The sequence below is a fragment of a genome, unplaced genomic scaffold, assembly GCF_019419815.1.
Source record: "Pyrus x bretschneideri cultivar Hongxiangsu unplaced genomic scaffold, Pyrus_bretschneideri_v1 Contig29, whole genome shotgun sequence".
Lineage (NCBI taxonomy): Eukaryota > Viridiplantae > Streptophyta > Magnoliopsida > Rosales > Rosaceae > Pyrus > Pyrus x bretschneideri.
Window position 1 is genome coordinate 1,291,849 of NW_025999601.1, and position 143,692 is coordinate 1,435,540.

General features: G+C 36.6%; 12 protein-coding genes and 3 long non-coding RNA genes across 25 annotated transcripts; 10 read left to right on the top strand and 5 right to left on the bottom strand.

Moving 5' to 3' along the window:
• Positions 1–290: 290 nt before the first annotated feature.
• LOC103934315 (proteasome subunit beta type-4) lies at positions 291–4,216 on the bottom strand. Its single transcript, XM_009344071.3, has 7 exons — positions 4,081–4,216; positions 3,929–3,993; positions 3,629–3,705; positions 2,634–2,763; positions 2,311–2,470; positions 1,993–2,178; positions 291–688 (listed from the first exon to the last, which is right to left on the bottom strand). The coding sequence occupies exons 2-7, from the start codon at positions 3,988–3,990 to the stop codon at positions 575–577; spliced, it is 729 nt and encodes a 242-aa protein (XP_009342346.1). The 5' UTR covers positions 3,991–3,993; positions 4,081–4,216; the 3' UTR covers positions 291–574.
• A 3,244-nt stretch (positions 4,217–7,460) lies between these two features.
• Positions 7,461–18,920, top strand: LOC103934318 (E3 SUMO-protein ligase SIZ1). 6 transcript variants are annotated; one of them, XM_048588864.1, is made up of 19 exons: positions 7,461–7,623; positions 7,742–7,882; positions 8,659–8,739; positions 9,459–9,501; positions 10,616–10,688; positions 10,899–11,061; positions 11,271–11,401; positions 12,344–12,412; positions 12,860–12,947; positions 13,036–13,111; positions 13,273–13,346; positions 13,536–13,643; positions 14,081–14,242; positions 14,872–14,976; positions 15,065–15,145; positions 15,272–16,486; positions 17,884–17,947; positions 18,034–18,203; positions 18,287–18,920. In XM_048588864.1, the coding sequence occupies exons 2-18, from the start codon at positions 7,859–7,861 to the stop codon at positions 18,132–18,134; spliced, it is 2,658 nt and encodes an 885-aa protein (XP_048444821.1). In that variant the 5' UTR covers positions 7,461–7,623; positions 7,742–7,858; the 3' UTR covers positions 18,135–18,203; positions 18,287–18,920. The 6 variants fall into 6 exon arrangements, with proteins under 6 accessions (XP_048444821.1, XP_048444820.1, XP_048444822.1 ...); XM_048588863.1 differs by having other exon boundaries at positions 18,318–18,920; XM_048588865.1 differs by having other exon boundaries at positions 18,329–18,920.
• Positions 18,921–19,447: 527 nt separating this feature from the next.
• On the top strand, positions 19,448–21,973 carry LOC125479493 (putative pentatricopeptide repeat-containing protein At1g12700, mitochondrial). The gene has a single exon (XM_048588869.1). The coding sequence runs from the start codon at positions 19,886–19,888 to the stop codon at positions 21,698–21,700; it is 1,815 nt and encodes a 604-aa protein (XP_048444826.1). The 5' UTR covers positions 19,448–19,885; the 3' UTR covers positions 21,701–21,973.
• A 3,970-nt stretch (positions 21,974–25,943) lies between these two features.
• Positions 25,944–28,086, top strand: LOC125479506 (putative pentatricopeptide repeat-containing protein At1g12700, mitochondrial). The gene has a single exon (XM_048588918.1). The coding sequence runs from the start codon at positions 26,005–26,007 to the stop codon at positions 27,814–27,816; it is 1,812 nt and encodes a 603-aa protein (XP_048444875.1). The 5' UTR covers positions 25,944–26,004; the 3' UTR covers positions 27,817–28,086.
• Positions 28,003–30,489, bottom strand: LOC125479440 (U11/U12 small nuclear ribonucleoprotein 65 kDa protein-like). Its single transcript, XM_048588718.1, has 7 exons — positions 30,486–30,489; positions 30,265–30,434; positions 29,522–29,693; positions 29,233–29,402; positions 28,972–29,059; positions 28,128–28,193; positions 28,003–28,031 (listed from the first exon to the last, which is right to left on the bottom strand). Exons 1-7 carry the CDS (start codon positions 30,487–30,489, stop codon positions 28,003–28,005), a joined length of 699 nt encoding a protein of 232 aa, XP_048444675.1.
• Positions 30,490–30,501: 12 nt separating this feature from the next.
• Positions 30,502–35,685, top strand: LOC103927820. Its single transcript, XR_007260084.1, has 7 exons — positions 30,502–31,439; positions 31,882–31,968; positions 32,113–32,202; positions 32,633–32,761; positions 33,542–33,606; positions 34,589–34,653; positions 35,266–35,685. It is a non-coding gene; the product is annotated as an uncharacterized LOC103927820 (long non-coding RNA).
• Positions 35,686–38,262: 2,577 nt separating this feature from the next.
• LOC103927823 (putative pentatricopeptide repeat-containing protein At1g12700, mitochondrial) lies at positions 38,263–40,960 on the top strand. Its single transcript, XM_048588696.1, has one exon. The coding sequence runs from the start codon at positions 38,808–38,810 to the stop codon at positions 40,626–40,628; it is 1,821 nt and encodes a 606-aa protein (XP_048444653.1). The 5' UTR covers positions 38,263–38,807; the 3' UTR covers positions 40,629–40,960.
• A 7,280-nt stretch (positions 40,961–48,240) lies between these two features.
• Positions 48,241–50,603, top strand: LOC125479432 (putative pentatricopeptide repeat-containing protein At1g12700, mitochondrial). Its single transcript, XM_048588704.1, has one exon. It carries the CDS (start codon positions 48,451–48,453, stop codon positions 50,269–50,271), a length of 1,821 nt encoding a protein of 606 aa, XP_048444661.1. The 5' UTR covers positions 48,241–48,450; the 3' UTR covers positions 50,272–50,603.
• Positions 50,604–54,939: 4,336 nt separating this feature from the next.
• On the top strand, positions 54,940–57,302 carry LOC125479422 (putative pentatricopeptide repeat-containing protein At1g12700, mitochondrial). Its single transcript, XM_048588669.1, has one exon. The coding sequence runs from the start codon at positions 55,150–55,152 to the stop codon at positions 56,968–56,970; it is 1,821 nt and encodes a 606-aa protein (XP_048444626.1). The 5' UTR covers positions 54,940–55,149; the 3' UTR covers positions 56,971–57,302.
• A 9,685-nt stretch (positions 57,303–66,987) lies between these two features.
• Positions 66,988–71,336, top strand: LOC125467807 (putative pentatricopeptide repeat-containing protein At1g12700, mitochondrial). Its single transcript, XM_048588670.1, has one exon. It carries the CDS (start codon positions 69,074–69,076, stop codon positions 70,685–70,687), a length of 1,614 nt encoding a protein of 537 aa, XP_048444627.1. The 5' UTR covers positions 66,988–69,073; the 3' UTR covers positions 70,688–71,336.
• Positions 71,337–71,426: 90 nt separating this feature from the next.
• LOC103927855 lies at positions 71,427–72,486 on the top strand. Its single transcript, XR_007260041.1, has 3 exons — positions 71,427–71,502; positions 71,613–71,669; positions 71,958–72,486. It is a non-coding gene; the product is annotated as an uncharacterized LOC103927855 (long non-coding RNA).
• Positions 72,487–72,524: 38 nt separating this feature from the next.
• LOC103927821 (auxin response factor 4) lies at positions 72,525–78,001 on the bottom strand. The gene is given in 13 exon segments (XM_009336773.3): positions 72,525–72,953; positions 73,122–73,312; positions 73,399–74,144; positions 74,220–74,382; positions 74,589–74,664; positions 74,754–74,873; positions 75,521–75,685; positions 76,185–76,275; positions 76,350–76,434; positions 76,522–76,643; positions 76,646–76,703; positions 76,877–76,933; positions 77,050–78,001. Coding segments are annotated over 13 exon segments (2,397 nt in total). The 5' UTR covers positions 77,389–78,001; the 3' UTR covers positions 72,525–72,769.
• A 38,896-nt stretch (positions 78,002–116,897) lies between these two features.
• Positions 116,898–121,889, bottom strand: LOC103927824 (MLO-like protein 3). 2 transcript variants are annotated; one of them, XM_009336777.3, is made up of 16 exons: positions 121,783–121,889; positions 121,414–121,567; positions 121,233–121,290; positions 120,862–121,073; positions 120,631–120,747; positions 119,629–119,689; positions 119,389–119,483; positions 119,172–119,246; positions 118,948–119,039; positions 118,766–118,815; positions 118,624–118,664; positions 118,353–118,526; positions 118,212–118,247; positions 117,816–117,883; positions 117,604–117,664; positions 116,898–117,387 (listed from the first exon to the last, which is right to left on the bottom strand). In XM_009336777.3, the coding sequence occupies exons 2-16, from the start codon at positions 121,540–121,542 to the stop codon at positions 117,094–117,096; spliced, it is 1,563 nt and encodes a 520-aa protein (XP_009335052.2). In that variant the 5' UTR covers positions 121,543–121,567; positions 121,783–121,889; the 3' UTR covers positions 116,898–117,093. The 2 variants fall into 2 exon arrangements, with proteins under 2 accessions (XP_009335052.2, XP_009335051.2); XM_009336776.3 differs by lacking the exon at positions 121,783–121,889 and adding an exon at positions 121,640–121,776.
• A 2,823-nt stretch (positions 121,890–124,712) lies between these two features.
• Positions 124,713–126,084, top strand: LOC125479507. The gene is made up of 2 exons (XR_007260074.1): positions 124,713–125,610; positions 125,683–126,084. It is a non-coding gene; the product is annotated as an uncharacterized LOC125479507 (long non-coding RNA).
• Positions 126,085–132,910: 6,826 nt separating this feature from the next.
• On the bottom strand, positions 132,911–138,975 carry LOC108865593. Of its 5 annotated transcripts, none has more exons than XM_048588978.1 (3): positions 138,364–138,824; positions 137,397–137,955; positions 132,911–133,560 (listed from the first exon to the last, which is right to left on the bottom strand). In XM_048588978.1, the coding sequence occupies exons 2-3, from the start codon at positions 137,491–137,493 to the stop codon at positions 133,193–133,195; spliced, it is 465 nt and encodes a 154-aa protein (XP_048444935.1). In that variant the 5' UTR covers positions 137,494–137,955; positions 138,364–138,824; the 3' UTR covers positions 132,911–133,192. The 5 variants fall into 5 exon arrangements, 1 of the variants encoding a protein (XP_048444935.1); XR_001951376.2 differs by lacking the exon at positions 132,911–133,560 and adding an exon at positions 138,831–138,975 and having other exon boundaries at positions 137,240–137,955; positions 138,364–138,742; XR_007260085.1 differs by lacking the exon at positions 132,911–133,560 and adding an exon at positions 138,831–138,973 and having other exon boundaries at positions 137,240–137,955; positions 138,364–138,747.
• Between the last annotated feature and the right edge of the window lie 4,717 nt (positions 138,976–143,692).

The window sequence follows — 143,692 nt, forward strand, 5'->3', positions numbered from 1 at the left end:
GGTTGATTTGTACTCTGTTTTACCTTTATTATATTACCCGTGTTATCCACAAGATTTGGAAGCAAGCATCTATTTTACTGATCTGCTTTGTAAATCCATTGCAACGATAATCTGGAATGTGTGCGAAAATCACTTCTCTACACAATATCCAACTACGATCTGCAATCTCTCAATTATCACGGGTTTACGATAATCTCTACTTATTTACATGTATTGTCGGGGCTTTTGGACCATGCATTATTTACGAATAAACTTGATCAGCGCTTCAGATTCACAATTAACAAAATATATGAATTTCAAACCACATTTTTCCCAAATAATTCAAAATAAGCACACAATGCTTTAAATATCACTACAATACGTTCATGCTTGTTGGATGCTGCAACACCAACATAAAGAAAACCCAACGATGTATTATCGCTAACATGTTTCTCAACACCAACCAGCCACCAAGAAATACATTCCCGGGTGTCAACAATGTTACAAGTTCACAGTTCCAACCGTAGAAACACAACAAATTTCAACTTGGCTCCATGCTGGTTGTTTCAAGTTCCGAAGATATGTAGCTATCCAGCTACCATGATCCTTCAGCTCCCAGTGTTGGATTTTCGAAAGCGGAGAAACCCCAGAAAGTCTTCAAAGAGTAGGGCTGCGAGATAGTCACGCCTTCTTCAGTGATCTTAGATATCTGCAATTTCAAATTTTAAGAAGTGTCATCTTACAAGGAAGACAATAAACTCCACCCTTACAGCGGACAATATTTATCAAGAACCGTCCAGAGACAAATTGCTGCATTTCTTTTTTGGCTTTGCAACTACTGTGTTAATTTCAAACTATTAGTTCACACAGTTATCCAATGTGTGCAATCATCACTTTATTCACAGACCTATATAAAGATCAAAGTTTTCTGCGCTAACAACTTCCCCCACTCAGTAAGGAAGTCTTAAAAAGGTTGAACTGTTGCTTTCCAATGGTTCAGCTCATAAGAGTATGACTAATTTTAAAAACTGAATTCTTTACGCCAACTAATGTAAGAGAATATATGCAAACTCAACTAACATAAAAGTGAAATTTGGAGGAAATCTTTGATTTATTAATGACACCTGAGTTCCGAAGGCAAATAATTTTCCACTAGGCCTCTACAAATAAAATCAACTTGAAAGAGTAAGGAAACATAGACATGCAGAAATAAAGCTATTACATATTTTGTCAACCTTAAATAGAACACTTCCTACACTTGGTGAAGAGTTAGGACATACAAGGTAGCTAGCATCCAGGACTCAAAAATTGAAAAAGGAATCCATAGGAAGTTGGTAGTACTATTGTCTGGCATCTAACTAAATCCACAAACATATGCCACCAACCTTCAACGCCTCTTCGGAGATGAAGGTGACAATGAAAATAATGTGATGTTCATAAGCATATTGCACACATCTGACAAATGGGGTTTTCAAGAAGAATATTTTCCTCTAAAAAGGACCACCATCACCTAAATACTTTCTTCAATATGTATATAGTAACTATGATTAAATTTTACCAAGAACCTCATTCTACAATGTATTTTACAGAAAGTACATATATTAGAAAACTTGTTGGGTAGAAATAGGAAAACGAAATCAAACCAAAATTGAAATCAAAACCATGCAGTCCTGTTCATCAGAATAACAAGTAATAGTTCCCTCTTTGCCCACTTTAAACAATTTCCAGGGCTAAAGCCCAATCTATTATCAGTAAAATAACTAGTACTTACACGGATGACAATAGCAACAAAAAGAACAATCTATTGAAAATGGCTTATCAGGTTTCATAAGTGTTGAATATAAAAGATGACACACAGGCGGCTTATATGCCAGTTAAAGAAAATAAACAGATAGATGCATAAGAAAGCTCTCAGGAATCGTTAGCCAAAATTACGGAATATATAACTTTAAAATTGTTAGTATCAAAGGATACTAAATGATAAGAGCAAATAACAATAATTAATTACTCTACCTGAAGCTTGTTCACAGCAGACCGATCACGATAGAGAAGGACACGCATGCATTTCTCCAGCAGCTTTACACCTTCTTCGAAAGTCAAGTTCTCATGCCACTCATCACGAAGAATAGGCCGTGCAAGGTGATTTCCAAACCCAGTTGCTACATGATTGTCCTCGAAATTCACGCCTATCATGCTAACCTGGATAAGAATAAAAATATAACAAGTAACTAAGTCAACTCATTCAGTTAAAAAAAAAAAAAAAAAAAACATATGTTCTAAAACCATACAACATGCTACAGAGTGTTAAGGGAAGGAAACAAAGAGCCCTACCATGCCAAGATACTTCTGTCCCTTTTTTACTCCACCAAGGACAAGAGAGTTCCACAGTGGATTGAACTTGTTACGCCTATTGTACATCACACGAGTCAGATAGTTGTGTACCTCTTTCGGTCCCAAAGAGTTCCCATCATCCCACATGTTGTCGTATAGGCTACAACCAGAAAACTCAAAATGAATAATCCTTTAACCAACTGTTGCAAATGATACAAAGAAACAGCAAAAAAAAAAAAAAAAAAAAAAAAAACGCAATGAAAACATTAAGAAAGGTAGCTAAATGGTCATCTTCATAATTTTCCTTAATCAGGAATGCTTACATGAGTTCATCAAGATAACGTAATAGCTCCTGAAAGTCACTTATTTCTCCACTTGCACCAAGAAGAGAATGCTTTCCAACGGGCTTCATTCGCTCCACACTCTTATATCGCAGGGTAGACCCATAAGAACCTATCAACAAATCCATCATTTTGATACTGTTAAGAAAGATGAACAGACACAAAAGGAGCATGCATGGGTGTCTAAATTTTGCATCATGAAGTACTAGACCTCCAACCATAAAAAAGAAGAAGAAAGAGATGATGAATATTAATGATAAAAAGATGGGCCATAACATAAAAACAATGAGATAGAGAATACATGACATGGTACAAAGACTGTTAACAGTTACAATAAGTGCAAAAAACTGGCAGTCAGCAAGAAGAGAGGAAGAAGAAAACAAAAACAAAATAAAGAATACCCTTTTGTTTATGTACCCCCCAAAAAGGAATTTTACAGTCTGCAACATTCTTGATAACTTTAAACAGTATTGATGCAAACTACAAACAACCATTTATCCTTTGATTTAATAAATAAATAGCTTGTTAGGACCTAAGTTGCCTAACTTTGCTTCCTGAAACATGCGGAGGAAATTGAAGATATCCCATTGTCCTGCACATACTCTGTGCTTGTTTTAATTCTCCCCGATACTTGCAGCATTGTAGGGATCTAACTGCTAACAATGGGCATTATGTATAATAACACAGAAACTAATATACCGTACTTTGAAAAGACTCTAACTTGAACTATTTCTGCTCAAGATAAATTGGCACAAAGAGAATAAGCGTACAAGAACAACTACGAAAATTCCATAACAAACTTGATAAGAAGCTAAGAGAAAGGGGGAAAGAGTCCCGCCTTCCAACAAACACCAGAAAAAAGTTATACACAGCACTAACATCATCAATTTTCAATCTAGAAACTGACCAACAAGTTCAATCAAATAAAAAATTAAAGCTTTATTTTGTGATGCAATGTGAAGGAATTAGAAGCTAACCTCCCATATCAGCAGCCATCAAGATTCCATCTTTGTACTTCAGAGCCACAACAGATGTACCAGTCACATATGGGTACCTTCAAGAAGTTCAAAAATTAAAAAAAATTAAAAATTAAAAACACACAAAAATTAAAAGTAAATAATTGAAACAACATCATACAGAAAGCTAAATCCCCACCACCCAAAATACCCTAATCTCTGTTACATTAAAAAAAAAATACAGAGAATTTGTTGAAATTAAACATAGAGAAAACGAAGAGAGAGAGAGAGAGAGAGAGAGAGAGAGATTAGAACACATACAGGGTTCTCTGAGAGCCTTCAGGATTGCACAGCAGGCCGGGTTTGGATTGATTCGACTCCATTAACTGCTCGAAAAAAACCCTTCAAATGTTAAATCCAAGCAATTAAACGACAATCTGGGTGGTGAAATCAAATGGGCACTTGAAACTTACACTCGTTCTTTGCTTTCCGAAGCTTTTTTTGTGAGATCGCAGAGAGAAGAAAGCGTTAGACGTTCTGAAGCTCAGTGAGGTACATAAAGACTTTTTTTCCCTTTTCCTTCTGCTCAAGAAATCGCGACCCGAAACATTACTCGGATTGAATTAAGGAACAGTTGGTGGAATTGGACTACAATTCTAAGCCCAACTATAAGATATGGCCCGGCCCAATTCAAATAATTTGGGCGTTTTTGTTAAATTAACTTGTCTTCGACGTTAAAAGAAATTGTGAGTTTTAACGACAATGTTGGAAAATTTGAGTCGTTTGTAGTAGTTCCATCCTTCCATGAGCTGCTAGGTAACTGGTGGGTCAACTTCAGCTGGACTAACAGCCCATGTAGATATTGCCTAGGCCTTTACCTAGGGGAGGTGACGTCAAGCTGACGTTAGTCACGCAGTGAGAGGAGGTGAGACGCCAATTTTTGTTGTTGGGGGCTTACATCTGTTAAAAAATTAGAGAGCATGATTCTCTTCCTTCGAAATCTCGTCCCCTTTTGTTTCCTCCTCTTCTCTCACTTTCTTCTTTATCTTTCTCTCTATAAAAAAATGAACACAAAAAGTTGTACTGGCTCAATAGTAACCGTTCATTTGTAAGTAAAAGGTTTTACGCTCAATTCTCGTCAAAAGACGAATTTGAGCCACATTATTATGGCTAGCCAATTATGAGGCTTAGTCTACTCTCCTTTAGTAAGGATAATATCGTTTGTATATATATAAAAAAATAATAATAATAAAAAAAAAAAAAGGAAGATGAATTTATAAGGTAGAGAATCAATACTCTATAAAATAGGGCACCTCCAATGATTAGTACAAGTGGATCACTGAGTTGTGTTAATTTCCATTGATCATAGGATCCAACGAACAAGTCCAACGAACAAGTTTAACAAATTTAAAATAAAAAAAACTTGGAAAAAAAAGTTTTAAACATAGGAACATAAAATTAAAAATACAAAATGGAAAAAAAAATTTTGCCTATAAATTCTCAACCATCTTCTTCATTTCTTGCACCGAAACACAGTACAATCTTCTCACTTTCTCATATCTTTTTGAACCTTCGTAGTACTGCTTTTTATTTTACTTTCATGTGAATAGTGTTTACTAAGACTAAATATTGTTACTCAATTTAATCATTTTGAAAAAAAAAAAAAAAAAGCGATTAGTAATTGTCATGCAAATTGTAAATGGTGAAGTTGTACTGACAGCCCAGGGCTCCTCCACCCTCGCGTTGCTAACCTTCTCATCCTCTTCTTGGAATAATAAGATTTCTTCTTTATATTTCATCTTTCAACACCTTGAAAAGTAATGTTTTGTATTCCAACTAATCCTTTACATCAAATGAAACCTACATTAGCGATTTCGGTTTCATGTGGGCAAGATGCAACTTACAATTCAAACTGAGAACGAGTTTTTTGAGTTAGCTCACCCTCCTGGGATCGCGATCCTTTGTCCCGACCATTGTACTCTTCTTCTATAGTGGTGGCCACCACTATATATAAACAAGGGCTTCTAATTGCAAATTAGTTCTCTCTGGTACCTTGATGTGATAAATGTATACATAAGTGAGACATAAGCGTTTTGACTACGCTTGGTATGTGAGAAAGAGAGTTTTGGAATGGGAAAATGCTGTTTTTTTCATGGTTGGTAAGTTCATGTTTTTTATTTTTTTTAAAAAAGGGACAACTGGTGACAAGTCACGATTATTCATTATTTTCGAAGGTTGGGAAGATTCATAGAGACATTTTAGCCTTCTTTGACTATAAGTCTGGCTTTCACACCAAGTAAGTCCATACTTTGAGAAACGATTTACTAGGTCACGGGTACATAGCGGCAGGAAAGTGGATATCTTCACCAAACATGAAAAGCATTGATTGCTATATATTTTTATAATAAATTTGTCCTCATCAAGGACTAAATATGCCATTATATATATAAAAAATGATATTTCTTACCACCTTTTCCATTGTTGCCAAACATGAGAAACTTTTTATTTGTTGAATTCCTTTTTGCGTACCAAACATAGCGTTTTTGTAAACGTTTTCCTTCTTACTTTTCACTACACAGTAATCTCATCGAAAACAGTACAATCATATCGAAGTTATCTAGTCAAAAGTCAAAGAAGTTAGATATTTAACAAAACAATTTTGTACAGAATCTCAAATTCATTAGCCCTCCAAGTTGTTGCTTTACCAAAACAAATTGTGGGGCTGCTTTTACATTTTGGACGGATGTATTTTCTTTTTGATTTTGGAAACATTTTCTAAGTTCGTTGCTTTAGAAAAGGGAACTCACTCCTCAAATGATGAAGAGTACTTCATTATCAAAATACTTCGTGCTTGGTTATTGAAACGTCATACTTATGGTTCGAATTGTTAATATTACAACATATTTTTCTGAAAATTGTCCATACACGAAATAATAAATTACTCTGTAAAATTTGTTTCAAGCTTATCAAATTGTACAAAAGCAGATGAAGGAATTTGATAAAAGAATTTGACAAAACGACCTTAATTTTTTTGAAATGATATATGCAAAATAATTTATAATATTAATCAGTTGATCAACTCATTATTTTGCTCATGAACACAAAGTTATGTGAATGAAAAATTTTGCTTGTAAAATAGAAACTTCTTTGAATGAAGAAATTTTCATTGTGCTCTAACCACAAGGTGAAACACTATTTATCATCGTACAACAGAAAAAAATGATTTTTTGAAATATCATTCTAATTATATAATGATATATAATGTTACACATTAAGTCTGAAAACACGAAAATCTCACCTTTGATTGAGCCACGATAAAGTCGATCTCTTCCCCACACGACGGATTTTCCCATTCCATGGTGCGGGCCCCAGCTCGCCTCTCGGAGTTTCCCATCTGCCTTTCAAATTTTCAGTACTCTTTTTAACTCTTTGATTAAAATAAACAAAGTTATCCAAAAAAAAAAAATAAAAGAATTCATACATGTGCTTGCAGAAGAAAAATTGGTACTCTGCGGGACCCACAGGCGATGGTTTCGTGCTCCTTCCTCCTTCTTTCCTGATTCTCTCGTGCATGCTTTTTCCCGGTCCACTTTGATGGACACCTAATCGTACGGTTTACTAATTTTAAAATCAAATTACTTAAAAAACACAGGATTAATTATTTCAATTTTGAACGATGACGTGGCAAGATCAGAGCGGGCTGGGCCCCCCTTGGACCAGACCGATAAGTCCACACCGTACGAATTTGCCCGAGGCTAAAATGCGGGCGCGGTACACAACGTACACGTGAGCGCACCGGAACCGAACCCGGACGCGTCCCCGTAAAAAAACCGGATTGGATAATCGGCGATAGATCCGAACATTGTAATTGTGGGGATTGGTTCTGGTTGGGGGTCTTCGGTCAAAAAAGAAAAAAAAACGCAAAAACGATTACAGGGACGAAGAACAAGTAGCAGCATCGCAAAGTCGGCGTTTGGGAAAAACCCTAGACTCCCTCCCCCAATTCGATCAAGAAAGTAATATTTCAATTTTTAGGGTTTTTTTTTTTTGTTTTTTTCCTGCGATTGTTCAATTCAGGACTATCAGTTGAGAACTTGAGATGGTTTAATTTTTAATTATTTTGGGGTTTTTTAGGTGGTTAGATCGGTCCCTGTGGAGGCTATGTGCTCGTTTTTCTGGTTTGGTGGTTGATTAAATTATTGGTCCGGAGGTGATTCTGTACTTTCTGGGCCTTCATTTTTGGCGGAGAAAATGGATTTGGTAGCTAGTTGCAAGGTATTTTAGTTGTTTCTTTTCGATTTGATTACGTTTTTTTTTTATGCTTGGTGCATTAGTTGCTGAATTTGCTGGAAAAAGTCGAGTTTGCGGCGATTATTTATGTAATTTGATGGATGATGCAATTTTGTAATGGGTGGAGTTTTGGCATGTGGTAGAACATTAGCCTCAGAATGTTTGCTTTACCTGCGAATTTACCTTGGTGAATGCAGTCACTAGTACGCAAGCGGTGTTATTGAATGCATCAGTGGAAATAAGCTCATATAAGTAGCTTGAGGTGTTTGTCACTTAGATTTTCTGTCATTCAATTAGTAGATGATATAATGTAGTCGGGTATGTCTCAAATGACAACTTTTTTTTTTTTGGTTAATTTTATCGTTAGTGTTGTTCGTGTGACTTGCATAAGGTATTAATGGATGAGATAAGAAGAATGAGTTTGGGTAGTTTGAAGCAGAGAATGCGAAGAAGCAAAGACATTTGAATACAGTTGATCACGAAAAGTTAGCAAGTAATTGTTGGATGGTGGAGATTTACCTTCTAAGAAAGAGTAGCAAATCTAGTTACATATTCGGTTATAAGTTTTACTTTCTTTTTTCATGTCCCATTTCTTTCCTCTTGAGGTTAAAATATCCTTCACAGCTTTTAATTCATTGAGACTGTTTGAAATGCATGTTGCAGGCACAATTTTGCTTGTGCTGGATACATTGAGACTTTCATATATTCAACTTGTGAAATTCATATCATTTTCAACTTAGAATTTTTGTTTATCATTGCAGGAAAAATTGGCATATTTTCGAATAAAAGAGCTCAAAGATGTTCTCACTGAATTAGGTCTTTCAAAGCAGGGGAAGAAGCAGGTAAGATGCTAGAATTACCGCCCTGTGATGTGATGTCGGGTTCCTGTAAGTTGTGGATATCATCTACATGCTCACCTCTTCATTCCTTTATATAAGGGATATTACTTATGTACTCAACTTTGCACTGCATTTTGTGCTCTGTGGCATAATTTCTGAGTTCACAGGGGTTTATGTTGATGTAGGGTTCCATTGTTCTTGTCAATACTCCTATAAAGGAAAAGAGGTCCTGTTATATTCTACATACTAATTTAGGTGTATTTATCAAGGTTGGATTGAATCTTCCTTGGTATGTATTGTGCAGTATTGATATGTTATGGAGAGTTATCATTGTATACTGGGATGCATGATAGTCTCAATGACTACCAAAAGTTGCTTAGTTATTTTCCCCTCTCTTATTTTCCCCATTATTTGATCACTTAAGAGTGTAACTGTCAATTCTATAAAAATATTTGCAACTTTCAAGATGGATGGTTTCACCTACGAGTATTTTGTATGTACTTTTGTTATTCCTTTCTGTGCTGTCATTTGACTGCATGGATCTGTCAAATTATTTTGGATACCTTTTTGGCTGGAATTTTTGTGTAATAGGATCCTGTTCATTGCATAACAATTGGCTTAACTTCTACGATGGTATCTTGTAAAGCATTTTACAAGGATTTTGAGATGAATGGCATAAGAGAAAGCCGTCGTTGTCTGATTTACGAATATCTATTATGCAGGATCTTGTTGACCGGATATTGGCCATTCTTTCTGATGAACAAGGTAAATGGTTCTATAGCAATTGTTTTTTTTTTCCTGGTTCAGATGATTTAATGCTACAAGCCTACAGTAACAGTCCTGTATGCTATAAATGTAGCTTATATGTTGGGAACCTAGTGTACATATTGCATAGTTCCTTTTCTTTGTCCAGCCAGATAAGATATTAGAAGTATTTGTTTCTTAATTGGCTTCTATAATAAATGCATAGGAGATGAGAATTGATTGGGTCACAAGTTATTGATGTACTTCGTATGACATTTTATGTTAATGAGCATGCTACATCTTTTTAGCATTCATAATGCTATCTTTTTGCAGCATTAGAAGTGGCTTTCATCTGCAGTTTGTCTTCTATTTGGCTGACCTAGAAACGTTCGGGGATCATGTATCTTGTTTCTTAAGAGTCTTAGAGTTAGGACTGCAACTGCTTTTTTCCCTCAAAGCACATTTTCTGGTTCAAAAACCATTGAAGACATTTTATTTATAAATCTTGTAAAACTAATGATGTTATATGTTATCCACAGTTCTTTTTAACCATCAGCTTTCGGTTAAAGGTTGTCATCCAATAATTCAATTTTTGAGACGTATTCCTGATAGAGATTCAAGTCATTCTAAATCTGGATAGTTTTTTTGATATCCATATTTTTGAACCTAGGTATCATTTCCTTTTTCCTGTGCACTGAAATTTACTTCTCGACCTTTTTGGTTTTAGGCCTGTACGGGAATGCTTGTCGGAAGCTCTCTGCTCTTTAGCGCATATGTTAGAAACACCAATATTTACTAAAATGTCTAGTGCTTCTTGGAAATGCTTCCTCAAGAAGAAGCACAAAGGAAAAGCACTAAAAATGTTTTTATTGCACATAAGTACTTCTAGTTATTTCTGCCAAATTCTGCTAAAAGCGTTTTTAGCTATTCCAAAAGCAGTGCCAAACAGGCCTTTAGCTTCTATGCTCCAAACCATTTTCTAATGATGGTGTTTTCATTTAATCTTTCTCTGGTCTGGTTCTTTTGGGACTACTTTTAGTTTGTGACACCATGATATGTCTGCATTATTTTGATTCTTTGGTTATGTTTCCAATTCTTTGTTTTGATCATTAAAAACTTTCACTTTTATCTCCAGTCTCTAAAATGTGGGCAAAAAAGAATGCAGTTGGAAAGGAACAGGTGGCAGAACTTGTAGATCACACCTATAGGTTTGTCCTCATATGCCGTACATTTGTTGCATTTATTTTATTGAAGGGATGGACTTATCTTTGCCTTTTTTTTTCCTTTGTTGTCTAGTATATTGAATGTAGAGCTGAAGTCCTCAGATGTGCTTTATATATAGTTCTCTATTTATTCAGACTATGTATTTTACTTTGCTTTTGTCCCCTGACTAGTATTTTTTTTTCTGTTTTCTCCAGAAAAATGCAGATTTCTGGTGCCCCTGATTTAGCATCAAAGGGACAATGCATCTCTGATAGTAGTAATGTGAAAACAAGAGGCGAAATTGAGGATCCCTATCAGTCAGCTATCAAGGTTCGCTGTCTCTGTGGGAATTCATTAGAAACAGAGTCAATGATTAAGGTATCCTACAAATTTTCATATTCTCTTCCTAAGTCCCTTAGGTTCTAGCATGTTTGATTAATCACAAATCTTCTCCTTGTCCCATCCTTTTATCATTTGACTACAATTGTGTACATGAACCATTTTCTTATTTGAACACATTTACTGCACCCTTTTTATGGTTTTTGTTCTTTCTTATTTGAATGACTTTACTGCACCTTTAATGGCAGTGTGAAGATCCAAGATGCCAAGTATGGCAACACATGGGTTGTGTTATAGTTCCAGAGAAACCTATGGAAGGCAATCCACCAGTTCCTGAATTATTTTATTGTGAACTCTGTCGACTAAGTCGGGCTGATCCGTATGTAGCACCAGTATTTTCTTGTTATAAAAAAGTGATTATAGCTTGGTTATTTTTCGTATGTTTTATTTTTAATTATTCATGTAACCATTAGCCAAGCCATCTTCTTTTTCTTCGTCATTGTTTTGCTTTTTGGGGACCTTGGGGAATTTGTTTAATTTATACATGCAAATCCTTTTTGCTAACTTCTTTCCCATTTTAAATTGGGCTATATCCTTAATATGATGATGTTAACATAGTGAAAGTGATTTTTATTTTTTTGGGTTATGACCTTTATAACCTGCTCTACACAGTTTATGTACCATTTGAAAAATTCAATATTTATAAAAGGTTCTGAAGTTTTGCTCAAACAAAAAATTAGGTCTCACTTTGTGTCCATAACATATTTCTTTATGATTGTTTGCATAAAATTTTGAGTGTCACTTGAATAATAAACTAGTTACAATGATTAATTGGTGGTAAGGTGCCGTTTTGAAAGGCAAAGTGTACATTGAATTGAATTGAGGGGGTGTAAGATCATTATGTGGTAATGATTTAAAAGACGATATGACTTCAGTTCCAGATAAGTAGCCAAAGAGATTCATCTTGGTCCCAAGTCCCAACACAATGATTATGGTGATGGCATGGCTTTTGGCATGCTAATGTGTGTTTTATATTTGGTGTATCTTGACATTTTTGAAACTGGACCTATTTTAACTAGTAACTTCAGTATGGTGGGTCAAACTCAGTGACTAGGATTTAAGGCTATGTGATGATTTCTACTTATATCAGGTTGTGGTATTTTGGTTTGAATGAGTTCTTTCGCTTTATTTGTTTTATGTAATAACTATTGCCTCACTTAGCTTATGTTTTATTTCAACATTGCAAATACTTTGCCCCCTTTTATGTTATGACATTTGTTTCTTCTGTTTTTTGGCTTAATTGTTTTTTATTTTTATTCAGGTTTTGGGTAACAATTCAACATCCTTTACAGCCTGTTAAGTTGCATGTTACAAATAGTCCAGCTGATGGGTGAGTGGACCATGTTTAATTTTTTATAGTTATTTCTCATGAATGTACTATGCGCCCATGCTCTGAGCAATAACATTCTAATTCCAGCAACAATTAAGTTCGTTCTGAACATGACATTGCATTGTGTATGATACCTAGCCATCATAAATATGATCCATAACTGTGCGTGCACTGTTATTTCACTCGAATTTCGTAATACCATTATGAATCAGCATATTCAAAAGAGTAAACATCCTGTAACCTGAGAGTAGTTTTCTTTTGATTTAATATGAAGACTTCGAAGGTTTCTTTAACAGGTAGAATGAACCTTATGAGTGTCAAGTATCTATGTACACTCTCACATATAGACAAGCAAACCCCTTTTGATAATATTTGCACATTTATCCATGTTTTGATGCTTTACTTTGCATCTGATATTTATTCCCCATCCCCTTGCCAATTGTCCAGTTCGAATCCAGTGCAAAGTGTGGAGAAAACGTTTCAACTCACAAGAGTAGACAAGGACTTGCTGTCTAAACAAGAATATGATGTTCAGGTTGGTTAGTGTATTGTTTGAAGATTGGCGAATCATTGGCTTTATATAGTACTAAATCATTGATTGGTCATTTGACATCATAATGCAGGTTTGGTGTATGCTTTTAAATGACAAAGTAGCATTCAGAATGCAATGGCCGCAATATGCAGATCTGCAGGTCAATGGTATGGTTATTTTCAAATTTTGACATAGATTGATGAGTTTTATCTTAATTTAAAATCTTGACTCTCGTCTTTAAAGAAGCTGCTTTGGAATATGTTTTTTTCAGTGTATATCCACTTGAATGTGCTGTGTATTATTGGAGATTGTTCTGTATAATTTGCAGGTATGCCTGTTCGTGCAATCAATAGACCTGGCTCTCAACTTCTTGGAGCCAACGGTCGTGATGATGGTCCCATTGTGAGTTTTTTCCTAGGCAATTATTAGCTTTTAGTTGTCAGTTTTTGTTCTGTGTGCTGGACCCTCTCTATTTTAGATGAGATTACTTGCCTTCTGACTGCAGGGCCTTTTCTGATTGCTCTGTAATTCAAAACACTTAAATAAGTTGTTTGTGTTAGTATCTTAGTGTACTTCATGTTGTTTTGTCAGATCACACCATATACGAAAGACGGATTTAATAAGATTTCCTTAACAGGATGCGATGCCCGCATTTTCTGCTTAGGGGTTCGTATTGTGAAGAGACGCACAGTGCAACAGGTAGTACTGATGTCTTATCTATTGATTTTGTTTCTTTGGGTGGTTGAGCTTGCATTATGCTCTTGTAGTTTCCTTAGCATATGCTTGTAAAACTTGTAACCGGAAAAAGAAACTTCTGGAAGAAGATTGTTGGTGAGGGAGAAGTCAAATCCATAATGTCGAATTATGCTGTTGTCGAATTGCCAACAATCTTCTCAATATATAAAAACACAACAAATATCTTCTTAATTGAATGTCCTGAAACAGGAATTTGTACATGATTAACTTTTTGAGCTCAATCTCATAATTTACTGGACTATTATTGTTGTCGTAGAGTTGATCATTTATATTATTCCAGTACTTGTTGATATGTAAGTATAATTTTCGTATGCTTTCTGTTATTGGTTTTCCATGGCGTTTATTATATTAGTGGGTCTTTTAAATTTTACTTTTTCTAGATTCTCAACCTGATTCCCAAGGAGTCTGATGGTGAGGGTTTTGAAGATGCGCTTGCTCGTGTGTGTCGTTGTGTTGGTGGTGGGACTGCAATGGATAATGATGATAGTGACAGTGATTTGGAAGTTGTTGCAGATTCTTTTACTGTCAATCTACGTTGTCCGGTAAGTTGTCTTCCCAACTTACCTTTTGTGCGATGAAATGCTCACTTCTATATTAGGAGTTGAAGTACAGTTGGGAAATATGACTCACTTATCTGATGCATTATGGAATAATTCGATGAATTTTAATTTTTGTGTATGAGCTTAAGATGCTGTGTGCAATTAATATCTCATGGCTTCAAGAATGCTTAGTTTCCAAGCATATGAATAACCAAGGGACTGCTAACTTCTTCAGATTCTTGTAATTTCGATATCAGGAGTGCATCTTTATGTTGCATGTTAGGCTAATTGTTAGTGCTTTCCAAGTTCCCATGTGGTGCAACAGATAATAGCACCCCTACTAGTGACGGGACGATCTTTTATTTGTTGGAACGTGCTGACACTAATTGTTCTAACTCAAACACATATCTTCTATATGTTGCAATTTTATTTCTTTGATATTGTAGGAATTCATGTTGAATTATTTTTTTGTAGTACATGAAATGAATAGTCCGGAGATGAATTATTTTTGTACAGGAAATGAATAGTCCAGAGACAAGTTTTCTTATGTCAACTAACATATTTCATGCCTTGTTTTTAACGGCTAGTTGTTTCTGGAACTGAATTGGTATTTTTCTGCATGTATTTTATAGATGAGTGGTTCAAGAATGAAGGTTGCTGGGAGATTCAAGCCCTGCCCTCACATGGGCTGTTTTGATCTTGACGTTTTTGTGGAAATGAATCAACGTTCAAGGAAGGTAAGCCTCTATGCAAAATGAAAGACGTAGTTTGTTTGTCCTTGTTTTTAATTCTGTTTGTTTAGCAAGCTTTGGTTTGTGATTGCAGTGGCAATGCCCCATTTGTCTCAAGAACTATGCACTGGAGAATATCATTATTGACCCTTATTTCAACCGTATCACTTCAAAGGTAATGCCTTTTTATGCACTACATAATACTGTGGTTCTAAAGTATCACTTAACTGATTTATCCTTTTTTTCTTTTTATTTTTATTTTTTTTCTGTTTTCTCTTTTTGTTTCGTGGGGTTGTTACAGATGAGGTATTGTGGAGAGGATGTAGCAGAGATTGAGGTGAAGCCTGATGGGTCTTGGCGAGTTAAGACTAAAAGTGAAAGTGATCGCAGGGAGCTTGGGGAACTTGGGCAGTGGCACCTTCCTGATGGTACACTTAGTGTCCCGACAGAAGGAGAAAGTATCCCAAAAACGGAAGTGTTGAAGCAGGTCAAACAGGAAGGTGTTTCAGAAGCTCATCCTGGATTGAAACTTGGAATCAGGAAGAATCGCAATGGCTTTTGGGAAGTCAGCAAACCTGAAGATATGAACACTTCTTCTGGTAATAGATTACAAGAGCAGTTTGCAGACCATGAGCTAAAAGTTATCCCAATGAGTAGCAGTGCCACTGGAAGTGGTAGGGATGGCGAAGATGCCAGTGTAAATCAGGATGGTGGTGGAAACTTTGATTTCTCTACCAACAATGGAATTGAGATGGATTCTTTTTCTCTGAATGTTGATTCAGCATATGGATTTTCAGGACAAAATCCTTCTGCACCAGTAGGAGACGCAGAAGTTATTGTACTAAGTGATTCTGATGATGATATAATGCCCTCTGGAACCATCTATAGGAATGACAGAACTGATGCTGCTGGGCTTGGTTTTCCTGTGACGCCTTCTGGAATTGCTGATTCATATGGTGAAGATCACACACTTGGAACTGGTGGAAACTCATGCTTGGGTCTTTTTGGCAACGATGATGAATTTATTCCGCTCTGGCCACCATTAGCTCCTGGAACTCAATCTGGTGCCGGGTTCCAGTTATTTACTTCTGAGGCAGATGTACCAGATACCCTAGCTGGTCTGCAGCATAGTTCCATCAATTGTTCCACATCCATGAATGGATACACTTTGGCTCCAGAAACTACCATGGGATCTGCTACACTAGGACTTGATTCTTCTGTTGCACATTCAGATGCTGACATGAACGGTGGCTTAGTTGATAATCCAATGGCATTTCCTGGTGATGACCCTTCTCTTCAAATATTTCTTCCCACAAGACCATCGGATGCATCAGTTCATTCTGATTTGAGAGATCAAGCTGATATGTCAAATGGTGTCCACACTGATGATTGGATATCTCTTAGGCTTGGGGGTGACGCCAGTGGCATCAATGGGGCGCCTGCAACTCCAACCGGTTTGAATTCTAGAATGCAAATGCCATCCAGAGAAGGTGCCATGGATTCTTGGCTGACACAGGTTTGTTCTCTTTTGATAGATTTGTTGCAAATGACTTTTAGATTGTTCATGATTAGCATCAGAGTTGCAACACATTCACTATATATAGTTCAGGCAGGTGCTATTTCTGAATCCTTGTATTGCTTCTTGAATGAGGTTATTGACTTTTAACTATATCTCAAGTCTTGAAAGAAAAGCTAAAATATTTAGTCAGTATAATTCCACTCTTAGCAAAAGTTGAATGTAAACTTTTGACTCTGCATATGGAATTTGCTTCCACCCATTTCCTTACCTCAACGTGGCTAAGCTTTCAGGCTGTTTAATTAGTACCAATAATGCTCTTTTAGATATAGTTTTATTACGTAGCCTTGTATTGAACTTTCAAATACCTTTTTATCAGCAAAAGTTAGTTTCTTACTTTTTTATTCTTTTGCAACTATTGATGCTCAGAGTCTCTAAGAAGCAGAAAACTAGATTACAAAGAAAACTAATTTTTATTGTTAAACAAATGATATAGGATTACAAGTACCTGAAAATTTATCCAAGCCATTTGTTATATATATTTTGATTTGGGTGGCCTCGCTAAAATTGTTGCAAATAGTTGGAAGGTTTTAAGTCAATCCGAGTCTTAGAGGTCTCACCTTATTTTAGTGGTTGAAAGTTCGACTGACTTCTTCCTTTGTATAGTACATTCGTGTAATTTGATGTGAACCAGCTCATCTCAATCCAGTGAAACAGTATCAAACACCTTAGTCTTGTCGTTAAGCACGTGCAGAGTTCATTTTCTGTCTCTACTTAAGTCTTTAGATTTTGGTGGTTCTTTTAAATTGATCTTGGTTTTGCTTACGACCGTGTAAAAAACCAGAAAGAACTAAATATACATATTATAAACATGCTTAGTATGTGGGATACAGTAACATCTAGTTTCATTGAGCATTTGTGTGTTTTAAATAAATAACGTGCTATAACAGGTTCTAAGAATCTCCTTTTTTGTCTTTAAGTTTCACTGATATATGCTGAGTGCTATCTCAGAAGATATATGCACGAGTTTGAGTAATGAAATTGGTCTATTGAGCTTCTTCAAGCTAAACCATGTGTGGAATCACAAGTTCAAGTTCACGAACACCATGGAACTAAAATCTGCAATTCAGATAGGACCTAACTTTTCCAAGCTTGTTGCTTACTCTGTCTGCATCCTTCACTCTTAAGCTTTGAAAAGCGTGAAGTTCATAATGTTCACCAAGGCAAGTTGAATTGATAGAGACTCTGGGGATATAATCGCATCAGAGACTAATCACATTTAATTTTCTTTGCACATCTCTGTTTAACATTTTCAGAGTCCATAACTGGTGGTTATCAGAGATCATAGGGGTAACCTTATTTTGTCTTCATTTGTAATATTGCTATCTTTCTCTTAGGAAACCCGCAGAGAGAGTTGTAAAGTCGATAACCTTATTAAAGAGACTGGGTATAGCAATATAGGTGTGTGGAAATTGTCCCGCCCTTATTTGGCATTCTTTGCAGTTCAATCAAAAAGATTAATAGGCTCACTGTTGTACCCTTTGCAGCTTCTTTGCTTCTCGGCATGAATGACGGTAGCAGATCTGACAGGACAAGTAGGCGAAGATCAAATAGTCCTTTCCAATTCCTCGCCAAAAACGTTCTGTGAGGCCGCGATTATATCTTTCTATTGACTCGGACTCTGAATAGAGGAACTGGAGCTTGTTTTGAGAACAAGGTTATTGGATTTTTTTTTATTTTTAGTTTTATCTCCCTGGGATTGAAAGCTGATCCTGGAGTAATCTCTTATGATTGAGCCAGAGAATAATCTAGTTTTGGGTTTAATTGGAAGAATGCTGACAGACATTTGGTTCCTGACGAGATGAAGCATTAGATGCTGCACTGGGCATCCGAGGTAGAAGAAAGCGATACAAATATACAAGGCATCCAAATCGACTGCATTGTTACAAAACTTGTGATGGCACCAGGATTCTTCGTGTTCCTCTCGTTAACAATCTGCAGGTCCGATGCTGCTATTGTACAGGAGATTGTGATTTGAATCCGAAAAATTGGGACGTGGCGGAGGAAACCCTGTCAAAGAAATAAAACGTAGCTGCCTCGGCTCGGTTTTATAGTGAGAAGCAATAGCCTGTAAATATTGACTCCAGTTTCAGATTTTTTATATAGATAGTCATTTTTTGAAAATTGATATTACTGACTTTTTATTGGTGTGTCCTTTACTGTCGGGGCATGATATTTGTATTAACTTATAGAGATCCATTTAAAGTACAGGGGATCGGCACTTGTGCGTCGCTCCGATGGCCGACGTTTTAAGTCATGGTTGCTGAGATCATAGTAGAACACTGACTTCTGGTGAGGCAACATAGAAATTATACCCAAAAGAACTTATATGTTTTATTGTATTTGGATTGCAATTGAGTTTCATGTTCGGTTATTCCAACTTTATGCAATATGTCATCGGATGTCATTTTGTTGTGTAAAAATCCGAAGGCTTTATGATATCCCCACAATTGGGTGGAAATTCAACGGTTTCAAGCTTGGGACGCAAGCGATTCGGTCTAGCAGTATTGTTCTGTAATAATTATAAGTTTGACGACTTGGACGGCTGGTTTGATGCCTAATTTATCTCCTTGGGATTATTTTTAGGCCCCCAAGGTCCAGCTAATTTGAACTCCGGTTTTGGACGCAAAGATATTTGCGGGATGGATGGGTCATCAGTAATTTGGTATCGAACTTGCCATTTATAAGAGTTAAACTTACGAGTGCATAATAATCTCTATTGTGCGAATTTGACAATTTGACTTGATGAGAAAAATTTTCTTCTAAATAAGTTTCTTGAAATTATATGTGAGTTTTGTCAAATATTATAAATAAAATTTTATTCTAAATGAACTCTAATATAGCAACCAACGAAGGGCTCAATCATATTTCCCTTCAATTTGTTGGATGGCTCTAAATTTGGCTTTCTCCTCTTAACTGTAATTGTTTTTAATTCATCGGCATTTTGAAGTGGGCCTCGTAATTAGAAATATTTTTACAATGTTTCATTTTACTGTATTGTTGTTATCGTGGAACTAAAAGGATGTCGACAAAACCAAATAATGGTCTAACGATATTTCTCTTCACTTGTTAGATTCAATTATCATAAAAAATAAATTTGAACTATATTATTGGTAGTTCATTTTGAAGTTTACCCCTCCTTAGAGTAGATAATAACGTTTGTTAAAAAAAATGACAAAAAATAGATGAAACTTATAACAGAAATAGTCGGAGTTTAAAGACCCAACACACAATTCTTTTGAAGGAAGCAAACTAAAAGGAAAAACAAAATCTTACTAACAGGTTGAAGCAAATTCATTCCTCCATAAATCATCCTCAGCACTCGCTACCTCACTGAAGATGATGCTGGCAACAACAGCTGCTTCTTCCTCTTCTTTGAAGGTTGGTTGTGGCAGCAGCAGCAGCAGACTCAGACTTAGAGGTATGCTGCCTTGTCTTGTTCAATCTTCTTCTTCGGTTGTTGTTTTCGTCAGTGATTACTTGGCTTTGTTTCACTCTCGAGCTTCTAAATCGACCGAATCTAGAAACACCCAACAACACCGGTTTGTTAAAATCACTAATCTCGAGGATGCTCTCAATGTGTTCGACAAAATGCTTCAAAGGCGTCCTCTGCCTGTCGTCGTCCATCTCAACCAAATCTTGACTCAAGTTGCCAAGTTGAAACAGTATTCGGCAGTCATCTCCTTGAATAACCAGATGGTTGTGTCCGGAATTCGTCCTAATGTTTATACTCTAAACATTCTCACGAATTGCTTCTGCCATTTACACCAAATCGGGTTCAGTTTATCTGTCTTGGGAAACTTCTTCAAATTGGGTTTTGCACCAGATGTCACTACCTACAGCACTCTAATCAACGGCTTTCTTCTTGAGGATAGAGAGGCTGAGGCAGCGGCACTTTTCAACAAAATGATGGATGGAGGTAATTGCAAGCCGAATGTGGTTACTTTCAACACACTACTAAAGGGCCATTGCTTGAAAGGTAACAACATTGCAGCTATCCAATTGCTTAAGAAGATGGAAGAAGGAGATTGCAAGCCTGACGTAGTTGCCTATAGCACAGTCATTGACAGTCTTTGCAAGGATGCTCTAGTTGTTGATGCACTGAACCTCTTCTCAGAAATGACAAGTAAGGGTATTACCCCAAATGTCATTACCTATACATCTTTGATTCACGGAGTCTGCAAATTAGGAAATTGGAAAGAAGCTACAAGATTGTTGAATGAAATGGTGGAGAAACATATCTTTCCAAATGTGCACACGTTCAGTGTCTTGGTTGATACATTCTGCAAAGAGGGGATGGTCCATGAAGCAAGGAATGTGGTTGAAATGATGATCCAAAGAGATATTGAACCTAATATGGTTACTTACAACTCGCTTATGGATGGTTATTGTTTGCGAGGCGAAATGGACGAGGCGAAAACAGTCTTTGATCTAATGCTTAGCCTAGGCTGCATGGTTGATGCTCGTAGTTATGGCATATTGATAAACGGCTATTGTAAGCTTAAAAGGATAGATGATGCCCGAATGCTTTTCTTGGAAATGTCTCATAAGGGAGTTGTTCAAGATCCAGTTACTTATGGCACTCTTATGGATGGGTTTTGCAAGATGGGGAGAACACAAGATGCACAGAACTTGTTCTCTCAAATGCAAGCTAGGGGCCAACTTCCAGATGTTCAGATTTATAACATTTTGCTGGATGGCCTCTGTAAAAACCAACAATTTTCCAAGGCAGTTGAATTGTTGGAAGAGATGGAGGAAAAGAAGTTGAATTTTAACATTGTAACTTATAATATTCTTATTGCAGGTTTGTGTAGAGCTGAAAAAGTTGAATACGTAAGGGATCTCTTTCTTAGTTTATCATCAAAGGGAATTCAACCTAATTCCACGACGTATAATACAATGATTAGTGGATTTTGTAGTGGGGGGCTAGCAAGTGAAGCAGAAAACTTGCTTAGAGAAATGGAAGAGAAAGGCTGTTCTCCAGATGGTTGCACGTACAACACAATTATCCGGGGGTTTATCAACGACAACGAGACATCAAAGGCATTGAGGCTTATTCAAGAAATGGTGGAGAGGGGTTTTTCTGCAGATGCATCAACTACGGAGTTGATCGTTAATTCACCCGCTTTGTTGGCATTGATACAAAGATTGTGATGAAATTGATTTGCATCTTTTGCAGTTTTTGACAAGTTTCCGTGCATCCTTCCCTTGAGTGCTGCATTGGAGGGAGTTGTTCCACTGCTGGGTCCAGTTCAGGTAGCCCATTCATTCATGCATCGCTTAGTGACGAATGATATGTGTTATTAATTTAATCTATCAAGTGATAGAGCAACTTTTATGTTATTCTTCAATGATGATGAAATTGATATCTGTTGGAGAAGCAGAGTATCTGGACTGATATGAAATTCATAGACATATTTATGGCTCCGTTTAACTTAATAGGACAGGTCTATCCAAGTACATACCTCTCAGATTCATGGTTGTACTGCAAACGCTATTGTTTTTTCTTTTGCAACGTTTGATGAAGGCATCCCAGACTCCCAAAAGCCACCACGGTAGCTGTAGTGTAGATGATTGTTCGAAAAACAAGTACCTGTGACAGTAGCCAGGTCATACATTTGGGTGAGAGTCGTGAGAGACCACCGCATATTTGGAGGCAGCATCGTATGAAAATCAGACGCAATTCATCCTTCGTTTATATTCGGGATCTTGGAATAAAAATAGTGGAGTGTTCCGTGCACTATCGGACTAAGCTATAGACTAAAATAATTTTTTAAACCCTAACTTATTGTAAACACGAATAATTCCTGAAACAAGCGACAAGAATACGTGTACAAAATAATATTTTGTATTAATGATTTTGGGGTTACAATCTCTTTGTAATTTGGTCCTCTGATTCTATCTTCGTAAGGTGTGGGTTTGTGGATGAGTTGTTGATCCAAAGGGCCGTCGGGGCTTGATCTAAGGATGAACAGTTGATGAATGGATCTTCAAGGGGCGTTGGGCTTGATCTTGAAGAATGAGTTTGTTGAGGTTGTTGATCCAAAGGGCCGTTGGGGCTTGATCTTAGGATGAACGGATGATGAACGATGAACACTTTCCTCAAGGGGCCGTCGGGGCTTGATCTTGAGTTGGTGGAAGTTCTTCAAGGGCCGCTGGGGCTTGATCTTGAAGGAGGATGGATGAACGGATCTTCAAGGGCTTTTGGGCTTGATCTTGAAGAACGATTGGATGTGTGGATTTGTTGAGGTTGTTGATCCAAAGGGCCGTTGGGGCTTGATCTTAGGATGAACGGATGATGAACGATGAACACTTTCTTCAAGGGCCGTCGGGGCTTGATCTTGAGTTGGTGGAAGTTCTTCAAGGGCCGTCGGGGCTTGATCTTGAGTTGGTGGAAGTTCTTCAAGGGCCGTTGGGGCTTGATCTTGAAGGAGGATGGATGAACGGATGATGAACGATGAACACTTTCTTCAAGGGGCCGTCAGGGCTTGATCTTGAGTTGGTGGAAGTTCTTCAAGGGCCGTCGGGGCTTGATCTTGAAGGTGGATTTGACGAAGAACGAAGATTGCTTTCTTGATCCTTCGGGATTTGCTTGAGAGCTTTAGAGTTTCAAGGCTTCTTTCTTTCTTCCTTCCTTCTCTTCTTCTTTTCCTCCTTCTTTCTTCTTTCCTCCCTCTTCTTTCTTCCTTCTTCCCTCTTTCTTCTTTCCTTTCCCTCAAAATGAATGCCTTGGCCTCCTATTTATAGAATTCCAAAACTTGATTTTTGGATTTAAATAATCAGATGAAATAAATCATTTCTGCCAGGTATTGACATGTGTCCTATTTGATGACTTTTCCAATTTATTTCGATTTTTCGTTGAGTCACACGCTACATGTAAAATTTATGTGATACGTGAGCGTTGAAATTTTAATTTTTGGTCAACATTTATTTCACCGAAATTTTGATGTCTACACTTATTATCTCTTACCGTCCACAAAACAAAACAAAAAATAAGCACTCACAAATTGCTCTGCTTCAATACCCTCACCCTTTCAACCAAAAACCCATAACAGAAGACGCAAAGTGCTCCTACTTTCAAACACAGACCCCTTACTCCTCTTTTGATTTTTTCAATTTTTGCTCTGTTTGGTAATTGAAATTTGGAAAAAAAACTCATTATTTCTTCTCACACAATCTGCAGAACGGGGTTTGGGAAGGGGAGGGGAGCGGCAATTGGGATGGAGGGGTACTCGGTGGTAACCGGATTCTAAGATTTTAGGCCGTGGTGCGGCTGTGGTCACTGTAGATGGACTGCTTGAGACGGTTTTGGGGAAGACAAGATGTGGTGACATAATCCTAGCTAATACCGAGCTTTCGGCTGGGATTAGATAATGACACAGCGAGGCGGGCGAGTCCAAGCTAGCCTCATTTAACTGAATCCTTTACTACCCCAAACATGGGATTATAGTCCCACTTAGTCTTGTCCCTCTTAAGGAGGTGTAAGAAACGTTACCCTACGGTTTTTTTGGTAAGAGGTCGGAATTTGTTTTGTAATGCTGCGCTCCTCCTCCTTCCGCTTACCACATAATGCTGTCTTCTTCTGATCATATTTGGGCTTAACTTTGATGGCTCAGTTGTTTCGGTCAAGCTACAATACAATGGCTGTTGCCATGGTCATTAGGGTTTTCTAGAAAACCTCTAGTGACTTAAATGAAATGCAACATATTGAGTAACTAATCACAACTTGGTACCTTGCATCGAAGGCTCAGACAAGTCGAATCATCTAGAGAGGAAGCAAAAAATCCTTGCATGCACCTTCTTCTAAAGTTAATTGATCGCGCTGGTGTTGGAGACAGCATGAATGAGTGAGAAAAAGTACGCATTTTGATACAGAACTTTTAAGCTGATGCAGGATGCCAAGTTGAGACCATCTGGGCATGTACCTTCAACCTTTTCAGAACCGCCAGCTCCCGGTCCACTTTAGTTCCATGGGTAGCAACATATTACAGCTTCTTTCTACTGCACCATTCGTGCTCGAGAAGTGCTGCAGAAAACCTCACTCCCAGCCAATTTCTAAAAGAAAAAACACGATTGCACGATATAAATCTATTGATGTTGGCAAACTGTGAGTGCTGATTATCCGCAATGTTGAAGGTGATTAAAAATTCAGTAAACTGTTAACATGGCGGATTGAGAAGTAAGATGTCATTAAAAATGGCACAAAAGCGAGGAAAGTGCAGCTTGCTCATAGATGCAAGGCAAGAGAAAGAACTAAAATCTATGGTTCAGAACCTCCCCAGATAGTTGATCATTTTATTTCGGTTTCCCAGCTACAGGATTCCGGCCAGATTGGATGATCATTGGTTTGCCCTTGAACACATACCCATTTACTAGATTCCGCAACAAAGGTACAATGGCATAACACGAGTAATTTTAACCAACATCAAGATAACAAAGGGACTGCATCTATCTGCTTGAATCGTAAGCAAAACTTGATGCAGATGCAAAGATCCGCAAAAGATCCTAACTGGATTTCAATATTATATAACATGCCACAGATATTTTATAAGGAATGAAATCTTCAAATACTTCAGCTATCGTTGATGTACAAAGAGAGTAACTTAAGCCAGCACAGTTAATCGAATTTTTAAAGGAACAAAGGTTGACTTGGAAGCATAAAGGTTATCAAGAGATCTCACCTGCATGAGCTTCACGCTGAGACCAGATTTGGCTGCATCAATGCTTCCAAATAATGACCCTAAGGCATAGCAATAGTATTACAGTATGTTAAGAATTTAATCAGTTTAACAATTTTTGGACCAGGAGAATTGGAGTGATTTCTATCATTTGTGGACACCAAAAAAATGTCAAGAGAACTAAGGGTCTGTTTGGTATTCTATTTGAAATTTTTTATAATTTTTCAAAACATTTCTTGAAAACAATTTTCTTTAAGACTCAAAAACTTGGTTGATTTGCGATTTAAAAATTTTAAATCTTTCGACTTAAACTAGACAAAGAGATCTAAAAAGAGGGGGTCGCAGGAGAGGGAGAAAGAGGAGAGAGGAGGAAATAAAGTAAGAGATGATTGAAGGAAAGAGAAAGAAGAGAGAGGATCAGACGAGATAGAGAGGAAAAGGAGTGAGAGAAAGAACCGAGAGAATGAAGAGAGTGGATTGGAAGAAGGTAAAAAAAAAAATAAAAAAAAGGAGAGAGAGAGAGAGAGATTTGGAGAGAGAGGGGAGGAGGGAGAGAAAAGAAAAAAGTGAGTTTAAGTTTAAAAGCTTTAAAAACTCACATTTTACATTTTTAAGAATAGATTATATATTTGAGTTAGTCTTGAGTTCAGTTTACGAAAATAGTCCTACTAAACAAGTTTCTAAGCCCTAAACCTTGAAAATTGTTTTTGAGTTTACTAACAGGTTGAAGCAGATTCATTCCTCCATAAATCATCCTCAGCACTCGCTACCTCACTGAAGATGATGCTGGCAACAACAGCTGCTTCTTCCTCTTCTTTGAAGGTTGGTTGTGGCAGCAGCAGCAGACTCAGACTTAGAGGTATGCTGCCTTGTCTTGTTCAATCTTCTTCTTCTGTTGTTGTTTTCGTCAGTAATTACTTGGCTTTGTTTCACTCTCGAGCTTCTAAATCGACCGAATCTAGAAACACCCAACAACACCGGTTTGTTAAAATCACTAATCTCGAGGATGCTCTCAATGTGTTCGACGAAATGCTTCAAAGGCGTCCTCTGCCTGCCGTCGTCCCTCTCAACCAAATCTTGACTCAAGTTGCCAAGTTGAAACAGTATTCGGCAGTCATCTCCTTGAATAACCAAATGGTTGTGTCCGGAATTCGTCCTGATGCTTATACTCTAAACATTCTCATGAATTGCTTCTGCCATTTGCACCAAATCGGGTTCAGTTTATCTGTCTTGGGAAACTTCTTCAAATTGGGTTTTGCACCAGATGTCACGACCTACAGCACTCTAATCAACGGCTTTCTTCTTGAGGATAGAGAGGCTGAGGCAGCGGCACTTTTCAACAAAATGATGGATGGAGGTAATTGCAAGCCGAATGTGGTTACTTTCAACACACTAGTAAAGGGCCATTGCTTGAAGGGTAACAACATTGCAGCTATCCAATTGCTTAAGAAGATGGAAGAAGGAGATTGCAAGCCTGACTTAGTTGCCTATAACACGGTCATTGACAGTCTTTGCAAGGATGCTCTAGTTGTTGATGCACTGAACCTCTCCTCAGAAATGACAAGTAAGGGTATTGCCCCAAATGTCATTACCTATACATCTTTGATTCACGGAGTTTGCAAATTAGGAAATTGGAAAGAAGCTACAAGATTGTTGAATGAAATGGTGGAGAAACATATCTTTCCAAATGTGCACACGTTCAGTGTCTTGGTTGATACATTCTGCAAAGAGGGGATGGTCCATGAAGCAAGGAATGTGGTTGAAATGATGATCCAAAGAGATATTGAACCTAATATGGTTACTTACAACTCGCTTATGGATGGTTATTGTTTGCGAGGCGAAATGGACGAGGCGAAAAAAGTTTTTGATCTAATGTGTAGCCTAGGCTGCATGGTTGATGCTCGTAGTTATGGCATATTGATAAACGGCTATTGTAAGCTTAAAAGGATAGATGATGCCCGAATGCTTTTCTTGGAAATGCCTCATAAGGGAGTTGTTCAAGATCCAGTTACTTATGGCACTCTTATGGATGGGTTTTGCAAGATGGGGAGAACACAAGATGCACAGAACTTGTTCTCTCAAATGCAAGCTAGTGGCCAACTTCCAAATGTTCAGATTTATAACATTTTGCTGGATGGCCTCTGTAAAAACCAACAATTTTCCAAGGCAGTTGAATTGTTGGAAGAGATGGAGGAAAAGAAGTTGAATTTTAACATTGTAACTTATAATATTCTTATTGCAGGTTTGTGTAGAGCTGAAAAAGTTGAATACGTAAGGGATCTCTTTCTTAGTTTATCATCAAAGGGAATTCAACCTAATTCCACGACGTATAATACAATGATTAGTGGATTTTGTAGTGGGGGGCTAGCAAGTGAAGCAGAAAACTTGCTTAGAGAAATGGAAGAGAAAGGCTGTTCTCCAGATGGTTGCACGTACAACACAATTATCCGAGGGTTTATCAACGACAACGAGACATCAAAGGCATTGAGGCTTATTCAAGAAATGGTGGAGAGGCGTTTTTCTGCAGATGCATCAACTACGGAGTTGATCGTTAATTCACCCGCATTGTTGGCATTGATACAAAGATTGTGATGAAATTGATTTGCATCTTTTGCAGTTTTTGACAAGTTTCCGTGCATCCTTCCCTTGAGTGCTGCATTGGAGGGAGTTGTTCCACTGCTGGGTCCAGTTCAGGTAGCCCATTCATTCATGCATCGCTTAGTGACGAATGATATGTGTTATTAATTTAATCTATCAAGTGATAGAGCAACTTTTATGTTACTCTTCAATGATGATGAAATTGATATCTGTTGGAGAAGCAGAGTATCTGGACTGATATGAAATTCATAGACATATTTATGGCTCTGTTTAACTTAATAGGACAGGTCTATCCAAGTACATACCTCTCACCTGCATGAGCTTCACGCTGAGACCAGATTTGGCTGCATCAATGCTTCCAAATAATGACCCTAAGGCATAGCAATGGTATTACAGTATGTTAGGAATTTAATCAGTTTTACAATTTTTGGACAAGGAGAATTGGAGTGATTTCTGCCATTTGTGGACACCAAAAAAATGTCAAGAGAACTAAGGGTCTGTTTGGTATCCTATTTGAAATTTTTTATAATTTCTCAAAACATTTCTTGAAAACGATTTTCTTTAAGACTCAAAAAATTGGTTGATTTGCGATTTAAAAATTTTAAATCTTTTGACTTAAACTAGACAAAGAGATCTAAAAAGAGGGGGGGTTGCAGGAGAGGAAGAAAGAGGAGAGAGGAGGAAAGAAAGTAAGAGATGATTGAAGGAAAGAGAAAGAAGAGAGAGGATCGGACGAGATAGAGAGGAAGATGAGTGAGAGAAAGAACCGAGAGAATGAAAAGAGTGGATTTGAAGAAGGTAAAAAAAAAAAAAAGGAGAGAGAGAGAAAGACAGAGAGATTTGGAGAGAGAGGGGAGGAGGGAGAGAAAAAAAAGAAGTGAGTTTAAGTTTAAAAACTCTAAAAACTCACATTTTACATTTTTAGAGAATAGATTATATATTTGAGTTAGTCTTGACTTCAGTTTTTGAAAATAGTCCTACCAAACAAGTTTTTAAGCCCTAAAACTTGAAAATTGTTTTTGAGTTTAAAAAGTTGGATTCAAGTAGACTCTACTTAGTAGAGTACCAAACAGATCTTAAAATTTCTAACATACTGTTTAAAGAAAACGAAAATTAGTTACACAGAGTTCATCAGGATTGTGAGATCACCAAATATGTAGTAGAAGTTATCGGCAACAATGTCCTTTGCCAAGTTCTTTATATACAACACCAAGGCAGCATTCCCAGCTGCATAGTTCTGCAGATTCCATGTGAGATCTCCGTATTAAATATCTTTTTTATAAGTCGCATAAAACTTTTCCTCAAAGTTCATATAATTTTTATGACCAGGCATCACTTGATTCACTTCAGACTCGATACAGCAAAGCCGCCTACCAAAATAGAGCCAAATTGTCAAATCAAAATCGGTACCTTAAACATTGGCAGTGATAATATTTCTTCTGGTGGCAACTTTTCCAGTTCTTCTGCAGTTGCAAAAGCGTTGATATCTGCACTCTCATTTTCTAGATGCTCTGAGTCTTCAGTAATGCCATCATCTTTATTTTCATTAGTAACAACATTTGGTGCAATTTTTATCTGCAACAAATCCAGGAAGACTATATGAAAAATTGCTCGGCTTAAGAGAACACCCTACAAAGGTGACCATTCATTTCGAAAAGTAAATAACCTCTTCCCATAGAAAAAGATTAAAAGCCCTGTACGATAGGCTTCTTCTTTTTTATCATTGGAATCTCCTTTGGGATAAGAGTAGCCGATTTCAATCCAACATCTTCATGAGCTACATCTTTATCCACTGCAGGACCAACAATAGCTTCCCGCTTAAGACACTTCCGTCCACTTGAAGCTCTGCTATAGGATTTGTCATTGACTTCCTGAAAACATTCAATTCAAAGTCTCGAAGGATGTACAAACTATAAAGAAACAAGAAAATTTGACAGCTAGAGTAAAATTTTCATGTTTTTTGACATAATAATACAAAGGAGGATGTTTGGACATATAAAATTGAAGAAACATGAAATGATTTCACAAGTCTAGTTCAATGCCCACTCAACAAGTGCGGAGATCAATTAAAATTTCATTCTTCTTGAACGCTTTCAAGTGAAATAAGTTTTATGAAATAACCTGAACTTTTTTGGGAACTAAGTGAACAAAAGTTGGCGTGTCTCTGGTTCTAAACCTCCACAATTGGGTGGAGACTATACTTGGAACACATATAATTTCTCAGAAATTTTATATGTGGTCCAGAAGCTTTAATGACTTTTTTTTTATTTTTTGGTTCATTGAAGAGAAGGAGGGATAGGGAGGGGGGACAGAAAATTGTTCTTTGTTTTCACTCCAGAAACCATGCTACCACTCTCCCTCTCATGTAAACATGCACGCAAACTTACAGAACAATAAGCAAAAATCATTATCAAAAGAAGACTTGTCAATCTATGAAGTTACCTCATCTGAAGATTCCATTTCTGACTCTTCACTCAATAAATCAGTTGAGCGAGGCTTTTCAGCTAGAAGTGGGGGAGGAGGTGGAAGTGGCACAGGTACTGAGAGTGGCAGTGGTGGAGAGGGAAGTGCCATACGAAATGGAGCTGGTATATTCATTCTGTTCAGCAAGTCTTAGATAATACGGTCCAAAATATGTTTCACTGACTAGATCAAAACAAAGCACATATTAAAATATGTTTTGGATGCATCTTGATTTCCTTAGTATGATTAGACGGTTCGGATGCGCCTAATAAACAAACCTAATTTGCCTCGCGCGTTCAGTCATCACATTCCTTCGTCTAAAACCTCACGCAGAGATAGAGCTCCCCCAAAACCCTAAACGTCCAAAGGTAATTTTGTTTAATTTTTCAATTATTTTTAATTATCTGACGAATCCCTAGCATAAATTCACTCTCTCTCTCTACTCTAAATGCGTATAATTTTTTGCAGAATTAATCACAAAGCTACGGAGCTGAAAACGCTGTCCATGGCTCGCTTCAAAAATGTAAGCTTGAAATTTTTAGGTTCTGTTTGGTTGTTGGAAAACTGAATCAAAGAGGTTTTTTTTTTTTTTTTGTTGATTTTCTCAGAAACGTAGTTGATTGTTGTGTTTCTGAAAATTTGAAAACAAAAGAAGAAGGTGTTTGTGAAGTCGGTTTCGATGAAGAAGCAGGCTAATATGGACCATATCACAGGGGATAAAATCCCAAGGAGCTTAGCGAAATGTATGTCTTATGTTGGTGGATTCTGTATCGAATTTGTTGTTGGTTTGTTTTCTTAAAGGTTGATCCGGATGAAGTGAATGCCCTGGCTCAACTCATGACCTGGAAGACTACTGTGGCCGACATTCCATATGGTGGAGCCAAGGGTAGAATCGGATGCAACCCCAGGGACTTAGATTTGAGCGAGTTGGAGCGTCTGACTCGCGTCTTCGCTCAGAAAATCCATGACCTCATTGGAACTCATACTGATGTTCCTGCACCCGATATGGGCACCTATGTTCAGACCATGGCATGGATGTTGGATGAGTACTCCAAATTTCATGGTCACTCACCAGCTGTTGTCACTGGAAAGCCCATCATAAGTATTCGACATTGAGAAAATTAAGCCAAAAATCGGTTTCCTGGAGTTGAAAAGTAAGTAATTTGTAAATTTTATGTTTATGTCATTTGTTGTCTGGTATGTATACAGAACTGGTATTCTATGTTTATGTTGTCATTTGTTGTGATGTGGTATAGAAATTTATGTTTACATCATTTGTTAACCAAATGGCTCAAGTTCGCTGCAAAGAGTTCAAGAAGACACCATTATGTATTCCTTGCATACATAACTGCTATGCATTAATCTGCTCTATATCCTTTAATATTTCTGATTAATAACTTACTAAGATGTTGGGTTAATTGAGTTCGTTTTGTTAGAATGGCCACCACGTTTTTAAGTGATTTTCTCTTAGTAGAATCCAGCAAATGATGTTTGATATGGTAAAACATATATATTCAAGATTTTGATAACTGTGTGATTTGGCAATACTTTTCACCTAATATTCCTCTCTCTCTCTCTCTCTCTCTCTCTATGAAGGCACTGATTGCATTAAAAAAAGGTTCCTAGTTAATCAACTATAGCCGGAAAGGGAAGCCAAAACTTCGTCCATTCAGAATTTCTACTGTGAGTAATTTCCTTTACATTAGGATATTGGATTCATTTCATACTAATAAGTTTTTTATCTTACATCTTCCTGCTGCGCATCTCCACGATCATTACTAGATATCTTAACTGCTTCAATAGCTTCATTTTTCATATCTTTAACAGGATGAAACCACACTAATCTGGTATTCACATGGAGAAGAACGAACTCTGAAATTAGCTTCTGCCTCTCGAATTATCCCCGGACAGAGAACAGTGAGTTTAATACTCCACTACGAATAACTAATCAATATTGTTGTGTTTCAACTCAGTAATTGTGCGTTTCAGTCTATAATTATGAACCACTATTGTGTCCTACTCGACACATGTGGTTCAAAAATTTGGTTAAAACCGAGGATTGCTAACTTTTTTTTATTTTTATTTTTATTTTTTTTTAACATTATTGTTATCGTTCAAGCTAAAAATGTCTATATACATAGTTTAGGAAGGGGGTGCTTACAATATAGAATGGCTATAAATATTATTGTAATAGGTTACTATTACATTTTGTGGTTAAATCAGATTGGTTGTCTAAACCGTGCTATGTGTTTCGTAACTCTCTGTATTTCTTATTTGTATCAGTGGAGTTTATATTTTTGTTTTTCAAATTTGATTTCCTCTCATTATGTTTTGATGGATATTTCAGAATTTGAAAAGGTGGTTGTGGTTTCGTGCGATTGCCGTTATACAGCTTAGACCATCACAATTCACCATTGTCACCCCATCACTGCCGTCGTGACCACCGCCGCCACATAACCGCTGTCGAAAACACTAGGTAATTTATGAATTAGGGTTTTTTTTTATTATGTGAATTTCTGGTATAGGGATTTAGGGTTTTAGGGTTTTTGAATTAGTTTTTGTGAAGGTCATTGTTTGATTTTAGGCACACTATAATCGATTACAAGTTTTCGGATCCTAAAGACTTTGAAAGGGTTTCCAGAAAAGACATCTTTCCAAAGGCAAGTAGTGGCACTGTCAATTTCCTCAACCAATCTTCAATGGAAATTTCTCCGTCATCCTATATATTGCAGCATTAACACATTTGATAAGAAATTTTCAGTTTCTAGTCACTGAAGATGGCAGGAAAATGGACACAATAAATTATCCATGGTCTTTATCATGCTAGCTAAGAATTGGAAAGTGCCTGAAATTATTAGTTATTAAACTCTTCCTTTTTGTTTGAAATGCGGGTGGTGTTGGACAAATGGGATAAAAGAAATGGTTGTTGCCTGAAAGTTATTTGAAAATAATGGAAATAAATTTTTTTGTATCGTTATTCTTTAATTGTATGATAATGTTTTCAATGTTTTAGATTACATTGATCAGTATTATTTTAAAGTATATATAAAGATTAGTTTATAGGTGTATGCACTTAATATTGGATATATGGTATTTTTCAGGTTATTTGACATACAATTGCATATAATCTCAATTTTCTCCTGTAATTTTTGTTTGAGCTTCGGAATCGTTGAAATTTTTTTTCTAAATAATAAATTAATTGAAATGGCTATTAGTAATGAATGAGGTGTTTACCGTGTTTTTTTGGTGTGTACAGAGCCAACGTTATGTTGCTAACGAAGGCAAAAACAAGATGCAGTTTGCTGCATATAGAAAACGGAGGTTAGTTTGATTCCAACTCCTTTTTTTAGTTTATTTGAATTTATTTTGAGTCTAAATTATTAAATTAGGAGAGCTAAGAAGATATTAATAACTCGGGTTTTCTCTTTTGGCTACCACCTGGCTCTCTATTTCTCTTTTTCCTCCTGCGTTGCTGCTTTTTCAATGTTGCAACCTATCTGCAAAAAACACACTGTATGTGTTTTGCACGTTTTTGTTCATGCTTCTATTCTTTGTTGTTGTGGTGGTGACTCTGTGAATGGAATTCTCAGTTATCTGTTCCTCTAAAATACATGATACATCTGATTTTTGTTCATGGACAGATGATGCCACATGCTTGAGATTTTTATGCCATCACTCTGTTGGTTCTTTTGTGATTGTTATTGTTTGTTTTAAAATGTGTATGCTATGTGTCATACACAGATTAGAGCAGAGATCCATGATTTAAATTCAACATAATCCTCACATCAAACTTAAAGTTCAATGTTGTTTTTAGAAACTTAGTATGTTGTTACCAATTACGTTAAGTTTAAATCATTTTATCATAACATTATGTATTTAAATTTAACTAATAATGTTAAGTAATAAAATGACGTAACAAAACAATATTCATTGACACACGCCAAAAACAAGAATCTTCATTAACGTTATTAATCAACCAATCAATATTTCATAATTTTTTTGTATGTAAGTGTACTAATATCAATCCAAAGCTGCATGGCCTACCTGTGTGGTCAAATCTTTTGATATAACAATCTACTCGACGTTTTCAATGTAAATAGCATTAATCTTTAGTACATTAATTCAAATAAAATTGTGGCTCAAGGGAACAGTTAATGATCCACATGGCATCAAAGTATCTTACTCAATTGTATATTACACGTGTGTATTACATTATGTGTGTGCGAACACCTTTTTTCACTGTCAATCTATATTAGTTTTGAATTCTGAGTTGATTTAACAAACAGGTTTATTTTTATTTCAGATTAATTTGGTTCTCACTAAATAAATCAAAGATCACAAGACTAGAACCAGTGGTTTCCAAAAAAGGTTGGTTCTTGAATATTTTCATTTATGTTTTTTCAGTCCTTTGAATGGACTTCCTATAATCCAAAATGGGCTATTGATGAACAACTCTTTTGCTACATTGTGTTTGCAAATCAATATTTAGTCTAATAATTGAAGGCTGATTCTTTTTTGTTGAAAAATGTAATCTGGATTCTTAAACTGTGGCGGTTAATGTGGTTTTTAGGTGAATTTTTCGAGCGGGGGAGAAGGGGTGGGTGGGGGCTTTAAATTGTTATTCTCAATTGGTATATAAATATTTAAATGTGCAAAACATGGATATCATGGAAGAATTCAAATGTTTTTCTTGCATTAGGTTAGAGAGCATGATCATTTTCTGTTTGCACATCACAAAGTTTGTTTTGAGTACTTCTCACGCTATTGAGGCACAAATGTTCTTCCTGCATTAGTTAATTTTCTTTATATCAAAATTTAATAAATTCAATTTTCCTTTGTATCCAAATATGTATTAAAGTAATTGTGGTTGAAGTTTGTTTATGTCTGCTTTCCAAGATTTATTTTTTGTTTACATGTCTTACTCCGTTTATGAATGCTTTTTGGTTAACTGAAAGAATGCTTTTCATTCTCGGTTTTCAGGACTTTATCTACCGTTTACAAGTCAACCCCACAATACCAAATTACAAGAGAAGCAAAGATTTGAGGTGATTTTTGCTCTTAACTTATTTAGATTTTATATTCTGGGTTAATTATCAACCGGATTCTGTTACTAGATTTAGAATTGTAATTTGGTACCACTGCTGCCACCTGCCGCTTCAATTTTCACATCCTAATGCCACAAAATGCTAATTTTAAATTCTAGGTTATGGGTAAGCATTTGTATTTGGAGGCACAAATTCTTTTCAGCCGCTAAACCAAGTTCTAAATCTTTTTTCGTGTAGTTTATGTTAGGCTATTCAAGCCCTATTTTAAATGTATAATTGGTTTGCGTGAAATGAATGAAAAAGAGAGTTAGAATACCCTGTGAGATGACCGATTCCAGAAACCATTTTAAATAAAACGTATCAAAAGTTTTGAACGGAGAGCGAAAAGATTCTTTGCATGGAAAACAGATTTCACTTTGTATATAATCATGTGCCCTGATAGCATATTCAAAGCCTATTTAGTTAGGCAAATGTTATTGGCACTCCAAAAATCTTATTTTACACTCCTCACAAGTGTATTTTTCTTTCCTAATATATGAAGTTTGGAGTGTAGAATGATATTTTTGGAGTGCTAATAACAATTCCCTTTAGTTATATCGATTTTTTATTTATCTTTCTAAAGCTTTTATGCCTAGATTTTAAATATGTGATTGGTAATTACTTAGCACGATAATTGTTGAGCTTATGATTGTTATTCATGAATACAAAACCTTCATTCACAAATCACAAATATATGATGAGCTATTTAGAAATTCTGCATTTTCGTCATCCAATTCAATAGCATTTGGGATACAATGCTAGAATTCTGTTACAGCTCCAGTTAAGAGATGTGAAGCATGAAGAATATCTCTTTAGGAAGTGTTAGCTAATCCGGTTAATTGGTCAACGAAATTAGCCATTTTTGTCATTTAGATTGGATAACCTAGGAAGAATGTTGAATGATTGATCATATTCGTTAGCCCTATGTTTTTTTATTGCATAATGATGGAATTGATGCGTCATTTAGTCATAGTAATTGATATAATAAGTACGTATCAATTGCCGCATTCACTCATCTATCCCTTTCTTCATTAAGGTAAAATGTATCTTATTCATGCAGTTCAAGGTGATGCATTCAAGTCCCACAGCAACGCTCGGGCACATTTTCTAATTTAACCTAATCTCACTCCATGAACTGTTCAAACTACATTTAACATGAACACTATACTGCATAAAATCAGCATTAGGCAAATCTAATCAAGGGTTTGGAGCTAGAAGCTTAGCTAAAAAATTTCATCATACAATCAACAACCAATGGGTTTTTTTATTTTTTATGGCTTGTTATTTTAATATTTCAGATATTGTTGAATAGACCTTATATTTGTGTTTTAGGAAAACTAATTATTCATAGTGCATTTGAGGTATTGTTTTTCAAATTTTCTTCGTCAATAGAGTTTATCGTTTGTTTCTCTAGAAAATAAATTTAAGATCTGCATGCTATTCAATAATAATGACGGGTCACTGTTTCTGGACTGTAAAAATAAACTGTTTCTGGAAACGAAGTCATTGTTTCTGGAATTTAAGCCACTGAGTCTAGATCCAAATGAAATAGACACACTATTTCTTAAATGTAAGCTAGAAAATAAATAGTGAAATTCACTGTATTTGGATTCAAAGCAAAATAAGCACCCTGTTTCTTAAATATAATCAACTGATGCAAGAAAGAAAAGAAACAGTCAAGGGTTAAAACATAGACTGTTTCTGGAATCTAAGTCACTATTTCTGAAATTTAAGTCACTGTTTTTGGAATTTAAGTCACTGTTTTTGGATTTTGGTTATTTTCTTTCATGATACAGTGTTTGTTTATGCACAGACAAAACAAACACTATATCTGATTTTTTTTTTCTTCTAAAAACAGTGTTATGTTTTGGATTCTCCGGAAATAGTTTTATGTTTTGGTTCTTTTTTTTTTCCATACACTTTTTCGTCGGCTTCTGCCATTAACTTCTTTGAACTTGTTTTGACGGCTTTGTTAAGATGAATGCTTCATTTTTCAACTCTGATTTAACTTTGATTTGGTTGTTTTTGAAATGGGGGAAGTCGATTTGATAGGAAGACATGGAGTTATTATGGGCGTTTCGTGCTGGGTTGAGATCGATGAAGAGTTAGGACAATATCGAATCATTTAGGGGTATTTACAGAAGTGTAAATTTGTAACAGGTTGGGCTTGTAAGTTTGACCCGTGGACAATAGTTTTGGATGGTTTTTTTATTCAACTTTGAGCCCTTTTGGTTAAATAATATTTTGTGATCGTTTTTGGTTAAATATTTGTTGGCCCAAGCTCTTTTCATTAAAACTCCCTTGTTTTTTTTATTAAAATTTATTTACACTCGTATATTTCCATATTACACTTTCATCCCACACTTGCAACATACATTGCACATTTTTTATATACACCATACATTTTCTACACTCTTCACGAATACATAATGTCAAGCAAAGATCTTATTTGTTCTTCGAATTATGAGGTGGTTTCCATGTTGTTTCTCTTCTCTTTCAAATAATGAAGATTTAGATTTGAGAATCCATCATTAAAGCAAAAACAATTTGAGAGCCCATCACGTTGTAGCAAAAAGAGATCTATAAATGCATTGCATAATTGGTTATGCATTAACTTCATAAATACAATTTTTGGGTTGCTTCATACTAAGTTAGCCTACTCTTTGATAATAGTTTTATTGCTGAAAATTTAAACAAATATAATTTAATGGTATTTCTCTTTATTTGTAAATGACAAATTTTAGACTCGATTATGGCTAAAGGTAAATTTGAATTATATTATTGGTAGCCCAAATGATGTTATCTACATTAAAGGGAGGATGTAGTAAGCTTAACCTCACAATAGAATAATTAACCTCACAATAGAATAACAATAATGTGATTCAAATTCACCTTTGACGAAAATCGAATTTAAAATCTCTAATTTACAAGAGGAGATGAATATTATTAGGCTATGGTATTAAGTGCCAAGAATTTTCCACTGTACTAAGTCCCAATTTCTTGAGATTAACAAATGGGTAATTAGTTACCAAACAACATTTCAACAAAAACTTTCAGATTTTGAAAATGTCAAAAAAAAAAAAAAAAAAAAAACTCAAAACGAAATGGTTAATGTACGGTTCCAGTATGAATATTTTTTTTTAAATTCAATTCAGAATATCAATCTTATACAAATAAAATAAAATGGGATGATAAATGATAATATTTGAAATCCCTATGTTCCTTGAAATTATATGCGAGTTTTGTCAATATATGTTCAAGGGTTCTAAATTTGGCTCTCTCCTTTTCATTTGTAATTGATTCCAATATGTTGGGATTTTGGAGCGAGCCAAGTTAATCCTGCTAACAGGTTGAAGCAGATTCATTCCTCAGTATATCTTCCTCAGCAAAAGTTTTCCGAAAAGTGGATTTACGCACGGCCTCGCTGACTCACTAAAGATGATGCGGGCAACAACAGCTGCTGCTGCTTCTTTTTGGAAGGTTGGTTATGGCAGCACCCGCACCAGAGGTATGCCTCCATGTCTTCTTCAAGCTTCTTCTGTTGTTGTTTTCTTCAACAATTACTTAGCTTTGTTTCACTCTCGACCTTTTAAATCGACCGAATCTAGAAACACCCAACACCACCAGCTTGTGAAAATCACTAATGCTGAGGATGCTCTCAATGTGTTCGATGAAATGCTTCACAGGCGTCCTCTGCCTTCCGTTGTCCTTTTCACTCGAGTGTTGGGTCAACTTGCCAAGTTGAAGCATTACTCGACAGTCATCTCCTTGAATAACCAAATGGTTGTGTCAGGAATTCGTCCGAATGTTTATACCTTAAACATTATCATTAATTGCTTTTGCCATATGCACCAAATGGGGTTTAGCTTGTCTATCTTGGGAAAATTCTTCAGATTTGGTTTTGAACCGGATGTCATAACCTTCAACACTCTAATCAACGGCTTTCTTCTTGAGGATAGAGAGGCCGAGGCTGTAGAACTTTTCAATAAAATGTTGGAGAGTGGTAATTGCAAGCCGAATGTGGTTTCTTTCGGCACGTTAGTTAAGGGTCTTTGCATGATAGGTAACAATAGTGCAGCAATCCAATTGCTTAAGAAGATGGAAGAAGGAGTTTGCAAGCCTGACTTAGCTGCCTATAGCATGGTCATTGACAGTCTTTGCAAGGATACTCTAGTTGTTGATGCACTGAAGCTCTTCTCAGAAATGACGAGTAAGGGTATTGCCCCAGATGTCATTACCTATACCTCTTTGGTTCATGGAGTTTGCAAATTAGGAAACTGGAAAGAAGCTACAAGATTGTTGAATGAAATGGTGAGTAAACATATCTTTCCAAATGTGCGCACCTTCAATGTCTTGGTTGACACATTCTGCAAAGAGGGGATGGTCCAGGAAGCAAGGAGCGTGGTCGAAATGATGACGCAAAGGGATATAGCACCCAATACAATTACATACAATTCGCTTATAGATGGTTACTGTTTGCGAGGAGAAATGGACGAGGCTAAAAAGGTTTTTGAAATAATGCTTAGCAAAGGCTGCATGGTTAATGCTCGTACTTACAACATATTGATAAATGGCTATTCTAAGCATAAAAGGATAGATGATGCTCGGATGATTTTTCTAGAAATGTCTCATAAGGGAGTTGTTCCAGATACGGTTACTTATAGCACTCTTATTGATGGGTTTTGCAAGATGGGGAGAACACAAGATGCACAAAACTTGTTCTCTCAAATGCAAGCTTGTGGCCAACTTCCAAACATTCAAACGTATAATTCTTTACTGGATGGCCTTTGTAAAAACCAACAATTTCCCAAGGCAGTTGAATTGTTGGAAGAGATGGAGGGAAAGAAGTTGGATTTTAATATTGTAACTTACAATATTCTTATTCAAGGTTTGTGCAGAGCTGAAAAAGTTGAATATGCATGGGATCTCTTTCGTAGTTTGTCATCAAAAGGAATTCAACCTGATGTCTGGTCATATAATATAATGATTACTGGATTTTGTAATGGGGGGCTAACATGTGAAGCAGAAAACTTGCTAAGGGAAATGGAAGAGAGCGGCTGTTCTCTAGATGATTGCACGTACAACACAATTATCCGAGGGTTTTTCAATAACAACGAGACATCAAGGGCAGTGATGATTATCCAAGAAATGGTGGAGAGGGGTTTTTCTGCAGATGCTTTAACTACGGAGTTGATAGTTAATTTATTGTCTAAAAATAAAGTCGATCCCGCTTTGTTGGCATTTATAGAAAGTCCGTGATGGAACTGATTTGCATCTTTGCAGTTTTGACAACTTTCTGTGCTTCATTCCCTTGAATGCTGCATTGGAGGGAGTTGTTCCTGTGCTGAGTCCAGTTCAAGGAGCCATTCATGCATCGCCTGGTGACGTATGGTATCTGTTATTAATTTTATCTGTCAAGTGATAAAGCAACATTTATGTTGCTATTTTAAGATTATGAAATTTGTTGGAGAAGCAAAGTTGCTGGACTGATATGAAATTCTTAGACATATTTATGGCTTGTTTTAACTTCTCCTTTATTTCTTTTGGTAATAATTCTTTTAAGGACATTATTTATAAATAATTTTAATGGATATGAGTGATAGCTGCAGGTGGAGAACTCGATTAATTTTTTTGAAATTCTGCACTTCCTCTAACACCAGATACAATATACACACATCTGATCAAATAATGCATCGGAATTCCACCACGAAAGGAACAGTCTAATCCGATCAAACGATGTCAGACGTGGTTAAACGAAAAATTTACGAATTCCATCTTTGTTTAAATATTTTTTCTATGTGCACTAGAAATATTGAAAGAAGAGAAGGCCATCTCTCAGTATACAGCAGCCAACTTACACATTTTCAGACACATAATTGTGGAATCTCCAGTGCTAGATCATATCAGCTACCAGCTGCCTTGCCACACCATCGCAATTTTTCTTTCACTCCTTTCCAAACCAGCCGAACTCAACGGAAGAAATTGAACTTGCCTCATCTCAATGCTGCACGAGATTTGCAGAAAACTTCTCAGTTGCAAACAACGTCCGAAACCTTTATGCTTACCACACTCAGAGGACCAGCTCAAAATCGAAGCCAAAAAGGTATTATGTATATGAACTGAAATGGTTGGTTATTTGAATATTGAAGGATCAGTCTCATTTCCAACCTTTCGGCTACCTAATTAAATTAGTGTTTATGTCAAATTCTTATCGAGTTCCTGTTATGTACTAAGCCTAAGCATGTGACTTATAGACAGTAATCTACACTAAATTCATCCAAACTGCGGGAAGGGAGAGAGTTTGCACGCACAGTGACGTAAAAGAGGAATACCCTATCTACTATGACAATCTACCCCTAGACAGTAATCTACACTAAATTCATCCAGACTGCTGGAAGGGATATAGTTTGCACGCACAATGACGTAAAAGAGGAATACCCTATCTACTACGACAATCCACCCGTCGCGGCTTTCATGTTGGCTTCACAGAAACGAAACACAAGAATGATCATAAACATGTCCTAAATTTGAAACACCTTCAACTGATATTCCATGGTATTTGAATCACCGTCAACTTCCAATCTTGAGAGTTTTAGTCCTAGTGCCAATTTGATTTCTTGACACAGAGCCAAAGCTGAAGCAAATCCAATAGAAAAAACTTTACCAAAAAACCAGTAGGTGAAGTATCCCAAACAAATTCATCTTCTGTATTAGGCAAGTCGGGATTGACGATAAAGAGTTAGCAAGACGACTAACAAAATGAGAGTTTTTGCGATGTTTTGGATATGGGAGTTGGTTTATATGATTGGTCACTTGGGACCAAGTGGTATAACCACAAAATGTAATGTCCGAGATTTGTGTTCAATATAGATCATCTAAGGGTAATGCTGAGAGATTAACAAGCAGTAGCTAAACATGTCAATTTTAAAGATGAATATTTGAACTTAGGTCCAAAAAAAAAAGTGTAAATACGATATTTAAGCCTGTAAAAAAAAGCACATTAATCCCGATTGATGTGAGTAAGCAATCAGAAAAATGATTAACTGGGAAGGAAACAAAAAAATGAAACGCCCATCGTGGGACCCACAACCATAAGGTTAAGAGCCTTGCGCTCTACCAACTAAGCAAGACGGGGCTGCTTGTGAGGGTTGGGACCCACAAGTAATGAGGCTTTGGTCCAAAGGCTCTTCAATCTAGGCCTTACAATTTTTTTTCTCCTTGTCAGAATGATACCTAGGGTTCTTCTCGTCAGATTTCTGTGAAGACTAAGACTAGGCCTGGCAAACGGGTCGTGTCTGTCGTGTTCATGTCGTTTTCGTGTAACACCTGTTATCTTAACGGGTTGTGTCGTGTCACACCCGTTATCTTAACGGGTCCTTAACAGGTCGTGTCACTTTACCCAACGGGTAAAGTGACCCGACCCGTTATGACCCGTTAAGAAAAATATATATTTTTTTTAAATTTGCACATACCACACATTGCGACATAAATATTACTTGAAAACATTAAAACATTTCTCGTTCAAGTACTTGAAAACGATAGATTGACTAACACTTAGAGTTTATTTATACTTTCATTAAGTATAACATAAGATTTTGTGGTATCCACTTGTGTAAATATTTTAAATTGAAGATCGAATTCATTCATTATATTCATATAGGGTCAAGGAGTGTATTTATAAAAAATCATCAAAATCGGAGTTAAAATAACCGTTAAATCGTGATTTTTCGTTTATAACCGTTGAAAAGTTTTGTCCCGTTACTTGATCTCTGAATGTTTTTTTTTAGTGATTTTTTGCTGATGTGATCTCCAAGCATATACAAACAATTTTGATGGTTTGGATCGTTGAAATTAGTTTTGGAGAATTCGTAAAACGATAGATTGACTAACACTTAGAGTTTATTTATAATTTCATTAAGTATAACATAAGATTTTGTGGTATCCACTTGTGTAAATATTTTAAATTGAAGATCGAATTTATTCATTGTATTCATATAGGGTCAAGGAGTGTAGTTATAAAAAATCATCAAAATCGGAGTTAAAATAACCGTTAAACCGTGATTTTTCGTTTATAACCGTTGAAAAGCTTTGTCCCGTTTCTTGATCTCTAAATGTTTTTTTTTTGTGATTTTTTGCTGATGTGATCTCCAAGCATATACAAACAATTTTGACGGTTTGGATCTTTGAAATTAGTTTTGGAGAATTCGTAAAACGATAGATTGACTAACACTTAGAGTTTATTTATACTTTCATTAAGTATAACATAAGATTTTGTGGTATCCACTTGTGTAAATATTTTAAATTGAAGATCGAATTCATTCATTGTATTCATATAGGGTCAAGGAGTGTAGTTATAAAAAATCATCAAAATCGGAGTTAAAATAACCGTTAAATCGTGATTTTTCGTTTATAACCGTTGAAAAGCTTTGTCCCGTTACTTGATCTCTTAATGTTTTTTTTTTTGTGATTTTTTGCTGATGTGATCTCCAAGCATATACAAACAATTTTGACGGTTTGGATCATTGAAATTAGTTTTGGAGAATTCGTAAAACGATAGATTGACTAACACTTAGAGTTTATTTATACTTTCATTAAGTATAACATAAGATTTTGTGGTATCCACTTGTGTAAATATTTTAAATTGAAGATCGAATTCATTCATTGTATTCATATAGGGTCAATGAGTGTAGTTATAAAAAATCATCAAAATCGGAGTTAAAATAACCGTTAAATCGTGATTTTTCGTTTATAACCGTTGAAAAGCTTTGTTCCGTTACTTGATCTCTGAATGTTTTTTTTTTGTGATTTTTTTGCTGATGTGATCTCCAAGCATATACAAACAATTTTGACGGTTTGGATCGTTGAAATTTGTTTTGGAGAATTCGTAAAACGATAGATTGACTAACACTTAGAGTTTATTTATACTTTCATTAAGTATAACATAAGATTTTGTGGTATCCACTTGTGTAAATATTTTAAATTGAAGATCGAATTCATTCATTGTATTCATATAGGGTCAAAGAGTGTAGTTATAAAAAATCATCAAAATCATAGTTAAAATAACCGTTAAATCGTGATTTTTCGTTTATAACCGTTGAAAAGCTTTGTCCCGTTACTTGATCTCTGAATGTTTATTTTTTATGATTTTTTGTTGATGTGATCTCAAAGGATATACAAACAAGTTTGACGGTTGGGATCGTTGAAATTAGTTTTGGAGAATTCGTATGCCATCAATCAAGTTCCGTGTGTGTGTATGTGTGTGTATATATATATATATATTTATTAAGTAGATTTAAATCTATTTATTTTGTACGTATAAATTATAATTGACTGGTACACGAAATAGTACATACATCACGTGTCACGTGTGTCATTATAAAAATAGTGAGATATGTCATGACAGTCATGTGTGTGATAAAAAGTTAATAACTTAAAAAAGAAAAAAAAAAATTCTCACCACTTCTATTAATTTTCATTTTTCCCTCTCTTTTTTGTTACCTTTTCAACTTTTTCTTATAATTTTCACTTTTCCCTCCAACATCTTTCCCTAATTCCCTCACTTTTTTGTTTTATTTTCAACTTTTCTTAACATTTTCATTTTCCCTCCATTTTTTTTTTCAAAAAGGACGGCAAGTTGGCAAATGGCAATGGAAAAAAATTGATTATTGAAATTTGAATGGAAACAAATCACATCTGACGCATCAAATTTCAATGGATGCAAAATCATGCAAATATGCAATGCATGATCATGCATATTAAATTATTAATTAATAATTATTATAGTTTTTATAAAATTTAATATATATATATAATTATTATAGATAGACTTAATATTTTGGGGGTATAATTATTATAGTATATATAATTATTATAATTATTATAAATTTTATAGTTAATTTAATATCTATATATATATATATATATTTATTATAATTTTTAGGGGTATAAAATTGTAAAATTAATGTATATAATTATTACAGTATTTTTTTAGGGTTATAAAATTATAAAAATAATATTCTGCTTATCGTGTATCGTGTTACCCACGTGTATACCCGAACCAACCCGTTATCTTAACAGGTGCTTATCGGGTTACCCGATAAGACCCGATTCATTATCGTGTCGACCCAAACACCTGTTAATTTCGTGTCGTCTCGTGTCGGGTTATCGGGTCGTGTCAGAAATTGCCAGGCCTAACTAAGACCAACTCCAACCGAAAGGGTCAAATATAGTCTCGTTTAAAATTATAGCCATATAAGAAATTATTTTTAAAATGAATTAAATGTTGATTAACGTGCTTGTTTCGTATTGGTTTGCACATCTAATTTAAAATTTTAATCTCTTTAACATTACCCTTCATACAACATCTTCAACTAAAAGATCTAAACATAACCTTCTCAATAATTTATCAATTTATTCTTTAAATTTATTGATATAAACGCCCCTATATGCTAAACAATTGTCTAGCTCCTAGTTTATAATGTAACCAAGTGTTTCTTAGATCACCTAGTGATACAAACGATGCCTCTCAACTATCAGTTGTCTTCTAACTTTTGAATTTGAATCAATTTATGCAATAGAAAAGTTAGGCCCCAGAAAATGGGCTGGAAGGGGGGCTCCACTTAGCCAGGGAAAAAAAAAATCTGGCGGGCTCAATAAAATTATTGCCTAGCCATCTATTGGAGATGGATGTTTGATCAAATTTGGCCAATTTTGTTTGCTTTTGGACCTTTAGCCCTCTTTATTGGAGATAACCTAAACTCACGAGTTTTTTTTATCCTCAGTCGGAACATTTTCCTGGTTATAAACTTATAACAAAACAAATTGCTGTTGGTTGGAATCTAAGTGCAAGTTTTTAAATTCGTGGAGATGTAGAAAAACATAAAAAGTTATCATGCTTGCACATCACCATTCGAGTCTCCAAAAATTATTTCAATAATTGCTAATGTGTGATTTTTCATTGAAACTCTACCTACAGAAAATTTTAACATATATCTAATATTGAAAAATATAAAACAAAAAGCAAAAACCTCTTCTTTTTGTTCTTTTTTTTTTTTGGAACAAATGATATTATTTATGATAGAGTTTTGAGCTCCCCATTGTCCTACATCGGGAAACAACAATTTGTCAAAGGCTTTTATATAGGTCAAGCCCTTTTTATTAGTGATTAGGTGTTGAACCATTTGGAATGAGGATTGAGGTTTGAGCCACTAATTGTGAGGATTAGGCTTGATGATTATACTATAATATTAATATAAATTAATACTAATTAATCAAGACAAGGGCCAAGAAATTAAAATTAATCTGATCAATTAGTTTTAATTTCGAATTAAGTTTTTAATTAAATTAATTAAAAACATTTTGATTAATAGACACAACTCTTTGGAAAGAGTTTTATAGCTTCAGATACATCCAAAAGGTGTTTGAAGAGGTATGAAAGAGCCTACATAACTGGAGTCCTCAGTTCCATCAAATATCATCTTTTCTTCCTCCTTGTCTTCCGCACAAAATTTTCAGAGAGTAAACACAAAGCAATTCGTTAGAGTTCTATAATCCAATGTGGGTTGTAGAATTAGGTAGTTGTATCCTGGTCGAGCAGACGTTGTAGAACCACAAGTACAAGAGTGGGACGAAAATACTGCTCGAAGGACATAGCTTTTGCGCTAGCCCCTACATTCAATTTATTCAAGTTAGTATCATTTTAATTTTTTGTAATTATTGTGTAATTGCATTCTGTATTGCAAGTATTGTTTTTTTTTTTTTGAATAATAAAGTATAAGTATTTCGGTTTTGTAATTATGTTATTTTGTTGTTTCTAAATTGTTCTCCAACAATTTACACTAAAGGGGTGGAGAGAGTGGGCTAGCACTAATATGGTTCAAATTCGTCTTTGGCGAGAATCGAACCTAAACCCTCTCACTTATTTGTGAAGCGGAATATCACTCTTCACACTTCCACTTTCACTCCCACATTCGCTCTCTCTCTCTCTCTCTCTCTCTCTCTCTCTCTCTCTCTCTCTCTCTCATTCCCATTTCTAAATTAAAAATAAAAAATGTTCACATTTACAAAATTCTGTATTGTAGGCATATGCTAGTTGATTTTTAGTAGAGATAATAGAATAGAGCAGTGGTGAATGTACCATGGAGGTTCAACAATAGGCATAAGAAAGAGTTCATAGCAAAAAAATAATTGCGAGGAAGAGAGTTTTATTCTAAATAATAACTCTTTGATTTGGGAGAGAGTCTCAACTTGCTGACTTGGAGCTGCTGAAGATGATGTGGGCTGCGATTACTTCTTCTTCTTTGAAGGTTGGTTATGGCAGCAGCATTAAGTGGTGCAAAGACCTTGCATCCCGCCATTGAAGATGAGACAGACAACCCAGTTGGCAAAGTTGAGAAAGCTAATGCTATGATCTTCATCTGATGATGCCCTGCAAACTGGAGGATCCACGTGCACTATGGGTCACTTTGGCATTAGACAAATCTAATCAAGGGTAGGGATGGGCAAACGGGTATAGGAACCGCAGGTCGGGGCGGGTAATGCGGGTACGGGGCGGGTACAAGTCGGTTCCTAATTTTTCTTATCGTGTCGAAACAGGTTACCCGCGTGTCACTTTCGTGTAAACCTGTTAAGGACCTGTTATTAACGGGTTATTATCGTGTGACCCGATAATGACCCGATTAGTTATCGTGTTGACCCGAAACCCGTTATTTTCGTGTCATTTACGTGTCGTGTTAACGGGTCGTGTAATAAATTGCCAGGTCTAAGTTCCAGTATGATTTTTTTTTAAATTCAATTTAGAATATCAATCTTATACAAATAAAATAAAATGGGATGATAAATAATAATATTTGAAATCCCTATGTCCCTTGAAATTATATGCGAGTTTTGTCAATATATGTTCAAGGGTTCTAAATTTGGCTCTCTCCTTTTCATTTGTAATTGATTCCAATATGTTGGGATTTTGGAGCGAGCCAAGTTAATCCTGCTAACAGGTTGAAGCAGATTCATTCCTCAGTATATCTTCCTCAGCAAAAGTTTTCCGAAAAGTGGATTTACGCACGGCCTCGCTGACTCACTAAAGATGATGCGGGCAACAACAGCTGCTGCTGCTTCTTTTTGGAAGGTTGGTTATGGCAGCACCCGCACCAGAGGTATGCCTCCATGTCTTCTTCAAGCTTCTTCTGTTGTTGTTTTCTTCAACAATTACTTGGCTTTGTTTCACTCTCGACCTTTTAAATCGACCGAATCTAGAAACACCCAACACCACCAGCTTGTGAAAATCACTAATGCTGAGGATGCTTTCAATGTGTTCGACGAAATGCTTCAAAGGCGTCCTCTGCCTCCCGTTGTCCCTTTCAACCAAATCTTGACTCAACTTGCCAAGATGAAATATTATTCGGCAGTCATCTCCATGAATAACCAAATGGTTGTGTCCGGAATTCGTCCAAATGTTTATACTCTAGCCATTGTCATTAATTGCTTTTGTCATCTCAACCAAGTGGAGTTTAGTTTGTCAGTCTTGGGTAACTTCTTCAAATTAGGTTTTGAGCCAGATGTCAGGACCTACACCACTCTAATCAACGGCTTTCTTCTTAAGAATAGAGAGGCCGAGGCTGCATCACTTTTCAATAAAATGTTGGAGAGTGGTAATTGCAAGCCGGATGTGGTTACTTTCGGTACCCTAGTAAAGGGCCTTTGCGCAAAAGGTAACAACACTGCAGCAATCCAGATTCTTAAGAAGATGGAAGAAAGAGGTTGCAAGCCTAACTTAGTTGTCTATAGCACGATCATCGACAGTCTTTGCAAGGATACTCAAGTTGTTGATGCATTGAAGCTCTTCTCAGAAATGATGAGTAAGGGTATTGCCCCAAATGTCATTACCTATACCTCTTTGGTTCATGGAGTTTGCAAATTAGGAAACTGGAAAGAAGCTACAAGATTGTTGAATGAAATGGTGAGTAAACATATCTTTCCAGATGTGCGCACCTTCAATGTCTTGGTTGATACATTCTGTAAAGAGGGGATGGTCCAGGAAGCAAGGAGCGTGGTCGAAATGATGACGCAAAGGGATATAGCACCCAATACAATTACATACAATTCGCTTATAGATGGTTACTGTTTGCGAGGAGAAATGGACGAGGCTAAAAAGGTTTTTGAAATAATGCTTAGCAAAGGCTGCATGGTTATTGCTTGTACTTACAACATATTGATAAATGGCTATTCTAAGCATAAAAGGATAGATGATGCTCGGATGATTTTTCTAGAAATGTCTCATAAGGGAGTTGTTCCAGATACGGTTACTTATAACACTCTTATTGATGGGTTTTGCAAGATGGGGAGAACACAAGATGCACAAAACTTGTTCTCTCAAATGCAAGCTTGTGGCCAACTTCCAAACATTCAAACGTATAATTCTTTACTGGATGGCCTTTGTAAAAACCAACAATTTCCCAAGGCAGTTGAATTGTTGGAAGAGATGGAGGGAAAGAAGTTGGATTTTAATATTGTAACTTACAATATTCTTATTGAAGGTTTGTGCAGAGCTGAAAAAGTTGAATATGCATGGGATCTCTTTCGTAGTTTGTCATCAAAAGGAATTCAACCTGATGTCTGGTCATATAATATAATGATTACTGGATTTTGTAATGGGGGGCTAACATGTGAAGCAGAAAACTTGCTAAGGGAAATGGAAGAGAGCGGCTGTTCTCCAGATGATTGCACGTACAACACAATTATCCGAGGGTTTTTCAATAACAATGAGACATCAAGGGCAGTGATGATTATCCAAGAAATGGTGGATAGCGGTTTTTCTGCAGATGCTTTAACTACGGAGTTGATAGTTAATTTATTGTCTAAAAATAAAGTCGATCCCGCTTTGTTGGCATTTATCGAAAGTCCGTGATGGAACTGATTTGCATCTTTGCAGTTTTGACAACTTTCTGTGCTTCATTCCCTTGAATGCTGCATTGGAGGGAGTTGTTCCTGTGCTGAGTCCAGTTCAAGGAGCCATTCATGCATCGCCTGGTGACGTATGGTATCTGTTATTAATTTTATCTGTCAAGTGATAAAGCAACATTTATGTTGCTATTTTAAGATTATGAAATTTGTTGGAGAAGCAAAGTTGCTGGACTGATATGAAATTCTTAGACATATTTATGGCTTGTTTTAACTTCTCCTTTATTTCTTTTGGTAATAATTCTTTTAAGGACATTATTTATAAATAATTTTAATGGATATGAGTGATAGCTGCAGGTGGAGAACTCGATTAATTTTTTTGAAATTCTGCACTTCCTCTAACACCAGATACAATATACACACATCTGATCAAATAATGCATCGGAATTCCACCACGAAAGGAACAGTCTAATCCGATCAAACGATGTCAGACGTGGTTAAACGAAAAATTTACGAATTCCATCTTTGTTTAAATATTTTTTCTATGTGCACTAGAAATATTGAAAGAAGAGAAGGCCATCTCTCAGTATACAGCAGCCAACTTACACATTTTCAGACACATAATTGTGGAATCTCCAGTGCTAGATCATATCAGCTACCAGCTGCCTTGCCACACCATCGCAATTTTTCTTTCACTCCTTTCCAAACCAGCCGAACTCAACGGAAGAAATTGAACTTGCCTCATCTCAATGCTGCACGAGATTTGCAGAAAACTTCTCAGTTGCAAACAACGTCCGAAACCTTTATGCTTACCACACTCAGAGGACCAGCTCAAAATCGAAGCCAAAAAGGTATTATGTATATGAACTGAAATGGTTGGTTATTTGAATTTTGAAGGATCAGTCTCATTTCCAACCTTTCGGCTACCTAATTAAATTAGTGTTTATGTCAAATTCTTATCGAGTTCCTGTTATGTACTAAGTATAAGCACGTGACTTATAGACAGTAATCTACACTAAATTCATCCAAATTGCGGGAAGGGAGAGAGTTTGCACGCACAGTGACATAAAAGAGGAATACCCTATCTACTATGACAATCTACCCCTAGACAGTAATCTACACTACATTCATCCAGACTGCTGGAAGGGATATAGTTTGCACGCACAGTGACGTAAAAGAGGAATACCCTATCTACTATGACAATCCACCCCTCGCGGCATTCATGTTGGCTTCACAGAAACGAAACACAAGAATGATCATAAACATGTCCTAAATTTGAAACACCTTCAACTGATATTCCATGGTATTTGAATCACCGTCAACTTCCAATCTTGAGAGTTTTAGTCCTAGTGCCAATTTGATTTCTTGACACAGAGCCAAAGCTGAAGCAAATCCAATAGAAAAAACTTTACCAAAAAACCAGTAGGTGAAGTATCCCAAACAAATTCATCTTCTGTATTAGGCAAGTCGGGATTGACGATAAAGAGTTAGCAAGACGACTAACAAAATGAGAGTTTTTGCGATGTTTTGGAGATGGGAGTTGGTTTATATGATTTGTCACTTGGGACCAAGTGGTATAACCACAAAATGTAATGTCCGAGATTTGTGTTCAATATAGATCATCTAAGGGTAATGCTGAGAGATTAACAAGCAGTAGCTAAACATGTCAATTTTAAAGATGAATATTTGAACTTAGGTCCAAAAAAAAAAAGTGTAAATACGATATTTAAGCCTGTAAAAAAAAGCACATTAATCCCGATTGATGTGAGTAAGCAATCAGAAAAATGATTAACTGGGAAGGAAACAAAAAAATGAAACGCCCATCGTGGGACCCACAACCATAAGGTTAAGACCCTTGCGCTCTACCAACTAAGCAAGACGGGGCTGCTTGTGAGGGTTGGGACCCACAAGTAATGAGGCTTTGGTCCAAAGGCTCTTCAATCTAGGCCTTACAATTTTTTTTCTCCTTGTCGGAATGATACCTAGGGTTCTTCTCGTCAGATTTCTGTGAAGACTAAGACCAACTCCAACCGAAAGGGTCAAATATAGTCTCGTTTAAAATTATAGCCATATAAGAAATTATTTTTAAAATGAATTAAATGTTGATTAACGTGCTTGTTTCGTATTGGTTTGCACATCTAATTTAAAATTTTAATCTCTTTAACATTACCCTTCATACAACATCTTCAACTAAAAGATCTAAACATAACCTTCTCAATAATTTATCAATTTATTCTTTAAATTTATTGATATAAACGCCCCTATATGCTAAACAATTGTCTAGCTCCTAGTTTATAATGTAACCAAGTGTTTCTTAGATCACCTAGTGATACAAACGATGCCTCTCAACTATCAGTTGTCTTCTAACTTTTGAATTTGAATCAATTTATGCAATAGAAAAGTTAGGCCCCAGAAAATGGGCTGGAAGGGGGGCTCCACTTAGCCAGGGAAAAAAAAAAATCTGGCGGGCTCAATAAAATTATTGCCTAGCCATCTATTGGAGATGGATGTTTGATCAAATTTGGCCAATTTTGTTTGCTTTTGGACCTTTAGCCCTCTTTATTGGAGATAACCTAAACTCACGAGTTTTTTTTATCCTCAGTTGGAACATTTTCCTGGTTATAAACTTATAACAAAACAAATTGCTGTTGGTTGGAATCTAAGTGCAAGTTTTTAAATTCGTGGAGATGTAGAAAAACATAAAAAGTTATCATGCTTGCACATCACCATTCGAGTCTCCAAAAATTATTTCAATAATTGCTAATGTGTGATTTTTCATTGAAACTCTACCTACAGATAATTTTAACATATATCTAATATTGAAAAATATAAAACAAAAAGCAAAAACCTCTTCTTTTTGTTCTTTTTTTTTTTTTTGGAACAAATGATATTATTTATGATGGAGTTTTGAGCTCCCCATTGTCCTACATCGGGAAACAACAATTTGTCAAAGGCTTTTATATAGGTCAAGCCCTTTTTATTAGTGATTAGGTGTTGAACCATTTGGAATGAGGATTGAGGTTTGAGCCACTAATTGTGTGGATTAGGCTTGATGATTATACTATAATATTAATATAAATTAATACTAATTAATCAAGACAAGGGCCAAGAAATTAAAATTAATCTGATCAATTAGTTTTAATTTCGAATTAAGTTTTTAATTAAATTAATTAAAAACATTTTGATTAATAGACACAACTCTTTGGAAAGAGTTTTATAGCTTCAGATACATCCAAAAGGTGTTTGAAGAGGTATGAAAGAGCCTACATAACTGGAGTCCTCAGTTCCATCAAATATCATCTTTTCTTCCTCCTTGTCTTCCGCACAAAATTTTCAGAGAGTAAACACAAAGCAATTCGTTAGAGTTCTATAATCCAATGTGGGTTGTAGAATTAGGTAGTTGTATCCTGGTCGAGCAGACGTTGTAGAACCACAAGTACAAGAGTGGGACGAAAATACTGCTCGAAGGACATAGCTTTTGCGCTAGCCCCTACATTCAATTTATTCAAGTTAGTATCATTTTAATTTTTTGTAATTATTGTGTGTAATTGCATTCTGTATTGCAAGTATTGTTTTTTTTTTTTTTGAATAATAAAGTATAAGTATTTCGGTTTTGTAATTATGTTATTTTGTTGTTTCTAAATTGTTCTCCAACAATTTACACTAAAGGGGTGGAGAGAGTGGGCTAGCAATAATATGGTTCAAATTCGTCTTTGGCGAGAATCGAACCTAAACCCTCTCACTTATTTGTGAAGCGGAATATCACTCTTCACACTTCCACTTTCACTCCCACGTTCGCTCTCTCTCTCTCTCTCTCTCTCTCTCTCATTCCCATTTCTAAATTAAAAATAAAAAATGTTCACATTTACAAAATTCTGTATTGTAGGCATATGCTAGTTGATTTTTAGTAGAGATAATAGAATAGAGCAGTGGTGAATGTACCATGGAGGTTCAACAATAGGCATAAGAAGGAGTTCATAGCAAAAAAATAATTGCGAGGAAGAGAGTTTTATTCTAAATAATAACTCTTTGATTTGGGAGAGAGTCTCAACTTGCTGACTTGGAGCTGCTGAAGATGATGTGGGCTGCGATTACTTCTTCTTTGAAGGTTGGTTATGGCAGCAGCATTAAGTGGTGCAAAGAACTTGCGTCCCGCCATTGAAGATGAGACAGACAACCCAGTTGGCAAAGTTGAGAAAGCCAATGCTATGATCTTCATCTGATGATGCCCTGCAAACTGGAGGATCCACGTGCACTATGGGTCACTTTGGCATTAGACAAATCTAATCAAGGGTAGGGATGGGCAAACGGGTATAGGAACCGCAGGTCGGGGCGGGTAATGCGGGTACGGGGCGGGTACAAGTCGGTTCCTAATTTTTCTTATCGTGTCGAAACAGGTTACCCGCGTGTCACTTTCGTGTAAACCTGTTAAGGACCTGTTATTAACGGGTTATTATCGTGTGACCCGATAATGACCCGATTAGTTATCGTGTTGACCCGAAACCCGTTATTTTCGTGTCATTTACGTGTCGTGTTAACGGGTCGTGTAATAAATTGCCAGGTCTAAGTTCCAGTATGATTTTTTTTTTAAATTCAATTTAGAATATCAATCTTATACAAATAAAATAAAATGGGATGATAAATAATAATATTTGAAATCCCTATGTCCCTTGAAATTATATGCGAGTTTTGTCAATATATGTTCAAGGGTTCTAAATTTGGCTCTCTCCTTTTCATTTGTAATTGATTCCAATATGTTGGGATTTTGGAGCGAGCCAAGTTAATCCTGCTAACAGGTTGAAGCAGATTCATTCCTCAGTATATCTTCCTCAGCAAAAGTTTTCCGAAAAGTGGATTTACGCACGGCCTCGCTGACTCACTAAAGATGATGCGGGCAACAACAGCTGCTGCTGCTTCTTTTTGGAAGGTTGGTTATGGCAGCACCCGCACCAGAGGTATGCCTCCATGTCTTCTTCAAGCTTCTTCTGTTGTTGTTTTCTTCAACAATTACTTGGCTTTGTTTCACTCTCGACCTTTTAAATCGACCGAATCTAGAAACACCCAACACCACCAGCTTGTGAAAATCACTAATGCTGAGGATGCTCTCAATGTGTTCGATGAAATGCTTCACAGGCGTCCTCTGCCTTCCGTTGTCCTTTTCACTCGAGTGTTAGGTCAACTTGCCAAGTTGAAGCATTACTCGACAGTCATCTCCTTGAATAACCAAATGGTTGTGTCAGGAATTCGTCCGAATGTTTATACCTTGAACATTATCATTAATTGCTTTTGCCATATGCACCAAATGGGGTTTAGCTTGTCTATCTTGGGAAAATTCTTCAGATTTGGTTTTGAACCGGATGTCACAACCTTCAACACTCTAATCAACGGCTTTCTTCTTGAGGATAGAGAGGCCGAGGCTGTAGAACTTTTCAATAATATGTTGGAGAGTGGTAATTGCAAGCCGGATGTGGTTACTTTCGGTACCCTAGTAAAGGGCCTTTGCGCAAAAGGTAACAACACTGCAGCAATCCAGATTCTTAAGAAGATGGAAGAAAGAGGTTGCAAGCCTAACTTAGTTGTCTATAGCACGATCATCGACAGTCTTTGCAAGGATACTCAAGTTGTTGATGCATTGAAGCTCCTCTCAGAAATGACGAGTAAGGGTATTGCCCCAGATGTCATGACCTATACCTCTTTGATTCATGGAGTTTGCAAATTACAGGATTGGAAAGAAGCTACAAGATTGTTGAATGAAATGGTGAGTAAACATATCTTTCCAAATGTGCACACCTTCAATGTCTTGGTTGACACATTCTGCAAAGAGGGGATGGTCCAGGAAGCAAGGAGCGTGGTCGAAATGGTGACGCAAGGGGATATAGCACGCAATACAATTACATACAATTCGCTTATAGATGGTTACTGTTTGCGAGGAGAAATGGACGAGGCTAAAAAGGTTTTTGAAATAATGCTTAGCAAAGGCTGCATGGTTAATGCTCGTACTTACAGCATATTGATAAATGGCTATTCTAAGCATAAAAGGATAGATGATGCTCGGATGATTTTTCTAGAAATGTCTCATAAGGGAGTTGTTCCAGATACGGTTACTTATAGCACTCTTATTGATGGGTTTTGCAAGATGGGGAGAACACAAGATGCACAAAACTTGTTCTCTCAAATGCAAGCTTGTGGCCAACTTCCAAACATTCAAACGTATAATTCTTTACTGTATGGCCTTTGTAAAAACCAACAATTTCCCAAGGCAGTTGAATTGTTGGAAGAGATGGAGGGAAAGAAGTTGGATTTTAATATTGTAACTTACAATATTCTTATTCAAGGTTTGTGCAGAGCTGAAAAAGTTGAATATGCATGGGATCTCTTTCGTAGTTTGTCATCAAAAGGAATTCAACCTGATGTCTGGTCATATAATATAATGATTACTGGATTTTGTAATGGGGGGCTAACATGTGAAGCAGAAAACTTGCTAAGGGAAATGGAAGAGAGCGGCTGTTCTCCAGATGATTGCACGTACAACACAATTATCCGAGGGTTTTTCAATAACAACGAGACATCAAGGGCAGTGATGATTATCCAAGAAATGGTGGAGAGGGGTTTTTCTGCAGATGCTTTAACTACGGAGTTGATAGTTAATTTATTGTCTAAAAATAAAGTCGATCCCGCTTTGTTGGCATTTATAGAAAGTCCGTGATGGAACTGATTTGCATCTTTGCAGTTTTGACAACTTTCTGTGCTTCATTCCCTTGAATGCTGCATTGGAGGGAGTTGTTCCTGTGCTGAGTCCAGTTCAAGGAGCCATTCATGCATCGCCTGGTGACGTATGGTATCTGTTATTAATTTTATCTGTCAAGTGATAAAGCAACATTTATGTTGCTATTTTAAGATTATGAAATTTGTTGGAGAAGCAAAGTTGCTGGACTGATATGAAATTCTTAGACATATTTATGGCTTGTTTTAACTTCTCCTTTATTTCTTTTGGTAATAATTCTTTTAAGGACATTATTTATAAATAATTTTAATGGATATGAGTGATAGCTGCAGGTGGAGAACTCGATTAATTTTTTTGAAATTCTGCACTTCCTCTAACACCAGATACAATATACACACATCTGATCAAATAATGCATCGGAATTCCACCACGAAAGGAACAGTCTAATCCGATCAAACGATGTCAGACGTGGTTAAACGAAAAATTTACGAATTCCATCTTTGTTTAAATATTTTTTCTATGTGCACTAGAAATATTGAAAGAAGAGAAGGCCATCTCTCAGTATACAGCAGCCAACTTACACATTTTCAGACACATAATTGTGGAATCTCCAGTGCTAGATCATATCAGCTACCAGCTGCCTTGCCACACCATCGCAATTTTTCTTTCACTCCTTTCCAAACCAGCCGAACTCAACGGAAGAAATTGAACTTGCCTCATCTCAATGCTGCACGAGATTTGCAGAAAACTTCTCAGTTGCAAACAACGTCCGAAACCTTTATGCTTACCACACTCAGAGGACCAGCTCAAAATCGAAGCCAAAAAGGTATTATGTATATGAACTGAAATGGTTGGTTATTTGAATATTGAAGGATCAGTCTCATTTCCAACCTTTCGGCTACCTAATTAAATTAGTGTTTATGTCAAATTCTTATCGAGTTCCTGTTATGTACTAAGCCTAAGCATGTGACTTATAGACAGTAATCTACACTAAATTCATCCAAACTGCGGGAAGGGAGAGAGTTTGCACGCACAGTGACGTAAAAGAGGAATACCCTATCTACTATGACAATCTACCCCTAGACAGTAATCTACACTAAATTCATCCAGACTGCTGGAAGGGATATAGTTTGCACGCACAATGACGTAAAAGAGGAATACCGTATCTACTATGACAATCCACCCCTCGCGGCATTCATGTTGGCTTCACAGAAACGAAACACAAGAATGATCATAAACATGTCCTAAATTTGAAACACCTTCAACTGATATTCCATGGTATTTGAATCACCGTCAACTTCCAATCTTGAGAGTTTTAGTCCTAGTGCCAATTTGATTTCTTGACACAGAGCCAAAGCTGAAGCAAATCCAATAGAAAAAACTTTACCAAAAAACCAGTAGGTGAAGTATCCCAAACAAATTCATCTTCTGTATTAGGCAAGTCGGGATTGACGATAAAGAGTTAGCAAGACGACTAACAAAATGAGAGTTTTTGCGATGTTTTGGAGATGGAGGTTGGTTTATATGATTGGTCACTTGGGACCAAGTGGTATAACCACAAAATGTAATGTCCGAGGTTTGTGTTCAATATCGATCATCTAAGGGTAATGCTGAGAGATTAACAAGCAGTAGCTAAACATGTCAATTTTAAAGATGACTATTTGAACTTAGGTCCAAAAAAAAAGTGTAAATATGATATTTAAGCCTGTAAAAAAAAGCACATTAATCCCGATTGATGTGAATAAGCAATCAGAAAAATGATTAACTGGGAAGGAAACAAAAAAAGGAAACGCCCATCGTGGGACCCACAACCATAAGGTTAAGACTTAAGAGCCTTGCGCTCTACCAACTAAGCAAGACGGGCTGCTTGTGAGGGTTGGGACCCACAAGTAATGAGGCTTTGGTCCAAAGGCTCTTTGATCTAGGCCTTACAATTTTTTTTCTCCTTGTCGGAATGATACCTAGGGTTCTTCTCGTCAGAATTCTGTGAAGCAAGACTAAGATCAACTCCAACCGAAAGGGTCAAATATAGTCTCGTTTAAAATTATAGCCATATAAGAAATTATTTTTAAAATGAATGAAGTGTTGGTTTGCACATCTAATTTAAAATTTTAGTCTTCCTAATATTACCATTCATACATCATCTTCAACTAAAAGATCTAAACATAACCTTCTTAATAATTTATCAATTTATTCTTTAAATTTATTGATATAAACGCCCCTATATGCTAAACAATTGTCTAGCTCCTAGTTTATAATGTAACCAAGTGTTTCTTAGATCACCTAGTGATACAAACGATGCCTCTCAACTATCAGTTGTCTTCTAACCTTTGAATTTGAATCAATTTATGCAATAGAAAAGTTAGGCCCCAGAAAACGGGCTGGAAGAGGGGCTCCACTTAGCCAGGGAAAAAAAAAAAAATCTGGCGGGCTCAATAAAATTATTGCCTAGCCATCTAATGGAGATGGATGTTTGATCAAATTTGGCCAATTTTGTTTGCTTTTGGACATTTAGCCCTCTTTATTGGAGATAACCTAAGCTCACGAGTTTCTTTTACCCTCAGTCGGAACATTTTCCTGGTTATAAACTTATAACAAAACAAATTGCTGTTGGTTGGAATCTAAGTGCAAGTTAATTCGTGGAGATGTTGTCATATCCCGGCCCTGGTGGGACGACTTCTCGGGCCCGATCCACCACCGTAGCACGATATTGTCCTCTTTGGGCTTACCATTCCCTCACGGTTTTGTTTTTGGGAACTCACGAGCAACTTCCCAGTGGGTCACCCATCATGAGATTGCTCTAGCCCCCCTCTCGCTTAACTTCGGAGTTCCTACGGAACCCGAAGCCAGTGAGCTCCCAAAAGGCCTCGTGCTAGGTAGGGATGAGAATATACATTTAAGGATCACTTCCCTAGGCGATGTGGGATGTCACAATCCACCCCCTTTAGGGGTCCGACGTCCTCGTCGGCACATTTCCGGCCAGGGATAGGCTCTGATACCAAATTGTCACATCCCGGCCCGGGTGGGACGACTTCCCGGGCCCGATCCACCACCGTAGCACGATATTGTCTGCTTTGGGCTTACCATTCCTTCACGGTTTTGTTTTTGGGAACTCACGAGCAACTTCCCAGTGGGTCACCCATCATGGGATTGCTCTAGCCCCCCTCTCGCTTAACTTCGGAGTTCCTACGGAACCCGAAGCCAGTGAGCTCCCAAAAGGCCTCGTGCTAGGTAGGGATGAGAATATACATTTAAGGATCACTTCCCTGGGCGATGTGGGATGTCACAGATGTAGAAAAACATAAAAAGTTATCATGCTTGCACATCACCATTCGAGTCTCCAAAAATTATTTCAATAATTGCTAATGTGTGATTTTTCATTGAAACTCTACTTACAGATGATTTTAACATATATCTAATATTGAAAAATATAAAACAAAAAGCAAAAATCTCTTCTTTTTGTTCCTTTTTTTTTTGGAACAAATGATATTATTTATGATGGAGTTTTGAGCTCCCCATTGTCCCACATCGGCAAACAACAATTTGTCAAAGGCTTTTATATAGGTCAAGCCCTTTTTATTAGTGATTAGGTGTTGGACCATTTGGAATGAGGATTGAGGTTTGGATCACTAATTGTGTGGATTAGGCTTGATGATTATACTATAATATTAATATTAATTAATATTAATTAATCAAGACAAGGGCCAAGGAATTAAAATTAATCTGATCAATTAGTTTTAATTTTGAAGTAAGTTTTTAATTAAATTAATTAAAAACATTTTGATTAATAGACACAACTCTTTGGAAAGAGTTTTATAGCTTCAGATACATCCAAAAGGTGTTTGAAGAGGTATGAAAGAGCCTATATAACTGGAGTTCTCAGTTCCATCAAATATCATCTTTTCTTCCTCCTTGTCTTCCGTACAAAATTTCCACAGAGTAAACACAAAGCAATTCGTTAGAGTTCTATAATCCAGTGCGGGTTGTAGAATTAGGTAGTTGTATCCTGGTCGAGCAGACGTTGTAGAACCACAAGTACAAGAGTGGGACGGAAATACTATTCGAAGGACATAGCTTTTGCGCTAGCCTCTATGTTCAATTTATTCAAGTTAGTATCATTTTAATTTTTTGTAATTATTGTGTAATTGCATTCTGTATTGCAAGTATTGTTTTTTTTTTTTTGAATAATAAAGTATAAGTATTTTGGTTCTGTATTTATGTTATTTTGTTGTTTCTAAATTGTTCTCCAACAATTTACACTAAAGGGGTGGAGAGAGTGGGCTAGCACTAATATGGTTCAAATTCGTCTTTGACAAGAATCGAACCTAAACCCTCTCACTTATTTGTGAAGTGGAATATCACTCTTCACACTTCCACTTTCACTCCCACGTTCTCTCTCCCTCTCTCATTCCCATTTCTAAAATATAAAAAAAAAATGTTCACATATACAAAATTCTGTACTGTAGGCATATGCTAGTTGATTTTTAGTAGAGATAACAGAATAGAGCAGCGGTGAATGTACCATGGAGGTTCAACAATAGGCATATGAAGGAGTTCATAGCAAAAAAATAATTGGGAGGAAGAGAATTTTATTCTAAATAATAACTCTTTGATTTGGGAGAGAGTCTCAACTCGCTGACTTGGAGCTGCTGAAGATGATGCGGGCTGCGATTACTTCTTCTTCTTTGAAGGTTGGTTATGGCAACAACATTAAGTGGTGCAAAGAACTTGTGTCCTGCCATTGAAGATGAGACGGACAACCCAGTTGGCGAAGTTGAGAAAGCCAATGCTATGATTTTCATCTGATGACGCCCTGCAAACTGAGTACCTTGCTGAGGAGGATCCACGTGCACTATGGGTCACTTTGGCATTAGACAAATCTAATCAAGGGTAGGGGTGGGCAAACGGGTATAGGAACCGCGGGTCGGGATGGGTAATGCAGGTACGGGGCGGGTACAAATCGGTTCCTAATTTTTAAAAAGAGAAATTGGTCGGGCCGGGCCGGGCTTTGAAACTTTAGGTTCGGGCCAGTTCCATAAGTGTAGAAAAACGGGTACCCGGACCGACCTGTTTCTAATTATAATGAATGGCCCATATTGGATGATAAGTTATCATCCAATCTCAACCGTTAGTTTCAAGATCAACTCTAGCTTCCTCAAGGTTCCAGAATCACTCCCTTCACTCCATTGCCTCTCCCTGGACTCCCTGGACTCCAACTCTTAATCGTCTTCCCCTCACCTCACAGTGCTCACACCAACCTCACTATCTGGGTTTTAATTTCCTAGCTCCAATGTGTGGGGGTTGTAGGTTTGATGGAGGTGGGTTCTAGGTTTCTAAGCTCGCAGAGTGACGGATGTGTAGAGAAATAGGGGCCAAGAGTTGAAAGGGTTTGAGAGAGAGAGCTACGACCTTAGGGTTTCAAAGGTAGAAGTGGAAGGATGGACGGTGGCTGTGCAATTTGTGAGATGTAAGATCGAGAGTTATAGAGGAAGCTCTCTACGCCGTTGTAGACTGGAGCTCACAAAACGAGGTCTTTTGGGCATAGCGTGGCCGTTTCAACTCTGATGGATGGCGTGGCCTTGGCCGAGGGAGGTGGAGACGTCGAGGAAGGTAGAGGTTTCGGGATAAAAAAAAAAAACAAAGAACTTGAGGACCCGGCCCGAACCGGCCCTTTTCAACCGGGCCAGGTTAGGTCCGGTTCCTATATTAGAATATGTTGTTCCCGGCCCGGCCTGGCCCGTTTCGTTTGCACCCGGGTCCGGCCCGGTCCTTTCAAAATTGGGCCCGGCCCGACCCGTGCCCACCCCTAATCAAGGGTTTGGAGCTAGAAGCTTAGCTAAAAAATTTCATCATACAATCAACAACAACCAAGGCTAATCAAGTTTTTTGGATTTAGACACAATTTTTTTTAAACCTGAAATTTGGCCTAATCAAGGGTTTGTAGCCGTTAGATCAAATTTCAAGAGCCCAGATTAAGTGATTGGGTGGATTTGGGGGAAGGGATCCGGAGAGGATCCGTTTCCACACAAACGATGCCTCTCAACTATCAATTTTTTTTTCTGGCCTTTGGATTTGAATTAATTTATGTAGCAGAAGAGTTAGGCCCTTAAAAACGGGCTGGAAGGGGGGCTTCACTTGGTCAACCCGATGCCATTTTGGCAAAAGAAAAAAAAAATTTGGTGGACTCGATAAAATTATAGTCTAGCCAAACATTGAAGATGGATATTTGGGCAAATTTGACTTTTTATTTATTTATTTATTTATTTTTTAGACCTTTAGTCATTTCTATTGGAGATGACTTAAGCTCACGAGTTTATTATCCTAGGTCAAAACATTTTCTTGGTTATAAACTTGTAACTAAACAAATTGCCGTTAGTTGGAATATAAGTGCAAGTTTTTATATTCGTGGAGATGTTGAACAACATAAAAAGTTATCATGCTTGCACATTACCATTTGAGTCTCCAACAATTATTCCACTAATTGCAAATGTGTGAATTTTTATTGAAGCCTCACCTACATGATTTTAACATATATCTAATATAAAATAAAAACAAAAACCTATCTTCACTCCTCCACTTCCACTCCCACGTTCTCTCTCTCCCTTCCTCTTCTTTCTATTTTTAAAGTAAGAATGAAAAATGTTCACATATTACAAAAGTGTGGGGGCATCTGCTAATTGATTTTGAGTAGAGATAACAAAGTAGTGCAGTGATGCCTTGAACCTGATGGTTCAACAATAGGCATACGAGGGAGTTCATAGTAAAAAAATAATTGGGAGGAAGAGAGAGTTTTAGTCTAAAGATAACTAAGTCTTCTGAACATCAATTTAGTTATATTTATAAGAATTTGAAAAAATTAAAAAGGTTATATTTTAATAAGTGCCCCTTAGATTGACTATTTTTTCAAATTTCTATTTGTAACATTGTTTAATAGTTATTAGTGTGCCACTTAGTACTACGGTCTAGTGATATTCCTCTTTACTTGTAAGCAATGTTTAAAATATCAGTATATGTGGAAATATCTGTGGCGTCAAAAATAATCACAATGCGACACGTATATTTTTGGGTATAAGAGGACAAAAATACCCTTGGGGCATACCGAGCTTCCTACGCGCGAGTAGCAGGCAATCATCACTCAACCAAGTCAAAAATGCCCAAAATAGGCAAACAATTCAAAACCTATCTCATCCATCCTCATCCAATCCTCTCCACAAGGTAACTTCCCAAATCTTCCCTTTTTTTATTATATTGATTAGGTAATTATTCCATGACTCCCAATTTAACACAAATCAAGAATCTAGCCCACAAAGGGAGCTAGGTGGCCGGTCCTCTCTCACCCAAGGAGACCGGCCACTCTCCTATTTAAACCCCATCATTCTCCTCAAAGTGCACTTTCAATTCTCTTGCTAAAATTTTCAAAAATTCTCAAACACTTTTCCCACCAAATTCTAACTTTGGCATCGGAGGTTCTTCGGCCAAAGCCACACCCCCCCCCCCCCAAAAAAAACATCGTGGGCGCGTGAGGTTCTTGGCCTTGATCTAAGGTGTTAATTGTTTTGTAGGTGCAATTTTTTCCAAGATCAAAGAGGAAGAAATTTGCATCCACAATATCAATATGCAATTTTGTGGAAATATCAACGGATATATCAAATATCGACATAGATATCGGTTGTTTTCAATGGAAATAATGAAAATTTAAAATGAAACTTTGAGTATTGTCAAACATTGGTTTGGACGAAATATAAGAGTTTCTCCGATATTTAAAACATGTGTCAAAAATATTGACAATATATGTCGATTTCATACTAAACGTTAAGAGCTTCTCCGATATGAGGTGAAGTTTAGACTTCACACCCATTTCCATACCTTTCTCTGATTTATTGGATATTTCCATAGAATGACCATATCGAAGAAATTTTAAACGATGCTTGTAAGTGAGAGATCTTAAGTTTGATTCTTATCAAATGCGAGTTTGAACCAGATTATTACTAACTCATTGTGAGGCTAAGCTCACCCCTTCCCCCTAATGTAGATAATATCATTTGTTCAAAAAAAAAAATAATAATGATTAGTGTGTCGTCTTGTGTAAATTACTTATACTGCCTTTCAGCTGTTGCATACATGTGGGAGTGTATATACTTCCTCTTCGAGAATATCTATACTACTATATAATGCTAGTAGCCCCATTTGGGGTCATGGGCTTCACAAAAAATAATGGGATAATCATGCCCCACAAACAAAAAAGTTCAATAGCAGCCCATAATAATGCATCAAATAATGCAATGATATTTTTGTCATATAAATAGTGTTTTTTATAATTAATTTTTTGTGCAATTTTTTATTTATAATTAGTAACTCACAATGAACTAACAATAATGTGATTCAATCAGTTGTTTATTAAATATATTTTCTCTATTTTTAAATATGTTCATAACATCTTAAGAGGCGTAGTGCCGGTTATAAAAAAGGTTTTTCGCACATGCATAATAATGTGATTTAATTAGTTGTCAAATGATTTTTTTTTTTTTTTGAACAACCTATATTATTTACACTAGGGTTATTATACAAAATGCTCCCTGAGATTGAAAATCAATGGAAATGGTCCCTGAGATTGTTCACCATGCATGATTTTGGTCATTCCGTTAAAAACTCTCTGGGCAATTTTCAAAGCTTCGTAACTCAATTAATTCTCAACCAAATTCGACTCATAATATATCAAAATGAAGATAAGAAAGTGTAAAACAAGATTATATTTATTTGGAAGCCCAATGATTGCCGAAGATAGCTGGAAAATAGCTGAAAAGTGACTGGTTCGCGAGAAAACTGGAAAACTCGCTGGAAACTGGGTAAATTTTACACGTTCATAACTTCTTCAATACTCAACGAAATCGAGTGATTCAAAACGAAAATCATACTTCTAGACGAGATGAAGAGAATGGTATCTTTCTTTACTGCTAACTCGCCGTTATTTGACCGGAAAACTACTCGAAAGTGGCTAACTCGAAAATGGTTAACCACTTTTGAGCCGTTGTCTAACCAATCCACGATGATTTAGCCTTCAAAAATGTACCATTCTCTTCGTCTCGTCAAGAAGTATTATTTTTGTTTTTGAATCACTCAATTTGGTTGAGTATTGAATAAGTTATGAATGTTTAAAGTTTACCCAGTTTCGAGCGAGTTTTCCAGTTTTCCAGTTTTCCGGCGGACGAGTCACTTTTCAGGCTATTTTCTGGCTATCTCTGGTAACCATTAGGCTTCCAAATATCTATAATCTTATTCTACACTTTCCTATCTTCATTTTGATATATTATGAGTCGAATTTGGTTAAGAAACGATTGAGTTACAAAGCTTTGAAAATTGCCCAAAATCATGGATGGTGGACAATCTCAGGGACCATTTCTATTGACCATGCAAATCTCAGGGACCATTTTGTATAATAACCCTTTACACTAAGGGAGAGGGGATGAGCTTAACCTTACATTGAGCTAGCAATAATGTGATTAAAAAAATGTATAGTCGCGTGTAGCAAGTCGTGATTCAAAAAATATCTTTTGCACGATATATATATATAGGGAGTTGATTTTCAGAAGTCTCTTTTTGTTTCACACACCTATCTTAAATTTTGATCATTCGGTTGAATAAGTCAAACGAAATCAACTATCTTGATTTTATTGGAATATATGTATGTGAGAAAGGAATTCTCTCCGGATTCCTTCCTCTTAATCCATAAGTTTGGGGATTCGAGCGTTAAAATTTGATTCAACAGTTAAAATTATTATAACTTTTAAAGTAATCATCTATTTATAACTGTTGAATCAAATTTTAATGATCTGAATTTCAGAACTTACTAATAAGGAGGAACCCCTTCCATGTATGTGGGTGATGCTGCTGCTTTTTCAGATGCATCCCATCAGTAGTACATTAATACAGGAGGGCTGGCCATACTGGCAAACGTGTACCGACCCAAAGGCCACAGAAAATGTATCAAAATCTCAAGGTGGATGGGTTGATAGGCATCCATCTCTTCATTTCAGATTATATTTCTAGATATACTGGACTATTCAAAGATAAGTAAGGGTTCTTACTTAAAAATTTTAGTATTTTAATTATAAAGTTTTGTACTTATTATCAGAACGGTTCATATTATGAACCACACTGTAAAGATTATCTATGCAAAAATAAATTAAAACTAAGGACGTTTTGTCAATCTATTTCAGCAAATACACAGACTGTTCCTAATGCTTTTACCAATACTGTTCATTTGTTTTCAAACAATTTGATGACTAAATAATATTATTTTTAATTGATTTTTTATAGAAGAGATCTTTATAGGATGATTTATAATTTGAACATTCTGATTACGAAATTCTATAAATTGACAACGAATAATTTTGAGAAATTTTGAGTAGAAATTCGTACTCATCTTTAAGTAGTTAAGTATTGTGTATATTTCTAATTCAATGGACCTGCATCCGCGGCACCTATTTTATACTCTGTCATGTATATACTGATAAAAGAGAAGATACAAGAGATCCTGTTAACTTCGAAAATGGGAAACATAGGGCAAAAACACAGTTCTACAACAACTCTTTGATTTGTGAGAGAGTCTCAACTCGCTGACTTGGAGCTGCTGAAGATTATACGGGCTGCGATTACTTCTTCTTTTGCAGGTTGGTGTGGAGGATGCTCTCACTGTGTTCGACGAAATGCTTCAAAGGCGTCCTCTGCCTTCCGTTGTCCCTTTCAACCAAATCTTGACTCAAATGCTGAAAAAATTGAATGTGCATGGGATCTCTTTCTTAGTTTATCATCAAAAAGAATTCAGCCTAATGTCAGGACATATACTATAATGATCAGTGGATTTTGTAAAGGGGGACTTACATGTGAAGCAGAAAACTTGCTTACAGAAATGGAAGAGAGGGATTGTTCTCCAAATGATTGCACATATAACACAATTATCCGAGGGTTTATCAATAACAACGAGACATCAAGGGCTATGAGACTTATTCAAGAAATGGTGGAGAGGGGTTTTCCTGCGGATGCATCAACGGCGGAGTTGGTCGTTAATTCACCCGCAATGTTGGCATTGATAGAAACATCATGATGAATTTGATTTGCATCTTTGTATTGCCCAGTGACGTATGATATTTGTTATTAATTTAATATACCAAGTGATTGAGCAACTATGTTACTCTTCTTTTAAGATTATGAAATCTGTTGGAGAAGCAGAGTATTGACTGATATGAAATTTGTAGGGTCCTTTCATAAGCTGATGAATTTGTAGTTGATAAGTCCTCTTCTATAAGTAATGTCCTTCCATTCGCTTGAGTTGAAACAACACATTTATTTAGGAGAAATGGAATTAAAATTGACTTGTTCAATCTCATTATTTCAGTTTCGAAAATATTACGTTCCTTACAATAATACTTAGTGAAATCCATATAAAATACATTGAATAGTTTTTCTTGTTAATCTAATCTATTCATTTTGTCATATCCAAATCATTTCTTAATTATCTCATCCAAACGGAATCCAAATTGTGACTATGGAGATGCCGGATTGCAGGTATCAAACTCAATCATCTGCCGACTGAAAGAGGTGGAATAATCTCCATAATCTCCAAACAGCGCAAGTCAATCATCTGCAGAATCGTCCAACATCGAACAACATTAAATAAGCTTCGAACAGTCCTCTCTGGCAAGTTCACCATTGAAACAAATGCCTTGAGTTGTTGATGTGCAGGTTCGCGAGTCCTGTTGGTAATGTATGCAAGAAGAAGGCAAATGCAAGTAAAGTCTGGCTCCGTCAGTCTTCCATTTCTGAATCCATAACAGGGAGGATGCTCAGGGCTGAAGAACTAAGATGCATGCCCCGGGCAATCCCCACATATTCAACCGTGATCCCGTGGCACAGAAGCAATATGAAATCCCACAGTGGCATCCTTCACTGAAACAAAGATCAGTAAAACACTACAATTGTGCCTTCTCCCAACTGATGATGTTTAATTAAGCAAGCATATGCTAGTAAGTACCAACCTGAAGAGAAATTTGGATTTCTTATCCCAATACAAGGGAAAAACTGGCGGATGCTCGCAATGTGTTCTAAATCGACCGAATCTAGAAGCACCCAACAACACCAGCTTGTGAAAATCACTAATGTGGAGGATGCTCCCAATGGGTTCGACGAAATGCTTCAAAGGCGTCCTCTGCCTTCCGTTGTCCTTTTCACTCAAATGTTGGGTCAACTTGCCAAGTTGAAGCATTACTCGACAGTCATCTCCTTGAATAACCAAATGGTTGTGTCGGGAATTTGTCCTAATGTTTATACTCTAAACATTATCATTAATTGCTTTTGCCATATGCACCAAATGGGGTTTAGCTTGTCTATCTTGGGAAAATTCTTCAAATTGGGTTTTGATCCATTTGTCACGACCTTCAACACTCTAATCAGTGGATTTATTTGTGAGGGTAGAGAGGCTGAGGCAGCAGCACTTTTCAACAAAATGATGGAGGGAGGTAATTGCAGGCCGAATGTGGTTACTTTCAACACACTTGTAAAGGGCCATTGCTTGAAAGGTAACAGCATTGAAGCTATCCAATTGCTTAATAAGATGGAAGAAAATGCTTGCATGCCTAACGTAATTGTCGACAACACGATCATCGACACTCTTTGCAAAGATGCTCTAGTTGTTGTCATGACCTATACCTCTTTGATTCATGGAGTTTGCAAATTAGGGAAGTGGAAAGAAGCTACAAGATTGTTGAATGAAATGGTGGAGAAACATATCTTTCCAAATGTGCACACCTTCAATGTCTTGGTTGATAAATTCTGCAAAGAGGGGATGGTCCAGGAAGCAAGGAGCTTGGTCGAAATGACGACGCAAGGGGATATAGAACCCGATACAATTACGTACAATACGCTTATAGATGGTTACTGTTTGCGAGGAGAAATGGACGAGGCGAAAAAGGTTTTTGAAATAATGCTTAGCAAAGGCTGCATGGTTAATGCTCGTACTTATAACATATTGATAAATGGCTATTGTAAGCGTAAAAGGATAGAAGATGCTCGGATGATTTTTTTGGAAATGTCTCATAAGGGAGTTGTTCCAAATACGGTTACTTATAACACTCTTGTTGATGGGTTTTGCAAGATGGGGAGAACACAAGATGCGCAAAACTTGTTCTCTCAAATGCAAGCTTGTGGCCAACTTCCAGGCATTCAAACGTATAATATTTTACTGGATGGCCTTTGTAAAAACCAACAATTTCCCAAGGCAGTTGAATTGTTGGAAGAGATGGAGGGAAAGAAGTTGGATTTTAACATTGTAACTTATAATATTCTTATTGAAGGTTTGTGCAGAGCTGAAAAAGTTGAATATGCATGGGATCTCTTTCGTCGTTTATCGTCAAAAGGAATTCAACCTAATGTCAGGACATATACTATAGTGATCAGTGGATTTTGTAATGGGGGACTAACATGTGAAGCAGAAAACTTGCTTAGAGAAACGGAAGAGAGAGATTGTTCTCCAAATGATTGCACGTACAACACAATTATCCGAGGGTTTATCAATAACTACGAGACATCAAGGGCTATGAGACTTATTCAAGAAATGATGGTGAGGGGTTTTTCTGCAGATGCATCAACTATGGAGTTGATCGTTAATTCACCCGCTATGTTGGCATTAATAGAAAGATCGTGATGAAATTGATTTACATCTTTGCAGTTTGGACAACCTTCGGTGCATCCTTCCCTTGAATGCTGCATTGGAGGGAGTTGTTCCACTGCTGAGTCCAGTTCATGTAGCCATTTGATTCACACATCACATAGTGACGAATGATATGTGCTATTTTAATTTAATCTATCAAGTGATTGGGCAACTTTTCCGTTACTCTTCTTTTAAGATGATGAAATCTGTTGGAGAAGCAGAGTATATGGACTGATATGAAATTCGTAGACATATTTATGGCTTGGTTTAACTTCTCGTTTGTTTTTTATGTGATAATTCTATCAAGGATATAAGTCGGACAGAAGAAGAAATGGAGGAAATGATAGCTATAGGAGGAGGACTGAACCCATTTCTTAAAATTCTGCACTTCCTCTAACACCAGATACAATATACACATCTGATCAAACGAGGCATCCGAGTTCCATCACGAAGGAACAGTCTGTATCCGCTCAAACGATGTCCAATGTGATTTAATGAAGAATATACGAATTCCATCTTTGCCTAAACATTTTTCTATCTGCACTATAAAATATTGAAAGAAGAGAAGGCCATCTCTCAGTGTACAGAAGCCAACTTAACTTTGGTCAGTTGCTTTTGCTGACATTTATACTTGTTTGCAATCATCAAGGTAAAGGATTCGTATTCCTTTTTTTGACTGCTTTTTCTTTCTTCTAATACTCAAATGGTAACAGAGTTATCCGTCTCTTTCTTTCTCTCCTCCCTTCGTTTTCAGGTCCTACGTGTATTCTGTTGCCAGGGAGTGTGACAATGGAAAAATTGACCCTAAGGTGCTGTAACTGCTGTTGGGGATTCTAAATTCTTTTTTTTCACTTTAGTAAGTGATCTTACAAGCTGTTAGCATTTGCAAACAATAACTCTTCAAGGTACTCATTTTCAGGATTGTGCTGGAGTTATACTATGTACGGCTGAAAGAGCCACGCAGGTTGCTTTGCAGGTAAAAGATTCTGCACTTACTTCTGCAGATGTGTAATTTTTCTACTCAAACATAAGCCTCGTTCGGGCCAATCAATTTAGTCTTATCTTGGCCAGACGACTAGTTTTCTACATATTGCTCGAATGCCCTTAATAAAGTTGCGAATTTTCGTTCATGTGATTTTTTTTCCTAGAGGTTTTTCGTAACTAGAACTGGGATCTGTATATCCATATGCTTGTAACAAACAGATGAGAGCTTGTGCATGATAACTTTACAAGTGCCGTGAACAAGTTTATTTGAACGTTGCAGGCTATACAATGTTTAGGTGGTAATGGTTATGTAAATGAGTAACCAACTGGCCTGTCTCCTTCGCGATGCCGAACTGTATGAGATCGGAGCTGGGATAGTGAGATCAGAATGCACATGTTCAATTACTGAGCTGAAATGTTTGCAGCTCTCGCCTCTCGGGCACTGCATTCAAGATACACCGGGTGTTGCAGTCCGCCATTTGAGTTTCTTTCACTCGCACATTCCCGAATGCCGAATCACGAAGGATCGTAGCAACTGGTGCATCCATGATCAGAAAACGAGAATCACAGTGTTCTTCGGGTAATAAAAACACTAAAAGTTACGAAATTTCATTACTTTTTCACTTTTGCTGTCAAACCATACTTGTATTTACCCGTGGTGGTAGCGAGGTTCAGCAGTCGTAGACTCCAGACTTCGTTTCATCTCTGTAATGTTCAGTTAGAGACAGCATAATCTTTAATGTTTGAACCAAAGTCATGAATAAATCATTGATGTGGAGGGAAGCATCCTAAAGAAACCCTACTAGAAATCCTTTCATCTTCTCCAATATGTTGGAAACCTACAGAATAATAGCACACATCAACAATTTATACTCATAAAAAGTTACAGTACTACATAATCAAACGTCAATCGGAAAGACGTCAATCTCCGGAAGGCCAAACATGTCTCGTTTTCAAGACTAAGACAACCGCAACTACATAACATAGGACTAGGAACTCCATCAAATACATAATTAGGTTCTGGTGTGCATTATTTGCATATGCAGATATAAGATTACAACATCACAATGACCACCCTGAATTTCATTATTTTTAGACCCGGACAGCCGTCGGAGAAGCATCCGGCTGGCTCACGGATGAGGACTTTGACACTTCAAGCATGACTGGCGCTTGTTCCAAACAACTTTGAGTATCATCGCTGATCATTCCGATGGTCATCTTCTCCACTTCTTCCTGGGTATATATATGGATTTTGGAGACCACATTGCAAAACTCACTGCACCAAGAACACATCATTTCCGAAAGGTCATATACAAAAAGCACTTGTATGAATTGTTCAGAAACAAAACTTACAGCTACATTTATGTTAACAAACTTAAAACAAAAGTTAATAAATGCAGAACTAGATATAAAATTCTACTTTCCGAGAGAGAGAGAGACGTACTGCCATGGGTCATCCCCAACAACCATCATATCGTTCTCACTATCAGTGTACAAGATCCGCCATCCTTTATCAGAATCTCGAAGAAGGCCTTCCATGCCAAACAGCCGCTCCAGTTCGGTCAGCAGGTCACCATAGCCATTCAGTTTTGCGAGATCAATGGCTCTTCCCACTAAGCTGCCTTGCTTGTGAACCTTCACTCAATATATGTAACATCAGTTGGCAAAGATGTCCTAGGCATGGCATTTTACAGTCCAACTTGAGGGCTACAATAGCTTACCTTTGTACAACTCCGCTTACTGGAACTCTGAGAGTTTGGAGAGGGATTGTCCCCAGTCAAGGAAAAACCAAAAAGTTTACACCCAGTAACAGTCCCGTTATAGTCTTTATCATTTGGATTTCTTGGAATTGGCACTAAAGCGGGAAGGGTAGAAGTACTCTCCTGTGTCTTATGCTCACTAGGTTTATTTGGCCTTCCAACTTCATTTCTCGCAACTCCCATCTGCATAGAATATGGGTTGATTTGCACTTTCTCTCTGGCTAAGTTAGTAGCATTAGAGCACATTGTGGGATCTTGGCCAGCTCTGTGAATGTCACCATAAGGAAAGTACATATTTGGAAGGGATCCAGAAGCTAGAGAGAAATAATTTGGTTTGGGCGGTTGATAAACGTTGAAAGGTGCGCAACCATTGTTGGATTCCCAATCACCCAGGGTGAAATTTGCTTTTCCTGTCAACGATCTCAATGGGCATATTTCTTGACCTTGCAAGACTTTTGGAAATCTATCTGATTCCGCAAATCCTGTGTAGGGGGTGCGGTGAGCCCTCATAAGCTCATCAATACTAGCCTTCTGTGTTGCATTTGATGCAAGACTTAGATGTGCCGAAGCATGCATCTTAAAATCTTGCGGGCGGTTTACAGTATCACCCCCGTAGAGGGGTGATATGAAACCTATATTTTCTTGACCTTGCAAGACCTTAGAGGATTTAACTGATTCCTCAAAGTCCTTAAACCCAGCCCCTCCAGCTGCAAGAAAATTCACATATTGAGGACTAATGATGATGTAAAAAATGCTTGCGATGTTATTGGGAAGTTTCGTACCAGTGATGGAGTGGACGGGTGGGGTTCCCTGCAGACTTGTCCGCAGTTTCTTCAGTCTTGGAGAAGACTGGATGCTCAAAGGTGGGAGAGAAACAGAAGGATCAACCTCCCACGGCGAGACTCTTTCTTGATGATCATTTCCTATATCTTCATCCCATCTGACCTGGTAACGTAACAAATAAAGGTGTAAATGCAACACCTGCAATAATTGAACTACAGTTTGTGAACCTGTCATTTCTTTACACGAAGTGCATATGCAATGCATGCATAGACGCATTTCAATAATTCAGCTCTCTCTCTCTCTCTCAGAATAACACGGCATGCAATTCATTATCGGTTTTAAAAAGGAAGATAAAATACGAAGCATACCATCAAGCATCTCCATTTTGAGTTTGGCCATCGAAACGGATCCAAGTCGGTGATACCAGTCACTACACCGCTACACCTACAAGAAATCAGAATCTGTATTGTGTCAATAAAATGTCTAACAAGGAAAACATGCAGGCCATGCCATTGAATCAAACTTATAAATACCTTCTTTCAGATGAATCATCCCTATCAAATCTCATTTTGAATCTATTCCCCATAGTCACCGGATTAGCGATGCTTCTGACATATTTTTGGTAGGGAATGACAAATTCTGCATGGCTTGCCCTGCATCACAGAAATTTAAAAAGATTCTGTAAATGCGTAACCCCGTCCATGCATGTTCACGAATCTTGGTGAAAAAAAAAAAAAATCTGTTTTTGTTTTTGACAGATGATTTGAGCAATGGAAAGAGAGGTTACTTCCATTAAGCATACAATGGAATGAAAGTAACCATAATTAAGCCTCGTCAAAAGAGAATAAACCCTAAAAGAACGGTTTGCACAAAACACAGGACGAACAAGTTGGTAGATTCTGAAGTTAAAAGATTACTAGATTTATCGGTAGCTTTCCGTGTAACTCATGCCAACTGTTGTGAGATCCAAAAGTGGAAATGCCCCAACTTACTAGCACTTGCCGTACTTGTTTATGGAACCGTATTAACAAAGTAGTGTACTAACTTATTAACGTCATCTCCCTATTTAAGTAATCACGTCAAGTTCTTGTTTTCTATAGTTTGTGCTTCTTTACCACGAGAACAGTACAAGCATATTTAGATCGTACACAAAAAATGTGCAATCGTACAGATACGCCACATTTAGTGATCAAATGAAAAATGTTTAAGTATGAAAATGCACAGTATATTAAGGGTTCATAAAAACTGTGTCAAAACTAACATCACCAAAAAGTAAAGCGGAATAGTATTGTACTAGTACCTTGGACTGTAGAATACATGAAACATGCTCTTGGTGGATATCGCATTAGCCACGAGAGAAAGAACACTGGGGTACGAATTCTGGTTGCCTACAACAGAATCAGGAAGACCATTTCTAGGTCGAACAGCTCTTCTAATTCCCAACCTCAGCTCTCCATTTTCACCCCTACAAAGACCATTGTAAAGTATTTAAGTTACCGAGGTCACCAGACAATGAACAAAATCAAGGAAACTTTTAGCTTCTCATAGAAGTTAAATTATTCTTGTTCCAAAGACATAATATTCTTTCCTAATAGTACGCAGTACACGTAACATAAGTCTACATCCTATCATGTGCGGAAATCTATTTTCACCTTTGGACATAAAAGTATTTGCATTCCAGCAGTAGAGATTCTTTTACAGAGAAAAATAAATATGTATACTCAACCAACTACAATATGGCAAATCAACACTTTTTATGATCCTTAGTAATTATTAATAGCTCTTCACAAGGAAATCTCCGAAAGAATCAAACATTAACGTCATTCAGGCAAAAGGTCTACTTTTGGCTGCTTCTCACCTGTTAAAAGATCGACGATAGCCCTTGAATAGGTAGAGAAACAAATTTGAGTGATTCCTAAGCCATGATCAATTTGAAACTAAAATAGTCAATTAATTGCAGTTACCTCAAAAATAGCACAGCATCCCCCGCTACAAGATTCTTTTGGCTTATGAAAATACTCCATCCTGTAGTAAGCAGATGTCGCCTTGGCTGACCTGAGGAGTAATACGCTCAGAATCATACCAAATTAACTATCAATCAAACCGATAGAGAATTCTAAATAATTTACCTCTATAAATATGTCGAAACCTCCACTCTACCCCGTGTAGGTCCTTTGCAACAAGTTCTTGAGATGGCCTCTGCTGTTTATAGTCCTACCGATAAAAGAACTCTATTAAAAGATATACAAATAGAAAAACCTTCGATGGAAAACAGAGAAATATAAATGCATTTATTCATACCAATGGAGGAAAGCAGTCTTCAGCAGCTCTCCGAGGAACGGAAAACCCTCCGTGTGTACTGGTATCAGAAGCTGTAAGCGTTTTGCAGAACATGTGAGGGGTTGATTTTGTAGGTGATCCCCATCCCCCTCATCCACTCCCACCTCTTCAAGCCCTTTCCCTTCCAAATTTGTTCCTACCAACTACAGAATACCCGAAATCCACATCCCAATTAGAACCGCTATAAACCGATAAAATTGAGCAGCCACTACGAAAAAATAGCATTCCAACAGAAACTTCAAGTCCACAACAATAAAAAGTAAAGAATTAAATAGAACAACTCCACTCCAAATTTCATTGTTTATTACAATCATACCTCAGGCTGAGGAAGCAAGGTGACATGTGTGTAGACCTCATCATTCTCCTTGTTAGCCTGTTAATTCAAGAAGCAACAAATTCAATAACCAAATTAAATACCCAGAAAACATTTGAGAAAATAATAACAAATTAAATACAATGTTGGGAGTTTCATATGGAAAGGTTACTCACAAGCAGCTGGACATTCACAACCTTGCAGAAGATCTGAGGGTGGAGATCAAAGGTGGGCATCTCCATGGGAGAGAAAGGAGAGGAGGAGGCAACTTGCTCCAAGTGGCCTTGTGGGAAGTAGACAACCACATTCCCCTTCTTGGGGAGTGAGATGAGAGGGCCAGCACAAGCATGCCAAAGCTCCAGATAAATTGAGGAAGCCACAGGAGCTGAGGATGAATTGGAAGAAGATGAAGAAGTTGAAGAGGACAAGCAATAAACACAAACACCGCCACAATCCCCATTGCAATAAGCATTCTTCTCCACCTCCCTCACTGCATGGTTCAGATCAATTTCCATGAATGTTCCCCAGAATTACTCAAGAAAAAGTGCTTCCCAGATAAGCAGTCCCAAAAGAAAAATTGACAAGATAATAAAAAACAAGAAAATGAGTAACCAAATGGGAGAAGTGAGGAGAACCCAGAAAGCAGAAAGGGGAAATTTGAAATGGGGAGGCGAAATTCAAATCATTTCAAGGAGTTTTGATGTTTTGAAGGGAACCCAGAAAGCAAAAAGAGGAGATGAACAGAAAAGAAGAAAATCATGTTTGGCTTGGAGGAAAATTTCAGAGAGTGAAGGAGAGAGAAAAGCTGAGAGAGAGAGAGAGAGAGAGAGAGAGAGAGAGAGAGAAGAGCAAGAAGAAGAAGTGGTTTATCAAATGATAACAAGGAATTCAAAGTATGATTCCATTTCCTCCCCCCCCATTTACAGGTAGTTAGAAGAGGGAGCAGAAGCAGCAGTAGACGTAGACAATTGCATACGAACACAGAAACAAAAGGCAAAAAAAAGCCAATGTGGTGATGGCTTTTCGACTTCGACTGTATAACAGAAGACAGAGAGAGAGAGAGAGAGAGAGGGGAGGAGAGAGAGAGAGAGAGAGAGAGAGAGAGAGGAGGGTGGAGAGTGTTGGTAATGTACTGTCTTAGCCTGTCCCCCCCACCCACACAGTCTCTCTCTCTTCTTTCTCTCTGCTTTTGCTCTGCCTTTGGCTTTATCTTTTTCGTTTTAATTAGTAATTTTCCTTTACTGTATGAAGGACGTAGGTGAGGCCCTCCACCAAGACAAAAGGAAGGTTTTAGCAAGAAAATACATTGAAAAGACAAAAAGGGGTTTTCATTCATTTTCTATTTTCTTCATTTAAAAATCTTTAAAATTTACCATTTAGTATTACAATCTAGTGGGTTTTTTTTTTCATTTGTAAGTGAGAGATCTTATATTTGATTCTCGCAAAAGACGAATTTGAACCATATTATTACTAGTCCATTGTGAGGCTAAGCCTCCCTCTCTCTTTAATGTAAATATGGATTGTTAAAAAAAAACTTCAAAATTCAATAAAAGTACAAAATGGTGATCCTATTAAACAAAGTTTTAACAACAAAAACGAAAATTTGGAGACCAAGAGTAGCCTCTTTTGGGGGAGAGATTTTTGTATGCTTCGTTTTGTTTTGTAGTTTTATTTTTTTCTATCGTCTTTGGATTGAATAAATCAAAGAGAGAAATAAGAAGATATGCAGAAAGAGAAAACGGAAGTTTGAAAATTACGCTAATTTTGACAAAATGAGCGTTGTGTTTTGCAATGTTGGAGAATTTATTATTCTCCATTTTGAAGGTCATGCCCTTGTTCATGTTTTGCTTTCCTTTTGAATAAGTGATTTCAAGAAAGTGTTTTGTTAGAGAGGAAGAAGATCAATGGGGATCCAAGCTGCATCAGAATGCATAAACATAATTACTTTCTGTTACTGTTCCAAATCCAATGTTTTACAGTACTCTTCCTTTGACATTTTTGGAGAAGGATGCCCTCGTGCGTTTTTGTTGTAATTTATCTTTCTTATGAAGAAGACTAAACAAATATAACCTCCTCCTATCCAATCTATATGGATTATTTAAGAACTAAACAAGTACGTGGAGCAATGAAGACCAAAACTTTAGGTTCAAGTTGGCAACTTTAAAGTTTAAAGCCATGAAGTAAAGCCTTACTCGTTATAGTGAGTAAACTACCTTACTAGACAAAAAAAAAGCTTCAAAGTTATCCTCCGCTCTTTAAAGTAAGCAAGTAAACGAATGTTTTTTTTTTTTAAGAAAATAGTCGTGCTAAATCAAATAGAGTTAAAAATAGAGAATTATTATTGACACTCCAAAAATTTTATTGTATACTCTTTACGAGTGTGTTTTTCTTTCTAAATATAAAAAGTTTAGAGTGTACAATGAGAATTTTGGAGATAATGCTAGGAAGACCACATTTATAAACCAAATTATGTGTCACTAACAAGAAACAAACATGTTAATTGACATTTACTCAATAATTCAATAATCTACAACCATATCATTTAGTTTGTAAATTTGGTTTAACAAATTTGGTCTCCAAGCATTATACTTTTACTAATGCAAGTGCTCAACACGGATAATTTAGCTTACCCATATGACAAATTGAACGAAAACAACAAATACATATTAAATAGGATAAATAAAGAGAAAAAGAGTGCATGGTTATTATTTCCCATACCAAAATGAAACTACTAGTAAACTAAAAACAAACAAAAAAAATCATTTGGATTTTTCTTTACAAAAGTTTTGTGTAAATTGTCTTAAGAAAATGACCAAATTAAGTAGTGATCTTTTTCGATTTTATGCTATATGATTTAGACTATTTAGTTGAAGATCAATCTCTTACGGTTAAAGAGTCTTTTCTTAATATATGATGAAGTGATATTATTTTATTGTCCAAAGATAATAATCCGAACCACTCATTCATCTTATCATCTTCTAAAGATCATATCAATAATAATTCTTTTGATTTGAATAAAATTTAGGTATTCACATGAATCAAACATGTAGACGATTAATCGTGAAGATTTTACTTTTTATTATAGTCGTAATTTGTTTGACATAAATAAATGATAATTAGATATTAATGATAAATAAAATAAACAATTCGAATTATAATATTTATATAGTAAAATTATGTCGACTAGTGATGTTCGAACGGGTGGAATCGGAATCTTGGGATTGACAAGAGGTCATGGACATATCATTTTATGGAAGTATAGAGAGAGAGAGAGAGAGAGAGAGAGAGAGATGGCATTGACAAGAGGTCATAGAGAGAGAGAGAGAGAGAGAGAGAGAGAGAGAGAGAGAGAGATGGCATTGACAAGAGGTCATAGAGAGAGAGAGAGAGAGAGAGATGGCATTGACAAGAGGTCATGGACATATCATTTTATGGAAGTAGAGAGAGAGAGAGTTGTCGATGCAAAATGAGGAAGTAGAGGAGGGGCCCTTGGACCTTTTGGCAGCAAATATGGTGGGAGTGGTGTTGTTACTGTCGGGAGTACTGTTAGATTGATTTTTTAGATTAACTTTATAAATGATATAATGTTATTAATAGTAAATAAATACGTTAACTACGAGATGATAAATGACGGATTACGAGATTTCAAACTAAAAATTAGAGATTTTGGATTCACTGCTTGTGTGGAAGTCAAACTTGTGGTCAAAGAAAGTTAAAATGACTATGTGAGTCTTCTTAGCTTGTCCCTAATTTAAATAAATAAATAAAAAAGAATCTCTAAATAATAATTCAACCATCAACAATCATGATATATAATTTAAAAAATTTAATTTAAATAATTGATTTCTCTAACATTATCCGATTTAGCCACTGACTTATGAGTGACCTACCCTTTCACAGTCCCACTCTTCTTTGTATCTCAAGTCTCATCAACCCTAAAAATCTCCGTCTTCCCCACCACCGCCCCTTCCGCGCTCCATTTCCCGCGCGTGAGATACACTTTTCCTGACAAAGTTTACCTAGAGGCATTGACACGAGCGAAGAGCGCGTGGAGGTGATTCTGGTGTCTTTGGCCTGCGCTTTTGGTGCTGCCTCATTTTATTTTTGCGATACGTAAATTACAAAGTTGTCACACATACATTCTCTCTCGCTCCTCGATTACCGATGTACCGAATTTACCCTCGTGCGTTTTCGTATTCACTAGACTGCCATCCTATTTAGCTACGGAGAGACTTACATGGGCAACGCACGGAAATTTACAAAGTTGTCCCCCATCTTGGGCAATAAATTTTTCGGTGTGCCGTGTACATGATTCAGTACAATAAATATTATAACATAAATATTTGTAATTTTTTAAGTATGCAGTCACTTATAATTTTCATTTTTTGCATTCCTAACCACTTAATTATAGAAGAGCTAAAAAAAAACATCCACACTCATCACTTGTACCTAGAAATAGATTTCAACGCAACATTTTTTTCTCCACACCACACCTCACGCTCATCTTTTACTGCTAAATCGTATAAAGTAAATAAAATCATGTACAAAAACAATAACGTGTGCAAAGGAAGAAATAATTTTTACAAAATTTTCCTTGTACTTTTACATTATTTAAACAGGAGGGAATATAAACTACATTTTCCTATAGCCTATAGGATTGCATCAACCCTAACCCTAGCTGGGAGTGCTGCTACCACAAAACTACTATTTGTTGCCAATGGATGGCGAAGAACGCCAGTCACTGCCATATATCCATCGCTAAAGAAGAAAGAAAGATTGAGGTTAAGAAACCTGACGAGAAGAATATCGGTACACAATTCACAATTTCGGAATATGCCGAGAACAAGACAAAAGACAACAAATAACAAGGGGCGATAAGTCAAGTTAGACAACGGGTGTTTTAGCAAGCCTTAAAAGGATCTCTAGGAACTTTGAACAGTTGTTTGAACATTTACTTACCATAAGTACTAATATTGGTATGTTTGGAACGGTGTTTTTCCAAAGGGGCGTGAGATGAATATGTTGGTAGAAAACTTCATTTTAATCTTTAATTTAATTCTTAAAAAAGATGAGTTTTAGACTATAACCTTGTGTAAGATTACAATCCAATTTTAGTCCCTAGTTCATTTAATCATCTCATTTATTAGTTATATTTTGATGTTTTATTTATCTTTTTATTCCTATTTTAATGTATTAATTACATTTAAATTTAATTTTTATTTCATTTACCATAATATATTTTAATGTCTACATTTAGGCAACTAATTTTTTTTATAATATATAGTCTGATAACAATTTTGTATGTTTTTCATTTAGGTGCATTAATACATTTGAATATTTCGGTATATCCATCGATACAAACATATAGGTACATTAATTCATCAATAGAAACATATACATGCATTTTGGTATATACATTTTGGTACACACATTTGAGTGTTTTTTTTAGTACAATGATATATTTTACACTAAAACGAGGAAGATTTGGTTAAGCCACACAATGGATAACTTAATTTGTTATCGAATTTGCCATCCACGAGGTTTGAACCTAATACCTCTCATTTGAGTATTGACTTTTAGGTACATTAATTCAATATACTATTTTCGGTACATGCATTTCGGTACGTACAATTTGGTACATACATTTTGGTATTGACATTTGGGTACATTAATTCAATATAATACGTATCGGTACATAGATTTAGGTTCATTATAATATATTTCGTAACAATCATGTGGTACAAATATTTCGATACAAAAAAGTCAATTTTATATATTTTGGCACAGTCATTTTTGTACACTTATGTATTTATATATTTTTGTATCATAAATTTCTTTTTATGTTTTCTCATTTATGTTCATTTATAATTAAAGAACTAAATATGTGCATATTAATAAGATTAAAATTTACTGTGGAGAGATTAAATAAAAATACATATTAAATAAAAAAATTGAATATAAATTTTGATAAAAGTACACTTCAAGGGATTAAATTGAATATGTAATCTAACACTAGGTTTTTTTTTTAAATTTTAATCTTTTGCAAGGACTAATGTTCAAAAACCCTTGACAATATATACGTATATCATAACTTTTGTTTTTTGTTTTTTTTTTTTTCTTTTTTCTGTAGAGATATGTTTTCTTATGTAAAATACACATTAATTTTTATTGTGAATATCATAAAAAACAGTCCTACAGTCTAGTGCTTCACTAGATCTTCTTTGTTTGTATGTTAAATGTCTCAGGTTTGACATCTAGGCATAAAGAGTTCGGTATCTTATTACGACTGGATATAATTTGACAAGATGAAGTGAAATTAACTAAAGGTAGCTACAATATATACCAACAGCACATAGCACCTTTTCTCATCTACTACTCCGTGCAAGCATTGTTTTTGAAAACTTGCTTTGCTACTTGCTAGTATATCTTCAGTCTTCATTTGAGTCCAAATGTGGAAGGAGAGTTCTATGCATGAGTAGCGAGTAATGGACAAACAATGGCAGCCACAGCTCCTTTTCCATTCCGGAGAATAGAAAAATTACTACGTACCAAAACAATGGAAACCATTTAGGGCATCTTATACGGAGGTTTGTATTTACTCCATTGTCTTCAACCAGAAGCATCGTATGAAAAACTCTCTATCCCTTAAAAACTAATTTATACATGATATGCAATCATATGTATGCGTTTAGTTACGGATTTGGATATGATAATTAGGGAAAAACTTAGTTGTAAAAAGTTTAATATTGCATTCCCTCTTCCTCTCTCGTATGTATTTGCAGTAGTGGATCTAGGAAATTTTTTTTGGGGGGGGTCAATAAGATTAGTGTGCATAGAGTGTAAATTTTTTGGACCAAATATTATGCAATTGGCATTTCATCGAGCTTTGGTAGGCTTGAGATCATTTGTCAAGTCATATTGTATAAGCCTGTCGATAAATGCCAACAATTTTTGAGCAAGCATGTGGACTGATGTCAATAGCTTTTAAGCGAGCATGTAGACAGCTGCCAACATATGTTGAGTGAGCCTATTGAAAGACTCATAGCAATGCCCACGAAGACATGAGGCTAGCAGCTACACTTCTTAGTGCCCATAGAGACAAATTCGTCAAATTCGTCGCAGTTGGAGAACAACTTTCAAGGACATGTAGCACCCAACTCTTACGTGGAGGATTTCTAAGCTTAGAGGGGTCAATTGACCCACCTTGCCCCAAAGTGATCCGCCCCTTTGTAACTAATCACCTAATGAAAAGAAGAGAGGAGAGGAGAAAACCAATAATTACATGTTAAGTTCTTATCTTCAACTTGAGACTGAACCCTAATTTAGTTATAGGGCATCAAAGTAAATGTGCTTTTTTTGCATTTGAGATGCTTCCCCTTCTTTTTTCTTTTAGGTCAGGAGATGATCTCAAAGGGTTCACGTGTTCAAGAATTGGGATAAAAGACAACCTTGAAATGGACATGACATGCACTGTTTGTCTCTCTGTTTGGGTTTGGAATACGTAAATACCAGATTGGATCGGCTTGGTCCGCATCAGGATGTAGCTCAAGAACCTAAAACAGAAAAAAATAAAAGAAAATATATTTTACAGCCTCAGCTTACCTATTCTAATAACGATGATGCTGTGGTTTGATAGTCAAATTCGACTGTAGTTTTGCATGTATACTGTGTCCATATGGAACCCTGAGGATGGCTTTAATCATTTAAGAAGATCATAATCCACCTGACATAAGAAATTAGGATTAAAAAAGACAGTGTTTCAGCAATTTTTTTTGTGTGAAAAATATGTTTAAACTTTAGTTATGAAACAATTCTGCACTTCCATTTTGTCTTCTTTTTTTTTTTTTTTTTTTTTTTTTTTTCAGAGGTGATAAACCTTTTGTCAAAAAGTGTACGTAGTTAATTTAACAGAGAACCTCGGGGTTTAAGCGTTAATCCAAAAATGAAAAACCATTATGCAAAACATGGTCATTTTCACAGAAGTAAAAAATCTAACCATGTACGTCCTTTATTCAGTTTGTTGCACGCATGGATGTAGAGTGAAGAGAAGGATATAATGGATTCTTTTAATGTATTCGAAATTTCGAACCCATGCAATTATATCACACTTATTAGTTAGTTATTTCGTTTACAATTTAGCGTTTGAAGTTAACAATAGTAACAATAATGTTGTTAAACAAATCAAAGGACGAGAAAAAAAGAAAAATGAATTACAAACTATGAATCTTATTCCATAGACAAAAATAAAGAACACTAGCTACAAAATTATTAAGAAAGTTACACAATCCGAAAAAATTACATCTTGCCATAATTAATTTTACTAAGTTACAATAAGTGTATTTATATAAAGATCTAGTTTTGAAACAAACACAAAAATAATATAACATAAGAATAAACCAAATCGATAACTAGTTAATTTTTCAAACAAATATCCCACATGGAGTATCAAGTACATCGATAACACAACACACTCTCCGATTGTCATTCTGCATTCCAAACTCATATTTTTCATTACTTCTAAAGCTTTCACAAAGAAAGTTGAATGAGAAAAAGGGAAAGTGAATATCATTGTGTTGTGTAGTAGAGTGATAATTTGGTGTGTGCGTGTGTGTTATATGTTGAGATAAGAAGAGAGAAAAGAAAAGATTCAAAGCTGGATAACACCATGATTCAGATATTGAGATGTCACACCAAAGTTTGTCGCTTAATATAATTAGAATGACTTTATTAAAGTCACAGCCCCAAGTGTCCAAACTTCAGTGAAAAATAAGGTGTGGTTTGTGCCTGCAGTAAGTCTTTGTGTGCATGCGGGTGATCAGCTTAGATCTCAGGGCAGTCAATGGCTTATTTATCTGCAGAAGTGAAAAAAGAAAGAGAAGAGTGATTAAAGAGAAACCCACGAGAGTTATGCCGGTCACTTTTTTTGCTGCTTCCACTCACTTCTTGACAAAAGGTTGAAATAAAAAATAAACACTAATTTAATTAATTGATCATCAGTCGATCTCTTGCTTTCCCAGCAGCAGTCAGTACTGTTTGTTTCGACTTTAATCAATTTGTGTTTGTCTGTTGATGTTGTAGGTTTTTTTATCGACTTTAATTAGTTTTTTGGCTTTTTCATGATCATCATCTTTTATTTTGTTGCCCGCATTCATCGTACCCTTTTCTCATATGTCCATGTCTTCTTCTCTCTCTCTGTGCCCAAGGCTTTGTATAATATCACCAGGTGTGACCCTACTGTAATAGCAACTAGTAAGTAGAAAAATTTACCACCCACCCCCCTCCAAAAAAGAACTAAAAAGTAGATAAACAAGCAAGCATGCTGCATTGGTGGTTGATTCTCTCTCTCCCTCATGTTTAAAACTGTTAGAACACACGGAATGAATACATGTAAAAAGTTCAATATTCATGAATCTAACTAGGTTATATTAACCAAAGTTAGTTAAGAGAAAGGTAGTTAGAGTTGAGGTTGTTAAGAAGGATAAGATGGTAATTGAGTAAGGAGGTTAGAGGGTAATATTGTATTTGTGATTGTGACTTGTGAGTACATATAGCCACTTAGTCTTCCATAGGACGTAAGAAAGCTTTTGTTAGACTTCTTCACTTTTACTAAGAAATCTGAGAATCATTTTTACTCTTCTACTTCACTCATAATCTTTGTAGTTTTAGAGTCATATTTCTGTTAACATGGTATCATCGCCGGTCTTGGTTTATCGCCATTTCCGATCCTGAAGAAATCTTCCGCTATTATTCGTTGTGGGTTCTGGGCGATCAGAGGTCAGACGACTGGGTTTCTGGCGTTTGGAATCGCACAAGCTTTAGATTTTGGGGATTTTGCGTTGTGTATCAAGTGACATTGTTTCTGTTTGTAATGCAATAGTATGTGGATGTTATGAAATCGTGATCGGTGTGTTTTGTATGAGATCTGGGTTTGGTTTTGTTTTCGTTCTTGATCTGTTGTTTTCAGGAAGTATCATTCTTTCTGTGTATTCTTTCCGTATCTCTTGGAGTATCATTCTCTAAGATTTGCCGTCTGTATTGAAGAAAGTTTCTTGTTTTTTTTCTGGGTCTTGGAGTATCATTCTCCTGTGCCATTGTGAATCTTGGAGTGTCAGTCTCCTCAGAAATCAAGATTTGAGTATTTCTTGGTGTGCATTTGTTTGTTGTGTGATATTCTTACTGCATTGGAGTCTCGATATGGCGTCTTCATCGTTTAAAGTCGAGAATTTACTGGGAATGTTAACTATCAAGTTACGGGATGATAATTTTGTCAAATAGGCGTTTCAGTTTCAGGCAGTTCCTAAAGGCTATAAACTTTTTGGCTATTTTGATGGTTCAATAGGGTGTCCACCGAAGTATGTGGTTAATGCAGAATCAGGGATAGCATCTGAGGTTACATCGGGTTATGTTGAATGAGAGTCGATGAATATGGCGCTATTAAGCTTGTTACTGGCAACTCTTACAGATGAGGCTATGGAGTATGTTTTGGGATGTAGAACTGCTTTTGAGGCTTGGAATAATCTGGTGGATAGGTATGCGTCAGTTTCTAAGTCTAGGGTGAATCATCTTAAAACTGAGTTGCATACTATTCAAAAGGGTACAGATACTGTTGATAAATATCTGTTGCAATTGAAGAATATTAGGGATCAATTAACTGCAGCTGGTGAGTTAATTTCTGATAATGACATTATAATTGCTGGCTTGGCAGGTTTGCCTAAGGAGTATTTTGTTATAAGAACTGTGATATTGGCTAGGGAGTCTTCTATTACTTTAAAAGAATTCCAGGCACAGTTGTTGGGAGCTGAGAAGGAAATTGAGGGTGAGATAAACTTGTTGTCTCAAAATATGTCAGCTTTATATGTTCATAGTATGAATTCTTCTAGTGTTGGATCTTCCTCTGGGTCTGGTTCCACATCTCATCCTGCAGAGCATAGCCATATTCCTTCCACTACTGGGGGCACTATAACTCAGTCTCTTTATCCTGGAACTGCCCCACCAGTCCCTCCTGCATCACAACCATACTTGCAGCCATTTCCTCAGCATTTTTCCCAACCATTTCCTCCTGATCCTTCAACATTTTATCCACCTTCTTATGGTTTTGGTTTTATGAGTCCTAATACTGGTCCACTGCCTCAGTTTGGACATAAGTCATTCCATGGGTCAAGCTACAGAGGTCACAACAATTTCAAGTCAAATGGTGGGTATAAAGGCAAATCTTTTAACTCTGGTAGTTCTTCTGGGTTTCCAGCTAATACTGCAAGACAGAATGGGTCTCATGTGTGGTCTGGAAACACTGATACTCGATCTAATGTGGTGGTTGAATGTCAGATATGTAATAAACGGGGGCATACTGCAGTGAACTGTTTTCGAAGGAATTCAACTATGCCATCACCAGGTTTCATTGTTGAGTGTCAGATATGTGGAAAAAGGGGTCATTCTGCTCTGGAATGTTATCACAGAAGTAACTATGCTTATCAAGCCCAACCACCACCCCCTTCTTTCAATGATATGGCTGCACAACATTCAACAGAATTTAGTCCTAATGATGCTTGGATAGTTGATTCTGGAGCTTCTCATCACATCACTGCCGATCTTGATTCTCTCAATCAAGTTACACCATTTCAAGGTTCCGACACCATAACTGTTGGCAATGGCACAGGGTTATCTATTGCTAATACTGGTTCCACAATTCTGAAAACTAATTCTAGTGATCTTGTTCTTAAAAATGTGTTGCATGTTCCACGTATTTCCAGAAGTTTATTATCTGTACAACAACTCTGTGCTGATAATCATAGCTGGTTCATCTGTGATGACTGTGAGTTTTTTGTGCAGGACAAGAAGACAAGGGAAATTCTGTACCAAGGAAAGAGTAGACCAGGACAATTATTTCAAATTCCTATGGTCAAAAGTTCAAAGGGAGTGCACTCTGCAGTTCAGCAGTCATTTGGTTTTCTTGGACAAATGGTAAAATCCAGTCTCTGGCATCAAAGAATGGGTCATCCTACAAATGAAGTAATAGCTGTGATGTTGAAACAGTCTGGTATATCAGTTGATGTAGATGCTAAGAATAGTATATGTACTCATTGTGTCAAGGGTAAAATGTCAAGACTTCCATTTTCTTCTAGGATTGATAAATGTACTTCTCCTTTTGAGAAGGTTCATACAGACATTTGGGGGCCATCTCCTGTAAAGTCCTCAGAAGGATATAGATACTATGTAACTTTTCTTGATGAATACACACGGTATACTTGGATTTTCCCACTGTGCAATAAATCAGATTTCTTTTCTGTGTTTGTCAACTTTTACACTTTCATTCATACACAGTTTGGATTATCTATCAAATGTATACAATCAGATGGGGGTGGGGAGTATGTCAGTCATTCATTTAAAACCTGTCTTGGTACAAAAGGGATAGAACACCTGCTCTCTTGTCCATATACCCCCCAACAGAATGGTTTGGTAGAACGAAAGCATAGGCACATTGTCGAGACTGCAATAACTTTACTGCTTACAGCTCAGTTACCAATTGAGTTCTGGTATTTTGCATGTGCTCATTCTGTTTTCCTTATCAATAGAATGCCATGCAAATCTAATTCTATGGAGTCTTCTTATTATAGACTTTATACTAAACATCTTGATCTCAAGTCCTTGAAAGTGTTTGGCTGTGCTGTATATCCATGGTTAAGGCCATATAATGCTCACAAATTGCAGTCAAGGTCTGAACTGTGTGTTTTTTTAGGCTATTCAATGGGCTACAAAGGGGTGGTTTGTTATAACCCAATAAATCGAAAGTCTATAATTTCAAGACATGTGCTGTTTGATGAGACTATGTTTCCTTACCTGAATCTTTCAAAGTCAGAACAAGAAGTACAGTCTGCTAATACCAGTTTTTGATCTGTGCCTGTGTTTATTCCTGTACCTATGCCTATGAGCCATTCAGTTGAGCACACTATATCTTCTAATGTTTCTCCTCATGAATCTGGTTCTTTACATCAAGACTCAGAAGTACAGGAATTTAAATCCCCATCTGCATCAACACCTACTCTTTCCCCTTCATTTGGTACAGTTCCCTTGCTTCCTGTCCTAGATCCTGCACAACTACAGGTAATTCTTCCTTTATCCCCCTCTAATGACTTGGCTAGTAATGGTGATGTATCAACTGTCCCTACTGGAATTCAAACACGGCTCAAAACAGGGGCTATATCAAGAAAGGATTACTCTACTTTTGTTGCACATTTTCCTGAATTGTCTTCTTTGCAACTGGACTCTGCTTTGGTCTTGAATACTTCCATGGATTCATGTGGTTTCTCCTTCCTTGCTGACATTGGGGCAGTTGAAGAACCAACAAACTTTAGAGCTGCATCCACTGTTCCTCAATGGCAACATGCAATGCAGGAGGAATTTGATGCTTTAAAGGCTCAAGGGACTTGGAAACTAGTTCCTCTTCCATCAAATAGGGAAGTTATTGGGAGTAAATGGGTGTATAAAGTCAAAAGGAAGTCAGATGGCACCATTTCAAGGTACAAAGCACGATTGGTGGCCCAAGGGTTCAGTCAACAGGAGGGCTTGGACTACTCTGAGACATTCAGTCCAGTGGTCAGGCATACTACAGTCAGGGTCATTCTTGCTTTGGCAGCACACTTTCGCTGGCATCTGAGGCAATTGGATGTCAAGAACGCTTTCCTTCATGGTGATCTTGAGGAGGAAGTATATATGAAGCAGCCACAGGGGTTTTTTGATCCTACATCTCCACATCATGTTTGTAGATTGGTTAAGTCCTTGTATGGGCTTAAACAGGCACCACGGACCTGGAATTCCAAATTCACAAGCTTTCTCCCTGCACTTGGGTTTCAAACTGCTTTATCTGATTCTAGTTTGTTTGTGAAGGTTAATGATAGGGATGTTATTGTCCTTCTTCTCTATGTTGATGACATTATTCTCACAGGCTCATCCTCATCTAAGATTCAATCTGTTGTCACTGATCTTGCTGACGTATTTGAATTAAAGGATATGGGCAAATTAACATATTTCTTGGGATTACAAATTCACTATAATTCTGATGGTTCGTTACTGGTCACACAGTCCAATTATGCTAAGGAGCTCCTCAAGAAAGCAGGGATGGAGACTTGTAAATCCACATCAACCCCATCTAAGCCTCACTCTCAGTTACTTGTACATGAAGGCACTCCTTTAGCTGATCTTACTCATTATCGCAGTCTTGTAGGAGCCCTTCAGTACCTCACCTTCACTCGTCCTGATATTGCTCATTCTGTTAATGTTGTGTGTCAATATATGACTCATCGAACAGATATGCACATGCATCTGGTGAAGCGCATCCTGAGATATCTGCAGGGCACTTTAGACTGTGGTTTAACATATACCAGATCCTCTGATTTTACCATTATTGCATATTCTGATTCTGATTGGGCAGCAGATATTAATACACGAAGGTCTATTACTGGTTTTGTTGTGTTTCTTGGATCTAATCCTGTCTCATGGCAGTCCAAGAAACAAGCTACTGTTTCTCGAAGTTCAACCGAAGCTGAATACAAAGCTTTAGCTCACTGTGCCTCTGATGTATATTGGATACGGTCACTACTCAGAGATGTGTATCAGTTTCTTCCACTCCCACCTAAACTTCATTGTGATAATCTTTCTGCTTTGGCTCTGTGCTCAAATCCAGTATTTCATTCTCGGATCAAACATTTAGATATTGATTTCCATTTTGTTCGGGAAAAAGTCCAGAAAGGTGACATTTCTGTACAGTACATACCAACTGATGAGCAGGTTGCAGATGTTTTTACTAAGGGTCTTCACAGTCCAATCTTTGTCAAACACTGCCTTCATCTTACTCTGGGTGCTTTCAAGACAAGGGTGTTCCGTAGCCATCAATCTCTGTTGGCATCAGAAAGTAGTGCAGATTCATCACAGGGTCAAGACAACTTCCAACCATAGCTCGGGCCTTTCCCCAGCTATGTTTAAGGGGGGAGTATTAACCAAAGTTAGTTAAGAGAAAGGTAGTTAGAGTTGAGGTTGTTAAGAAGGATAAGATGGTAATTGAGTAAGGAGGTTAGAGGGTAATATTGTATTTGTGATTGTGACTTGTGAGTACATATAGCCACTTAGTCTTCCATAGGACGTAAGAAAGCTTTTGTTAGACTTCTTCACTTTTACTAAGAAATCTGAGAATCATTTCTACTCTTCTACTTCACTCATAATCTTTGTAGTTTTAGAGTCATATTTCTGTTAATAGGTTATGAGTCAACACAATGATAACATGTAATTAAAACAACGAGAAGAATCAATATCTAGTTGAGAAACACGTATAAACAAGCCAGTGACACTATATATTTGTTTAAAGATGATTTTGTTTTCTTATTTGTTTGACAGGAAAAAAAAAGAAAGAAAGAGAGAAAATAGGTCAAATATGTAAATTAGATGCTTTAAGGGTTCAAGATCCGTCTATGTTAATGGTTTGTATCTCCAGCCAAGAAACAAAAACCAAAAGACGTGATAAGAACATGTTCCCAGCCCCCCATCCTCTGAACCAAAACCCTAAAGTTGTTTATTTCTAAAGTTTGTGAACTTCTAATTAGAAAATTAAATAAATTGTTTTCAATTCAAGCAACAATCACATTGGGAAAGGAAATACATGGCAATTTTTAGTTATTTTCCTAAGATCAAATACGGGAAATTAAGGAATTTTTCATTCTTGAGTAGAAAACGAACAACATGGAGATTGATGTATGGGACAATTCAACAAAATACTTACATGCAATATGTTGTATATATGAATATCGTTTTATTTCTCTACTCACATGACAATCAACAAATTTTTTTATAAGAACAATCCAATAAATAAAACTTGCACATGAAATAAGAGAAAAAGACGTTAATGTTTTTTACAACATGGTGCACGAGAGTTCCTCACGACAGTCTAGGTCGCCTTTTTGAAAAGAAAAAAAATACATTGAAAAAGGACATAATATATCTGCCTTTTCTAATCGTTGCCTCACATATTTTCTTGTAGTGTATGTTGCATTGCCACACACACCGACACACCAGCGGCAAGGAACCTTGGTTGATATTAAAAATGTTCTTGGCGGGGCCTATTTAGGGGGCAAATGGTATCCCCATGATTACCAGCTTGCGATCAGAGCATCACAGAGTCCAGCTGCGAGTGGTGACGGAAAGGTCACCACAGAGTCATCATGTTTTATGGATAATTTACAACTCTTAAAGCCGGATTATAGATGAGAAGATCTTGTTGTTTGGAGCTAAGATTATCTTAATTATGACAAATGAAGGATATTAAACAAAAGCAAAGTGGGACCTAAACCCAATCACTTAATCAAATGTTAGACTAACATCTGATCCTGATGTGCATACAGCAACAAAAAAAACTCAAAACAATGCGACAATCCTTTATCTGTATCTTTATACATTCAAAGGAAACGTAACCATAATAATCACATTATCGGCTACAGACGACACATATCACTATTATTCATGAACAAGTTCATGAGTAGTCCCTTTTGTTGGGGATTCATGAGTACATTTTGAGGTGGTTACGCATCCAATGTATATTTTTTAAACTCTTCGTAATCATTTGACAATTTGTAAACTATTAAGATATTTAATTGCAATGAAATAGTGTAGACGAACATGATATTCAAAAAAATAAAATAAATAAATAAAACCTTAAAATCACAACCCTTTAATCTAATGATTAAATGTTTTTAAATTTTGTCTTTGTTTTTGGGTATAATCTACAACGAAATACAGTGCAATTAGACTCTACTAAAAATACTTTGCACGATGAAATAAGTTTGTTGCGCAAAGTATAATTTCGTTGCATAAAAGCTTGTGCGACAAAATTTTGGTCATGCATGGTTTGTCGTGCAAAGCTTATGAAGATAGAGTTTGCGCGACAAAAATTAATCTTCGTCGCACAAAGCTACTTTGCGCGATGAAATATTTTGTCGCGCAAAGATTTTTGGTTTTTAATTTTTAATTAAATTAAATTAATATTTCGCGCAAGGTTTTTGACTTTTTTGTTTTATTATTTCTCTTATATTAATTTAATTATGTTAATTATTTGCGTGACAAAATATTTGGTAGCCCTAGATTTTACGAATTTTTTACTTTTTTAATTTGATTTAATTTTTTTTAATTACTTTAATTTAAAATTACATATGAAAAATAGTGATCAAATTATCCACAATATATATTATATTCAAAATGTACCCATAAATTAACAAAGTACAATAATAAAATCCTAATACAAGTCTATTGTGGTGGTATTGGCAAGGGATATTGTAACGCCCAGCCCCGAAATATTCACTTTATTTCGGGAAATCATAATATTAGTGACAGACCCAAACTAAACTCACAGCCAAATAAATATCACAATTTCAAGCCAAACCACTAAAATCGACAAATCAACTAGCAAAAATTCCAACCAAAATCATTGGAATTTCAATCATCATTACTCGCCACTATATTAAAATAAAGATCCGCAATTTCTGTTATCATGGAATGAAATCAAAATCTCATTCTCTGATTTCCTTCATTTCCGCAATTTACTTAATTACTCATAGCAAAATCCAAACAATTCACATGCAGGCACAATCACATTGATTGGAGCTAATATTCTTCTTTCCACATTCAAGTTTAAATCTTCATTTCCGTAATGTATATTTGATTAAAACGTCAAATATCCTTCAAGTTGAGAAGAAAATAAAAAGAGCATAAGGCTTGTGGGATTCCATGCACCCAAATTGATCATGACATCACGTAATGCACTCTGATATGTCAAGAGGTAGCAATTTGTGCAGAAAATGGAGCACCAATAAACTAGTAGTGGTCCAATTATTTTCTCTCACATTGACAACATAAATATTATAAATTTCCAGCCAAAACTTTATGATTGGAAAAACAAACATAAAAATTTCAACCAAATTCATGGAAAATTTCCATTCACACTCACTGGTTAACGGAAAAAAAATTAAAACTAAATTTGCAACCCACTAATATAAATTCTCATTTTATGGTTCCTAGTAACAAAACTTTCATATTTATCAAGGAAATTGCACCACAATCATAATACAATTTATATTTGTATTTCAGAGATAAAACATGAATGTCACTTTATTCCTAAAAATATGAATAAATGCAACCACAATGCATGTCATAACTCACACCAACAAGACTCAAGAATAGTGCATCTCGTAGAGTTGGAATCTCTGGGAAGAGATTTATTTTAACGGGGGGTGATAGGATTAAAAGCACACCACAAAGTAGCACACTGATGTCCTATTGATTTTCCTTATTAACACTAAGATTTGTCAATTGTAGCATATGAAAATAAGGGTCTTTCCCGCAGAAGATTGTTTTATCTAACTACCTAAAATGTCACAAAAACTGGGTTGTTGTCCCTACTGACCAGCCTCCAAAAAATAATTATTAGACCGACTTATGCTTATCTAAAGTCTACCAAATTTTATATGAAAATACTAGACACACAGAGCTACATTCACACAAAGTTTTAGGATTTTTGGAGTTGATTTGCTATTTAAATTAAATTGAACAAAAACAGAACTGAAACAGATTTTAAATAATAAAAATAGATTGTAGTTCACAAGCTAAGAAAACGAGTTAGGGGAAGTGTTATCCACCACCAAATAATCATATAAACATGTTATGTTTCATTCAAATTCCTTCTATTTCTGGATGAAGATGCTCAAGTTGGCTCAATGTTAGAACTCAACCTATTACTCTTTCTTATGTGGTATGTTAAGAGAATGACGTTTTCAACTTAACTTAGTCCCTAACATGCAATCTAGAATGGTGTGCTTATAGATTTAACAAGTAGAAATCATTAAGAACGAAAAGAGTTTGAGTCATCACAAGGCACCGTAAGTACTAGTGTTGTCTTACTTATCCTAGAAATTGGTTCACATGTTAATCGCAATTAACAAGTACTACTCTAGAACATATGTAGGTCCTCATTCGACAAAGGCAGACACACACATATTCATAGCATTAGAATCCTAGATATGCTTACTAAGTATGCATCCATAGAAAACACATAAAGAATTCGTCTATGAGACAAGTAGTGAACCAAATTTCATCCATTCATAAAAGTAATTCAAACGAAATGTCATAACAAACTTGCAATCATATTCGGGGCTTCAAAACAGCCCCTAACTACTAAAAATTTAGTTACACAATCCTTAAGTTAAAACAAAAGATAGACATGAGTTTGAGAAAATAGAACCGAAAAAAATTAATTGAGGCCTCCTCTTTCCTTCCTTCCCCAATGCTACTTTTAAACCAATTCTTGTTGCATCATTTTCTTCTCCTTAACTCACCCACTAATAGCCATTTAGTGATGACAATAAGTGAGAGGAAATGTAAAACAATTGTAACTCATTGGGTAGCCTTTATGCCAATTACTCCCTCTTAATCCTCATCTTTAATTCCATTTCCTCTGATATTTGAATAGGTGTCAGCTGGTTTGTTCTTGATTGCATCAGTTTTGGCTACTAGATTTATTAGATTTATTGCTTTTAATGCTTTCTTGTCAGTTACAAACTGCTCAGCCTCTTGGGAACCTTTCAGTGTTAAAACGGCCATAATTTCTTCTAGAAAAATGATATTAACAATCCGCGAAATGCTCCAAAAAGTAGACATCCGTAGCTTTCCAAGAATATAAGGCTCATTCTCTAATTCATTCTGAGCTATCCGCAACTTGCTTCCAAAGTCAGCTGACCTGCACAGGCAGTTTTGGCGAAGTTGTTACTTAAAATTCCACTTGTGTTATTTTTCTTTTCTTTACTTGGCAAATCATACAAAACAAAAAACATAGTAAATAACTCAAAACTATAAGGAACTAACTAAGAAAATACAAGTGAATTTCATATAAAATATATATAAATATAAGCTTAGCAGGGGGTGAATGTAATACCCTCGAAATTTAAATATATGAATTATATATTCATAATTATGAATATGTGGAAAAAAAATTGAAAATAAATCTATTTATGGTTATGGAAATAGAATTAGGAAATTTTAAAGTTTAATTTCTGGAAATTTTTTATAACTTACGTCGGTTTTTCTTTGTCGATAAGTGAAATGACGGAAATGCCCTAGTTAGCTGAACGTAATTTACGAGGATGTATTTTATCCTCATATATTTTATCGGATTTCTTGGCATATTGGGAAAGAAAACGACCTTACGAGCTCGTAGACGAAAACCCTTCGTGAAACAGAGTTATAACGAAGGAAATAGAAACGAACTAAGATAGGGGCAAAATAGTCATTTTGCCCTGAAATCTGGAATGCTCCAGATTTTGTTGGAGTTTTGTGTAGATAAGCCATATAGTGGCTGTGGTTTTTTGGGGGGGGGGTCGAAAAAGAGAGAGAAGAGAAAAGAAAGGAAACAAAAAAAAAAAAAGAAAAAAAAGAAAAGGGAGCTGTGAATGGAGAGAGAGGAAAGGAGAGAAATGAGGGAAGAGAGAAAGGGGAGAGGGAAGCCTAGCTGGCCGGGTCACAGGCAGACCCATGAACCAGACGACAACCTAACGGAAATTGTTGATCTCTGCCTCCAATTCCGACCGTTTTCTGGGGCATTTCAACGGGAAAAGACTTATAAGCATATCCTAAATCCTTTCTCTTCAATTTTCCCAAAGATTTTAGGGGAAATAGCCTCAATTTCTTTTAGAACAAACCGGCGGGTTTAATGGGTGCACGACGGAAATTAGCCATTTTTGAAAGGTATTTCGTCGATTACAACTACCAATAAGCTCCCCTTAACCTCAGGAACAAACCCCAAGCATTGGTTGGGGCATCGGGAATGTTTTGGAGGCGAACCAAGAATACTTAAATTCTAGGGTTTCGTGGTTTGTAGCCAAATTCAGGTGTTTTCTGGCCGAATTAGACTTCAGTCCAGGTATAAAAGTTGTTCACCTTGATTTTCTCTACATTTCTGTAAAATTTGAGAATTTTTAGAAATAGTTGAATTTTCCAGCGAGTCAGGGCGGCCAACCGCCACCCGCGACGGCGGGTGCGGCGGCGTATGGCCAGGGAGCAAACATTGTGTTTTTATGCGAATTTCGTTATTCTAATTATGCTTTTGAGATCTAATTGTTGTGGATTGAATAATAATACCATTGTGGTATATGTTGAATTTAAATGTATATATTCGGATTTGGTTTGAATTTTTGGAAATGTGAACTATGAATGGCTTGATCCCTGTTTAGGGTACGTAGGCAGTCTAACGAGACGTTAGATGTAGCCATAAAAAAGTGAGATTAAATAATAAAAAATTACAGTTTAGTTGAGGATTGTTCTTAGATTAGAAAATTGATCTAAGAGAAGTAAGGTTATAGAACTTGTGGAATTAAGGAACTTAAATTAAGAGTCGTGAAAATTGTCGGCTAAATAAACAAGAGTTTAGTTTGGGCCTATCACTAATATTATGATTTCCCGAAATAAAGTGAATATTTCGGGGCGGGGCGTTACATATATGGTTTGATAGTGTCATAATCTTCAACTTTAGCCGTCAAAATCTCGACAATTCCCTACAAAAAAAAAAAAAACATGGTCAAATAACAAAAAAAAAAAAAACAAACAACAACATAAAATAATACCAAAAAATTGGCATAATCTCCCCTAAAATTGTTATACCCCAAATCTAATCCCAAACTCCACCCCTCACCTTATACTCGACCCTAAATGTGACAACCCGTCCCTAATTTTACTATTTTATTAATTTTAAATGAGGGAATTGATGAAAATGCCCATTGAGGCAAGGATTTTGACTTTCCTTGACCATCGTTTAGAGAGACATATGACTCATTCTTTTAGCGTATTTGCATAGTACGCGACGATATGAACACGTGCGCAGAAGCGGAATCAAATTTGGAGCTACGATGGAGATTTTTCTGAATTACGAACGTGATGGGCATTTTGGTGATTTCTGTTGGGAGATATTCTTTGTGTGTTGTTTTGTGAGCCAACGAGGCCTACACACCATTTCTCCCCCTCTCTCCCGTGTCTCCCAATTTCAGAACTATCATTTTTTTATTTTTCTCAACTCTTCCTCCACTCATGTTCTGCCAGCTCACCTTACTTCATTCTCTTTCAAACTCTCCCCTACCTCTTTTCCCTCTCATCTCTTGCCCTTATCCTCTTGAAGCACATAGAGCAGCACCATCGAGCTGCTATCCTTCGATGAACCATGGCGCCAACCACTAACAGGTCTTGTCATTTCCTTCACCATTAAACGAGAAAAGCAAGAATGAACCTTCAATCTCAAACCCATATGGTGGAAACCCGAGCTCAACTTTGGAAGGTTTATTTTTGTTCCGACAAATTTCTGGGTTTTTCAACTAAGGTAAACTCAAGGTACTCTTAATCCCTTCCTTTTGAAGTCCTGGTTTGATTTTTGGTTCTATATGGTTGATTTGGTGGTCATGGGTACATACATCAAGTTGGAAAAGCTATTTCTTAGATGTCCGGCGAATCCGAGAAACTTGCAGGTATTTTCCGGCCTACTCCGTCCACGGCCAGGAGTTGTAATGGTAGACTTCGATTCTTCATCCTTTAAGCCTCAATTTGGTATATTAGGTTGCTAGAGTTGGTCGAGTTGTGGAGTCGATCGGAGCCGGTGAAATTCTGGCTTTCTTTTTCACAAAAACTAGTGGCCGGATCGGAAAGAAAAAAAAAAAAAAAAAAAAAAAAAAAAAAAAAGGAAGGTAAAGGAAGCCCAGATTCGTGACTTGGATTCGCCCCAATCCATTTCTGAAATGGGTTTGGAATATTCCTTAAAATATTTTTAAAATATTCCTTATGTTGACTTTTTCGAAATTTTCTCGAAAATCCTCATAGGCTAATTTCAACATCCCGAGTCAGTTTTTTGCATCCATTTAGTGAAATTATAAAGTTTTAACGTAGTTGACTGTTGGGGCATCTCGATTGACTTTTTAGGCATGACCGTTAACTTTTCATTGACTTTTTTACGAAAATTGCCCAGGACCCTCCTTAGTGTATTTCAACGCGTTGATTTCAAATCCACCGTCCGTTTCTCCAAATTCAAATCTTTTAATTGAGTTTTACTAATGGGTCCCAATATTATGCTTAGGTGCGATTACTATCGGAGACTTTGGCTTCCTAACTCGAATGGATGTGACATCCCAAGTATCTGTGAGTGGGTCTTTGCTTTTAAATATTATATACTTATCTAGTTTCCATTTATACGTTTGAAAAAGAACTTCCTACATATGCCTAGATTAGACTAATGTTTCTAAGAATTAGCGAAATAACGAAATTTTTACGAAATTATTCTGAATCCTGTAGGATGCACATGTATGTGTGGGATGTCTTAATTATATTTGCGGCCATGAATAATATATGTTGACTAGAATTATCGAATCACTATGGCATGACTATATTTATTTTATCTGCTCATCGTTGCTACACCGGTGTTAGTACTCGCTTGAGCCAAGGCCAATTTTTCACGTGTATGTGCACATCGCACCATACACTCACTTTGGATCCATTGTAGGTGTCAGTTCTATCCTAGATTGCTATAGGCAATTAGGACTCGTATGTGATGCGCATAACGCCAGTCTTTACGTGATTGTAGTACTAGAGCGTATATCATTGTTACACCTAGTCATGTTCATGCCAGAATGTCTCTACATGAACTCGTATGTCAGCATGTGTCGATGAGCACTCGATATGATATGTTTGCTTATGCGAGATTATGTGATTACAGACGTCATGTGTTTACTCACGAAATATTGTGTCGTATTGAATTCTTGAGATATTGCAGGCTACGGTAAGTATTTTCTTACTATACGTAGAATGTATATTTTGGAAACTATACTTGTTTTACGGCGAAGGGTTATTATGTTGTCGAAAAAGTTTTAACAAAACTTTATTTTTAGGCCCACTCACCCTTTGGGGGGAATATACCTTTTGGCAAGATTGAGAGTGAGTGAGAATGAGAGGAAGGAGTGAGTGTGAAAGAATTAGAGGAGATAGTGAGAGATAAGAGAGTGAGTGAGAGTGAGAGTGAGAGATAGTGAAGGGAGAGAAGAGAGATTAAGTGAGAGGAGTAAGTGTGAGAGAGAGGGTTGGATTTGGGGAGAAGGAAAGAGAGAAGACAGTTAAGAGAATAGAGAAAGACATTGAGAAAATTGTGGAGGAATTATTTTGGTTTTAAAAACCCTATCAATTTGTTCAACGAAGAATACAAGTTTGCGCGACGAAATATTAGTCACGAAAAGTCTTGATAAAATTTTTAAAAAAATATTTCCTATGTCCCATTTTTGGTGCCTGCCCAAATTTTTAGAGTTTTGCTTGACAAAGCATTGGTCACACAAAGTTTTTATGCGACGAAGCATTGGTCGCGCAAAATTTATAAAAATAATTTTTATAAATAATAAAAAAGAAAATAATTTTATTTTACAATTTAAAGTATAAATAAATAAGGTTTAGGCGACCAAATGTGTATTCATCGTGCAAAGAAAATAATAAAAAATAAACAAATAATTTAGTTTAACAATATTGTGGAGCCTTAAATAATCCCAAAAATCCTAGAAGCGATACATTGACTTGCACTTTAGAAAAACAAGATTGCCCTTAATAAATGGGCAGGCTCCTCAGGTACTCCCACGCGCAGCTCACACATCTGGAGGTCTCAGCAGCTGAATACGACTTCCCATAGCTCACCTGCCATTGGCAAGGAAAAATCAAAGCATTAAAGATAAGGATTAACTACCGAAATCCTATCTTTAATATATTCTCAATTGAAGATTGACTCCAATCAAGTAAGTAATCCCAATTTAAATCATTTAGGGATAATTACTCCATTATGTCAAGATATTATTTCCTATTTAATACCTTGAGAATATTTCTCCTTAAAGCATTTGGCCAATAGGATGCCGCCATGTGTAGGAAAAACCCTAACACTATTGCCAGCCCTCTCCCCTATATATATATATATATATATATATATATATATATCCCATATTCTACCAAATTTTAGAAGCTTTTGCTGCCCTAAAAAAGCCCTAAACACTTTACTCTCTCAGAGAAACTGACTTAGACATTGGAGATCCATTGGCTTAACTCCCCCATCTCGTGGGCGCATGAGGCTTAGGTCTTTGATCAAAGGTGTTAAGTTTCTTGCAGGTGCATTTTTGTCAGAACTAAAGACGGCAAAAAATTGCATCGACAAATTGGTGCTTTCATTGAGAGCTGATTCAAATACTCGAAGAAGCCTTTTTCATTTAGTTCCTTGAATTTTCTGTTACATTGAATTTCTTATACGTCGTATCAATTAATTTTTTCCTAGAAAAGTTTCCTGATCAATCCCTAAAGAAAGGAAACAATGGTACGAAATTCAGAAACCACGACGAACAAAACCTCGTATGTACAAGGATTTGGACTTGAGAGTGGAGACGAGGATATAGCCTCACAACGGTAATCCTCAAGACTCAACGCGATGGCGAGAGGAGCCCTACTACCGTGGAGCCACACCACCGTTGTGGCCACCACCTTGCAACCCATGGCAAGGACCACCACAACAGCAATAGCCTAAGCCGAGGTCCAGGCGAGCACTGCAGCAGCCCACCGCGTTGTTAGAGCACTAACAGGCTACAGACAGGAGGCCTAACTCACACCAGCTGCCACAAAAGGCATAGAGCAGGAAGCCCAGCCCACTGTAGCAACATGCCTTGCTACATAGTGGCCCAAACTCGAGCCTAAACCACGCAGTTGTTGCCAGCCAGGCAGCCCAACTAGGCCCAAACCGAAGCCACCCAGCCAGCAGGCCATGACATCGTAACTTAACGACCATGAGGACCCAATCCCGTGCAAGGCAGCGAAAAGTTAGCACCAACCCAGCGTGTAGCGCAGGCCCAAGGCCAACCGCCACACACGCGAGCCCAACGCACCCATACGTATAGCCCGGCTACCCAGTCGGGTTGGCTCACCTCGTGCCCGCTCCAGCGACTCGGCCCATGACCCAATCCAATCCGAGGCCACCTCCGGCAATCCAGATTCTGACCATCGGTCCCACGATCGATTCACGGTTATTTTCACCTTACTTTTCTGCATGAATGCCCGTTCTTGGCTCAAGTTTTGCACCTGCAATCCACTACACTTCCACCACACATGGAGACGCCTATTATCCAAACTTTTCCAATCTACATGGTGAGCACCACCTGCCCCAGCAGGTTGCCAATTTGATGAGCGCCTTTGCGCAGCAGTCCACCTTGGTGAACTAATTCCTCGAACGCATAGAGATGCAAAGCACCACAGACGATGTGTCCCAAAGCAGGACAAGGGTGAAAAAATGTGACTAATTCCAGCGAAATCCCGGCAAAGAGTCCCTCAGCCTACCACAAAACTCTGCATTTAGGCAGTATGCACTCTCGTTTAGACCCTCGGGAAAACGTTTTCCCCTGCTTAGATACGTAGAAAAACATTCATTCCTAACTTGGCTCACAAGTCAGTGCGCATTCGAGGTTAGGTCCACGCTTCAATGAGCACTCAAGACATTCCAGATGAAGTGTTCGTACGAGGCTAGGCCCACAAGGAGATCTTCCTGCGAGGCATTGAAGTAGGCAACCATATGACAGGTAGAGGAAAGCACGAGAGCAGTTTAGCTCAAGTTCTATTGGCAGCCCCCGCCAAACGCGATGGCAAGTAGCACAAAACGAACCACATGTACTGCTACCGCGGCACAGACAAGCAGGACATGCCGAAAAGTAATATGGTCCAACAAGTCAACATTGGGGGCAGCTGGAGGCTCCACTGCCCCACCTGGTGTAAATCCAGGAGGAAGTACAAAGGCTTGTAGCAGAGCAGCTACGTGGATTCCAGCGCATTAATACCACTGACGATGCCCTTCATAGAGACGTGGCCAACCTAAGCAGGTCATCATTTACAGACGAGATTTAGCAAAGAGAGCCACCGTGAAAGTTCAGCCCGCCGTATTTCACCTTGTTCAAAGGAGATGAAGATCTGGACAAACACTTGATGCACTCCCGAAGCGTCATAACCCTTTATGCCAACAATGACATTCTCATTTACATAATCTTTGCCACGACACTCTAAGGTGAGGCGCAATACTGGTTCCACACCCTGCTACCATGCTCAATCTGCAACTTCAATGAACTTTCCTTGGTTTTCATTAAGGAATATTCGTCATATCGCTCGATCAAAAAAAGTCTGACCACCTCTTCAACATGAAGAAGAACCCGAAAGAATCCCTCCGCACATACATCAAGAGGTTCAAGGCGGAGAATGTGAAGATTGTCGGATGCCATGATAGCATTGCATGCTCAACCTTCCGAAATAGGCTCCCAGCAGATAACTCACTTTTAAGATAATTGATCATGGGCGAGAATTTGACTTGGCAGACTTTTATGCTTTGGCAGAAAAGCACTCCCTTTGGGATGAAGCCAAGCGCTCCCAGAAGTCGACTGAGCAGCCGTGTAAAGACACATAGCCAACTCAGACGAAGGTTGGTGATAAACCGTCCAATGACAAAAACAAGCCAAGAAGTTGTGGTTCAAGATATCGCCACCCATGAGGGGAGACACCTCCAAGATGGACCAGACAAAGTATTATGCATTCCATAGAGGTTTGGGTAGTGTTCTAAAAATTAGCCTAGGCAGCCGCCTAGGTACTAGGCGGTGGCCAACCGCCGGGATTAATGCAAAATCGGGACAGAGATTAGGTGGGCGCCGAGGCGGCCTGAGCGGCCCTTGGGCAGCCTAGGCGGGCGACTGTGTGGCCTAGGCGATCTGGGAATTTCAATTTTTTCTGTGTTCAAACTTGAGAAAGGATGAATGCTTCTGGTCTGTGTTCTTTTGAAGAGGAAGAAGAGAGAAAATTAGTTTCTCTCTCTTCTTTCCACACCCATGTGATCACTTTTTAATTTTTTAATTTTTTTTTTGTTTTTGTTTTTGTTTCTGTCCATTCAAGTTTAGACAACTAGCATCTTGCTTTTCTTAAAGTAAAATGGCTATTAGTTCATCCATCATCAAGTGTTATTAATAATTTTTTTCTCATTTAAAACAGCATAGCTTGTCAGCCTATCAATTCATAGCATCTAAGTGCTATTGATTTTTTGAACTTGTTAGATACACATTTTATTATTCTTTTACTATCTTATTTAGGGATTTCATATAAGTATAATTTTTTGTAAGTGTCAGTATATACTTACGTACAAGATATACAAAAAATTTACCTCAATCCGCTTAGACTGCCTAGGCGCCCGCTTAGACCCCGCCTAGCCACCTAGGCGCTAAGCGCCAGTCCGTCGCCCGACTAGTGCTTAGCGTTTTTTAGAACCTTGGGTTTCGGGCACACAACCAACAAGTGCATCACATGGATGATGTACCTTAAGAAGCTCATAAACGAAAGCAAGTGCGACAAGTATGTCGACAAGCTAGCTACCCAGCCCAGGTGAGAAGCAGATGTCGACTCTGCACCCCCAGCCAATATGATCCGAATCAACGACATATTTGCCAAGTCCGAGCATTTGGGGGCCACCAATAGTTCCAAGAAAAAGAAGATTCAGTAAGTGAGATTGGTCTTTCAGGTTTAAGCTATAGATGTTGTACCTGAACCAATCGTCGGCTTCACCGAGCAGGATGCAGAGACGGTAGACTTTCCCCACGACGACACCTTGATGATTTCTGTTCAACTAGCACACGCCACTGTTGACAGAATTATGGTCGACAACTATTAGTCATCCAGAAGATGGGCTTGGAAAGCATGATCAAATGCAAAGCGGAGGTTTTGACCGAATTTAATGGAGTTACCTTAACTGCTATTGGCACCATCACGTTCGACGTAACCAGCCTACCGATTATCTCATCGCAGACCTTCATGATCGTCAGCGACCCATTTCTCCATAATAGGATATTGGGCCAACCTTGGCTAGTGAAGATTGAAGCTGTGACCTCGAGTAGGCAGGACATTTCGCAAAAGAGTCTAAGCAGTTTACAACTTTCCCAACACTGTCAACGAACTTGGCGTATGCATCAACATCCTCAAGCAGGTCAGCCCTGTAGCAGCACACAAATCTCGAGAAACTCTTCAGCCTCAGACTCAATGAATCTCTCACAACTGCCTGTACGAGTAGATTTCTTTTCTCAGCAGACTAATTAGTCGCAACATGAGGAGGAACAGGCCCATGCACCACCTTAGCAGCAGAATCCACCTTCCCGTTCTTCATAGCAACGAACCTCTCAGAAGCCAAACCGGACTTAGCTCCCGACTCGCACTTCGACACGAACCTAGACATTGGGGGCACCATCGAATTTTTCTGCTGGGTAATCCTCTCAGCAATGGTTGTCGCCGTTTTCAGAGCAGTAAGTTTCACAAGCTCAGACTCAATGGACTTTTTCGTCCCCTTTGGAGATGTCAAATCGATCACAAGCTTCTCAGCAGTAGATAAACCCATGCAAGCAGCATAAGAAGTATTTGGCTTTTTCTCAACCAAAGGCTCACAAGCAGGTGAAGAAAACCTCTTCCTTCCACCTTTATTGGCAACAGGCCCTACAACAGCAATCAGACGAGCAAGTGTTTCATCCTTTATCCGCTTTATCTTTTCCTTCGACGGCAGCCCGCATTTCTCCTGACGAAGAAGATTGAACAGCCAGCGCCACTCACGGTACTCAGCAGGAATACCCAAGGCGATGTGTACTTTCTTCATATATGCCGAAGTTCTTGGAGTTAAGCCAAATTCTGAATCTACACAAAGTAAAAATGACAATCATTAAACTGAAGTCATGGAGCAACTCAACAAAAATTCAAGCAGGCCAGGAACGAAGCAGTTCACTTGCCACTAATAAAGACTGGTAGAACACGCAACTCAAGATAAAAGTCAGACTCCCACTCTCCACTAACCTCCAAATCGTCTCTCACCCACTCATGATCACCTTTGCAGGAAACATCAAGCAGTCTATGGCGAGACCTCAGCTGCCCCACGCCTTCCTTATGGCCAATTTCGAAGAAGTACCAAAACTCATTTATGGTCAAGCCAAGATCAAAGAACCTGCTCAAGTTCGAGAACCCCACCATCACACAAACTGCATTTGAAGAGCATTGAGTAGGCGTGCATTTCGTGGAGCAGATCACCTCTTGGAAAAGACGTGGCATGGGAAAAGTAAATACCAACACGAAATAATACGAATGGAATTTGATAGCCTTTTTCCTAGCAGTGAAACTTTCACCGCAAAGTTCATGGCCGCTATCATCCTTCACTCGCTTGATGCCAACCCCTGACGGAATCGCATGCTTGTATGTCTCGAGAAAGTCCCGAAACAACTTATCGGAATTGATCTTGACATGTGCAGCCTTGAAGTAGCCCATTTTGCCGGAAGAACCACCTTAACGGTGCAAAGGTGGATGATACTCATCAGTTTTGCAATTGAAGGAAGACATCTTAAAGTATCCGCAAAAAGTACGAAGAAAAAAAAAAAATATATATATATATATATATATAAATGACCATAAGCCTAGCACCCCAGTGCCAGGCCCCACAGCCCAGCCCTCTCATTCGCAACACGACCCAATACGGGGGGAGGCTCGCACTTCATCTCCCCCTCTTATTTGCGCGCCCATCGTTCTAAGGAAACAGGCCCAGGCCACCAAGACCCGAGAGCCGACCCACGCTGGTCTCTCCTACTCTCTCACCTCTCCCTGCACGGGCTTGTGCCCAGCAACCTTGAAGGCCCGGCCCAAGCCAGCCTCCCCGCACTCAGCCATCTTAGCCCGAGCCGAGATGATCACCTGGCCCATGCCAGCTAGTTCCCGCGTCGCACCACCATATGCAACAGCTCCGTGGCACTCTTACCACTTGTTTCGCATATCCTCGGCCCCTGCCGAGCCAATTTTTTAAGTTCCAAGACTCCTGAAAATTCAAGAAGAAGAAAAGTCAAATTTTTCTTACCTTGGTGTAGCATGGAGAAGAAAAAGAACAACGAGAGACGACTCTTTGCAAGGGCAAGAGAAGAAGAAAGCTAGGGGAGAGGGAAAAAAATTCCTCTGGCTTCTCTCTTCCTTGTTAGAATGATGATTGTTCTCCAAATTTATTTAATCCACTACTTAAGGTAGAATTAAATAAGTATTAGGGGCAATCGGTTTCCTTTTCCTAGAAGAAGTCTATCTTTAAATCAAGAAAGAAGATCAAGTTCAAAAAACAATCCTACAAACCTATGTAGCTTGGAATTTCTACACCTACTACCTTTTTTCTACATGCAACCTAACAGGTGTGGGGGCATTTGTGGAACCTAAAATAATCCCAAAAATCCTAGAAGCAACACGTGGACTTTTACTTAAGAAATACAAGATTGCCCTCAATAAATGGGCAGGCTCGTCAAGTACTCCCACGCGAAGCTCACACCCTTGGAGGTCTCAGCAGCTGAATATGACTGCCCACAACTCACCTACCTTTAGCAAGGAAAAGTCAAAGCATTAAAGATAAGGATTAATTACCCAAATCCTATCTTTAATACATTCCCAATTGAAGATTAACTCCAATCAAGTAAGTAATCCCAATTTAAATCAATTAAGGATAATTAGTCCATTATCTCAAGATATTATTTCTTATTTAACACCTTGAGAATATTTCTCCATAAAACATTTGGCAATAGGATGCCGCCATGTGTAGGGTAAACCCTAACACTATGGCCGGCCCTCTCCCCTATATATACCCTATATTCTACCAAATTCCAGAAGTTTTTGCTACCCTAAAAAAGCCCTAAACACTTTACTCTCTCAAAGAACTGACTTAGGCATCGGAGATCCATTGGCCTAACCCCCTCTATCTCGTGGGCATGTGAGGCTTAAGTCTTTGATAAAAGGTGTTCATTGTTTTGCAAGCGCATTTTCGTCAAGACTGAAGACGACAAAAATTTTCATCGACAAATAGAAAATATAAAAATAAATAAAAAAAATAAGTAAATAAGGTTTAGGTGACTAAATATTGATAATCGTCGCGCAAAGTTTTAAAAAATAATAAAAAACTTATGAAAATAACTATATTTTAAAATTTGTAATATAAAATTAAATAAAAAAATGAAAATAAATTGGTTTAGGCGACGAAATATTTGGATTACGTCGCGCAAAGATTTTTAAAAAATAATTTTATTTATTTTTGTAAAGACTTTGCACGACGAAGTTTAAGGTTTTGTCATGCAAAGTGACTTTGCGTGATGATGTGTGTTTCGTCGCGCAAAGTTTCATAGTGCAAGACTTTGCGCGACGAACTTTAAAATTTCGTCGCGCAAAGTTTCATAGCGCAAGACTTTGCACGACGATGTGTGTTTCGTCGCGCAAGGATTTTTTTTACTAGTGGTCTTAACGTTCAAACTTTTTATTACATCTCAGTAGCTCTTAATTCTTCTCTGGGAACCACCATATTTGAAGCTATCTCTCTTAAACTTACTTTAACTTAAGAGTTTATAACGCACATTAAGCATTCGATGTGGTAGTGGTGCACACTATGGTCAGGGACGGATCTACGGTGGGTCAAAGTGGGTCAGTTGACCCCATGAACGCTGGATAATTGATTGGGAGAGCCTTGGTTGACTCCATGGTCGTTTAGGCAGTAGGCATTTCGTGCACACTATGAGTTCAAAAAAGACCCCTTGGTTTGGGATAGAGATATGTAAAGGACAGTTAGGCAACCTAGTTTTTCTCTGTGAATGAAACCTGGAAGCAGAAGATGCAAAGTCGACGGTGTGAAGAACAAGATGATTTTGCCCTATTTTTATCTTGAATAAAGTGTTGTTTGATCTCTTGAACTATAACGTCAGTTGAAATTCAGCCCCTCAACTATTTTTTTGAAAATTAAGGACTTAAAGTTTACAAAATTGAAAAATTCACCACTCACCGTCATATTTGAAGAGAGATTCCAATTTTTTGTTAACTTTTCTTCAATCTAAACCCTAATAATAAAATAAAAAGTGATAGCAACCACTCCTAAATCCACCTCCCCACCCGCAGCCACAAGTCGCTGTTCAATTATCTGGGTGGTTTATTTATTTATTTTCTTCTTAATTTTGAAAATTCTTTTGGTACTCTCAAAAGTATTTTTCTTATTTGCATGAGAATACATCCTTCAATTTGATATGAACGATCGAATCTGAAAATTTTGAATAAAGGGGTTTATTGGCCAATTTTTAAAAGTTTAGTAGGTTAATTTACTAAATAAAGAAGTCAAGTTCAATTGACGTTATAATTCAGAGATCAAACGACAATTTACCTTTTTATCTTTTACTTAATCATTGTGCTTAAGGAGTTCCTTTTAAGACCCCACCTCTCCTGTCCCAGTCCTACCAATATAACAACCAAAGCATCTATCTCCATAAAATAAAAAGTAAAGCAAAATAATAAAACCAAAGCAACTCACATATATTATAGGGTTAATTTTAGTTTACTATCTTGAAGTTTCGTGGTTTTCAACATTTGGTATATGAAGTTTTTTTAATCCCAAAGTCATACCTCAAGTCTTAATTTTAGGATAGTTTCATACATCCGTTAAGTTTTCCGTTAGAATTTTTGTTAACTGATGATGTGGCGCTCACGTGGACAATAAATGAGCACCACGTGTCAATATGGCCCCACTTCAATATTAAAAAAATACAAAAAAAAAAAAAAAAAAAAAACTCAACCCGTCTTCTACCTCCCCCAACCCCCTGCACCCTGCACCCAACCCCCTCCCTTCTGTCTTCTATGCCATCATTTTGGTCGCTGGTGACCCCCGCAACAAGAAGCAAAACACCAAAACCCCCGTCGTGAAGCCCCATACTTTCCTTCACCACCCTTTCTCTGGGCAACCTGCAATATGAAGTGCAGGAACCCCCACCTTCCTTCCTTCACTCCTACAACATGCATCTACGCCTCCCCAACTTCGATCTTTGATTCCTTCACAACACCGATTGTTCTCTTCTCTTTGCCAATGGAAATTAGGGTTTTCTTTTTCTTTTTTTTTTTTTTTTTTTTTTTTTTTGTTTTCTGGAGCAGCGGAGAGAGAGAAATGGATAGAAATTAGGGTTTTACGAATTATAATTTGAGTGTGTTAGAGGAGATGGCAGATTGTAGGTTGCAGAAAGGGATTTTAGATAGAAAAGGGAGTGGGGAAGAAATTGTGGTAGGAGGAGAAATATCCACATGGGTTAGGCTTGTAGGGATTTCAGAGAGATTACAGAGGGAAGAACGAAGAAGGTAGGGGAAGGTTGGAGGAGACTGGTGGTGAAGGAAGGCTGGGGGAGAGGGTGCAGGTTGCAGAGGGAAGGAAGGGAGGGGGTTGGGGGAGAAGACGAGAGGTTTTCCACTTTTTTTTTTTTTGTATTTTTGTATTTTTGTATTTTGCTTTTTTAATATTGAAGTGGCTCATATTGACACGTGGTACTCAGTTATTGTCCACATGGGCGCCACATCATCAGCTAACAGAAGTTCTAACGGAAAACTTAACAGATGTATGAAACTGTCCCAAAATTAAGACTTAAGGTATGACTCTGGGATGAAAAAAATTTCATGTACCAAATGTTGAAAACCACAAAATTTCAAGGTAGTAAACTGATATTAACCCTATATTATATTACAAATCTTTTTTACCTTGTAGTGAAACATAAAACTATTTAATGGTAAATAGCTACTTCTATTTCGTATAAATATTTTTTTTTTATCTTTTTATATTACTAATCGACAAACGCGTAGCACTCGGGAGATGATGTTCAAACAAATGTATCGTTAAACATTTTACGTGTTGTTTTTGTTCAAATGCACACTGTACACGCTATTTTCTCACTCACTCTTTAAAGAATATTTCTTTAATCCGCCACTGACTATGGATATCTTTTTGTTCTTACCATTTTTTTTTTTCTGAGTTACTGAAAGCATTGGAAAATTCAATATGCATATATAATGTATATACTCCTAGAAAGATTCTAAAAGTTCCAATTTATCCTCATTCCTTTGCAGTTGTTATTTTCGTATAATGTAGGCTTTTTAGTTAAAATGATCCTTGAGATTTGCATAACTCATCACTTTGATCCCTGAGAATTGAAATCAATAAAAGTGATCTCTGAGTTTGTCCACCATCAATTATTTTGGTCATTCCTTGAAAAATTATGTTAAATAATGACTAAATGACAAAAATACCCTCAATTTAATAAACAATGGGCAAAAATGATTTGACAAAAATTGAGAGTATTTTGATCATTTTATCCTTATTTAATAGAGATTCTTTAAGGAATGACCAAAATGATTTATGGTGGACAAATTCATGAACCACTTCTATTGAAAGTGAGGAGTTATGCAAATTTCAGAAACCATTTTGACTAAAAAACCTATAATTTAAAACAATGGAACTGTCATTAACCTCAGCATCAAAATGTAGTTTGATATTATATATATACTACAAAAAAGAAGTAACTCCGGATAATAATATGTTGCAAAGAGAACCACACAGCTGTTGGCAGCTGATCCCTTTAAAGGACGATCGAGTTTATGGTTGAATATCAAAGGGCCATTTTGGCCTGGCTGGTCCGGTATGCTGCAACCAAAAGCTATATGCATGTTTATTTATTTATTTTTCTTTTGGAAAATACCAAAAGCTACATGTTGGTACCGTGTTCCATCCTATAAACTACATTATTATGGTAAAGGTTTTGTTTTTATTCTCTTACATAGTACTTAACAAACCCTAAACAAAAAGAAAAATTATATTATGCTGATACATCAAATAACATCAAACGAATGCAATGGATAGATGCTCTTGTACTCGACAAACATGTAGGAACCATTGAGCCCTTTTAAAGCGACCGCGATTTAGGTGATGCGTGGTGGTGGTGGTGTGTGTGTGTGTGCAGAAGAGACCGAGTCATACATGCAGGGGAATTTATATTACGGGGCACAGTGCAAAAACTAATTAATATGGCCTTTTTAACTAGGGCTGTAAATTGCTTTGAAATGACTTGAGTTTGTATTGGATTTGGCGCTTGTTTTGACTTGTGAAAGAAATATACGTTCCTCTCGATAAGAATATACCAAGCTTGAATGACATTAGTGTGTTTGGTTCGTATAACTCGTGAGCATCTTGTCTATTTTATTAGACAACTTGAACTAAATCATATGTAAGAAATTTGCAATGAAAAGATCATATTTGAGATTTTGATTTTGATAAATTGCGTTTACGTTTTTTCAAAGTTTGGATTAGTTATCTTCAATTTGACTTTAGTTTTTTTCTTTTTTATTTTTTCTTTTTTATAACAGAGATTTGATATTATATCCTCATCTTCTTTTATTTCTAAACAAACTACAAGCATGACCTTGCCCCCACTAGGTTCGATCATCATATTAATAAGAAAAGACGTTTACGTGACTCTCGTAGAGTTTTATCGCTACAAAAATAAGTACATTTTTAGACCTTCTTCTTAAGGGACTCATATGAAACAATCCCATTATTTTCTCAATACCTACTGATCATTCGTTCAGTATGTGAAAACCATTAAACTACTGTAAACAGTAGTCACTATTGTGTAGGTTAGCCAAATACCCAACTCTCTTGTATAAAGAAAAAGTAATGTGTTTGATTTTTTTGTTTGTGTTTTATATTATATATTGTATAATTAAAATGTATCGCCAAGTTACTCATTTTTACTGTAAGACAAAATTGACTAAATTTAATAAATAACTTGAGACACGTTGTTAGCCCATTATGAGGCTAAGTCCACCCCCTCTCCTTTAGTGTAAATAATACCGTTTGTTCAAAAAAAAATTAAAAAAACTTAAGACACGTTGAGCTCGATTCGTATAAGAAGCAAGCCAAACTTAACCTGAGCTCGTAAAAATTAAACAAGTCAACTATACTTCATCCTCAGTTTAAAATATAATCAATTTCATAACTAAAACTCATCACCAAAATTATAAAACATCAATTATAACTATTAAGTGTAAATTATCCTTAAGAGATCTTTTTTTTACTAATTTCTTTAACTTTCAGTGAAAGCGATTGTGTGAAAATGATTTAAAATCTTAGTAGGGGTTAGTATAATTTCTCAAATCTCAGAGAGTTTCATGAGAATTTTAATGTGATGTTAGTGAAATTAATCTACAAATCATGACAATCAATTATCGAACTCATCATTCATATATAAGTCGAATACAAAACTTTATATTTATAGTGTGGAATATTATCTTAGACTGTAGTGCTAATAACTTATTATATTTAATATTGATCCTTAAATTGTAAATAACAAAAAACACAATTACTTAAAAGTTATCTCTTGCCACTTAGCACTACGGTCTAGTGATATTCCTCTTCATTTGTAAGTAAAAGGTCTTAGGTTTGATTCTCGTCAAAAGCGAATTTGAACTACATTATTGTTAGCCTATTGTGAGACTTAACTTACTCTTATACCCCCTTGGTGTATATAATATCATTTGTTAAAAAAAAAAAAAAAAAAGGGTTATCTCTTGCATTTTTCTTGGACTAGTAATGCCTATTGTGAGGCTTAACTTACTCTTATTACCCCCCTTTAGTGTATATAATATCATTTGTTAAAAAAAAAAAGAAAAAAAAAAGAAAAAAAGAAAGGTTATCTCTTGCATTTTTCTTGGACTAATTACTACCCAAAAGCTAAGGTAGGTTTTGTAATCTATGTTAGATGGAAATATTTTTTTTCTTACTATCCTTAAATAATAGTGAGTTTAGCACCTTATTTATTATTGTTGAATGAGTTTAAGTTGTTTGATGATAATAAATATAGTGATGAATATTACCATAACTTTAGAGCCGTGAACAAAAATGCACACATGTTTGTTGGGGCCAGTGGGCCAACGGGGTGTCCCAATTGGAACTATCCGAGTCAAATAAGGCTGAAAACTAAGCACCAACATGTTTTCTAATAATTTTCTTTAACAAGTGGGTCTCCAACTTTAACTATATGTTTTGTGTCGCACCAAGATTTGATTGATTGATTCCAATTTCCACACCAAAATGGTTGGTGTTTTCAGTATGCCTTTGGGCCGGTGGGCCTTAGTATTAATTGCGGAATTTTAAAAGATAATAGACACTAATTGTGTAACAGGTTGGGCCTTTGAATTTAAGCACTTAGGTAGGCTTAGGCAAACTAAGGAAATTTGAGTATATTTATTATATATCGTATAAATCAATTAAATTTACTGTATAACATATAATATATAAGCATTGAATAATATGTTTTTCTTTTAAATATATAATATAATGTGAGAGTTTTTAAGTACATAATATAGTGTGGTCTTTTTTTCTTTTTTCTTTTTTTTATAAAAAAGAAAATAAAACGTGGACTAGGATCCTCTCCAGATTCATTTCCTCATGATCCTTGGGATTCTTCAATCATGAGCATTCATGATGGATGAACGTTCAGGGATTGTTTTGAATTTTTTTCTTTTCTTTACAAAATGAAGTAGTCGCCTCAGTCTCTTTTATTCACTTCCTTCTTTACCCTCCCTCTCTTTGAATCATCACCTTCTTCTCTTCACTATTTCTCACTCTCCCAATAATTAATTTCAATTTTTTGTCAAATTTCTAGTAGATCAACGTTGTTTACGTGATCACTTTCTCTCTCCCGTCCAATTTTGCTTCTCAACATTTCACATTCCTCTCGCCTCCCAAATTTTAGATTTTCAACACAACCATCATTGTAAATTTCCCATCTAAACTCTTTCTCTCTCTCTCTCTCTCTTTCTCTCTCTCACTCACACTATCTCTCCCACCTTCTCTTTCTCTCTCTCTCTCTCTTTCTCTCTCTCACTCACACTATCTCTCCCACCTTCTCTTTCTCTCTCTCTCTCTCTCTCTCTCACTCACACTCTCCCTCCCACCTTCCTTATCTCTCTCAGCAAATCTTGCATCATCTACAAGAGATGTAATTGTGACCAAAGACGAGAGAGCCAATGTTAAAAAAAAAAAAAAAAAAAAAACCATTGCCTAGATCGCCGCCTAAACCTCCTAGAGTGCGCCTAAGTGGCATCTCACTCCTACTCGATTTTGCTGAATGATTTGGCCTAAATCTCAGCGGCGCTCCATCGGCTAGCCCCTAGGCCGATTCATTGAATAGTGATTAATTGTCGTAAATTGGCAAAGGACATTACTCGTCTCATATGTTGTACTACATGTTGATTCCTCTAACAAATGTTTTTTTGTTGCCCTAGGCGGTCACCTAAGCACTAGGCAACAATGCTCTACTGCGATTTTGGTCAAGACATTTACAAAAGCTGGGAGGCCTAGGCGCTTTAGGCAGTCATATGCAGCTCTAGTCAGCAGTCCAGGCGGCTTCTGCAATTTTTGATTCACCATATGCAGGCATCTGCATCATTGATCGTTCACCATTTGCAACTCATCTCTGCAATTTTTGACAACCTGGTTCTGTAGAAGGTGGGTTTTGGGTTCTTTAGAGAATGAAAGAGGAGATAAGGATGGTGATCAAGAAGGAAAAAAAAAAAACCTAGCCACATGAGGAAAAAAACATCAAAGAAAACCCACGACCATCGACCCTAATTTTGACCTTAGGTCGGCAACAATCCTTCTTGATCCCTTCCTTCTATTTCTTTTTTTTTTTTTTTTTTCATGGTGGTCACTCTCTTGCTTTGTTGAGAAGAGTCTTTGTGGTTGTGATTGTGGTCACTCTCTTTCTCCAGGAGGAAAGCTTTTGTGCCTATTATTTTTGTGTGGTTTCGTTAAGCCTATGAGGACATCGCCATGGTGTCTCATAGCATGGCTTCTTTGCCGAATGAACGTCGTCTTTTACAAGTTCATCAAAAATTGATGCAAGGTTTTGCCCTCGTAAGCATTGTTGTTCCATTTGGTGAAATGTAGTTATGTGGGGATTTTTGTATTGTCTTTCTATTGCGTTCGTAATCATGGAATTGTATGGTTGATGGATGATGTTCTTGGTTTCATTTGATGAATAAAATACTTATTACCTTAAAAACAAGATATATAGGATAATGGGTTAACAAAGCATTCTAATTATAATGGGTATATACAGGGTATGCCAAAATTAAATCGAGAAACTCCAATCCTCTAATTAATGGGCTAACCTATTTATCACACTTGTTTGGTTTTGCCAAAAAGGATTAAGTTTGTGTTCTGATGACCTCAGGCATTCCTATATGTACCTCACTAGATGACGCATTGCTGGCTAATTCAATTTCATTTTGGCCAGCCCTTCTTGATGATCCTCAACAATTTCTTGGTTATCATGAAAATTCTCAGTTTCTCTAGGATGGCTCTGGTTCATTTCGGCGAAAGTTAATTGGGGACGATGTGAAGAGAATTCAGGGGAATTCATGATTCTAGACGAATTTTCGTCATGACCAGATTGTGAACAGTGTGATTTATTTTTCCTCTTTCTCTTCACGTCAGCGTGCCACTGCTTTATAACATTTGTTGTTTGCTCTTCAAGCACTGCTGCACTCTTGAAATTTGATCCCATCTGCATGCATATATAACCTGAGTTTAGGTGTACAATGTCGAGGGTTATATTCTTATCAAATGATATGTTACACTATCAAGCTGTTAGTTTTTAACAGTTGATCGATTCGATTGTATTCGACTGTGATTCATATTGATAGTTTGATGCATGGCAATACATAATATCTGACAAGAGAAAACAACTATATGCTCATATGCAAGTCAAGGCATGCATTACCTGGGTCACTAGAGCATAGAGGGGAAGAGTAATGTAACTGCACATCACTTGAACCGTCACCCTACAGAAATTCGTCAACCATTTACTTTTAGTGGAACATTAATGCTAAGTAGCATCTGATTTGTACAATAACAGACGTGCAAAATTGAGTGTACATATGTAGATGATGAGAGAAAATAGAGGAAGATTCAAAGATGAGCGTTGGTACTTACGCTAAAACCACTCGTACGATTATAATATGTATGTGTTCATGGTAGCAGGAGTGTATCCCAAATTGCATCTGAAAATAATTAAGAAAGGAGAGGTAAGTTGGTTTTTATCTTAATTTTCATTAGAACAAAGTAACTTTTATCTCGAGTACTATATCGATCGACTAAACTGGAGTAGTGTACTTTTATCAAACAATCTGACGTGTTATATTGTCATGTTGTCGATCTAATAAATAACATATATATATGTGTGTATATATATATATATATTCAGGTAATGGTTAATCTAATTAATGGTTTATTAGTTTAGATAGAGAAGATGATAAAAATAACAAAATGTTTGTCAAGATAACACATTTCTAACTAAATAACGAACAAGTGGAAATTAATAACACGTACCGTGACCCATATAAAGAAAGCAAGTTCAAAGGCATTCTGCAAAGACGAAATCATGTCAGTTAATTTGATCATAGTAATAACTGAGATGATTAATTATGCATTAGTACTCATATGGAGTTAAGAAAGAAGATGAGTATTTACCATAAACAAAGTGAGATGTAAAAGAGTCAAGACGAACTGTGGTTGACTGAACCAGAAGTGACTGTCTTTTGGTTGCACCAGAGGAGTTCCTTTAATCACGTGATGCTGATCATGAAGTTGATGAGCCATGTTTGCTACTACTACTTCCAGTTTGGTTCCAAGAACTAGAACTATCTACGAACACATAATTCTTAATTAGCCCTTAATTACTACAAGAATTAGTAAAGTAAAACCTTGATTAGAAAGAGCTAGTTTAAAATTTAGTACATACAATTAGTGGCACAAATGATACCAAGAGATACACCTGCCAACCTGTTTAAGTTCATATAGTTAATTAGTAACAACCAGAAACTAAAGAAATTATTTAGGTTGAATAAGCAAATTAAGGACTTAATTGATTGCTTCTTAATTACCATGGACATCAAGGAGGATGAAGATGACGACAATAAACCATAGGAAAGGGCTGCCAAGTAATGGATTTCACAAACACACAATTAGCCAACATGAACAAACTAAATTAATTGTAGATATAATTAGCAACCTTAATGAACTCAGGTTTTCTAATTAAAATTTAATAAAAATAACAAGCGGCAACCTGATTCCGACTACAGCTCTAAAATCATTGTCCAGTGATCGTTGTATATACTTTTGGAAATCGAATGCATTGTGGTTTGTGGACAAATGAGTCTGCAAAATTTGTGCAAAACATACTTGAGATATAAACTACTGAGATATGAGAAATGAGAACCAATTAATTAACATTGAACAGAATGATATATTTTTTATATCTTATTTGTTTGTCTATTTATATATACTCACTGAAATGAAACCGTGGCGCAAAGTGAGGTAGTCAACTTTGTCCACTGAATGAAAGAACTGCCGGAAGAAGCACCTCTGCATAATACATAATTAACAATTTAATAATTAATTATGATCAAAAAACTCATCATGATTCAGGACAACCACATATATGTTAACATAAAATCTTATGATTATAATAATAACAATAATTAAAGTGAAAAGAAAATCAACTCACAATCCACAGTTGAGCAGTGGTTCCTCTTCCTGTACAAGAACTCATATGTCGAAGAGCAAATGTAGTCTGCCTTGTAAACCTAAACCGATTAGGATCTATACCCAAAAGAAGTTGAGTATTGAAAAAAGAAGAAGATTGAATTACCTGCTGTACTTTATTGAAATTGAATTATGGAACAAATTAAACAAATTAAGATTACACCTAAAACGATTAAGAATTTTATGTCATTGTTTATCATACCATTTGCCACTTGGTATTCCACTGTCTGAGTTTCTTTTTCCCATGCTTCCCAACGCCTCATCTGTAAATTTGTTTGAACGCAATGTTAAACAAGTTACCCGAGTAACCAATTAGTTATAAATTAATAAATTATTACAAGGAAATAAAAAAAGCCACTAGAATATTAGAAATGCAATGGAGAATGTTTTAAAAGTGAGACTCTTCATGAACTTTCTGCCATTTCATATTTTTGGCACAACATTTTATAATATTGGTGTAAGAATTAACGTTAAACAGTGAGGTGACATATAATCTATGAAAAGTCCCATTTTAAGAGTCTCCTTAACATTTCTTCTGGATGTATGTTTTATTTTTTTCGACTAAAGATTTAGAAGACAACAAATTGAAGTGGCTGCCACAATATTTTTATAATTAATTAACATGTAGTAAGATAATACATACGTAACACAAATAGGATTAGAATAATTTGAAAAATTATATACTTTTCCTTTGACTATATGACATGACACATGATCCGAATCTTGATGCATTTTTTCTGCCTTTCAATGCTCAAAGCTCCCCCCGGCTGCCTCGTGGGGGGCATAAAATTGACTTCACACACCCAAACGTGAAAATTTTCCATGTGAAACAAGGACATTGTTACCTAATTCTTTTCAGTTTCAGGTTGGGATGCATTCTCAAAATCTAAAAAAAAAAGTCAATTTGTAGAAATTTAATTGGGATTCTACTATTTTTAACAACCAGATTCTCAAACCCAAACTGTCGGTGAGGACATTGTTATGGGGTGTGGTTTGGAGAACATCGGGTGGGATTATGGTTGAGAGTTGGGCGACGGAAGAGCTATAAACACCCAAACTGTTGTTCACATACAATTATTGAACGATCGACTGTTTTGCATGATACATGCTTTGGACTCTAAAGATTGCTGATCTCGCACGATGCCAATGTGTGGAAAAAAAATGTTATACAAAAGAAAAAGAGTGAAAAATTGGAAATGCATACCTTGGCCCTTCCTAAAGCCATGGTGAGAACACTATACACAATCTGCATAACTGCCAAGACGAAGATGAAATTGTTGAGCTGATTGAGCCCCCCTTGAGATATAAATGAGGTCTTTCCCTGCAAACCCAAATTTCCTTTTAATTAAATAATAAAACTAAATTAAAAGAGAAAAACAACTACCCTCTTCATCGCAAAAATATATCAATAAAAGCAAAATACTTAATAACATACCTGGGATTCACAGTGATCTTCACTGGTATCGGCTGCTGCAAGCATTCTTTCTATTGGTATTTGCTCAAAACCAAGTGCTTTGGTGGTTTTTGTTGGTGCATTTTTTCTGCAGGGAAGCATGGTGAATGCAACTTTTGTGGGTATGCATATTTTGGATATGGATCTTTGTGATACTGTCAAAATTAGTGACATAAATCCCAGGAGTATAAGCACTGCACCAAAAAAATAAAAAATTTGATTCAGCAAATTGTGTCAAATTACCAACTAGAACATACATTCTGCATAAACTGCCTACGTGGGAAGAATACTCTCAGAATTAGGATAGGTTCTGAGTTCTTTTTCTAATGAATCAGCAAACAGAAATAACTTACCTGATTTGAGCTTCTCTACGGCCTCGAACAAGGCGGTTTTTCTGTGTTTTTTGAGCCACTGCATCAAAATACATGATCAAATTAAAGAAAGTTTGAAATTAGTGAAACCAGTTTCAAAAACCATTTGACTCTTTTCAACAAGCTTGATGGTAATATCTTACAAAAGGTAACATGTACATACCTTGCTAATGAGATGGATCAAGTGCTCTATAAATAGAGAGAGAAAAATGAACACAAAACAAACTGCTGCCAAAGCCCAGGTGGGGGTGTCTTGAAGTGAACGGCTGGATGCTGATCCTGCCGAAGCCATAATTTCTGTGTTTTCTTGGGGAAAACTGGATCAGCATCAAAGGAGGAGTCAGTGAAGAGATGAAAGAACCACACAGAAAGGTTGTTCATTTAAATACCTGAAATAAATAGAGAAGATGGGGATGAAATGTTCAAATCTTCTATGCTGCTGTGACTTTCAAGTCCAAGCAAAGCTGCGCCTTGTGAAAGTCGTCAGTGAAGAGATGAAAGAACCACACAGAAAGGTTGTTCATTTAAATACCTGAAATAAATAGAGAAGATGGGGATGAAATGTTCAAATCTTCTACGCTGCTGTGACTTTCAAGTCCAAGCAAAGCTGCGCCTTGTGAAAGTTGTATCCATTAAACTTGATTTGACACGGTTTATTATATTATATAATAAAGGTTTGTTTAATGGGGATTTTGAGTCCCACTTTTTTTCTTGGTTGGAGATTTAGGTCCCATATTTTCGCGCTGCAAATACGTCCATATGTGGAAGTGGTTGGGGCAGGTGGTTCCATTTATTTGGGAACTACTTTTCTGCATCACGACATGAATGTTACTGTGGATAATCAAAATCAAATATCGATGTTATGTGTTCACTTTTGTTGACCACGGCACGCAACTGACTAGATGCTTCGGCCAAAATAAGAGACGGACAAGTTTTCCCCCAAAAAAACAAAAATGTAAATTACAGTTGCACACATTCTTAGGTTTGAAGTCTATTATTGTAACAACATACAACATCTTTAAAAAATTTCACTTTCATACCTTATCTATTATTTTATTTCAATATAATACGTCTGTTACATTTTTCATTCATTAGTCTGTTAAGAGCTGATGTGGCCGTAATGGATCCCTTTACACGTCAGCCCACTCCCTCCAAAGCTTGCACACGTGGATATCCATCTACCTGCCAACTCAACCAAAAAAAATAAAATTGAAAAGGGGATCCGGGCAATCACCCTCTTCCTCCTCTCCCTCTACCTCACTTCCCGCCGCCACTCCCTGGTCAAGGCTCAGCCCAAACCCGCCGCCGCCGTCCAGCTGGTTTCCTAAGTTCCGATTTCTCCCCGAGTTCTCCAAACCACATCCACCACTTCGACGGTTTTCGAGTGGAGCGGGTCGCCAAGGAAGTTCAATTGAAACCCAGCTTTCCACTGTTGTTGGTGAGCGCAAGGCCGAATTAGGGCGGTCAAGGCTCACTTCACCCACTCGCCTTCGACCCCACTGATTCGAACCAGCGAGTTCATCATAGCGGATCTACGCATATTCAACTTGTTCAACTGGAAAAAATCCGGTGTTTTGACTCCCTCCTTGGTTCTTACGGAGGCTGCAGCGAAACGATCCCGGATGCGACGTTAGTGAGCACATACAGGTCTTTTTCGGCATCAAAATCGATCTGGTTATCATGGAAACGGCGATGGATCGGTTCGAATGATGGTTAGGAAAGATCAAGCGATGGTCGATGAAGAACCGAACTGATGGAGACGGAAAGGAGGAGGCCGAACGAACGCTGATCGGTGGTGGTGGTGGTTGTGGATCTGCTAATTGTAGTAGTGGTGGTCCTGGTGGTGTTAGAAGAAGGCGAAGGCTGGAGACGAGAAGTTGGAGATTGTCGAAGAGAGGGGTGGAGGGGGTTGCGGGGAACTAGAAGGGATAGGGTTCTGGGTGCTTTTTATTTTTTAATTAATTATTTTTAAATGCATAAAAAATTTATTTTTAGCCACGTAACATAAATGTGGCAGCCACATCAGCTCTTATCGGAACAATGGATGGAAAATGTAACGGATGTATTATATTGAAATAAAATAGTACTTGAGGTATGAAAGTGAAATTTTTTAAAGATATTGTATGAGATTGAAATAGACCGCAAACCTGAGGTGGTAAAATGTAATTTATCCAAAAAAATAATAATAATAATAATTAAAAAAACAGGCAAATTTTGAGGAAAAAAACGATTTTCATTAAGAAAAGAACACGTACACAAACATAGAGGATATGGTGCGTGCTGAGCCTCGATACAATTTCTTCCTCCTTCTTTCTCAGTGATTGGGATCACGATCTTTGCACTTTCTCTATCTCCAAAACCCTAGCTTTTCACATCAATGACGAATTCTGCTGCTCCTTCCTCTGATTCTACAGCTCAAGTTCATCAACCTCCTCCGATGACTTCCTCTATCACGATCACTCCTTCAGCACTTCCTCCGTCACGATTTAGAACATTGGATACATGGTGTTGATTAAGCTCACAACTACCAATTATCTAACTTGGAGTGCTTTGTTCACTCCAATTTTTCGTTGCTACAATCTCATCGACATAGTTGATGGATCAACACCTCCACCGCCTCAAATGCTACTTGATGATTCCAGCAAGCACACCTCTCTCATCAATCCATATTATGTTTCTTGGTACGAGGGTTACCTGCGTGTCACCTTCGTGTAAACCTGTTAAGGATCCGTTATTAACGGGTTCTTATTGTGTGACCTGATAACGACTCAATTAGTTATTGTGTCGATAGAAAATCTATTATTTTCATGTTATTTACGTGTCGTATTAACAGATCCTATAAAAAATTATTAGATCTACTCAGCGAAATGAAACGTGTGCCATAGATTAAAGCGTATATTATCACATCGCCACCAAAGGCCAATCCTATCCAGGCCACAAGTTGTTACATCATTACCAAAAACCAAGCTAATCACCATCATATCATCCGCCCAATAATTTATTTTTCTTTTGGTGATCACAAATACCACGACTTACCACGTGCTGGTCTTGTTTGATGACCAGAATGTAGTCATCATCATCCATTCAAACTATTCTCTACATCAACTTTAACTGTACCGTTTACTTCCGGAGATATAATTTGCATCTCATTTATTTAGAATAAGAAAATCAAGACAGTTTAATACATTATTAAGAGTGAATTATTATGATTAAGAAGATCACAATATTATCTTTCAATAATATTAAAAAATTATCTTTAACTGCTCTTCTATCCAACAGTCTAAAACTCTATTCCTTCAACTATTTCTTTTGCATAGACCGATGACATAATATGGTCTTTGTAGGTTTAGTTAGGTTTCGTTTTACCATAGGTTGGATTAACTTACGGCTTTTGTTAAATAACGGAATTGATTTGTTTATAAAAGTAAAACAATAAAATGATAAGGACACATAAATACACACCCTCTAATTAGTATCTCCAATGAGAGATGGAAACTATTTCGAAATGAACAGTGTACTTTTTTTTTTTTTTTTAAAAAAACTCCACAGTAAGCTGAAATTTGTTGATGCAAAATACACAACTCACTGGAAAATGGAAAAAATTAATCTGTATTTCCATTTTTTTTCCATCTCCCAGTACATAGAAAATGATGGTATTGCGCAGCTCCTCGCGCCCCTTGTTGAATACTGGCTGTTCAAAAAAAATAAATTTTTTAATGTATCAGAAACAACATGAAATTCAAAACTGTATAAAAGAGGAGCCCAAAATTATCAAAAGAGTTTGAGTGGCCCCGCCACTGAAGTTGAAAAATTAAGATTCAAAATTTGATGAACAGAATTCCAATAAGAAGAATGTAACTTTTAGATGAAAATGGAGGGATAGCAGTTCTTTCTTTCTTTCTCTCTCCTTAGAAAATTTGTGAAATTCTCTCTAGTTCTTCAATCTGCAATCATCTTTGCCGCCAGCCCTAGCCTTTGGCTTGGGTGCTGGTGGCTACCTTGTCAATTCTCCTTCCTCTTTCTGTCCTTCTCTTCTTTTTTTTTTTTCTCTCTTTTTCAAATTTCTCCTGAGATTTTTTTTTAGCTTATGTGAACTTTGTCTCCAATTTTCCCGTGAGTTTGTCTCACCTTTAAGCTTCATGTCCCTCTTTTACTCCCCTCCCTCTCCTCTGACTATTACTTTCCAAACCCAAAACTCCACCTCACCTCATCTTTTCCTTATGCCTCTCTTCCTCATATTCCATTCCCACCTTGTCATTTGCTCTGATCTGCGGACTCCAAGACGGATCCCTTATTTCCCCCCCCCCAACCGGCATGTCGAATTTCCCTCGAGGCCAAGTGCTCTGCGGTTACGAGCAAAGTAAGGGTATTTTACATAATCCTTTAGCCTCACCTTCTATCCATGAGTTACTTTGTTCGTATATATTTGCAGGGATTGGTGAATGGGTTTTGGATCTGGTAACTATTTTTTGGTTCTGCGTCTTTGGTGAAGAAATTTGGATGTTGTGTGCTTTTGGTTGTGGGTTTGGTAGTTTTGTGCGGTGTTGTCTTGGTCGGTTTCACCACTCTGTCGTTTCCTTTACTGTTGCAGCTTTGGCAGCTGGTGGCATGACTTTTGTGGTGGTGACCACGGTGGACATTGCTTTCTGCTGTCAGAGATTAGAGAGTTGAGTTTCTTTTTTTACTTATTTAATTGGGCTAGGCTTTATGTATATGGTTTCGCCCAATGTATTTGAGTTATTTTGCCTTCCTTTGTGTTGGCCTGTAACCATCTTTTGTTTTAATGAAGTTTACTTTTCATATCAAAAAAATAAAAATGTAAATTTTGTTGCAATCCTTAGATTAGGAATGTGATTGTGTAAATCTTAACATATCTAGAATATCACCATGGGATTCTACCATATCTTTTAAACTAGATATTTTGTAATCCTATTGGGAAAAGAAATTTACCTCCCATACTATTATAAATAAAGGTACAATGTGATGACATAACACACCCCTCACAATTACACATCTCTCTCTTTCTCTCTATGCTGCCACACCCCCTCTCTATACCTTTTATATTATTCAGTAAATTAGATCTACAACAAATTTAACATTTGAGGACTTTGCAACTTATCAATGGAACAAAAAATGTGTACATCTTGAAATATTTTTTAAAAAGATGTCATCGGAGATGGTAAACATCGAATCTGGATCCTCGCCGGAAATCCGTGAATCATATCCGTTCATTATACATCGTGTGGTCAGAAATTATTTTAACTATTTTTATTTAAAATTAAATACAAACAAAATTTGACAAAAACTGATAGCACGATGTACGATGAATAGATACGATTTACGAATTCTTAGGATCTTCACCAAAATGGTCCAGAGAGGATTTGGTAAACATCATTTCACATTTCCAATTTTATATTTTTATATTGGAGATACCCTAACAGAGTATAAAGCATACAATTAAAAATGTATCAGAAAGCGTGTCGTCCAAAAAGAATCATCCTAATTGATATTGAAGGACTAATCCAATTGATAAATGCTACTAAATCGCGTCCAAAAAAGACATTGCCTGAACTCATATTGAAAAAAACCCTCATATTAAAGAAATGGATTTTAAAAAAAAGAAAAAGAAAAGAAAAAAGAAATGGATTTAAAAAAATACTCATATTAGAGAATGCGACCTTCACTATACGATTTTTCAGTTTTTTGGTCATCCGTTTTTGGCCGGAAGCATCTGTTTGAATTTGTTTACGTCGCATGACTTCCATGCACACCTTGCGGCATATTAATATATGCTCTACTCTGGAACCCCGCAACTCGATCAAAGGCCGGCCAAATTCTCATGTCTCTATTTCACAGTCATTACTTACATATTATACTCAGAACTTTGACTGGTTAGGCCATCAATATTGCAACACACGCGACACGTCTTCTTGTTTTAATTTGAAGCATTTCCAACAAGCGACTTTTTACATTGTTCATAAGAGAAGAGTTAGTGGACCTAAGTATTGACCATTCTTTACACTACTTGGACGTGCTTAGTCACCATCAAATTCATTGGAAAGTTGTCTAGAAAATTTTGTCTATAAAGAATATATATTCACATAAACTCTTCTTAGCTAATTAAAACATTTTCACGTTTGATTCATATATTTTCAATATTTCTAGAAAAAGGCAGTTATCGTCTCACTTGTTATTGTGTTTCGTCAGTTTGTCCCATGAACTTGTAAGACACTGTCACTTTTCTTTCTAAACTTTTATTTTAGTTGATTACTCTTGTTAAACTTTTATAATCTCAGCCCAATTTCCCTTACAAAATAGATTTTTGAATTTTTCAACTTAACATTAGGTCATTTTTGTCACATGTTGTGCACATGAGAAACTTTCGACAGTAAACAAGTAATTTTGTCCCTAAGGATTAGATGGAAGGGAAGAAAGGTAGAAATTGTTGTAGTTATGAGTTAGGGACAAAATGACTTTTTTCTCAGATGTCTCTCACTTGGACAACATATGCATGGACAAATATAGATAAATTGTTAGATGAAAAGTATTAGCATCTAACGATAGGGGGGATTTTAAAAATTATAATAGTAGGTAATTAGCTAAAATAAAGAGCTAGAAGCAAAGCAAGAGATCACATGAAAAATCACTTTCAAGCCACAAATTCTTCTATCTCCACACATGATCCAACTACATATCAAGAATGATGGCTGGAAGCCTTGCATAGAAAGAAGTGAGATACCCTAAACTCTTGAAGAAACCACAACCAAATTAACCTGCAAATCTTAAAAAATCCCATCATAAGCTGCAGGACTCGAGTTACCCTTAGCAAGGCCCTCCATATTCATTTTGACCCGAGGATACAAAGGAGGATGCCAAAGAACGAGAATTATTGAATGAGCTTTCAACGACTCAACCGATGTTTCAAGAGAGACAAAGTTGTTTATCCAAAACACCATGGATATGACCAGTGGCGAAGTCTGGAATTGTCGAGGAGAGAGGCAAAATGTAAAGGGTAAAAGGTCCTAGAAAATATAGACAATCATTCAAGGTCTAAGACTTGGTATGCAGGAAGATTGGACAATATTTCATTCAAGTAAGTGACTTTACTTTATTGAAAACCATCTAGAATATTCGAATAGAGATTTTTACTAACCAAAATATTCGAATGAGGATTTGGACTACCCAAAATATTCGAAGGAGGATTTGGACTAACCGGAATATTCGAAGGAGGATATAAGCACCAAGGATTGAAATATCGGCCGATACACCGATATCGATATTTTCAACTGTCGATGCCAATACTGGGGGGGGGGGTAAGGCCATATCTTCCCCTATATCGACGATATATCCCCGATAAGTGCGATATCTCCGATATTTTGCCGATATTCTCGATATAGCACAACATGCTGCCCAAGAAGGAGTTGATGTTGATAGAGTCATATCCGAAGATGTTAGGAGTGGAGATACTTCATCATTTGAAAGGGATATGCTTGGCACTCGACAAGGTCAAAGACATCCCTTGAGAGACGATGCCAGTACTAGTAGAAAGGAAAGTTCATCCAATTTGTAAGATAATGATGGAGGAAGTAATGCTGGATCAGGACGTAATGAAGAAGGAAGTCAATATAGCCTATTTACTATCGAGGCTGATTTTACTCATGCCACCCAAGATGAGGATCATGGATGCAGAGAAGCTGGACCAGACATTGGCGCAATTGGGAAACAATACTCAGGGAAAAGAAGCCAACCAATCAATCCATCTGAAGATGACATGGCGATCAGTTTTGGATCTATGAGCATAAGAACTAGACCTAGTACTAACTCAAATGAATCTTATGATGGCTATGGGTATGTCATGTCTGATTATAGTGGAACTAGTTATGGAGCTCAAAATGATGAAACAGACTATGGACCTACTAGTTGGGTTTATCCTGGCTATCCCATGTATAGGAAGACAGTAGGGAGCTCAAGAGAGACATATATGCACCATGTTGAAACATGGCGTACAAATTGCTCGGGTTACATGACTTGGTATGACTATTGTATGAATCTAGATGGTTGTTCCTCATTGTTTGAACCTCATAGGAGCTCTTCATTTATGTAGTTGGACACTTATCTAAATTGTAATCGAATGTTTAAACAAACTATGGATTTATGCATGGTTTATTCATTCTAATAAACATTTTATTAGAAAACTTTTCGTTAACGCGCATTACATACCACTTATATTTCATCATATGTATATCTTATTCTTAGTAAATTTTGAGTTTTATTTGTTCAATACATTCATTAATAATGTACATAACATCTATTAAAGTTTTAGACCAAAATTATGTGTTTCAATGCCTATATCTGTCATTTTTGTTGATTTTTTCCTGATACCTAAAACGATAACGATATATCCCCCGAAATATCAGTAAATTGGAAGCCCGATATTATCTGCATGGCCGATATTTTAATCCTTGATAAGCACCATTTCTTATATTATAATTCCATTACGTGTGTTTGTATAATGAGCAAGGCTCTAAAAGACGCAAGTTTCTAACATATAATATATAAAAATTGATAGACTTTCCTTAATATTTTGGTGAATATGATAGTATGAGATAAAAGTTTAAGTGATTACGAGCTCGTAATACTTTACGAGATGTTTTTGGAAACTCGTACGGATTTGTAGTGAATTTTAAGAAGAATAATTTGTGTCAAACATGTGGCCTAAAAATTTCAAATAACTTGACTGAATTGAATATGGCACACGCAGTGTAAAAGCAATGACAACAACCTACATTCAGGCATTTCATCAAACACTTTCTGCGCAAGGTTAGAGGAGCGAATTCTTGATTTTTCATGGGGATTTCCGATGACTAGAAGAGTGATCACCCCTCTTTGCTTTAATGTAGCTTCGCCCATGGACATGACTATGAGAGAAAACTCCAACTTGCCTAATTTAAGGTAAAGTAAACGACAAAGGCGACTAACCACCACGGGGCAGCCTAGTGGTTGAGGAAGAATTTCAAGCCCGTATTCCACACGGCACATCCTGGGTTTGATTTCTGGCTTGTGAATACGATGGTGGTCAGGGGGAGGCTGAAATGCCTCTGTGAGTTTTCTCAACCTCTGAAGGGTGAACTGCAGTAGTGAAGCCACCAGACGGTTGCTTAAAAAAAAATAGAAAAAAATAGAGAACGAGAAAGGCGACTCACCATTTAGACTAAGTTACACAATATCCGCTATTATTAAGAAAATGTTCATTGTCATCATTTGGACTAAGTTACTTAGTAGGACAATCATAATCATAAGATATTACATTCACCATTCAAGCAACTTGAATATGAGATCTCCTATTTATAAGTGAATAAAATATTATTAAACTGTAGTATATTGTCTACAATCTTATATTGAACAAATTTTTTTATATAGTTATCTAGAAAACAAAAAGTAAAGTCCATATTTTTTTTCCCAGTATGGGTTCTTAACCCCTCAAAGTTGATGGATGAGAGTTGGGCTCAATTATTGTATCCCTTCGTAAAGAGCATTTCCAAATATCTTCCTTATTTTGATCAAGGCAAGACTTCATTCCAATCACCGTGTATGTTTTCTCTTTGAAATGTTAGAGGTACAAAATGTAGATCCACATTCCCCCATTACATTATTATTTTTGGGAAGACACCACGAAAATTCATTTCTTATTTGTTGTGCTGGTGTTATATATTGTCTATCATTACCCAATAGAAATATACATATTATGCAACCATCCAAGATTGAATGGTTTGAATATTAATGAATGAAACATTTTGAAATTTTCAAAAGATGATTCCCCTTGAAAAAAAAAATTCATTGGCATCGCTAGTCGGTCAAATTGGCGAAAGTAATGTTCTTCTCTATAATTTGTTTCTTTGATGATACCGGATTATGAAGTATTAAAATGGCGAGAGTGACATGATTTATTAATTAATAGGTCATTTATTTGCCACAACAAGCAAAAAGATCCAAATCAGAATTGCACATACAAGATTAAGTATTTAAACTTTATGATTGATGGACTTGACAATTATATACGTTTTACATACATACATACCCAAGGATTAAAATATCGGCCGTGCAGATAATATCGGGCCTCTAATTTACTGATATTTCGGGGGATATATTGTCATTGTTTTAGATATCGGGAAAAAATCAACAAAAATGATAGATATAAGCATTGAAACACATAATTTTGGTCTAAAACCTTCATATATGTTATGTACATTATCAATGAATGTATTGAACAAATAAAACTTAAAATTTACTAATAATAAGATATACATATGATGAAATATAAGTGGTATGTAAAGCGCGTTAACGAAAAGTTTTCTAATAAAATGTTTATTAGAATGAATAAACCATGCATAAATCCATAGTTTGTTTAAACATTAGATTACAATTTAGATAAGTGTCCAACTACATAAATGAAGAGCTCCTATGAGGTTCAAACAATGAGGAACAACCATCTAGATTCATACAATAGTCATACCAAGTCATGTAACCCGAGCAGTCTGTAAGCCATGTTTGAACATGGTGCACATATGTCTCTCTTGAGCTCCCTACTGTCCTCCCATACATGGGATAGTCAGACCAAGACGCGTATGTCGCCTCAATTCATTGTGCATAGATTCTTTATGGTAATAATTAATGGATACTCCAAAAAATCTTTTGAATTGGATATTGCCAAAAGCCTTCACACATATCTAATCATTGCCCACATACCTCCAAAAAATCTTTTGGGTTTCAATTTGCTTCAAAACTTTTGAATTTTTTTGGGTTTTGTTATAGGTATTGGGAAATATCGAGAATATCGGCAAAATATCGGAGATATCGCACTTATTAGGGATATATCGTCGATATAGGGGAAGATATGGCTTTACCCCCCAGTATTGGTATCGACAGTTGAAAACATCGATATATCGGTGTATCGGCCGATATTTCAATCCTTGTACATACCTACATACATACATACGTACGTACGTACATGGATACGTATGTACATACATACATACCTACTCAAACTATATACGAAAGAGCTAAGTGTAGTGTAAAAATGTGGTTTTTCGTTAAAGTGAATAGTACCATGGGTTTTTTGTTAAAACTCCCTTTTCTTTTCCATAAGTAACTTACAAACGTTTAAATGTCGTCATCAAGTTTTAGATACACGAAGAGGCTTGAGAGTACAACTTGTCTTGTTGAAGGCTAGATGTACTAATAAGCTATAACATTTTTTCAAGGATCCAGATCGTTTATATTTTAGTTCATCATCATAGATCATTTTTGTAAAAAGTGAGTTAGAAATATCCAAAACTATTAAGACATCCAATTGTAGTGAAGAAAACAGACGAATATAGTTCTTCAAAAAAATACTAAAATGATTCGGGAAAAAAAAAAAAAACACTAAACTGACTACTAGTTAGTTATCCAACTATCATATGATTTCGAATTTTTGTGGCTTTTGGTAGAGATAATCTTTTGAAGAAATGACTAATAGAGATCCATTGGGAATTTGGTCCTACGAGAAATCCCCAAATAAGCTTTTCTGACGGATCTCTCAATGAAAGGGGATTAGATATATGCATATGTGTGTATCAAATAAAGCACAACCTATCAACTCTGAATTAAAAGCCTAAAACGACATAATTTTTTTTTTCAGCCATTGCCCTTAATGGAAACCCCATTCTGTCATCCAATTCTGTTAGAAATCAAATTTTCATTTTTTTTTTTACAATTATGCCTACCACCGACAAAGAAGCTCACATATGTTATTCAAAAGGTGTCTACCCAGCAGACAAAGATGCTCACGATGTCGTTCTCGGAGAAAGCCAATTTCGACATTCCCCAAAAAAGTATCTCTGCCTGCTATCCTGATCCCTGCCTCCTCTCGAGTGCCTGGAGGGCTTTTCCTGCTCGGCGTCCTACGGCGGCGACGCCTTGTACCTCGACGGCTTGCTCTTGAAGTGCAGATTGTCGTCGCTCGACTCATACTCCATGGAAGCAACACTGATCAGTCTTTCTGCTTCCAGTTCCGCTGCTCGCAGCCTTGGCCGTCGAAGACGAGTTGTACTCGTCGTAAAACCCATGCGCCAAGGACGATGACGATTCCTTGTGATAGTGATGCGCCGATGATTATTCACACCACCGGAGTAGCAATGGCAGCAGAAGCAGTGGAGGAAGAAGAAGGCCTTCCGCTTCTTGCTCAACTCTCTCTCAGGAAAGCTTATGCGAGAGAACGCGCTTGCCTTGTGCTTCCACTCCGCCGCCGCTTCAGCCGTAGCAGCTGATGCTGTAGTTGATTATATATATGCAAAAACAAGACATTACATTGTATTGCGTTTCACTTTGCGAATAATCATATATAGCTACAGCTTCCACAGGCTAAACTGATCTTTTATTTTAAATTAGTTCAAAATTGGGACTATACTAAAACAATTTACGACAGGAGCATCTCAAATATCTCATCGGGTTAAAAGAGAAGCAGAATATCAGAAATAAGGATTAGACACAAAGGAGGGGCAATAACTTTCATTTTAAGAACCCCATTCTAATTATATATGACGCACAAAAAGCCAAGGGAGTCTCAGGGAGACGGGGGATGATAATCTGGGATTCGCTCAACCAGGGGCAACGGAGTTCGCTATCGTCGCTAATCATGGATTCGTTCACACAACTAAGCCAAATGCTTAATTTTGGAAGAAGAAATTGCTTTCTTCAAATGCACAACGTAAGTACAATTTTAATTCATTCAAGTCTGCCATTCAAGACTTTCTAGTACAATATTTATAAGCGTGTACAGATTAATAGACTTTAAGTTTCCATGCTTACAACTCCCAAGATAATTTAACAAATTCCTAAGTAATTAAAATACAAAACCTTTGTTATTTCAAAGCATATTAATGGTTTCAAATTGTTTTCTCCAAGTCTACCTCCCACATCAAAATCGCTCAACCAGGGGAGACGGAGAGCGGGGACTGAATCACTCACGTCTCTATAGGGATATAACCTGAGAATCCACGATTAGTGACGTGAACGAGCTCTGTTGCCCCTGGTTGAGTGAATCCTAGGTTATCATCCCCCGTCTTCCCGAGACTCCCTTGGCTTTTCCTACGTCAATATATAAGCAAAAATGACAGTAGGTTGTATGGCAATCAAGTACAATATATGTACAATTACAATTTTTTTAATCAAATCTTTTCCCAAGCTGTGATCGTGCGATGGATTTTTCATCCCAATTATGCAGTGGAACCCTCCTAGTAATTAAAAACTCTGCAGCTTTGTATCAAGGGTTGGGTTTGATTTGGGTATCTCATGAAGAGAAAGTGAAAAAGAAGGGAGGAACGGCTGGGTATCTCATGAAGAACGTCATGGGCATGGGCATCACCACCATCATCACCATCATGAAGGTGGTTGTTGCTCATACCATGGGATGCATCGAAACTAGAGAAGACACTATTTCTAAAACTGAACAAAAAAATGGACCAAGAAAGAGACACTATGACACTATTTATGAAACTGGACCAAGAATGAGACACTATTTATGAAATTGTACCGACTATTATACACTATTTATGAAACAGGACCAAGAACTAGACACTATTTATGAAACATGACCAATAACTATGCACTGTATATGAAAGTGGACAACAAAACTAGACACTATTTATGAAACTGGACCAAGAATGAGACACTATTTATGAAACCGTATCAACTACTATACACTATTTATGAAACGTGACTTAATAACTAGGCACTATTTATGAAAGTGAACCAAAAACTAGGCACTATTTATGAATCTAGACCAATAAATAGTATAGTGCCGTTCAATTTCATAAACAATGTAGTACAGTTAAGTTTCATAAATAGTATAGTACCGTTTAGTTTCATAAACATTATCTATGATGGACGTGCGAATCCCACGCGTTAGGTTTTTTTTTTATATATTAAAATCGTGTCATTTTCATTAAAATTTAAGCTCCTTTATCATCTTTATTAAAATTTAAAGGTTTTTCATTAAAATTTAGGTTTTTTTTCATTAAAAAAAGAGGTTATAGCATGATTTTTTATTAAAATAAACTTAACCCAAGTTCATGAAAGCTTTATTTTTCTTAACTTTAATGAAAAGACTTCCGTAAACTTTTTATTAACAAAAAAAATCATTTAATAACTTTATTTAATAAAATTGCTTAAACTTTAGTAAAATGACTTAAATTTTAATAATTAGACAAAAGTGAAATATAATAAATAAATAAAATAAGTAATAAAAAATTAATGCATGGGACTTTGCATGTCCTTCACACACACTCTCTCCATCTTTTACTATTTCTTAAACTGAATACTAATTATTTCTCAACATGACTATTTTTTAACTTAAACACTAACTGTTTCTTAAATTGACTAATTTTGAAACTGAATGTGTGTACTTCAATATTTCTTAAACTGAATATTTACTATTTTTGAAAAAACATAACACATATACTATCACTAATTTTAAATTGAATACTACTACTATCATTATTTCTTAAACTGAAAATTGACTATTTCTGAAACTGAACACATATACGGTATACCACACTATTTTTTAAACTAAACCAGAGTACTACATTATTTTTTAAACTGATTATTTTTAAAACAAAACCCAAGTTGGCATGCACCTTGCATGCGCTTTTGCTTAGTTTATTTTTGGGAACTTTAATGAAAAAGGCTTCGACAACTGAAATTGACTATTTCTTAAGTTGAGCACGAGTATTACACTATTTATTAAACTAAACATGAGGTACTACACTATTTTTTAAACTGAACATAGATACTATAACTATTTTTTAAACTAAACATTATACTATAACTATTTCTTAAACTGGACACTTAACTATTTTTCAAACTGTCTATTTTTGAAACTCAACATCGGTATTACACTATTTTTGAAACTGAACACATATATTATTTCTGAAACTAACTATTCACAAATATTTAATTGTGACAGGGTGACTTTGGTTCGTAATTGACAAGTCCAAACAAAGAAAACATGTCAAAGCTTTTTGTTTCAACTAATGCAAAGAAAAGATGACTGAAACAAACATTAGGATTTTGTTGACCCTAAAAACTACCTAGTCTATGTGGCATGCATGCCGAATAGCTAATAAGCTAACTACGTCATTCAATTGAATGTAGGGCTTGCCAACTCGTCATCCAAGCTTGGTCGGGGAGTGAATGAGTGTTGATGTGGCGTTGGGCGCGCTGCTGATTGCCACCACTGTGCTATTTGTCCAAACTGAAGGTGTGTTGGTGGGAAGAAGGAAAATAAAAATCTCAAGGTCTTTGAGAGGTTTCGCTTAGAGCAAGAGTTTGCGTAGGGCAGTTTTGTGTGTTGATTTGGAGGGGTTTCAATGATGCACTCCCCTCTCTATTTATAATAGCAATTTCCTCAATAGCCGAGGTAGAGTTTCACTCGGACTAGAATTCCTTAACCCAATCCGAATAGATCTCGGCCAACCTGACTCTTGCATGACTCTGAATCGAACAACTTAATCACTCAGATTCAGCCCTTGATTCTAGGCATTTTTTCTGATTCGAAGTATTCCTAGGTTCTGATAATTTCTTGTTGCATTAGGACTCGACTGCTTCACCCTTATTTGGATGGAACCTTCTCCTAATAGGACACGGCAGAAATCCACTGGACCACGCCCATGATGGGAATATTCCTGACACCTCATACTGGATTTAGAACAATTATGGGCTACATCATTGGTAGCATTAGCAACCTGTATAATCTATATCTTACTGACTATGAAAACAAAGACAAGCAACTATCAAAAAGCCATTTACCACTTAGATTCTGAATGTTCGACTTCCAATTATTTGATTGTAGTTTACTAACAAGTTTTAATCCAAACATCTGGCTATTACAGTTCTTTCCATGAGTAGTCCTGTGAAATAGCTCCCTTAATAACAGGAATAAAAAATGTTAATCCTCCAATTGCAGTCTTGACATTAACACACATACTTACAAAGACCAATATTACTAAGGAGTTACACATAATCCCTAACAAACCAAGAAGAAATTCTGGAGAGATCCTCTTACAAAGCAAGAACTCCACTAACAAACCAAGAAGAAATTCAACTAACCTTTGCAATAGGTCTTGGTAAAGTCAGGTAGACGCATCAATTGGAAGGGAACTGCAGAGCTACAAATATATATATTATCTATGGTAGCATTAACCATTTCTCTCTTGTTTTCCCGAATAGCCTCGCAATTAAAAGTGCAAATCCATATGAACAAATTAAGAAAATACAAATTAAACCCATAATTCAGATTTCATACGTAAATTAAGAGCGCTTGAATAATTGAATTTCAGCTTAATACCTCAACAAGATTAATCAAAAGAAAAACTCATGATTTTTTTCTTTTAAATTCCGTTTCTTTCTAGTTTTCCATTAACCAAACACAAGAACAGCATTCACTTTTTTATTTCCCCATCTTAATCTCAATTTTCTCGTCAACCAAACAAAAGATTGAAATCAAGTCGCATACCGGTCCACTTAAGCTCAGGTATTGGAGCAGCCACTGGTACCCAAAATTATCTCGGAAATTGATGGGGTCGGGATGGAGGCCCTTACAGTGTTATCTGCCGTACAATACGCAGGTCAGCGTCTGAATGCCCCTCAGCAGCCGCCCTTTGCAATGCTATAAAATAATAGTATTATACTTCACATGTCCGATCGAATTCTCTGTTCTAAATTAAAATTAAGGAAACAAAACACAGATTTACACATGCATAGAAAACTAGCTAGCACTTGATGAAAGTAGGATTTGGCACCTTGCCACTGTGTCTCACTCCCTCTCTCGTTTGACAAAAGAATAACGAAATTTATTTTATTTTTTTGCATTAATTTTGTGGTTTTTATTTTCAACAGTGACGCTTTGGAAGAGTATTTCAAAGGGTTGCGAGGGATTGTAAAAGGTTTGTGCAAGGCAATGTCAAAAGGCTTGGGATTTGAAGAATGCTACATAGACAAAGTTTTTATTTCCCCATCTTAATTAATCTCAATTTTCTCATCAACCAAACAAAAGATAGAATATCAAGTTGTATACCTATCGACTTAAGCTCAGGTACTCGAGCAGCCACGGGTACCGAAAAGTATCTTGGAAATTGATAGGGTCGGGAGGGAGGTCCTTGCTGTCAGAAGACGCAGGTTTGTGTCTGAACGCCCCTCAGCAGTCGCCTTTTGCAATTCTTGCACCTCAGGTACAGCGCCATGATCCAATTCCGCTAGGTTTCTTCGACGGAAGCTAGATTCGGCAAGGGCGTGTCGTCTAGGTCGTACAACGACATCTCCGCTTCTTTCCAAGCAAGATCTGCATCTGTTTATCACATGCATCAGGATTTCCATTGCCATTTTTCAGAGTTGGTGGTTGTCGATGCGTGTGTTGGAATTGTGGTGAAATGAAAAGATCTGAATTCCTGTTCCGACTTTACTAATTGTGATGAAACGAAAAGATCGTTGGAAAGGGAAGACAGAGAGGAGTTGTATCTTAATTTAGTAGGAAGAGAAAATTACCTGGTCAGTCGGAGAACCAGAGAATCAAAATGGGAGCTCATTGATTTAACGGAGAAGAAGATCGGAATGGGCTGATCAAATGACAAAATTACAGACATGAATCTAGAGAAATTTTTTATTGTGATCGGAATACAGATGATACACCACGTGTTTTTATATAAGGGGTGAAAAATTATATTTTTTAAGTTATTAACTTTTTAATATACATACCTACTATTTGTATAATAACATATGTTGTACCATCCCGTATTTCGGTCACATTGAAAAATCTTTCATGAAACTGAGCTCTATACACCTTTCCTAAGCGAAACGGACCAAATAAACGGGAAACATTTGAAGTCATGGGTAAAATGGGAAGCTCAATAAATTACATTTTTTAGGCTAGTCTTATTGGGTTTGTTTACTATTGAATTTTGTCCTAACCATTAAATAAAGTTATTACATGGCTTTTGGTTAATATTCAAAATTTTTAAAACATTTTCATTAGTTTTCTTAATTTTCCATCGCTACTACAAAACTTACCTCCCATAGCACGTATGAATATCCTATGTAGAATATCAAGCTTGACGATCGAGTCTTAAGAGTTTTGAAATCGTAAGCTCGATGGAAGCCTCATACTCAAATTGAAAGCACGATCACAATCCCTCATTTTCTTCACTAATATCCAGCTTCGTTCTTCGTTTCTGATCGCTTAGAGTTTATGGTTCCATTTGGTGCTTTTCAATTGGCTTGAATGTTGAAACTTCACCTACTTACAGTGACTGATTCGCTAGGGTTATCATTCAATTAGTTTTGGAGCAGGATATGTGCGGATGATCAGATATTCAGATTGACATTCAATTACTTTTGAAGTTTGTAATATGGTTTTGACATTCAATTTATCTAATAAGCTCTCCATTTTCTATTTGTCTGCTATTTTGGATTCTCCTTTTTCTTTCAATTTAAGTAGCAGTTAATCTATTTGCAGAGTTTCTGGTTTCTTTTTTTCTTTTCAAAGTAGAGTAATTCATTAAACAAAGTCCAAATTGATATAAAATAACTGACAATGATCCTAAAAAAGACTAGTATATAAAAAGAACACAACTGATGCAAATAAAATATGAGTAAGTAGTAGTTCATCTAATAGTTCATTTTTGCAGCGAGTACAAAAATGATAAATAACAGAAATGCATACGGGGTTTCAACCCAAACTCCTAAATGGCCCAACCAATAAAGGCTTGAAAGTGGCTAGTAGATAAAACCTTAGAAGCCTATGTGAGGGATGACTAGCCGTAGAAGCTCGAAACCCAAAGGCAGCGAACCACACACAATCGCCAATTTCACGCCACAAGACGACAAATGCTCCCTAGGTTGTACCATATACAGATATCCAAAATCCTCAAATGATAAATAAAGCTAAACCACAAACAAACAACATTAGGGCAACACCAAAACTCAAAATTACCGCCAAACAACCTGCAAACAATTGGAGCAGCCAAACTTCACAACTATATCCACCACCATGGAGACAAGCAAGAACATAGTTCCAATGCCAGCAAATCAAGACAAAAATCCAAAACCAAAGAAGAAGGCGGGGCAGAGCTTCGTGCCGGAACCAATATCTTGGTTTCACACACCTTCAACTGAATGAGCGACGATTCACTTTCGGGATGGGTAGTAGACACAAGAGCTCGGTTAGAATACTCAATCGAAAGCAGCCATGTTGACAGCAAATGAGAGTTAGTAGGGCCAGGGTGGAGGGCGAAAAGGAAACGGCAAAGGATGACGGAGAGGTTCGGGAGGACTGGGGTGGAGTACATTTTAGTTGACCACTTTCATTTATTTTTTGTCACACGGCAACTGGCTGGCATCATTAACTGGGCCTTCACATAAGCCCCTTTTCTTCGTCCCAAAAACAAAAGCTCTTTTCGTCCAAAAAAACCATAAGCCCTAAGCCCCTTCTTTTTTGCCTCTTTATTTTGGTTAGATACTGTTTGAGATTAGCTTTAACTAGTTGGCAAGTTATTCTAAAGTTAATCATTGGTTTTAACGTATTCCATAATATTATATAATATGAGCCGATTATTTTTGGTCATCTTTCAAAGATTATGCCTACTAAAATTCACTCCAATTGAAAGCATTTTACTTATCTAATTGTGACCAATTAAATTAATGAACTCATTGTTGTCGAGAAACAATGAAATGTTAATAACAATAATCAAACAATGAAACGATTTTCAAATTAGGTGAATTTATGCAAAAACAATATTTGAATAAAGACCTAAAAAAACAAACAATTCACGTTATAAACCAGCTGCCAGAGGAGAGGAAAAAGCAAGTTTCTCCCTCTTTCTCTTGGCATCCTGGCATTTGATATTAACAAGTTCAATGTGCTTTCGGTCAACCTTGTCTGATGACTACTCTTATTTGCTATTATGCAACTCTTAACCGTTATTATGCATAGTTGGATAGTTGGAAATCTTCCACTAATCCGCGCTTCTTTCTACAGGTTATTTTTGGCTAGATGTGGGGGTTCAATGACAGTCCGGAAAGCAATATCAAGACAAAAACGAAGAATAAAAATTGAGAACTTTCCATGAAACAAGACTAGAGGGAAAGAAGAAAAACCCCTATGTGAAAAAAAAACAGAAGAAGAAATGAGAACCGAATCGATACCAAACAAGAGCGGTTGTAACCTTTAGAGGTTGAACATACTTTTATACTATGTTAACAAATCATAGAATGGAAAAAGGACAAATTAATTTAAAGTAATTCTTTATTTTATTGATTGAAAGTAAAAAGAACACCACGTATTATTAACACATTACCAAGATGATTGCATAACTAAACGGTTATATTTTGTAGTTTTACCAAGACTTAAACACTTATAGTCTTATACCCACTAAAATTAAAACCCATATTTATAAGATAGCTTTTCATTAGCAAACCAGAAGGAAAAGATAATTAAACAAAAGGAAAACAAATAAAAATGGTTTGAAAATTTTGAGTTTTAACAATAATGACAAAATAAATGGTAAAATGAATAGTACGAGGATTGTTTTTTTAGTGTAAAAATATGATTTTTTGTTAAAATAAACAATACCGAAAGTTTTTTATTAAAATTCCTTTAAACAAATGGTTAAGTTGCAATACTTGTACGGTCCTTTAACTCTACCACCTTCAATTTTTCTTTTAAAGTACTCTCAAAATCGAAAAATTTTTAGGTATACCGGGTACACCAAATTTTTTTGGTGTACCCTCACTCATTAGAATTTTTTTGGTGTACAAAAAGTGAGGGTGCACCAAATTTTTTTGGTGCACCCTCACCATTATGAGTGAGGGTACACCAAAAAAATTTGGTGTGCCGGGTACACCGAAAAATTACTCCTCAAAATCGGAGATGTTTCATGATTATTTAGTGATTTCAAAGAGTTTCTTCTTTATTGGTCACTTTTTCTAAGAGATTCTTTACTTGGTTACTTGAGCCACTTTCTTTTGAAAAGTCAATTCTCAATTCTAGCTTCAACTTGGGTTACAACTTGGAAATACAAAATGAAGACCTGTTTTTTTTTTTTTTCTAAATCAAGCCGCACGTATGGGTTTTTTTTGGGGGGGGGGGGGATGTTGAGGTAGATAAATTGTTTTATTTATTTATTTATTTTTATTTAACAAAGAATATTATTTACATTAAAATAGAAAATGTAAGTTAAATATCACAATAAATTAGCAATAATGTAATACATAATAAGTTTATTCGACACAAAAGTAATTGGACCGAATCCATTGTCCTCAAAGTTTTATTTATTTTTTCTATACACTGGCATTTAAGTTTGATTTTTTCTCCAAAAACAGCTGACCATTCTTATCAAGATGAACCATTGGAAATTAAAAATACTTGACATGTCAACAATATGGACCATGTACATTAAATTTCACGTGTCAACAATATGCCGTATTTCAAACTTCACATAATTTTGTTTGCTCTTGTATCTTTCAGGAAATTAATATGATATTTGGAAGTGTGACATTATACAACTATTTATATGAAGTTATGAACATGGCCTACGAGTAACGTTTATAAGAAAATTTAGCCCCCGACCTTGCCGACTTGGTTTTGCATGTATAGTTCGAATTTTAAATTGCGATTAAGAACTTGTATTGCTTTTTATTTTTATTGTCTGATATAGTTACGAAAGTAAACAATATGATACATTACTTTCATGTCTATTTTGTTTTAAGAAAGATTCTCTATCTCACTTTTACCTATTTATAATGCCTATTTTATTTCCAACACTTTGTTTGTTCTAATAATTTCTTCCAGAACAAAAAACAAAAGGGAAAAAGAAAAAACAAATTCTCTTTAAAGAAAGGAATATTACTTGAGTTTCCAATAATGAGTCATTAGACCAACGCAACCGAAGGTTCCCGAACCCCAAACAAACCCCACATTCAGTGGTGGATCTATGATTTCAAACTCGGGAGGTTTTAATAATAAATGTCAAGAAATTTATAGACAAAAATAACATTAAAAAGTTAAATATAATACACTTCATTCAAAATCATACGCAAAACAACATTACAAGCTATAAAATCACAAAACAACAAATCGTCGTTTTTTCAAAACCCCAAACAAACCCCACATTCGTAGAAGCCTCTGGTGATAGGTCCTTTAAGCCATCTCCAACCGAAAGGGTTATGTTTAGCCCCCGTCTAGATTATAGCCCTACAAGAATTTTTTTTAATGAACAGTGTCAAACCATATTTATATATCATCTCGAACCGAAGAGGGCTATTTTTTAGCCTCCTCAATAATTTATTATTTTAAGTTTGTTCTTTATTTATTGGTTAATTGAATTAAACTACCATAGTGTTACTTGCCGCTA

Coding starts and splice junctions, on each gene's coding strand:
- LOC103934315 (XM_009344071.3), bottom strand. CDS start 3,990: ATGGAGTCGAATCAATCCAAACCCGGCCTGCTGTGCAATCCTGAAGGC. Junction 2,179..2,310: donor GACAGAAGTATCTTGGCATG/GTAGGGCTCTTT, acceptor ATTCTTATCCAG/GTTAGCATGATAGGCGTGAA. Junction 689..1,992: donor CTGCTGTGAACAAGCTTCAG/GTAGAGTAATTA, acceptor TTGAAATTGCAG/ATATCTAAGATCACTGAAGA.
- LOC103934318 (XM_048588864.1), top strand. CDS start 7,859: ATGGATTTGGTAGCTAGTTGCAAG. Junction 12,948..13,035: donor AACAAGAATATGATGTTCAG/GTTGGTTAGTGT, acceptor ATCATAATGCAG/GTTTGGTGTATGCTTTTAAA. Junction 13,644..14,080: donor AGAGACGCACAGTGCAACAG/GTAGTACTGATG, acceptor TACTTTTTCTAG/ATTCTCAACCTGATTCCCAA.
- LOC125479493 (XM_048588869.1), top strand. CDS start 19,886: ATGATGCTGGCAACAACAGCTGCTTCTTCCTCTTCTTTGAAGGTTGGT.
- LOC125479506 (XM_048588918.1), top strand. CDS start 26,005: ATGATGCTGGCAACAACAGCTGCTTCTTCCTCTTCTTTGAAGGTTGGT.
- LOC125479440 (XM_048588718.1), bottom strand. Junction 29,403..29,521: donor AAAAAAGAAGAAGCCTATCG/TACAGGGCTTTT, acceptor TCCTGGATTTGT/TGCAGATAAAAATTGCACCA. Junction 29,060..29,232: donor TATCACTGCCAATGTTTAAG/GTACCGATTTTG, acceptor TGGAATCTGCAG/AACTATGCAGCTGGGAATGC.
- LOC103927823 (XM_048588696.1), top strand. CDS start 38,808: ATGATGCGGGCAACAACAGCTGCTGCTGCTTCTTTTTGGAAGGTTGGT.
- LOC125479432 (XM_048588704.1), top strand. CDS start 48,451: ATGATGCGGGCAACAACAGCTGCTGCTGCTTCTTTTTGGAAGGTTGGT.
- LOC125479422 (XM_048588669.1), top strand. CDS start 55,150: ATGATGCGGGCAACAACAGCTGCTGCTGCTTCTTTTTGGAAGGTTGGT.
- LOC125467807 (XM_048588670.1), top strand. CDS start 69,074: ATGCTCGCAATGTGTTCTAAATCGACCGAATCTAGAAGCACCCAACAA.
- LOC103927824 (XM_009336777.3), bottom strand. CDS start 121,542: ATGGCTTCGGCAGGATCAGCATCCAGCCGTTCACTTCAAGACACCCCC. Junction 120,748..120,861: donor AAGATCACTGTGAATCCCAG/GTATGTTATTAA, acceptor TTGGGTTTGCAG/GGAAAGACCTCATTTATATC. Junction 119,484..119,628: donor GGAATACCAAGTGGCAAATG/GTATGATAAACA, acceptor TTTTGGGTATAG/ATCCTAATCGGTTTAGGTTT.
- LOC108865593 (XM_048588978.1), bottom strand. CDS start 137,493: ATGGTTAATGCTACCATAGATAATATATATATTTGTAGCTCTGCAGTT. Junction 133,561..137,396: donor TACCAAGACCTATTGCAAAG/GTTAGTTGAATT, acceptor AATCAACTACAG/CATCAGCTGCTACGGCTGAA.